The following is a 144179-nucleotide window of genomic DNA, read 5'->3' as shown; positions in this document are numbered from 1 at the left end:
TAGCTTGATCAATGAGTCTGGTGTTTTCTGAACGCGCATTGTATTCAGACGCTGCTACCAGATATCATAAGGAGTTACATCCATGTTTATTAAATGGGTGGATACAAATGAGGAAATGAACAAATACTTGGCCGCTTCCATCTACACTGACAAGACCTCACTGACGCGCATGTGCACGAAGACGCCGGTACATTGCGGATTAAATATATGCACAACGGGCTCATTAACAAATGCTGGCTTGCCTTGTGTGTGCTTCCAATAGATATTCCCCACGGCCTTAAATGGTTCATAGGGAAATCGGCCAACATTTTACGTGTCATCGCGCCATAAAAAAGACGCTTGCAATTATGTTTTGGTCGGGTTGTGGAGGTTCATTTCCTTTTCCGGGTTTCTCTTCCAATCACGAGCATACATACATTACAGGATAGTATGACTCGGCCTGTCACGAAGACGCTAATACGACTACTCAACACCCAATGCGCACATCGGGTTTTGCAGCTTCCTTTCAGGTCCGTAAGAACCCCTTTTAGGCGGAAGCAATACGCGGTTCCAATACCTCCCCCTCGGCTCAGTCCTTTGACCGAGGCAACGACGGAGAGGTGAGTCCCGCTGTGCTGCTCTTCCAAACTGGGTGCTGAGATTGCGCGCTACGAGCATTTTCCAACTTAGGCGGAGCCATATGCTATTCTCAGAGCCGCGAGCGCACTCAGCAATTATTTACTAAAACCTACTTTGAAACGAGGGTGTTTCCTAACACTCTCATACATGACAAAGAAATACTCCTAACTTGTTGTTGGTAACTTAGCAAAAGGGACTCCTGAAATACAATTCTAGTTTGAGTTCCTTAACTACTCTTATACATAACGGATACATGAATGCTGGAGAATTTCTCTCATGTGTTATTATTGACCATAGTCTCTGTCCATCTGTGTGCACAGTGTGAGATACATATTTCTTAGTTGATAACTGATGTAGACTTGTTTTGCATTTTTTAACCCCTGTCTACTCAGTGCGTGGCCTCCCTTTTCCTGAGCGAGTGCCAGGTGAGGTGAGGCTTGTCCTCCCTACAGTGTTGGGTGAGTACAAACATGCTCCCAAGTGAAATTCACTTGATGTTAAACACTACAAAAGTCACACAATTGTCAAAAATAATCATTGATGAATTGTTTTGTTTTGTGTATATTTTTCTTGTTTATGTTTTGGTTACATAGGAGAGGAACAGACTACACCACTGGTAGGTCTCTATATGCTTTATGACTAACAGTGGTAAGTGTTGCGGTAGTGTGTACTATAGGTCCTGATGATAGCCCTGATGGGCAGAAACATGTCGACCAATTAATATTCTTGATGTATAGTAATTTTTTCATACTATATCCACTCTGCTTTTAAACATGCCGTCTTGACGGTCGTCCATAATAAAAAAAAAATTCTGTAGACATCATTACAGGCATTTTTAATTCACATTAAAGTTTGTTTCACATTTTGAGCACTGCAACCAAACCCTGTTTTTCAGCCCTTTATTACACTCTTTTGTCTGGTTGACAAACCTTTTTCACATTCCGTTTTCAGTAGACCTCTACTACACATATTGAGGTTGAATGAAGCGGCAATTGTGACATGACCCAGATGATGAAGTTCTGCCAACTGGTGGGCTGATGGGTTTCTTTCCACTTTCCCTGTAGACCATCATCTGCAGTTTACTCTCTCACCTCTCCTATGTACCTCACACTCTCCCCCATAAAATCTCTGCAAATAAGAAATACCATTCAATGATGGCTTATTTAAGTGTCTTCAACACTTGTCTCAATCTTTTTTTTATCCTAGGATCTTAGCCTACCCCTAGGATGAATTCTTCAATCTCTTCACATAGAAACAATAAACACCTTTATTCATCAAACCATTTACTCTCAATTCAGTAAAACAATAGTATACACAATTACAATTTCAATACCCGTTGAGTCACTCTATTAATACTCACACCTCCAAACAGCAACCGCCTTCGGAAATCGCACCTTGTCAGCTCCTTAAGCTCCAGGCATTGGATTCCAGGATTCGGGTATTTAAATCTAACTTGGACAATTATTTGTAGCTCCTTGATCCAAACATTGAACTATTTTCAGCTACCAATAAACTGTGGGTGCCGACTGGGACAAAAATTCTAAATCTCTATTATAAGTATTATCATCATATTCCGTGCTAAATCATTCTTCTTTCTCTGATGGACCTTGTAATGTTGCATTAGGAGTTAAGGAGCATAATCAGACATCACAAACTTAAATAGTATCAACAGTTTTAAGTTCAGTTAATGATTAGAGTTTGGATAATTTTTCCAATACCTTTACTCTCAATAAGATTTCAGTAAAGTTATTTTCCTTATTTTTGTTGTTATTTCAGTTAGTCCATTAATCAAATGAGTTTGCAGAAATCTTATCAAAAGAATGGTTAAAACAGAGTATCAAAAATATAATGAATTAAGGGAATTCCATGAATGGAATTGATTCCCTATTCTAAAGATCAGACTCAGAGTTTTAAAGTTCAAGAACCCATGAAGAGTTTGGATTTGAAGGAAAAAAATAGATCAGAGGAGCATAAAGCTTCCAAGCCAAATTAAAGTAGCAGTACTTCCCATGAAGAGTAGCTCATAAGACTCAGCCAAGTCTTAATAAATCCAAGCAAATCAGCATACAGATGCGGTAGCAATTTGTTGTAAATCAAATAGCAAAATGAGGCAAAAAGAGAAACAATAGTATCAGTAGCCACAAGGGTCTGGGGCAAAACATTGAGAGAGTGGGGTTGCCTCTACCTAGCAACATGCACTAATATAAAACTCAGGAAAACATGTTGAAAACAAATCAGGCAACTTCTTCCATGTGCCAATAGGAAGGCAGTCTTCTTCGGCAAGCAGGTTCAGCTCCTCCATTCCCATGACAATACATGCGGCTAGTATACTATATCCCAAGGTCAGCTAAAGTCAGTCTTGCGCAGTTAGATTCTGGAAACATTGGACTCAGTTTCCATAAGACTTAAGATACAGATTGACCTTCTACATCTAAGTTGTTTCATTGTGAGAACAATGAACTATTAACTAAAAGACAAAATTACTGTTAGGTAATATATTAATTTAACTATAAATCAAGTATCGTTTAAAAAGCACAGACTATTCTATTCAAATGTTATATGAAACACGAGAAAGTAGGAAGTTCATGACATTTAATTAGTAAAGTGTTGCTTATAATATAATACATTTGTTAAACCGGGTTATTCTGCAGCTAAGAACACATTTCTAAGCATGTCAATTCAAGGTCAAACTTTCAATTCAAGGTGTGCACATTACAGCGATATTAAATATAGCTTCTAGTTAAGGCAAAATGGCTTCATAGCTTTTCTATGGCTTACACAGCTAACCATGACCACCTATTGTAAATCAGCACATTTCAAACATGGGTCTTTTCTGCATCACATTTTGCTTTTATCATTACACATTAAACTACTAGATTATATATTTTCATGTTAATTTATCAACTTTCCCAGGAGGGACCCAGAGGGAGCCCCACCAGGGACAAAAACTAAAAATTCAGCAAAAAATGCTTCGATCCTGCTGGACTTATTTGGTTTATGCCACGGGGAGCCCATTCTGGGTCTGTATCCATAAAGGGGAGGGAGGCCGGACCTTCTTCCCCCCCCCCCCCAAAGCCTCCAGAGACACCGGGGAGCTCACCTTCAGGGCCAAATTTCGTTTATATGGGAAGTGGCCATGCACCCCCAAGTCTCTAAAAGCACTGGGGACCCCACCACCAGGGCCAAACTTTTAGAAAATGGGGAGGGGGGCCATGTGCTCCCCTTCCCAAACCTCAAAATGCCACCGGGAACCCAACCCCAGGGCCAAAATTATTTAAAATGGGGAAGTGGCCAAGCAGCCCCTCTCCCCGAGCCACTACAGGCCCCAAGAGCCTATCGATAGGCTGATTCCTTTAAGGGACGGGGGTCTGTGAGTCATTATTGATCCTGGGACCCTATTCCCCCAGAGTAGGTTCACAAGCTATGTCTTGGGGAACCAACCCCCATGACATTGCACTTTCCCAGCCAGCACTGGCAAGGGCAGGGAAACCTTTGCTTGTTCTCGCTTGGCGGAAGCATTTTCAAAACTCTCACTAAGCGAGAGCAAACATAGCCTGCTCCAGGTTGGCAGGAGCTTTGGAAATGCTCCTGTCTGCTGGGAGCAGACTTTGATTTGGCGATAGGCACTGAGGTGGTCATCAGTGATGTCATCAATAATGCCATTTGAGATGTCATTAGCGATATCATAAATGATGCTACAGCACATGTCATGAGTGATGTCATATGGGAGGTCATAAGCAGTGCGTGGTGGGGTGCTAGGTATAGTTAGCTGTGCTAACTATAACTGGTGCATTTCTGTGGTTTTTTTTACAAAACTTTAAGTTGTCACTGACAAATTCACCTAACTATGGGCCAGATGTAGGTCGGTCGGTAACAGCCGAAAATCGGTATTTTCGGCCGTTACCGACCGGTATTGAAGAATTGGTATGTAGGGGCTTATTTTTACAGAATCGGTAAATTTACCGATCGGTAAATTTACCGATTCTGTAAAATACCGAATCGGTATTTTTTACCGATTCGGTAAATTTGAGATGTAGGTGGGACTCTTCTGAGTCCCACAAGCCTTACCGAATCGGTATTTTACCATCAAACCCAATTTGATGGTAAAATACCGATTCCGGTGTGCATGCACATGTGTGCATACACCCCTCTGCCATATGACAGGCAGACCTGCCCTTGGGGCATGTATGCCTGCCACATGGCACCCAAGCCTGTTTTGGGGGGCCAGAGGGTGTCAAAGTGACACCCCCTGCACCCTTGTGAAATTTTCTCCGATTCGGTATTCCAGCACATCTGAAATACCTACATACCCACCCCTCAGATTTACCGATTCTTAATTACCGAATCGGTAAAATTCGGTAATTAAGAATCGGTAAATCAATCCTACCTACATCTGGCCCTATAAGATTAGTTTAACCTTTTGCTTTTTTAGTGAATTTACAAGGTTTTTTCTTTCAACAAAAAAAAGCTCTTTTTTATCACCCCTAACAACGTTTCATCAACTTTTGTTTTTTTCAGTGCACTCATTTATATATATATATTTTTTTTTTTTCTTCAGTGCAATCATATATATATATATACATTATATATATATTATATATATATATATATATATATATATATATATTTATACATGTATTTATTTATTTCTCTTAATTTTATAGAGATTTGCTTTATCATTGCCCAGAAGTATCCCCGTGGGTCACTACCATCTCCTTCTGTCCGGGTGGCTACCGGCTACAATTCACGTAAGCACTGTATAGCCTACCTTCTGGGAACATAAACAATGACTGAGCTCTGTCTCCGTGTGTTAACATACAATCAAAATGAACAATTACAAATCTACCAAATGTCTGTCTCGTAGAACCTGCGAAAGGACAGTTAATGAAGGAGTAGCGTCACAGTCACATAACAGAATGCAAAAACAAAAGCATATACATTTTAATCGGCTCCCTTCCACCGCTCCAACCCTTTTGGCCAACTAATACGCAGCCCTCCCCATTCCCTCTGCCTGCATGCACGCAAGTGTTCCTCCCAGTCACTGGTATCTGTTTTGGTGTTCAACTTTTCAAGGTAAGTGTCCCATTCATTCTAGTGTGCGCCCATGCCATCTCTGTGCCAAGGGCCTGAGATTACATCAATCTCTGCCTAGGCCCATTGTCGCATATCCATCAGCCAGTCTTTGATCGATGGTCACCTTCTACCACATAGCAAAGCCTTGTTTGGCTAATACAAGTGCCAGGTCGATGAATCGACATGCGTGCCTGCTTTTCTTTGAGGGGGAACATTAGCCTAAGCCTGCATGTAGTTACATCTCTCTGTATCAGGCGGCCTGTTAGTTTGGACACATTTTGGAGTATTCCTTCCTAATATTGCACAATGATTGCGCAGTGCCATACTATGTGGCTTATTAACATGAGAAAACGTGACGTACGGGCGGCACAAGGGGCTTGTAAACAAGCCCCTATGAGGAAAAAATCAGCTTCCCACATCCCACATCTGCAGTTAGCCATGGACACTCCTGGGTACATGCGTCCCAATGTCTGTGGGGTCAGATACATGTGATGCATGCAGTTGAAGTGTACATATCACAGTCTGGAGTTCCTGGAAACCTATTTAATGAGGGTCAGGCATCTCTTCCACTAAGAGCTCATTTGTATTGTCAAAGGAATTTGTCCTGTAAATTCCAAATATTTAATTTGTAACATCGCCATTATTACTGTGCAGATGGTGAGTTTTTTAGACAGCCAGTGGTATATTCTGTCTTTAGTAGCAAGTCAAGTAAAACGCTAATTTAGAAGTGAAGTTCGTCAGTATTAAGGCACAGAACAGAGTTTTACAGTTTAGGAAAACGATATAAAAATACGCACTTAAAGACATTTATATATAAAATGAATTCATTACCTACGGTGTCTATGGATTTACATATATTTTTTAGCACAAACAGGTAATTAAAGACGGTGTTTCCAGCGCTCAACTTTTCACCTATAAATCATTGATTTCAGGTGGTCAATCTAGTTAGTTCAGGGGCAGTGAAACAAGACCGCAACACCCATAATGCACTAGGCTAGCACACACAATTACAGGACTGAAAACTGTGTCCATAGTGGGCGGAGGTCACCCTAAATGAAATGCAAATGATGACAGAAGGCACAAACAATAAAATCTTCCAAAAACTGTTCATGTATTTGAGCAAGCAATAAAGGAAACTACGGTGTGAAGGTTTAAATTCCAGAAAGTCTGCTTCAAGCAAAATAGAACATCGACACATTATATCTATCTATTGTTTAGCGAATATATTCTTAAGTCCTATATTCACAGAAATGTAACATGTGTTTTTATATACACAAGTGACTTTCTCAAAATAACGGTGGGGTTTTATCTTATCTGATAAGTTTAGTGTGAAATATGTACTAAATACATCAAATCTAAATTAAAATTAAATCTGTTTTATTCTATTAAAAAAATAAAATAATACAGAACTCGAAATATTCGACTTTCTGCAAAGGGTGTGCTATTGTTGGGTAACAGGTCATGTGAATGGAATTGTGTTCACGGGGTTTGGTTTGGTAAGGAACCCAGTGCCATGAATGTATCACGTTATGTTGTGCACTTACTCAAAGTAGTGGTGCATAATGTTTTGATTTTTCATGAATGCATTTGAATCAATTCAGTGGAATGATAGATCAATGTCATCCTCCTCATGCAAGATGTCAGACACAGCATGTTCAACAAGGTTTGCGTGTGTGTTCTTATTACTGCAATGGGCACCATTCAACACAGCTTCTCAATTGTGCAGTACAGGGTCCACCACTGACATGTAATTATCAGAACCTGCCCTTCAGTACTACAAGTCATTGTCAAAGGGAGCCCATGCTTAGGATTTGGACATCACTTTTGACTGGTTGGCAACGTTGAGTGAGCAGCCAGGTCTGTGAAGTGTAGTAGTCGCTTGTGACAAGGGAAGAATGCACATCCATTTGAACTGCAACAGAGACATCCCTACATATGTGCATCCCTTTTTTGTGATATCGCTAATACCATATAATATATAATGATCCCAGCTGTGAGGACTATGTTATGGGTATCATATATGTCACTGACAATGAATATGCCTTTTAAGTATTCATGATATTGAGGTTTGGCCAGAGGAATTAAGGTTTGAAAGTTGCGGAGTCAGAGTTTTCATTTACACCCTTTTTGAGTCTGCACAAATGTTTCCTTCTCTTTACTACTCTTAAAAAAAACTCATTGCAGGAAAAGAGAATATCCATATCAACTTCCAAGGACAACTCTCAGCCCGCATGTACCACTTAGCATGAGTGTAAACTATACATGTATATTGATCTAACAGTTGTGTATTAACTTTGCAACTGTTCTTCCTTTTAGAGTATAACTGAACCTCTACAGCAGAGGGCACAATGGGGTCGTGACTGAAGAACTTCAGGAACATCCTGCCGTGCCTGTTGTACTCTAGCAACCCCACATAGTTAGAACTTATCCTCACCGTTAGTATTTGGTAGTAACCTAAATGCGACACATAGAGCTGCATAAAAGCTCAAGAAGTATACATAAGTCCATGTAACTCCAGAATCACAGGGGTACTGCAGTGGCGGACTTAGGACCACCCTATTAGGACCAGGGAGGTCGGGCAACCCTGGAACCACCACAACCACCCAGGATCAGAGATCCCTGGCAGAGGCGCAGCCGTCTTTAAGCCGCAATCTGCTTGGCAGGGCCACTGAATATTACAAGTTTCCTCACCACCACACAAAGCATATTACAAGTTTCCCCACCACCACACTTTTCATGGCAGTGCAAGCGCCATGTAAAGTGTGGTGGTGAGGAAACAAAGAGGGCCCTACAGGGTTCTCTTGTGCTTCTGTGCCATGGGGTGCACGCAGGGGGGCAGATGCTGTGCCCCCCTGTGTTCATGCACCTGAGTACCTGCAGGGCATGGACTGCAGCAGTCCATGCTGTTCAGGAACTGATTTTGACATTTCCATTGAAGTGTTTATTTCATAGGCACCGCCGTGGGAATGCAAAGAACCGCCTGCCAGACAGGAGAAAACTCCTTATCTGTTGGGCAGTTCAACCACAGGTTTGGAGGTGCAGGAGTGAGGTGGTCCTGCTCCTACACCGCCAAATTCGTAATGAGTCCTAAGGTCACTTTGAAGAATTATAAAATGTAGACCATCTGCTGCTTAATAGAGCCACCCGGTGAATGATGTCACAATAGATCTCAAAATCCAAGCACCCATCATCATGCAAAAAAAATTCCAGAATGCCGATTGGTGGTGATTGTTACAATTGAGGGACTAGTTAAAGAGAGCTTTTATTGCTGTGTATTATGAATGGTTTCTATTATTCCATGGTACACACAAAATTACCTATAGATAGGGGCAGAATGAATTTAAGTTCTGGCTCCTAAATCAACGACATGCATTGCGAACTATGCAGATATAGCTCATCCTACCAGTTTACTTTTATGGTTCCATTTGTATCACAAGATTTTATAACACTTTCTCCCAACAAGTCACGTGGCTATTTTTACAACTTAATCACATGTGCCTGTCTTATACCAATGTAATTCCAAAATGAGTGCAGCTGTGTTCTAGATGGCAATTTCCTGTTATTGGCAAAACATACAAAAAAGACTGTAAAATGGTAATTGGGTCAATCTGAACTTCTTTCTCCTTCTGCACCCATCTTTAATGACTGGTCTTTCTTTATCCAGTCTCATTACCTCTGCTGGTATCCATGTTTAGATTAGGATCAGACACTATGGCTATGTATGAGACAAAGTCAACAATTTCCAGAACATGTGATAAACGCACAGGACAATGGTAGTGTCTCAAAAGATGAAATTATTTGTAAAAATAAATAAAAGCAGATTCAACATTTTCTTCAGAGCAATCATCTTCTGCTCGCTCCATTCCCTGAATACTTCCAATTCTAAACAAGGGTGTGGTGATCCGTAGTCTGCATAAAAACCTTCCCTTTCCTATTCTTTGAACCAGAGACTGATAATCCTATCTGGGAAAGATAAGGTCCATTATTTTGGACAAATATTGATCTAAACCTGAAATCAGCATGATGGCATTCTGCTCCACTCGGCCATACGGGCACCTGGGAAAATGTACAAGCAAATACGAACCAACCCCGAATTTACACATCACATCCGAAAAAATACGAAAAAAATACAAAAACAATTGTCCTTATCAAAGAAGCAAGATCCCTGTACGTAACTCCGGCTTGCAGAAAAAATTTGTTTGATGTAGGGTCAATGTTTTTTAAAATGTTGCCATTAATCTCTATATTTGGAGAAATGTTAAATTATGCGAAGTTTTACCCCGGCTCATCCAGATTAGGGGGATAACTTTAACAATGTCGCCAATCTTACAATGCAATGAAGCGCGATGGCGGGACCTTCCTCTAACCAGTAAGCATATTTGTGTATGATTGCTGAGGGTCAACACAAGTTTCCTAATTGGCATGGCAACGTTTCCAGGAATGGTCGTCCGGTCTGCCAGGATGCAGCTGGAATCTATTAGCCTTCTCTTTATCTTCACACTGGTTAATTCTCCTAGGAGGTCTTTGGAATTCTTCTTCTATTTGCCCTCAATCAAGCATGCCTCAACATTCCAATAAGCCACTTGATTGCTTCTATATCGATTATGCCACTGACTCCTTTCTGTTAAGTGGCCTGGCATTTTGGACATTTTCCCTAAAGGCATGAAAGATAGGACTGGCTTCTGCAAAGCCGGAAATCCTTCCTTCATGCTAACTTTTGAATGCAACCCCATCCCTCCCAAATGAACCCTGAGAAGTTTGCAATGAGTAAAGTGTGGCACTGCACAGAAATGCCTTAAAAAATTATATTTCTAGTACATTAAAATGTGTACCTCCTTTTGTTTATCATAACAAATACATGTTTTTTATTGTTAAATATGTTTCAGGTTTCTGAAATGTGAACAGTAAAACGACTATGTGCACAAATGAATATCAAACCTCTCACAAGCAAGATTTGTACAACATAATACATGCCAAAGTCACGATTTCTCATAAAGGATAGTAAAAGAGCAGTGCAGATTTCGCAAAATCCTCTGCATGTGTACAGGGCGAATTGTGAGGCCTACAAATGTTCTGCTCGTCTTTACCTAGGAGAACCAGTTGTCTGAAGGTGGCTTTAAAAAGACTTTTCACAGTTTCCATGAAATCCTCCATGTAGGGAGCCGCCGACCATTTCAGAATTCATCTAAATATTATCAGAGCATCCTTTTCAGTAGCGTGTAATGTCCCTACCGTTTGTTTGCAGACATCTCATCCTGGTAAATGTTGGGTACCACAGTTTAGACCTGATCTTCCAGTCTGCTGCTTATGATCCCTTTGGCCCCCTCGCCCTTTTCTCCTCCCTCTCATCCTGAAGCATCACTTCCTCAGCTTGGTGACCTCAAAGCTCATTGCATTGTTTGGAAAGTGCATGCCTACTTCCTGGTCCGTTTCACCCACAGTTCCTCCAGTGTGTTCCATTACCTCACCTGGGCAGTCAAACACGAGGTCTCTAAGACTCCTCACTGTTAGCCATGTAAGGGCCGTGTAGGTACATTGTTAATCGAAAACCATTGAAGACTATTTAGTCATATTAAACATTTTCTTTTTGGAGTTTTTTGGTCTTTTGAAATTTGGGGATGTTTGGTTAATTGTACACTTCTGTTGGCAGGCAAATACATTGGAATAATTGGAGGAGAAATTAGGTATGCATGTCGATTCCTTACGTCACTGTGGATAAGTATTGATGCACAATACTTCAAAATTGATCATTTTCACATGGTGCCTGATTACAGCATGCAGACAAAGATTTGATTCTGAACATTATAAGGCCATTTAGGTCTGACTTGACAGCACAGCTGTTGCCAGACCTCGAATAATCAACAAAAAAAGAGTTTTTAGTAGCACTACTGAGAAAGGGACTTTGACTCCACCCACATGTTGATTTTTTCTGAGTATGGCATTTGATGGGACAGATGTTGTGAGTTTCCATCAAAAGAGTGCTTTTTGTGTTCCTACTGGATCCAGAGGGGATTCCTCTAACTAACATGACTACTTCATTAGCGTAAAGATATGGTGGAATACTAAGGAAACCCTTCATAATGTGGCAATAACTAAACCTGATGCGTGCTTTCTCTTTCTGCTCTGGGCAATGTATGTGCAATCTGGTGTGGGTGATACATTATTCTGTAAACGCTGCTGTGCTCGGTCCATCACCCTCTCAGCTCGAATTGGGTGCAGTGGCTTAGCCACCTCAGTGCAGAGTGAGGCGTCTACCCACAAGCTCACTGCTTAGAGCCAAGCTAGGGGTTGTTTAGGGGAGCAAATGAGAAAGAGATCACCTGAGATTTTGCATCCGCTTATCGCGGATTAAAATAAAAATCTGCTTACCCATGGCAGATGAAGGTAGCGTCCTGGGTGCTTTCCAGTCAACTTTACCATCTGGTGTTTATACATGTCACAGACTCAAGATGCATCAGTCTGCTACAGCAGGCGCAGCAGGGATTGAGATGACCATGCCCCTGGACGAAAGCTGCTGAGTCGTTGTTTTCTTTTTTGTAACAATAGCACTGAGGAAAGCCAAAAACAGCTGTGTCTACTTCTGGTGTCTTTATCAGGAATCATGGAGACATAGGGCAGTTATAAGCACAACAGGAAAGCACCAATCCCTGCCAAGCATAGCAATGGCTTGTCATGTTCTGGAAATGACCTTGATATTCTGAGGAGTTTAGTTAAAATAGCCTGAGTACTAGTGAATGTGTGAAGTAATCCACAGCCCTTCAATTCATTGCTCCTTAGTCACAATAAGAACAATGAGACGGCTCAGCATATTAATGCTCCTTACTCCTTATTCCTCACTCCTGCCAGCCGCACACAGCTACAGGCCCTGGATTTGAGCAGCGCACACTGAGCTTTGCTTGACTCCTGGAGATGTCAATCTCCACATACATGGTTATGTGAGTGCTGTGATCCATACATACTTGTGAACTAGACCCCCCACCTTCTTCAGCGCTTACCAATGTATACATAGCTGCGCTTGTTCTAGTCCCTGGCTATTACACTGCTTTCATTGCTTAACCATCATGCTGTCATTCTTCTGCAGCTCTCCCTGCTTCACCAAGACCTCTACCAGCAGCTTGTTCCCACTGTCCTCTCCTACAAAACCACTAGTCCCTCTGATAGTAACCTATCCAACAGCACTCCATGTATTTATATGGTTCTCAGTCCCTCACTCTTCCTGCTGCATTGGTCCTAATCACTGTAGGCCATTTAGTGGGATTTAACAAGCTCAAGCTCCCATTCCCCACTATGTAGTCTGCAGCTTCTGGACCCGCCCGCAGCCCTACATCTCTCATGAAGTACTCGGTCACTTCAAACTCTTAAACCCTCCCCATTAGGTAACCTTGTTCTCTCATGGAGCATTCAGGAACTATAAATGCCCTTGCATTTGCCTACACTTTCTACAATCCTTGATTATCATGCAAACCCAAGTACCACATAAAGAGGTCTCTCCTGCAGCCATTCCTCCCTCTCGATTATCCATGGCTCTGCCTATCCTGCATCCCTTTCTCCTCACAGAACCCACCCCCAAGTCTCTGTTATTTCTTAAACCTCTCCATCCTGAAACCCTTATTTCTGCACAGCCCTCATGCCTTCATACAGTTCAATTTATTTTCTGAAACCCTGAGTCTGACATCCAGATATCATTTCTCGTAGCCCTATGTCCATCTCTTTGCAGTGCCTGGTCCCTCTCGCTAAACCTCTCTCCTTCAATGTATTTTTCTCCTCCTGCGTTCTTTGACTCAAGCCTTGTTTTTAGGAGAGGACTCCAGTAGAGCTGAACATTGGTGTGTGGCACTCTCCTTTTCAACATGCAACTCAAACCCAATCCTAAATTCTAGGTGGTGGATGGGTGTCAGACCTCTGTCCAAGGGCCATTCTGTTAAACAATGACATGTCTGCTGTTGCTGCCGATGAAGAAGGCAAACTTCGTCAGCCTTGGAAATTCTCACCCAATAATGGGGGAAATGTTTAGCTTTTTTATATAGTTCTTGATATAACCATAGAGCAGCCAACATTAGCAAATTCAAATTGGGAGATGAGGCTAGAATGGGTGTGAAGTAAAATTTGAAATATCTCACAAGCAGTCTAGTCAATTGCTCAGACCAATGCCAAGAAAAATTACAATTTTATTTGATGATGTGGGCTGGGTCAAGAATTACCAAGCAGTAGATATTGTGGGAGCAGAACCCCACTATTCTTCTGGAACCCCAATAATTGACCACCCCAAAATTTACCAATAGATTTACAGCTCCATAATTCTCATTTGATCTAGTGGTTGAATACTGCACTTCTCATTAGGGAGACGCAATTTTTAGCAGAGCTAAACATATACAATATAGAGTGCATAAAGGACTGAGGGGCATATTACCAAGGGCCATTATCGCCGCTTTAGCGGGACTTTTTCCCGCTAATGCGGTGATAATATAATCGCCCTATTACCAAGCTGACGCTAACACCAGTTAGCAACAGCTTGTAGGCGATAGCGGGCATTTAGGGGCCCACTTTGCATGTCAGCGATAATTATCGCTAATGACATGCAAAGTGGGCGTGCCAAGATGTTAGCGACTGAAAACAGTCGCTAACATCGCTATCTCCTATTACCTACAAAGGTGTAGTTTTGGAAATATTCGCGCGAATATCTCCAAAAGCTAACACCTGCCCAGAGCAGTTCTTAGCCATGTTATCCAATGGGAGGTGGATAACATGGCTAAGAGCATTGTCACGATAATGTGTGAATATCGTTGTATTTCCAGCGATATTCACGCATTGCGAAAGATTTATATCGTTTCTGAGAAAAACCTTGATGATAGAAGGTATCTCAGCGATAAAAATCGACGTAGCGCAGCGATAAAATTATTCCCGCTAACCCTGCTTAGCGACAAATATCGCTATTGCTAGGTAACATGCCCCTGAGTTCTAGATCAAAAATAGGTAAAAGGATTTTATTACAGAAAAGTACAAAAATCTTACAAAGGAGTGTAGGCAAAAACCATCTTAAATGAAATAATGCGATTTTGTAAACTCAGCTAGGCATATTCTAAATGACAATTCTAAATGTCACACTCATAAAGAATACTAACAGCATAATATGGCATCTAAAAATGGCAAAGTGTCCGCAAAAGAGCTCGGAGAGAGAGCATGGCCCAAATAATAATCAAGTGAAAAGGCCAAGAGAAAAATGGCAAAAAGGCAGCAAAGAGGCAGCAGGGTAAGTGGACACAATATCGAATTTTTAATTTTGAAATGTCGTTATATTGATTTTTAAATATCGATAGTAAAAACGATCAATGTTTAAAATATCGATGTTAATATCGATTTAGTGTGTTGTTAACAATATTGATGTAAAAAATGTATTGTTTGCTAAAATATCGTCAAGAAAATATATCTTTTTTTATTGTTTTACATGCTTGTAAATGTTTTAATATTAGTTAATTAATGATAAAAAAAGCTTTGAATTATAAGAAAAATGTAGGAGCTGGATGTTGGGTTTATAGGGGATAAGGGTGGGGAGTGTTTCAAAATAAATGTAAAAAATGTTTTTTGCAATTTAAAAATGTAAATGTAATTTATAAAAATATTTTAGCAGAGGGATGTTGGGATTATAGGGGATAAGGTTGGGGAATGTTTTTAAAAAAAAATTAAAAACATTTAAAAACATTTTTACATTTCAAATTAAATTATAATTCTTTTTAGGAACGGGATGTTGGGTTTATAGGGGATAAGGGATGGGAGTATTTTTTTAAATTTGTATTTAAAATTAAAAAAACAATTGTAAAGATTTTATAATTTTTAAATTCGAAGCGGTATGTTGAGTTTATAGGTGATAAGGGTGGGGAGTGTTTTAGAAAATGATTAATTAAAATTGTATACATTTTTTCTAAATTTAATTTTATTTATAGTGGAGTCGTGTGGCTCACTGGTTAGAGGCGGCAGACCCGGAAGCAGAAGTCGGCCCGGGACCAGGGTTCGATTCCTGACGCGGCAGGGTCGTGGATCAGGGTCAGCGGACTCGATAATTCTCGCCTCGGTGCCTACTTCTAACCAGGGGTTGCACTCGGCAACTCTGGGCATTAGCTTGCCTAATCTCCACAACGGCCCCATCAACGTCGGGGATGCCTGGCTCCACCTTGGGGATTACCAGCAGGTCCCATCCCACAGGGAAAGCCAGGACGGGTTCCCCAGCGGTATACAGCGCCAGGACGCCGGCTGGCAACAGTGCGCTTTACAAGTATACACATTACATTACATTTATTATTTTAATTAAGGAGTTTTATATAGTGCTGGCCAGACTCGAGGGTATTGGAGCACTTTACAACCGATTATAAAGCAGGAAAACAAAAATCAGGTATAGGTATACAATTTGCTTCATATTGTCCCGGCGTGTGATGCTACAACTGAGGTAAAGCAGTCCTGGGGGCCTCGCACCCTGTCATGAACGGAAACCAATTACAGGGAGGAGGGGTACCAATGGGGGAGGTAGGGGCACTTGGAGGAGGTAGATGCTGGTGAGAAAGTGGCAAGGTGCTGCAGAAAGTCGGCAAGTGTCCAACAGCGAGGGTTAACTGTTCGGGAAGGCGGGGATGAGGAAAAGGGGTTTTAGGAGTTTTTTTAATTGTACAAAGGACGGGATAGATCTGATGAGTGCTGGGATGGAAATCCAGATTTTGGGTGTGTTTCCAGCGAATGATTGTGCGGCATTTTTTTGTTTGTGTGTTTTCATGGGGATGAGCAGTAGAGAGTTGGAGCTCTTGAGGTTCCTTGTCTGGCCGGCCTTATTGAGTTTGGAAGCCAGGTATTCCGGTTTCCCTGTGTGGAGGGCTTTGTGTGTGAGACATGCAGTTCTGAAGCTGGCACACATCTCAACTGGGAGCCATTTTAGTTCTTTGAGTGCAGGTGCAATGTGCTCAATTTTCCTGACTCCGGTGACCATTCTGGCTGCTGTGTTTATAGTAGTTTTGAAGGGATCCAGGTGGGATTTCGCTGTACCAGTGAGGATAGCATTTCGATAATCAATTCTGGATATTACCAGGGATTGGGTGGCTAGCTTGAGGTCTTTGGGGGAGTTCTTGATGTGTATATCCATGTCCAGTTTAGGGTGATTCCTAAAGATTTTATGAAGTTGGCCAGGGTGAGATTACGGTTGAGAGCATCGATTGCTTTGATCCATTCCATGTTTTGGGGATTTTCCTCTTTGTTGGAGATGAGGAGTATTTCGGTTTTGTCTTGGCTTTGTACTAAATGAATTTAAATAATAATTTGTGGGGCAGTGGGATGTTGTGTTTATAAGGGATAAAGTTTAGCAATTTATTTTACTTTAACATTTAAAAAAAAATAATAATATGTGGTTAATTATGTATTTTTTTATTATTACAGTACATGTTGTTTTTAGTGGATTATATATTTTAATTTGCTCATAAATTTAAAAATATTGTTTATTCATTTACAAGTAGAAATTAATATATGTGTGTAATATATTGTGAAATATATGTTTAAAATTTAAAAATGTATCAAAGTATTCTGTATATTTAATTATTTTGTAAAGTTTTGATGCAGTATTTACAATTTAATTTTTCTGATACATTTTTAGTTCTGAATATTATTTTTAATATCAATACTGACTATCACTTTCCATTATTTAATGTAATTTTAAGTCGGAATAGTAAATTATATAAGTTTAGTGTCCAGCACCTTCCTGGAGCTAATATAGTTTGTAGTCGGAATAGTAAGTTATTATATGTTTAATGTACAGCACCTTCCCTGACTTAAAATACTTTGGAGTGGGAATAGTAATTTATATATGTTTAGTGTCAATCAATCAATCAATCATTTGTAGAGCACGCTACATACACGTCAGGGTTTCAAGGCGCTGGGGGGGCGCTGCTATTCGAAGAGCCAAGTCTTGAGAAGTCATCTGAAGGTCAGCAGGTCCTGGGTCTGACGTAGGCCGGTAGGGAGAGTGTTCCAGGTCTTAGCGGTGAGGTAGGAGAAGGATCTGCCACCGGCGGTGGATTTCCGGATGCGTGGAACTGTGGCGAGGGCGAGGCTGGCTGAGCGGAGGCTGCGGGTGGGGGTGTAGAAGCTGAGTTGACCGTTAAAGTATGCTGGTCCGGCGTTGTGTAGGGCTTTGTGTGTGTGGATGAGGAGTTTGAAGGTGATCCTCTTGTTGACGGGGAGCCAATGCAGGTCTCTCAGGTGGGGTGTGATGTAGGTGCGTCGGGAGATGTCAAGGACCAGTCGTGCCGAGGCGTTCTGTATGCGTTGGAGCAGTCTCAGGAGCTTGGTTGTTGTTCCTGCTTAGAGGGCGTTCCCGTAGTCCAGTCTGCTGGTGACGAGGGCCTGCGTGACGGTTTTTCTCGTGTCAGAGGGGATCCACCTGAAGATCCTGCGGAGCATTCGGAGGGTGTTGAAGCAGGAAGCGGAGACGGCGTTGACCTGCTTGGTCATGGAGAGGGCAGAGTCGAGGATGACCCCCAGATTGCGTGCGTGGTCGGTGGGTTCTTGGGGTGTTCCTAGCGATGTTGGCCACCAGGAGTCGTCCCAGGCTGAGGGGGTGGAGCCGAGGATGAGGACCTCCGTCTTGTCTGAATTCAGCTTCAGTCTGTTCTCCTTCATCCATTCGGCGACAGCCTTCATTCCTCTGTGGAGGTTGGTTTTGGCGGTGCGGGGGTCTTCGGTGAGAGAGATGATCAGCTGTGTGTCGTCGGTGTAGGAGATGATGTTGACGCTGTGCTGTCGGGCGACGTGGGCAAGTGGTGCCATGTAGATGTTTAACAGTGTCAGGCTGAGGGATGATCCTGTGGAACGCCGCAGATGATCTTGGTGGTGTTGGAGCGGAAGGGGGGAGGCGGACAATCTGGGATCTGCCGGAGAGGAAGGATGTGGTCCTCTCTTGGATTCCGGCGTCGTGGAGGCGTGCTGTTAGGGTGCGGTGGCAGACTGTGTCGAAGGCAGCTGATAGGTCCAGGAGGATGAGGGCGGCTGTTTCTCCTTTGTCCATGAGGATCCTGATGCCGTCGGTGGCGGCGATGAGGGCGGACTCGGTGCTGTGGTTGCTGCGGAATCCGGATTGGGAAGGGTCCAGGATGTTGTTGTCTTCGTGGTAGCGGGTCAGCTGGCTGTTGACTATCTTCTCTGTGACTTTTGCCGCGAAAGGGAGCAGGGAGATGGGCCAGGAGGTCTTGAGTTCCTTGGGGTCCGCCTTGGGTTTCTTCAGTAGGGCGTTGATCTCTACGTGCTTCCAGCTCTCCGGGAAGGTTGCTGTCTCGAAGGAGATGTTAATTGTTTTCTGGAGATGGGGTGCGATGGCTCTGCTGGCTTTGTTAAAAACGTGGTGTGGGCATGGGTCTTGATGGTGTCTTCGTCGCTGACGTTGGACCAGGCGGTCAGGCGGCTGGTGCGGGTGGTGGTTGCAGAGGTGCTGGCCTCGGCGGCAGAGGCTGGGGTGGCAGTGTTGAAGCTATCGTGGATGTCGCTGATTTTGCGGTGAAAGAAGATGGCCAGTGAGTCGCAGAGATCTAGCGATGGGAAATGTCGTTGGTGTTAGAGCTGGGGTTGGAGAGTTATTTCACGATGCTGAAGAGCTCTTTGCTGTTTTGTGCGTTGCTGTCTAGGCGGTCCTTGAAGACAGTCCTGATGAGTTGGTGGTGTCTGTGGGTGGCGCTCTTGTGGGCTGTGTAGCTGTCTGGTGTTCGGTCGTGGAGCCAGCTCTTCTCCAGCTTCCGGCAGGCGTGCTTAGAGGTCCGGAGGTCTTCGGTGAACCATGTGGCTTTCTTGTTGGTGTGGTTGGTGGCGGGTGTCCTGAATGGGGCGAGGGTGTCGGCGCAGTAGTTGATCCACTGTTTGAGGTTGATGGTGACGGTGTTGGCGTCGGTGGGGTTGACGGGTGGACCCAAGGTGAGGGTGTTGGTCCAGCACCTTCCCTGCGTTAATACACTTTGGAGTGGGAATAGTAAATTATATATGTTTAGTGTCCAGCACCTTCCCTGATTTAACATACTTTGGAGTGTATTTATTGTATTTATTTAAAAGGTTTTATATAGCTCTGGCTGGACCCAGGAGTATCAGGGCACTTTACAGGATTTGGAAATACAAAATAGCAGAAAAACTTTAGTACATTGAGGCAAAGTGGCAGGGCAAATGGAAATTTTAAGAACGATTATTTTTTTATTTTTTTATATTGGGTAGAAAAAGTAGGAAGACCAAAATCAAATAAGAGATCGGCGATAGTAGAACAGGCAGACAGTAAATATTAGATAGTATGTGAGAAGGGGGGCAGGCAAGATAAATAAGGACAATTGTGGAGGGTGCAGGATAAGGGGAAAGCAAAGTGAAAGAAAGTGGGGATAATCCAAAAAATATCGGGGGGTTCGGGGAGATGAAAGAATGTGATGAGGTAGAGGGGGGTGATACTATAAGTAAAGGGGACCAATATTGACAATGTAAGGGGGAAGAATTAGTAGCCAGTGCCAATATATTAAGTACCCCAGTATTTATTGAGAAGGAGCAGTTTGAGGTCATTTTTGAAGCAAGGGTAGGAGGGGTTGCAAGATAGATCTTTAGGAAGGGCATTCCATATGGAAGGCGCGTTTCCAGAGAAAGAGTGAGACTGTGTTGATTTCTTTTTTAACAGAGGAGGGACAAGGACAAGAGCGTTAGTGCTCCTCATTGTTCTAGTACAGCCCGCTTTGTGGAGTTTGTCAGAGAGGTAAGATGGGGTATTTTGATGGAGGGCTTTGTGCGTAATTTTGTAGGTGGATCTGCCTTCGATCGGAAGCCATTTAAGGTTTTTGAGAACGGGCGACATGTGATCATAAGGCTTACAGTCAGTAATAAGCCTGGCAGCAAGGTTAAGAACGGATTTGATAGGGACTAGGTGGACTTTAAGGGTACCAGCAAGAGTGGTGTTACCGTAATCAATTCTAGACAGGACCAATGATTGTACAACTGATTTAAAGTCATCTGCTGGAATAAAGGGTTTGAATTTTTCAAGATGGCGTAGTGTGAAGAGAGCACCTTTGGCCAAATTCTTTATGTGGGGTGTAAGACTAAGACTCTGGTCGACGCTAATGCCGAGGGATTTGACCGAGTTAGAGATGGAGAGACAGCAGTTGAGAGCTTTGATGTCAGAGATCCAGTGTTGAATAGGGAGCTAATTGTTCTTAGGAGAAAATAGAATGATTTCAGTTTTTTCAGGGTTTAGTTTGAGGTGGTTGTGATGTAACCATAATTGAATCATAGTCAGGGCATCGTTAAGATGTAAGACATCTTCATGGGATCTGATCCTGTCATCCTGGGTGTCATCAGCATAGAGGTGTTAACTGATTATTGCTTGTTTAAGAATAAGGGTGAGGCGTTCCATGAAGATGTTGAATAGAGTGGGAGAGAGACTAGAGCCCTGTGGGACACTCAGGCTGACTGGCAGAGGTTTAAAGAACCACTCGCTGACTTTAATTTGTTGGGTTCTATGTTGGAAATGGATCACTGAAAGAATATCGACTACCAAAATATCGACTACCCAAAATATCGAGGAAAAAATATCTACAGCAAAAATATCGAGTTTGTATGTACCAACAGGTAAGTACAAAAATATCGAGTACAAAATATCGTTTACAAAAATATAGTTGTAAAAAATATCGTATTTACTAAAAACAGTGTTAAATTAAATTAATATTAATAATTAATTACTAAAATATACTTTAAATTACTTAAATTAACTTATAATAATTAAATAATTAATGAAAGTTAAATAAATATTTTTTTATTTCATATTTATTAAACATATATATATAGTAATAAAATATAATAAAATAATACCCAAAAACTGAAAACTGACCCTGAACCCTAAAAATACCCCTTTACCCAAAAACTGAAAACTGACCCTGAACCCTAAAAATACCCCTTTACCCAAAAACTGAAAACTGACCCTGAACCCTAAAAATACCCCTTTACCCAAAAACTGAAAACTGACCCTGAACCCTAAAACTACCCCTTTACCCAAAAACTGAAAACTGACCCTGAACCCTAAAAATACCCCTTTACCCAAAAACTGAAAACTGACCCTGAACCCTAAAAATACCCCTTTACCCAAAAACCCAAAACTGACCCTGAACCCTAAAAATACCCCTTTACCCAAAAACCCAAAACTGACCCTGAACCCTAAAAATACCCCTTTACCCAAAAACCCAAAACTGACCCTGAACCCTAAAAATAAAAACGATATTACTTCACTTAACTTAAAAACGATATTACTTCACTTACCTTAAAAACGATATTTTGGATGTCGATATTCTGTCCTGTCGATATTTTCTCCAAACGATATTTTGGAGTCGATATTATGTCCAAACGATATTTTGGAGTCGATATTATGTCTGTGTACCGTTGGAAATAGGAGGTGAACCACTTGAGAACAGCACCGTCAAAGCGAAATGTTCCTTGAAAATATTGAGTAAAGCGACATGGTTAACGGTATCAAAGGCAGCCGAGAGGTCTAGAAAAATGAGAAGGGAGGATTCACCCTCGTCTAAGGATCGATGGATGTCATCAATAATGTTGAGCATTGCTGTTTCAGTGCTACATCCCTTTCTAAAACCTGATTGTAAAGCGTCCAAGAGGTTGAATGAGTCGATGTGTTTGTCCAACTGGAGCAGGGTGCAATTTTCCAGGGCCTTTGATTAAGAAAAGAAGATTAGATATAGGGCACAGGATATTTAGGTAATTGCTGTCGGCCGTAGCGTTTTTGATGATGGGGTAAGTTGGCCTAGTTGGAGGGACGCGGGGTCACTACCAGTGGCCATGGAGGAGTTGATGATAGTGGTCCGATATGGGGCGATGATGTGTTTTAGTTCTTGTACCAGATAAGCCGGGAGGGAATCTCTAGTATGTGAGGATGGTTTAAGCTTGGTGATGATGTTGAGGACATCTTGTTCAGAAACTGGGCACAAATTATTCCAGGATGCAAAGTTTTTTAGCTGGGGGATGGTGAAGTAAGGTTCCGAAGGGGTGACAGCAAGGGGAGTTGGCGGAATCAGGGAAGGGGATAGGAGAGGATAGAGACACGGGGGAATGTTATGGAGGGTAGGTTGATTAAGTGGTGGAGGTGTTAAGACGAAGGATTGATCAATCTTAGTGACTTTATCTGAAAAAAAGCTAGCAATTTCTTCACATCTTTCAACCATAGCCAGTAGTTTGGGGGGGCTGAGGTAATTTGGTTTTTGACAATGTTAAATAGTTCCCTGGGTCGATTTCTTGCCCGGTCAAGTTGATAATGGAGGAAGGAAGCTTTTTCATTAAAGATGTGTTTTTTGTAGTTGGCCCTTGCAGCTCTGAGGAGGACTAGATTCGAGGGGGAAGGCTATTGCCTCCAAGTGCGTTCAGTCTGCCTGAGAGCTTGTCTCTCATTGTTAAGGTCGTCATTGAACCAGGATTTGGAGGGTTTATTTTTTTGTATTTTTAATTTAGCTGGGGCAATTTTGTCAAGGACTTCACTGATAGAATTGTTGTAATGTTCTGTAAGTCCAGTGGTACTTTGAGAGAGAGGGGAAAGATGTAGACAAGCTTTTATTGAAGTCTCCAGCTCGCCTGTAGAAATGAGGTGAAGATTTCTGGTAAGCTTCTTTTGTTTGATGGTGTTAGTGGGAGGGGGGCATCGAGCTATTGATCGTGAAGAGGATGAGGTGGTGGTCAGACCAGTCAATAGAGATAATGTGGGAGAGAGAAGCCAGATCCTTGCTAGTGATAATAGCGTCAAGGGTGATACCTTTGTAGTGTGTCAAGAATTAGAGTTGTTTCAAGTCACGTAAATCAAGTCAAGTAAGTCATTAATGAGATTAACCGAGGGGTCGTAATTTTTGTTCCAGTGGAGATTAAAGTCCCAGAGGAAGAGGTTTCTTGATTTGGAAATCGATGATTGTATAAGAAGATCAGACAACTCTTCAACAAAGGAGAGAGGGTCGCCAGGTGGGTGGTAGATATTATGTAGGCAGATAGGGGAAACCCTGTACTGTAAGTTCAGCACCAAAGTATTCAAAAGTGGTACGGTCAGGGTGGAGTTTTCAATAAAACACGGACCCCCTGATTCCACATAATGTTCCTAGGACAGGGTAAATACAGATTATTGACAATTTCCTAGGCAACACAATAACATAAATCATTTAAATAAACTAAGGGATTCAACATGCCATAGAACCTCAATGCACAGCCACAACCAAATTTTTGTTAAAAAATATCTATGTATATTTATTCCAATTAAAACATGTACATAATTGACAATATATCACAAATTATTGTTCTTTTTAAAAAAAGGGAGAGAAGCAAACAGATAATTGAACACGTGGGCAGAAATGTCATTCCTTTGGTTTTAAAAAGCATACACAGTAACATAAAAGGAACACAATGCAAATTTAAGTGTGATAAACACCAGTCTTATAGTTAAAAACACAAATTTTCATGTCTATACAGTCCATTTATTATCGTCCTCAGTCTCTACCCGCGTTTCGGCGAGTAATCGCCTTCTTCAGGAGAGTAGCTTGTTGATCTAAAAGATAAAGAACAGTGTATATTGCACATTTATAGGGACAATAGTGCATTGAGGCTCCAAGATTGGTACATGATAAATCTAGGTACATAAGTAGTTTTCCTAATTTAACATAATGCTTATTCAGCCAAGGAAGATAAAGAAGTAGCACTAGAAAAGAAACTTGTGCTCAGAAAGGAAACTGGTGCTCAGAGAAGAAACTAGACCCGTGGTATATCATCAACAGATGTAATCTATTAATGGTATAGGAAAGAATGATTTGTGTGATGAAGAACCAGATGAGAATGATAAGACATTGTAGAGAGAGAGTAAACCAACATGGTTAAATGATCGTTCTTTACACAGACACCCCAAGATCTGGTGAATATATTAGTGTGAACAGGAATGATGATCCTAATAAGTAACCCTACATACGAAGCACCCGATAGTTCTTATAATGTTCTTACCAATTCGAATATGTTGATATCTTTCGCTTGAAATGATGTATTGCTGTGATATATGTAATGTCTATGAATGATATTGAAGACAAGAAAATATAATTTAATATAACCTGTCTATTCCATCCTGTTAATGAGACAAATATTTAGTGAACTTAAACCACTACATACCTAATGGTCTGATTTAATTGGGCCTAAAACGTTCTGTTGGTCATATGTAGATAGAGTAGCAAACGGATCCCCAACTTTAGAAATATTCTAAATGGTATGCTTAAGCTTGCGATGATAGCATATGAGCATATGTTTGTTTATGCAGTGTTGACTCAGCCACCCTCAGATAAGGAAGATCTATATCAAAATAAAAGGCTCTATCAGTTATGAATTCATCACTGGGCCAGCTTGTATGTAATAGATGGGCAAGAACTATTAAATACCTAGGGCTGGTATGTTTCAAGTTTTGATATCATGGGCGAATGAATATTGTCCGATGGAAAGCGTCCTGAATTAAAAACTTTGCGTGGCGCTAAGAAAAAACGAACATATGCACCGATAAGGAGTATGTACTGTTAGGGTGGAGGACAGGTGAGAGTTGAAGGTCTTAATAAATTATAGCGAGGCCCCCTCCAATTATATCAAGCCTGTCTTTTCTGAGGATGGAATAACCAGGGAGAGAAAGCAAGTCAAGGATTGATGAGGAGTGGGAATTGACCCAGGTTTCAGTCAGAAAGGCAAAGTCAATGCTTTCACTGAGGATGGTTTCAGCGATTTCTGTTGCATGACAATATGCCGGTCTGCAGTTTACCAGCATTCAATTGAGGGGTTTAGGGTCTCTTGGTTTTGTGGAGGAACAGGAGTGGATAGTAGTGAGTTGCTGAGGGGGTCTGGGCGAGACTGGGAAGGACGGGATCCTACTTGTTCCCAGGATCACTGGGATAGATGAATGAGTTGGGGGAGAGTTCGTAGTCGGGGTGGAGAGGGGGTAGACTTTTTTGAGGTCAAGGAGGTCGTGGGAGGGAAGATCGCTCGGGAGGAGGGGTGGGCTGAATGAACTATTACTGTCTGGTGGTCTAGATGGAGAATTGTCGTTAGGGGAAATATTCCCTTGGTTATAGAGTGCGGAGTACATTTGTGTGTGGTCTAAGGGATAGGTTTGATAGGAAGGGTTGCTTGTGGAGAGGGTGTTGACGTCATTTCTGAGAGAAGAGAGTTCTAACACGAGGGTTGAAAGGTGGAGTTCAATGTTGAGGAGTGATTGGGTAAGAAGTGAGATAGGAAAGGGAGCTAGGAGATCGGGTGTGAGGGGTAAATGGTCCGTGTTGGTCAGGGGTGGAGGTTTGGGGTGTGGAAAAGGTGGGAAACCAGGCGGAGGGAAGAGAGGGGTGTTGTGGTTGTAGGGCAGATTCTGAGTTGAAGGGTGTGAGAGGGCATTCCCAGGAGTCAACTGGGATTCATGAGAGGAAAAGGGGGCATGGGAAGGGTGTTGGGTGCTGCTAGTGAGATCATGGGGGGTGGTTAGCAGGAGAAGAGATTGGAGTTATTGGTGGACCCGTTGGGGGATCACAGGGAGGTGTTACATGAGGACGGGGGAAGCATTTTGTGGCTGAGGGCAAAGTAGAAAGGTTACAAAGAGGGAAGGAGATTGGAGTTACTCGAGGAGCCGTTAGGGAATTGGGGTGGGGGTACCAGAGGAGGGTGGGTTTGGGAGATGGAGGGAGTTGAGAGAAAAACAGGAGGAGGGGAGGATGCTGATGCGGACGTGAGGAAGTACATTTGAGAATCAGGGTTTTCATTAACAGTTTGTGAGTCAGGGAATGGCTAGAGTAGGGTTCAGGGTGTGGGGGGACAAAAAGGCAACTTGTGTTTGGGAGGCTGGGAGGTTAGTGGCAAGTGTAGATAGAAGGTTTAGGGATAAGGAGGTGAAGTGTTGTTAAAAAACTGAGGAGATGGTTTTCGGAGGCTTGAATAAGGATATTTCCTGATTTGAATATAGAGATATTGATTTTGCCAGGAAAAGTGGAGGAAGGAGTAGTGGAAAGTTTCAGACCATACGGAATTTTGCCGGAATTAGTGATAGGAAGGGGGCGGATAAAGATGTTTTTCCATTTAGAAGGGCGTTTGGTGAAGAAGATATAGTTCGTTTTTATGATGGAGGTTAGGCTAAGGTAGTTGTCAACAAATAAGGTTTCTTGGTGTCATAGTAGAAGTTTGTGTTTAAAGTTTGTCTTACCGTTTTTGGAAAGGTTTGAGGGGTAAAGGATGGACCAAGAGTGAGGGCTATGCATAGTGATGGGTGAGTCTAGCGTCATGAGAATATGGTTGAGGGGAGGAATGATGAATCAACTATAGTAGTCAGGGGGTGCAAGGGGAAGATGAGCGAGTGGTAGATGGGGTGGAACATGATGGGGAAGGGGAATAGGATAGCGGGGGTGAGGCAGGGGAAAGTCAGTGAAAGGTAAAATCTCCAAGTGATAGTGGTGACCATGCAACGTGGTAGTTAGAGTGAAAGGCGCTGGGGGAGGGGGAAGAAGCGGGAGATTCCATTGGAAGTGGCAGTAAACAGGGTCAATATTAAGAGAAAGGGGATAATAGAAGGTAGGACCAGCAGGGAGAAAAAGGGGGAAAATGAGACTGAGGGCATATTAATGAAAAAGAAATTTGTGAAACAATAGGAATAGACAAGTCAATGAAGAACAAGAAGGTGGGAGTGTAAGTGCAGCTGTACGTCTTTTTCAGTGATATACTATGTAACATTCAGAAAAATAAAATGTAAGATTTCACATTACAGCCCAAAAAATATAAAGTGAGGTAGACCATTATGAGTGCAAGTAGAGCAAAGATAAATAATAAAAAAAAATACTAAATAAAAAAAATAAAAATGAGGTAGACCATTAAGAATGCACATATAACAGTGATGAATAACAATTAGCACATTTCACAGTAAGTTACAAACAGCAGAGACAATCCAAAATTAAAATAAAATGGCAGAATGAGGTCAGTCGATGAGAGTAAGCATACTGTTATAGACAATCCAAAGATAAAATAAAATAAAATGGCAGAGTGAGGTATGTCGATGAGAGTAATCATACTGTTATAAATAGCTGAATGGTGTGTTAAGGGGTAGATAGCATATTAGACTAATAGTGGACACTAGGGGAGGTGAGCTGGATTAGGGCAGCTCCTCAAGTATAGTTAGGAGTATGAATTAAATAATACAGACTCATGGAGGGTGGAACAGGTAGTTAACATAGAGGAGGGCAGAGTGAGTATCTATTAGGGGATATGGATGAAAAGACTTAGACTAAGAATAAACCAAGTTACATACTGTTACAAATAGCCGTAGATATGTTTAGGGGTAGGTAGCATATTGGACTAATAGTGGACAATAGCGGAAGTGAGCTGGATTAGGGCAGCTCCTCAAGTATAGTTAGGAGTATGAATTAAATAATACAGACTCATGGAGGGTGGAACAGGTTGTTAACATAGAGGAGGGCAGAGTGAGTATCTATTAGGGGATATGGATGAAAAGACTTAGACTAAGAATAAACAAAGTTACATACTGTTATAAATAGCTGTAGATATGTTTAAGGGTAGATAGCATATTGGACTAATAGTGGACAATAGCGGAAGTGAGCTGGATTATGGCAGCTCCTCAAGTATAGTTAGGAGTATGAATTAAATAATACAGACTCATGGAGGGTGGAACAGGTAGTTAACATAGAGGAGGGCGGAGTGAGTATCTATGAGGGGAAGGGGTGAAAAGACTTAGACTAAGGCTAAACAAAGTGGATCTCGAGGCTCACTCCCTTACGAGACTGACTCCCATTCAAGATGGCCACCGTAGTGGTGGAGTAGGTAGAGTCCTTTTTTCTTTCCCCATTTGTATGAGCATCAGGATCAGGGAGAGAAGAAGGTGTTAATATTGTTTGGAGTGGGAATAGTAAATGATATATACGTCTAGTGTCCAGCACCTTCCCATAGTTAATATAGTTTGCAGTGGGAATAATAAATGACATATGTTTACTGTCCAGCACCTTCCCTGAGTTAATGTAGTTTAGAGTGGGAATAGTAAATTATATATGTTTAGTGTCCAGCACCTTCCCAGAGTTAATATAGTTTGGAGTGGGAATAGTAAATTATATATATTTAGTGTTCTGCACCTTCCCAGAGTTAATATAGTTTGGAGTGGGAATAGTAAATTATATATGTTTACTGTCCAGCACCTTCCCTGAGTTTATATATGTTGGAGTGGGAATAGTAATTTATATATGTTTAGTGTCCAGCACCTTCCCTGACTTAATATACTTTGGAGTGGGAATAGTAAATTATATATGTTCAGTGTCCAGCATCTTCCCAGAGTTAATATAGTTTGGAGTTGGAATAGTAAATTATGTATATTTACTGTCCAGCACCTTCTGAGTTAATATTTTGGAGTGGGAATAGTAAGTTATATATGTTTAGTGTCCAGCACCTTCCCTGAGTTTATATATGTTGGAGTGGGAATAGTAATTTATATATTTTTCGTGTCCAGCACCATCCCTGACTTAATATAGTTTGGAGTGTGAATAGAAAATGATATATGTTTAGTGTCCAGCACCTTCCCAGAGTTAATATAGTCTGTATTGGGAATAGTAAATTATATGTGTTTAGCATCCAGCACCTTCCCTGACATAATATGGTTTGGAGTGGGAATAGTAAATTATTAATGTTTACAGTCCAGCACCTTCCCTGAGTTTATATATGTAGGAGTGGGAATAGTACATTATATATGTTTCTTGTCCAGCACCATCCCTGACTTAATAATACTTTGGAGTGGGAATAGTAATTTATATATGTTTAGTGTCCAGCACCTACCCTGAGTTAATATAGTTTGGAGTGGGAATAGTAAATTATACATGTTTAATGTCCAGCACCTTCCCAGAGGTAATATAGTTTGGAGTGATAATAGTGAATGATATATGTTTACTGTCCAGCACCCTGCCAGAGTTAATATAGTTTGGAGTGGGAATAGTAAATTACATATGTTTACTGTGCAGCAACTTTTCTGAATTAATGTAGTGTACAGTGGGAATAGTAAAAAAAATATATATATTTTGGAGTAAGAATAATGATATATTTGTAATTGTTTTTCCAAATAACAAAGGGGGTCCTTCCGCCGTCACCAAGCTTATTACCCACCACCAAATTTGTATGGCGGTGGATAACGCGCCAAATGCAAAGTCCGCCTGCCCCTTGTCCGCCAAAGGCAACCACACCGATTTCCTGGCAGATGGTGCAGGGCCCCTGAAATGGTGGCGGTGCCTAGCAGGCACCGTCCACCAGATCAGGATGTGGGTTTAGGAAGGCCTTTCCATGGCGGCGATGTACAATGGAAAGGCTGGCGGGGATAGGATTTGGGGGCCCGTTGCAGGCCCCCATAGTGTGGGGGGGTGTCACTGCACTGGGGGATACCCATGGTGCCCCCTCATTTCCATGCACCAAGTAGCAGGCACTGTGTGGTACCTGTTATGTAGTGCTGGGAAATGCTGTGCACACATTTTTCACATTGTGGGCGCTGCTGCAGCCAGCAGCACCGCCCGCAATGTGAAAAGACCAGGATGCGCCCACCATACTGGCAGTGGTGGGACCGCTACAATGGTGGGTGGATCTAGTCCACCTGCCATCATAATCAGCCCCATAGTTCATGAAGTACATTGATGTAACATAAATATTTCATTACATATACAAGGTTCAAAACAATGTAAAATAAATACAGAAACATGTTCATATTTTATTTATGTTTTTATTTACATTCAAACAGGGAAGGAAAAAAGAAAAAGCATTTTATTTTATTTTATGCCACCATGGAAAGGTCTTCCCAAACCCACATCCTGATCTGGTGGACGGTGCCTGCCAGGCACCGCCACAATTTCAGGGGCCCTGCACCGTCTGCCAGGCAATCAGTGTGATTGCCTTTGGCGGACAAGCGGCAGACAGACTTATAGCTCAGTGAGGCTGATCTTTAGATAACAAATGTGATTCCTAACAAGGCTGGCTGGGCCTTTTTAGGCCAAGCCTATCAGACAGCGAAGTTGTCCGGTTGCAAAAATCCCATTGTCACTTTACCAAAAATTTACAGTGGGATTAAAGCCTGCCCAATGCTTAACATTGGTTGGCTTTATTGTCACTCTTTTTTGTTTGGTTCTCGTTTAAAGGCTTGCCTTTTTCACCTCATCGTTGCCCCTCCCATTGAGCATATTCTCCTGTGTCCTTCCACAGTTCACTTTTAGGGACTACTTATTTATTTTTGCTTAAGCAGTCCAGCCCAGATCTGCTAATTTACAGATTGACTAATATTTGACACAAAACATTGCCAAACCAAATTTGCTGCACTGCTTTATGTCAAAGGGTGAGAGAATTTTTTTTACCATATCTATTAGGATATGGCATATTTTTTCTCTCACCTAGAGCTGGTGCACTTTTGACTCTCCTCTACCAAGTAAACACACATAAGGGGTTGGGAGGCTGCTTGCAATAAGTTTACCAACTGGCAATAACTCAGGGTAACACGCCAACCCATCATTCTTTTGCTCACCATGCCACTATAGTTTGGCCATAGCTTATGCACATCAGTCTTTACTGTGCTCCTAATGGGAAAAATTCAGCCCGAACAGCCAAGCCAGGTATTCCCTGAACCAGAACTCAAGCAACCAAAGACTGGTTTTGCCCTAGTTATAGGCTGATCAGCCAGGTACAGTTTGGTTTCAGTGACACAGTGAGTATGGGACCCGCGTCTGCAGCACACCCATGCCACTTAGAGCGGTACATGAAACACTCAAAGGGTGATGGTAAGCTGCTTGCAATAAGTCTAACCACAGGAAATAGCTCAGGGTAGTCCTCCAACCCATCATTTGTTTGCTCACCATGCCAGCCCAAATTGGACCCAGCCATATGCAAATCTGTCTAGACACTGCTCCTCATAGGAACAACACAGCCTGAACTGCCAAGCTAGGTGCTCCCTGAACCACAACTCAAGCAACCCAGGACTGAGTTGGCCCTAGTTACTGGCTCATCAGCTGGGTACAACTTGGTTCCAGTGACACATTGAGCACAAGACCTATGCCACTTAGGGGGGTACATCATTTGAGGGTGTGTGCATTTTTTAACGCATAGATTTTGTACTGAAAGGGGGCCACCAGTACAAAAAATATCTTTTAAGAGTGTTTCCACTTTGTATATATGCTGTACAATGTAGCATATATGCAAAGTTGGGAAAATAAGGAGAAATGAAAACATTTCTGCTCATGCCTACCTCGAGGAGGAACAAGCCTTGGGAGCAAATCCCTTCTTATGAACATTAGTAGACAAGGAGTTGCATCAAAACCAATGGTTGGTTGTATAGAAACGCCCAAGGGACACTTTCCTGCACATAAACAATCATTCCCTCAACGCAGGCACCCTTGCACTATGGTGCAAGGGTGCCTGCGTTGGCGCTAGGCAGCTTAGTTTAGTGCCAGCACTAGCAAGAACTCAGGGATGTGCTGTATCTTTGTAAATACAGTTCCTCCTTCCATTTTCAGACTAGCGTGGCTTTAGCATTTTGTGCTTAATGCCACTCTCCGCTCCTTGTAAATATGCCACTGTTTTTCTTGAATTTTGAAGCATCTGGTCATATTCTAGCATGATATTTGTGGCACGGTTCATATTCCAGCTCTTTTCAGGGCTCTGCTTCTGTACCGGCTCTTGGAGCCAGAACCCACCTATGGCACAGCTGTGGCTCAGCTAGCCCCATTAATCTGTCATCTCTCCCACCTCTAGTGTACAGTCAGTCCTGTCCCTTCCTCTGAAAGCATAGCTGGCAAGAATTCTGTTCAAATATGTGTGACATTTCTATGATACAAAGAGCTTATGTCTGACAATTTTTTGCATTTTGTGTGACACATTATAAAAGAATATAGCAAAGCAGTTTTATCCATCAAATGAAGTAAACAACAGGCACTATCTACTTTGTCCAATATACTGCTTTAATAGTGTTTTTTGAACAGCCCTTCATTCAAAGTTATGTTGGCTAAAACACCATGGCAGACCCAAGAGTTAGTCACCAAAAACATAGAACTGCTTTCCAGTTATGTCATGGGCTCACCATGTCCACAAAACCGACTACACATTCACATTCACACCCCATGCAAACATTGAATTTCAAATACTGTAATTTGTTCTGTTTATATTTGTGGTGAATGTAGGGGCTACAAACATCAATTTTATTTTCAGGAAAAATACAGGAGATTGTATTTTCCCAAATAATATAAACAAAACTTCAGTTCTCAGAATGTCAATATGTGGTTAAATGACTGCTCCAGTGTAGGCTATGCATTTTACAGTGACACCATTAGTCAATTTATTAACACTCAAGGGCATATTCACAACTGAATGGCGAAATGCGGTGTTACGCCACAATTGGTGATGCCGCACTCCAACAATCCGAAAACGCAGGGATGTGATGTATTTACAATACGGCACCCCCCCCCCCTGCATTTCCCCTAGCGCTAGTGCTAAATTTAGCTGCCTAGCATCAACGCAGACACCCTTGCACCATAATGGAAAGGTGCATCCGTTGCAGGGAATGATTGATCATGTACAGGACGATCTGCCTTCCTACACATAAACAATCACTAATGGTGATTTGTAACTTCTATGTGTGCGGCAGAATGCAGCACATATAGACGGTGCATCTCATCATTATCTAATGATTGTTAATGGACAGTAAGAAACACCTTCCTGCACATGAACAATCACTAATGGCGATTTGCTCTTCCTAGGTGTGCGGCACATAAAAACAGCAAAAACACGGAGAAATTAATCATTTCGCCTAGTTGCATCAGTGTGGTCTTATTGTTTCAGCTCATGACCTCGTAGAGAGAAAGAAATACAAACAAATTCTGAGCAAATACAAAGAAATGATAAGGAGTGAAACGCCTTATTCTTTTCTCTAGAGAGCCCTAATAACTCCTCCAAGAAACTTTTTAGAACTGTGTTGTCCCTTACTTCGCCACACCCCCCTCGATTGTACCCACTCAAGCCAGGTGCAACAACATCGCCATGCACTTTGTGCATAAAGTAGTAAATGTGGTGCCTGCCACCTTGTACATGCAAATGTAGGGGGGTACCATAGGAACTTCCCACGTGCAGCACCCCACCCCCCCATACCCTGGGGGCCTGCAACGGGCCCCCGAAGGCATTTTCCGCCTGTCTTTTAGCGGCGGGAACTCCGCCGTAAAAGACAGGCATCATAATGCCCACTGTGGTACCTGCACGGCACCGCCTCCATAGACCCCTTGTACCTGGTCCCGCAAGGTGAGCGGAAAACAACCACCTTGCGGGACCACGGCGGACAGTCTTTCCGTCCGCCGAGGTACCTTTCCCCTTCCCACCACCATCCTTATTTGGCGGTGGGAATTCTAATTCTGTCACAGCCCGGCCGGCGGTCCTCACCGCCGGCCCAGCGGTGGCAGACTTCCCACCATCGTAATCGGCCCCTTTGTGCGGTTTAGCAATTACTAAGTAACTCAAGGCAGCATATAGCACTGCCTTGCATTAGGAAGGCATTCCCTGGGTGGAGCATGGGTGTTCTCATGCATCCACCTACGGTTTTTGGCCCATTGCCAGATTTACAGACACTTGTAAACCTGGGAATGCAACAAAAGCTACGCCTTCTTCAGAGAGGAGTATCAAGGAGGAATATTTTTATTTCATCTTGTTATTTCCTCTTTCTATGTGTGCTGCACTTTGCAGCATACATAGAGCGATAAAAACGCTGTTAAGGATTTTTTGGGTGTAGAAAGGGGCCCCTTCCTACACAAACAATCCTGCCTGTAATGCAGGCACCCTTCCACTCTGGTGCAAGGTTGCCTGCTGTGGAGTTAGGTAGCACACATGGTGCCTGCGCTAAGAGAGAAGGAAGATGTGCCATATCTTAGTTCCATGCAAAAAGAACAATTGATGGACAGAATGCAGAACAATGTCATACATTAACCCCAGTACAGCGATCTGGGCCCAGATCTCAGTACTGGGGTGAATGTATGACATATGTGTCTGTGTCATGATCATATGCTGTGGTCCAGGTGCTGTTTCAATAAAAGCATACTGTCTACAGTGCATACATACATTTCCTCAGTAAATGTATGAGTTCATATATGAACTAAATGGTGCATAGCTAAGAAGCCCTTTTTTTCTTTATTTTTTATCTTCTTGATTTTATATAAGAATGTGAAGCATTTTCGTTTACCGTGGAGAAGTGCCAGCAGATTAACATGTAAGGCACTAAAAAACTCCAATTTAATTAAACAATTCTAATATCCATCTCAACAATATTTAAAACCCAAATGATTAAGATGTAGCTCAGCCAATGTTATTTTGCAACAAATTATAGGGACGCTCATTAATCATAAATGTATTGCTTGTCCTGTAGGACATGGCTGACCTTTTTAAACAAGTTACCTCAATTGGGTGTTAGAAACATCTGCCACATAAATCAGCAACGCAGGGATGATTGATTGTGGGACTTAACTGATTGTGTGTTTATGTTTAGATATATTAGCACCAAGAAACCCTTTGCAGTGTGCATGCGCTTTATACTAATAATTGACATAACAGAGCAAATGTAATCATTGTAATTATTTACAGCCACAGTAGATTGCATTGCCACATGTGTTGCTCAAAATACCTTATGTATTGAAGGCAGATTAATTTTGTATTGTATGCTCGAGATACCTAGTGCCCATCAGCTCATTTAATACTTTTTTAACAATCTTAATGCGTCCATATTTTTTATGTGTATGTAAGAACTTTTTACTCTGATCAATTGTACTGAATTTTCTTAAAAGTTTTATCTGTGCTTTTAAGGTCTTGTGAGGCCGAAATAAAGTATCTCTTGACTTGACTAAAGGCAGATATAAAGTTGTTTAGAGAAAAATTACAAGTAGCATACTTTAGAGAATATATGTTTATAACAATCCTCTACTTATAGAAACAGGCATTCTGTACAATAATATTAACCATTAGGCCAACTTCAAATATTCTAGTAACAACACACCAAATATTACTTTAAAGTCACATTGTCACTTTTGAAATATTATCAGACTTGTTTGTATGTATATAGATTGAGAGATCCCAATAAAGATTTACCACTACACATTAATCAATTGGCATTCAATGTTTGTGGGATGATTTACTGACAAATCCATTTCCTGATAACATAATCAGTGGGTTTTTTGCTGAGCCAGATGCACAGTCCCACTGTGTGTTGAGATTCTTTATAGGACCATGAACACTACTGCAGCTGCATTCTTGGATGTCATTTTCAGGGGCTGTGTTCCAACCCAGTCACTGGCAGGTGGTGCGGCAACAATGAGCCATTTTTACAAGCATATGCAAAAATCAACAATCCAAAGACTTCTCCCTCTGCAGAGTTGACAGGCATCCCTAATTACATGTCTTCTCACGTGCAATTTATACATGGGCATACATTTTGCAGAATGTGACTTTGGCAATCCCATTTAAAAGAGTTGTGCATGCACTTGCTATAACATTTGCAGAAAAATAACCTCAGAGTTCAATGGAACTGGCTGATCCACTGTAAAATATTCTAATGTGATACACTCTAATGATGCTTATTGTGTACTTGGAAATACACAGCAGGGTATAGAAATAACATTCACTGCACAAAAGAACCGTGGCCTCTTTGGATATTACCAATTATTTTATGGGTATCCTACTGAAAGAACTAGCACTCCTAAAGAACAGTGAAATAGCCCTGAAATGGCAAAGAAAGAATCTGGCCTGAAAAAGGAATCTGAGGTGACTAAGATAGATATCTGCTATCAATATCGAGATAGGCTTCTATAAGATCATATGATAATAAACAATGCATCGAATTCATGAGTAACCAGTAGAGGGTAGGTATCACATCAGCATGTCTGATAACCTTATCTGTTGTTAGGAACCCCTATTTGGACCAGATAAGGGCTGCTTCATCAAGCAAATAGCCACATCTAAGGCTTTCTCTTGGGAATATTTTGCCCGCTGTGTCACCTTTTAGGTTTCTTGTGCCCCCAAAATGGACTCATTCATCTGTCTCCCAAAAGTTTAACCTGGATACTGTTGAGCTGGAAATGGGTCCTGCATGACTCTGGGAGTGTGCACCCCTGCTCAAGGAGATCATTGTGTGTTTTTACTCTTTTGCCTCAACCCACACAACAACAAAATCTATTGTGGACTGCTGCTCTCGGAGGGCTTTGTGGTCTGGAGAGCCACACAAAACGGACCATCCTTAATCAAGCATGACTACCAGCTGGGATTCTCCATAAGTTTGGGCCCCCAAAGTTCTTTTAGAATGTAAGGCATAAGATCTTGGATTCAGCCCTTAGAGTATGGAAGAGCGTGAGGTTCAGATGTAAGATTCCTTATTTCAATGAGTTTGCTCCAATTTGGAACTCACTAGGCAACCCTTAGGAGCCTTGATATTATCAAGGTTTATCTCCTAAGCGATAAAAATCGGCTGAAATGCATGAATATCGCTGAAAAGTCAGCGATATTCATGCATTAGCGAGCAAATGCTCTTAGCCATGTTATCCACCTACCATTGGATAGCATGGCTAAGTACTGCTCTGGGCAGGCGTTAGCTTTTGGAGATAATCGCGCTTAGCGCGATTATTTCCAAAAGTTGGTAATAGGGGATAGCGATGTTAGTGACTGTTTCCAGTCGCTAACATCTTGGCACGCCCACTCTGCATGTCATTAGCTATATTCATCGCTGAGATGCAGAGTGGGCCCCTAAATGCCCACTATCACCTATTAGCTGTCGCTAACTGCTGTTAGCGACAGCTAGGGAATAGGGCGATAAAATGATCGCCGCTTTAGCGGGAATTTTTCCCGCTAAAGCGGCGATATTGCCCTTGGTAATATGCCCCCTTATTCGATGTTCCGCCTTCTTTATTATGTGACTTCCCCACCTTCACTTCCTTTTACTAGCATGCAATAGAAACTCAAGAGTTTGTGTTTCACCTATAGTTCTCTTGTTAAGTGAATTTTATGCATTCACAACATGTCGAAATTGAATCTGTACAGAGCACGATACCACTGTGTGCCTGATTCTAAACAGACTGCATTTAAATAACCTTTCTTAAATCCTGAATTAAGGATTGACTTGGCCGTCAAATGCTCGTGCACCAGTGCCAAGTCTTTTATCTACAGAATTAGGCGTTTACTCAGCACGTGTGTTTACTCTTCCACTTGGGATACCTTTGCCCTTCAAGCAAGTCTGGAAAAAAAGTGATTAACCAAACGGACCTTGTCCTTGTGCTTAACATTTCTCAGATTAAATATTTTGGCTTCAATGTAGAACCTAGCAGACACTATTTTAAGGACTACTAATAAAATGATTTAGAAAAGGCAAAATATTGTAGTGGGATTCTAAACAACATTCATATTTTAAAGGAAAAATTAAAATGATCCAGTATCATGAAGCTAAGTGCTGCAGCTGCATTTGCTGCTAAATATTAAATGGATATAAAATGTATCTTTGGTTCAATCAGGGTTGAGATACGTGCATCACAACGAGATGAAGTAGAATGCATGTGCTTGCAATTTACCGAATCGGCAAGTAAATGATGTAATCAAAACACGGCTTGGTATGTTAGAAAAATTTGAATATTAATTTTGCTCTTAGTTTTATGTATTTAAAGCGAATGCGATAGGTGATTAGGATAGCTACGCAAATCATATATTAATTTACAGCCCAGATTTACAAAGTAGACACACAACACCGTGCAGCAACCAAAGTTTCTGTACTGTGTTGAGCTGTATGAGAAAACAGGACAGCGCCATATCTACTATGGTTTGGCACTGTCCCACTCTCTAGCTGTGGAGAGCAATCAGCATGCGCCATGCACACACCTTTACATCATAGTGTAATGCCTATCGCATACTATACCTAGACACACTTTAAAGCTTGTCCCTCTTTGAATGTGTGTTGTACAATGCAACACACGCTAAGTCAGAAAAGATACGAGAAATGAAAACAAAACTCTGATGGACCTAGCAGTTTGAGCTGTAGTGGCACCAGTGACGACTGGCAACACAAGGTCTGCACTCGACGCTACATCATCAACAGCCCGTGACGACTGCCAATGAAAGCTCCAGCAACGACTGTATGTGACACCCAACAGGATCTTCATGGAACAGCATCAACCATCCACTACGTTGAACCTGCTTTTAGTGCTACAGCGATGACCATCCACTATGCTCTTCCTGCTCATTGCAACCTCCGCGACCACAAACTGGACTTTTCACGCCGGACTCTGAGAAGGTAACTTTTTCTATGGGACTAACCTATCCCCTGTATCCGGCCCGCGTTCACTTGCTGTCAGCCTGAACTTGAGACTTCCCGCAGTCTAACATGACAAGGATCACTGATACAATATCATGGTAAAAAATATTGTTGACAAAAATATTGTGTAAAAAATATAATTTACCACAATTTCATGTTCCTGTGCTTAAAATAGTAAATATAAAAATACAGAGAAAATTATTAACACTAATATGGTCTAAAAACATACAACAATATTAATTTTTTATATATATATATCTATATATATATATATATATATAGATATATATATATATACAATTTAAAGTAGTACATCTTAAATATTCTAATATATAACATTAATATAACATACAATAAATAAAGTCCACTAATACTAAATACTATGTAGAGATATATACTTATATAATCACATATACAGATATGTATGTGTGTGTGTAAGTGTGGATTTATATATCTACATATCTCTAATTCTCTCTCTCTCTCTCTCTCTATATATAAAATACACGCTCCTTCTTCTCCCGTCTGGGTGAATAAAGCACTCGCAGGGGTGTTGGCTTTTTCTGCAAAAAATTATTTATTGTATTCTTTCAGCCACATGTTTGCAGAAAAAGCCAACACCCCTGCGAGTGCATTCACCCAGACAGGAGAAGAAGGAGGGTGTATATATATATATATATATATGAACTCCAACGTGTGCAAGGTACAGCACACACGGGCACTCCGGGAAAGTTTAAAACACCTTTATTTCGCGGACCTGTTTCAGCAGTGGGCTTTCATCAGTGCTCAAGGTGTTCAGGGTGTCGATTGTTCGTGCACAGCGCTCCGTTGTTTTAAAGAGAAGCATATCTCTCTTGATTGGTCAGTTTTCAAAGTGTGGCAGTTGAAACAGGACTACGCCGTACTTGAAAGGTGATGTTTTCAAGTTTTCATAAAGTTCATTCAATTTGCAGCACATTTCCATGATGTTTTTTATGCTGTTGGTGGCGTTTAGAATTATGTCGGCTACAATGTCAATTGCCACAAACGCTGTGTCCGCCTTTCCTCACCAAGCCTCTTATAACAGGTCGGGATCACAGGCAACAATAATTAAAGTTGTACCTCGAATTTGAATAATTCATGACATATGGTCGCGGGCCCTTCCATGAAGAGACGGTTCAGCGTCTGTAAAGTTTAACGCTCCAAGTTCCTTCACAGCAGACTTCGAACTCTAGGCGGGGGCTCTCGTTTTAGTGAGGAAGGGACTCACTTGTAAATATGAACTCCAACGTGTGCAAGGTACAGCACACACGGGCACTCCGGGAAGGTTTAAAACACCTTTATTTCGCAGACGTGTTTCAGCAGTGGGATTTCATCAGTGCTCAAGGTGTTCAGGGTGTCGATTGTTCGTGCACAGCGCTCCGTTGTTTTAAAGAGAAGCATATCTCTCTTGATTGGTCAGTTTTCAAAGTGTGGCAGTTGAAACAGGACTACACCGTACTTGAAAGGTGATGTTTTCAAGTTTTCATAAAGTTCATTCAATTTGCAGCACATTTCCATGATGTTTTTTATGCTGTTGGTGGCGTTTAGAATTATGTCCGCTACAATGTCAATTGCCACAAACGCTGTGTCTGCCTTTCCTCGCCAAGCCTCTTATAACAGGTCGGGATCGCAGGCAACAATAATTAAAGTTGTACCTCGAATTTGAATAATTCATGACATATGGTCGCGGGCCCTTCCATGAAGAGACGGTTCAGCGTCTGTAAAGTTTAACGCTCCAAGTTCCTTCACAGCAGACTTCGAACTCTAGGCGGGTGCTCTCGTTTTAGTGAGGAAGGGACTCATTTGTAAGTATGAACTCCAACGTGTGCAAGGTACAGCACACACGGGCACTCCGGGAAGGTTTAAAACACCTTTATTTCGCAGACGTGTTTCAGCAGTGGGCTTTCATCAGTGCTCAAGGTGTTCAGGGTGTCGATTGTGCGTGCACAGCGCTCCGTTGTTTTAAAGAGAAGCATATCTCTCTTGATTGGTCAGTTTTCAAAGTGTGGCAGTTGAAACAGGACTACGCCGTACTTGAAAGGTGATGTTTTCAAGTTTTCATAAAGTTCATTCAATTTGCAGCACATTTCCATGATGTTTTTATGCTGTTGGTGGCGTTTAGAATTATGTCCGCTACAATATCAATTGCCACAAATGCTGTGTCCGCCTCTCCTCGCCAAGCCTCTTATAACAGGTCGGGACCGCAGGCAACAATATTTAAAGTTGTACCTCGAATTTGAATAATTCATGACATATGGTCGCGGGCCCTTCCATGAAGAGACGGTTCAGCGTCTGTAAAGTTTAACGCTCCAAGTTCCTTCACAGCAGACTTCGAACTCTAGGCGGGTGCTCTCGTTTTACTGAGGAAGGGACTCAGTTGTAAATATGAACTCCAACGTGTGCAAGGTACAGCACACACGGGCACTCTGGGAAGGTTTAAAACACCTTTATTTCGCAGACGCGTTTCAGCAGTGGGCTTTCATCAGTGCTCAAGGTGTTCAGGGTGTCGATTGTTCGCGCACAGCGCTCCGTTGTTTTAAAGAGAAGCATATCTCTCTTGATTGGTCAGTTTCCAAAGTGTGGCAGTTGAAACAGGACTACGCCGTACTTGAAAGGTGATGTTTTCAAGTTTTCATAAAGTTCATTCAATTTGCAGCACATTTCCATGATGTTTTTTATGCTGTTGGTGGCGTTTAGAATTATGTCCGCTAAAATGTCAATTGCCACAAACGCTGTGTCCGCCTTTCCTCGCCAAGCCTCTTATAACAGGTTGGGACCGCAGGCAACAATAATTAAAGTTGTACCTCGAATTTGAATAATTCATGACATATGGTCGCGGGCCCTTCCATGAAGAGACGGTTCAGCGTCTGTAAAGTTTAACGCTCCAAGTTCCTTCACAGCAGACTTCGAACTCTAGGCGGGTGCTCTCGTTTTAGTGAGGAAGGGACTCACTTGTAAATATGAACTCCAACGTGTGCAAGGTACAGCACACACGGGCACTCCGGGAAGGTTTAAAACACCTGTATTTCGCAGACGCGTTTCAGCAGTGGGCTTTCATCAGTGCTGAAGGTGTTCAGTGTGTCGATTGTTCGTGCACAGCGCTCCGTTGTTTTAAAGAGAAGCATATCTCTCTTGATTGGTCAGTTTCCAAAGTGTGGCAGTTGAAACAGGACTATGCCGTACTTGAAAGGTGATGCTTTCAAGTTTTCATAAAGTTCATTCAATTTGCAGCACATTTCCATGATGTTTTTTATGCTGTTGGTGGCGTTTAGAATTATGTCCGCTAAAATGTCAATTGCCACAAACGCTGTGTCCGCCTTTCCTCGCCAAGCCTCTTATAACAGGTTGGGACCGCAGGCAACAATAATTAAAGTTGTACCTCGAATTTGAATAATTCATGACATATGGTCGCGGGCCCTTCCATGAAGAGACGGTTCAGCGTCTGTAAAGTTTAACGCTCCAAGTTCCTTCACAGCAGACTTCGAACTCTAGGCGGGTGCTCTCGTTTTAGTGAGGAAGGGACTCACTTGTAAATATGAACTCCAACGTGTGCAAGGTACAGCACACACGGGCACTCCGGTAAGGTTTAAAACACCTTTATTTCGCAGACGCGTTTCAGCAGTTGGCTTTCATCAGTGCTCAAGGTGTTCAGTGTGTCGATTGTTCGTGCACAGCGCTCCGTTGTTTTAAGGAGAAGCATATCTCTCTTGATTGGTCAGTTTCCAAAGTGTGGCAGTTGAAACAGGACTACGCCGTACTTGAAAGGTGATGCTTTCAAGTTTTCATAAAGTTCATTCAATTTGCAGCACATTTCCATGATGTTTTTTATGCTGTTGGTGGCGATTAGAATTATGTCCGCTAAAATGTCAATTGCCACCAACGCTGTGTCCGCCTTTCCTCGCCAAGCCTCTTATAACAGGTTGGGACCGCAGGCAACAATAATTAAAGTTGTACCTCGAATTTGAATAATTCATGACATATGGTCGCGGGCCCTTCCATGAAGAGATGGTTCAGCGTCTGTAAAGTTTAACGCTCCAAGTTCCTTCACAGCAGACTTCGAACTCTAGGCGGGTGCTCTCGTTTTAGTGAGGAAGGGACTCACTTGTAAATATGAACTCCAACGTGTGCAAGGTACAGCACACATGGGCACTCCGGGAAGGTTTAAAACACTTTTATTTCGCAGACGCGTTTCAGCAGTGGGCTTTCATCAGTGCTCAAGGTGTTCAGGGTGTCGATTGTTCGTGCACAGCGCTCCGTTGTTTTAAAGAGAAGCATATCTCTCTTGATTGGTCAGTTTCCAAAGTGTGGCAGTTGAAACAGGACTATGCCGTACTTGAAAGGTGATGTTTTCAAGTTTTCATAAAGTTCATTCTATTTGCAGCACATTTCCATGATGTTTTTTATGCTGTTGGTGGCATTTAGAATTATGTCCGCTACAATGTCAATTGCCACAAACGCTGTGTCCGCCTTTCCTCGCCAAGCCTCTTATAACAGGTCGGGACCGCAGGCAACAATAATTAGAGTTGTACCTCGAATTTGAATAATTCATGACATATGGTCGCGGGCCCTTCCATGAAGAGACGGTTCAGCGTCTGTAAAGTTTAACGCTCCAAGTTCCTTCACAGCAGACTTCGAACTCTAGGCGGGTGCTCTCGTTTTAGTGAGGAAGGGACTCACTTGTAAATATGAACTCCAACGTGTGCAAGGTACAGCACACACGGGCACTCCGGGAAGGTTTAAAACACCTTTATTTCGCAGACGCGTTTCAGCAGTTGGCTTTCATCAGTGCTCAAGGTGTTCAGTGTGTCGATTGTTCGTGCACAGCGCTCCGTTGTTTTAAAGAGAAGCATATCTCTCTTGATTGGTCAGTTTCCAAAGTGTGGCAGTTGAAACAGGACTACGCCGTACTTGAAAGGTGATGCTTTCAAGTTTTCATAAAGTTCATTCAATTTGCAGCACATTTCCATGATGTTTTTTATGCTGTTGGTGGCGATTAGAATTATGTCCGCTAAAATGTCAATTGCCACAAACGCTGTGTCCGCCTTTCCTCGCCAAGCCTCTTATAACAGGTTGGGACCGCAGGCAACAATAATTAAAGTTGTACCTCGAATTTGAATAATTCAAGACATATGGTCGCGGGCCCTTCCATGAAGAGACGGTTCAGCGTCTGTAAAGTTTAACGCTCCAAGTTCCTTCACAGCAGACTTCGAACTCTAGGCGGGTGCTCTCGTTTTAGTGAGGAAGGGACTCACTTGTAAATATGAACTCCAACGTGTGCAAGGTACAGCACACATGGGCACTCCGGGAAGGTTTAAAACACTTTTATTTCGCAGACGCGTTTCAGCAGTGGGCTTTCATCAGTGCTCAAGGTGTTCAGGGTGTCGATTGTTCGTGCACAGCGCTCCGTTGTTTTAAAGAGAAGCATATCTCTCTTGATTGGTCAGTTTCCAAAGTGTGGCAGTTGAAACAGGACTATGCCGTACTTGAAAGGTGATGTTTTCAAGTTTTCATAAAGTTCATTCTATTTGCAGCACATTTCCATGATGTTTTTTATGCTGTTGGTGGCAATTAGAATTATGTCCGCTACAATGTCAATTGCCACAAACGCTGTGTCCGCCTTTCCTCGCCAAGCCTCTTATAACAGGTCGGGACCGCAGGCAACAATAATTAAAGTTGTACCTCGAATTTGAATAATTCATGACATATGGTCGCGGGCCCTTCCATGAAGAGACGGTTCAGCGTCTGTAAAGTTTAACGCTCCAAGTTCCTTCACAGCAGACTTCGAACTCTAGGCGGGTGCTCTCGTTTTATTGAGAAAGGGACTCACTTGTAAATATGAACTCCAACGTGTGCAAGGTACAGCACACACGGGCACTCCGGGAAGGTTTAAAACACCTTTATTTCGCAGACGCGTTTCAGCAGTGGGCTTTCATCAGTGCTCAAGGTGTTCAGGGTGTCGATTGTTCGTGCACAGCGCTCCGTTGTTTTAAAGAGAAGCATATCTCTCTTGATTGGTCAGTTTCCAAAGTGTGGCAGTTGAAACAAGACTATGCCGTACTTGAAAGGTGATGTTTTCAAGTTTTCATAAAGGTCATTCAATTTGCAGCACATTTCTATGATGTTTTTTATGCTGTTGGTGGCGTTTAGAATTATGTCCGCTACAATGTCAATTGCCACAAACGCTGTGTCCGCCTTTCCTCGCCAAGCCTCTTATAACAGGTCGGGACCGCAGGCAACAATAATTAAAGTTGTACCTCGAATTTGAATAATTCATGACATATGGTCGTGGGCCCTTCCATGAAGAGACGGTTCAGCGTCTGTAAAGTTTAACGCTCCAAGTTCCTTCACAGCAGACTTCAAACTCTAGGCGGGTGCTCTCGTTTTAGTGAGGAAGGGACTCACTTGTAAATATGAACTCCAACGTGTGCAAGGTACAGCACACACGGGCACTCCGGGAAGGTTTAAAACACCTTTATTTCGCAGACGTGTTTCAGCAGTGGGCTTTCATCAGTGCTCAAGGTGTTCAGGGTGTCGATTGTTCATGCACAGCGCTCCGTTGTTTTAAAGAGAAGCATATCTCTCTTGATTGGTCAGTTTTCAAAGTGTGGCAGTTGAAACAGGACTACGCCGTACTTGAAAGGTGATGTTTTCAAGTTTTCATAAAGTTCATTCAATTTGCAGCACATTTCCATGATGTTTTTTATGCTGTTGGTGGCGTTTAGAATTATGTCCGGTACAATGTCAATTGCCACAAACGCTGTGTCCGCCTTTCCTCGCCAAGCCTCTTATAACAGGTCGGGACCGCAGGCAACAATAATTAAAGTTGTACCTCGAATTTGAATAATTCATGACATATGGTCGCGGGCCCTTCCATGAAGAGACGGTTCAGCGTCTGTAAAGTTTAACGCTCCAAGTTCCTTCACAGCAGACTTCGAACTCTAGGCGGGTGCTCTCGTTTTACTGAGGAAGGGACTCAGTTGTAAATATGAACTCCAACGTGTGCAAGGTATAGCACACACGGGCACTCTGGGAAGGTTTAAAACACCTTTATTTCGCAGACGCGTTTCACCAGTGGGCTTTCATCAGTGCTCAAGGTGTTCAGGGTGTCGATTGTTCGTGCACAGCGCTCCGTTGTTTTAAAGAGAAACATATCTCTCTTGATTGGTCAGTTTCCAAAGTGTGGCAGTTGAAACAGGACTACGCCGTACTTGAAAGGTGATGTTTTCAAGTTCTCATAAAGTTCATTCAATTTGCAGCACATTTCCATGATGTTTTTTATGCTGTTGGTGGCGTTTAGAATTATGTCCGCTAAAATGTCAATTGCCACAAACGCTGTGTCCGCCTTTCCTCGCCAAGCCTCTTATAACAGGTTGGGACCGCAGGCAACAATAATTAAAGTTGTACCTCGAATTTGAATAATTCATGACATATGGTCGCGGGCCCTTCCATGAAGAGACGGTTCAGCGTCTGTAAAGTTTAACGCTCCAAGTTCCTTCACAGCAGACTTCGAACTCTAGGCGGGTGCTCTCGTTTTAGTGAGGAAGGGACTCACTTGTAAATATGAACTCCAACGTGTGCAAGGTACAGCACACACGGGCACTCCGGGAAGGTTTAAAACACCTTTATTTCGCAGACGCGTTTCAGCAGTTGGCTTTCATCAGTGCTCAAGGTGTTCAGTGTGTCGATTGTTCGTGCACAGCGCTCCGTTGTTTTAAAGAGAAGCATATCTCTCTTGATTGGTCAGTTTCCAAAGTGTGGCAGTTGAAACAGGACTACGCCGTACTTGAAAGGTGATGCTTTCAAGTTTTCATAAAGTTCATTCAATTTGCAGCACATTTCCATGATGTTTTTTATGCTGTTGGTGGCGATTAGAATTATGTCCGCTAAAATGTCAATTGCCACAAACGCTGTGTCCGCCTTTCCTCGCCAAGCCTCTTATAACAGGTTGGGACCGCAGGCAACAATAATTAAAGTTGTACCTCGAATTTGAATAATTCATGACATATGGTCGCGGGCCCTTCCATGAAGAGACGGTTCAGCGTCTGTAAAGTTTAACGCTCCAAGTTCCTTCACAGCAGACTTCGAACTCTAGGCGGGTGCTCTCGTTTTAGTGAGGAAGGGACTCACTTGTAAATATGAACTCCAACGTGTGCAAGGTACAGCACACACGGGCACTCCGGGAAGGTTTAAAACACCTGTATTTCGCAGACGCGTTTCAGCAGTGGGCTTTCATCAGTGCTGAAGGTGTTCAGTGTGTCGATTGTTCGTGCACAGCGCTCCGTTGTTTTAAAGAGAAGCATATCTCTCTTGATTGGTCAGTTTCCAAAGTGTGGCAGTTGAAACAGGACTATGCCGTACTTGAAAGGTGATGCTTTCAAGTTTTCATAAAGTTCATTCAATTTGCAGCACATTTCCATGATGTTTTTTATGCTGTTGGTGGCGTTTAGAATTATGTCCGCTAAAATGTCAATTGCCACAAACGCTGTGTCCGCCTTTCCTCGCCAAGCCTCTTATAACAGGTTGGGACCGCAGGCAACAATAATTAAAGTTGTACCTCGAATTTGAATAATTCATGACATATGGTCGCGGGCCCTTCCATGAAGAGACGGTTCAGCGTCTGTAAAGTTTAACACTCCAAGTTCCTTCACAGCAGACTTCGAACTCTAGGCGGGTGCTCTCGTTTTAGTGAGGAAGGGACTCACTTGTAAATATGAACTCCAACGTGTGCAAGGTACAGCACACACGGGCACTCCGGGAAGGTTTAAAACACCTTTATTTCGCAGACGCGTTTCAGCAGTTGGCTTTCATCAGTGCTCAAGGTGTTCAGTGTGTCGATTGTTCGTGCACAGCGCTCCGTTGTTTTAAGGAGAAGCATATCTCTCTTGATTGGTCAGTTTCCAAAGTGTGGCAGTTGAAACAGGACTACGCCGTACTTGAAAGGTGATGCTTTCAAGTTTTCATAAAGTTCATTCAATTTGCAGCACATTTCCATGATGTTTTTTATGCTGTTGGTGGCGATTAGAATTATGTCCGCTAAAATGTCAATTGCCACCAACGCTGTGTCCGCCTTTCCTCGCCAAGCGTCTTCTAACAGGTTGGGACCGCAGGCAACAATAATTAAAGTTGTACCTCGAATTTGAATAATTCATGACATATGGTCGCGGGCCCTTCCATGAAGAGATGGTTCAGCGTCTGTAAAGTTTAACGCTCCAAGTTCCTTCACAGCAGACTTCGAACTCTAGGCGGGTGCTCTCGTTTTAGTGAGGAAGGGACTCACTTGTAAATATGAACTCCAACGTGTGCAAGGTACAGCACACATGGGCACTCCGGGAAGGTTTAAAACACTTTTATTTCGCAGACGCGTTTCAGCAGTGGGCTTTCATCAGTGCTCAAGGTGTTCAGGGTGTCGATTGTTCGTGCACAGCGCTCCGTTGTTTTAAAGAGAAGCATATCTCTCTTGATTGGTCAGTTTCCAAAGTGTGGCAGTTGAAACAGGACTATGCCGTACTTGAAAGGTGATGTTTTCAAGTTTTCATAAAGTTCATTCTATTTGCAGCACATTTCCATGATGTTTTTTATGCTGTTGGTGGCATTTAGAATTATGTCCGCTACAATGTCAATTGCCACAAACGCTGTGTCCGCCTTTCCTCGCCAAGCCTCTTATAACAGGTCGGGACCGCAGGCAACAATAATTAGAGTTGTACCTCGAATTTGAATAATTCATGACATATGGTCGCGGGCCCTTCCATGAAGAGACGGTTCAGCGTCTGTAAAGTTTAACGCTCCAAGTTCCTTCACAGCAGACTTCGAACTCTAGGCGGGTGCTCTCGTTTTAGTGAGGAAGGGACTCACTTGTAAATATGAACTCCAACGTGTGCAAGGTACAGCACACACGGGCACTCCGGGAAGGTTTAAAACACCTTTATTTCGCAGACGCGTTTCAGCAGTTGGCTTTCATCAGTGCTCAAGGTGTTCAGTGTGTCGATTGTTCGTGCACAGCGCTCCGTTGTTTTAAAGAGAAGCATATCTCTCTTGATTGGTCAGTTTCCAAAGTGTGGCAGTTGAAACAGGACTACGCCGTACTTGAAAGGTGATGCTTTCAAGTTTTCATAAAGTTCATTCAATTTGCAGCACATTTCCATGATGTTTTTTATGCTGTTGGTGGCGATTAGAATTATGTCCGCTAAAATGTCAATTGCCACAAACGCTGTGTCCGCCTTTCCTCGCCAAGCCTCTTATAACAGGTTGGGACTGCAGGCAACAATAATTAAAGTTGTACCTCGAATTTGAATAATTCAAGACATATGGTCGCGGGCCCTTCCATGAAGAGACGGTTCAGCGTCTGTAAAGTTTAACGCTCCAAGTTCCTTCACAGCAGACTTCGAACTCTAGGCGGGTGCTCTCGTTTTAGTGAGGAAGGGACTCACTTGTAAATATGAACTCCAACGTGTGCAAGGTACAGCACACATGGGCACTCCGGGAAGGTTTAAAACACTTTTATTTCGCAGACGCGTTTCAGCAGTGGGCTTTCATCAGTGCTCAAGGTGTTCAGGGTGTCGATTGTTCGTGCACAGCGCTCCGTTGTTTTAAAGAGAAGCATATCTCTCTTGATTGGTCAGTTTCCAAAGTGTGGCAGTTGAAACAGGACTATGCCGTACTTGAAAGGTGATGTTTACAAGTTTTCATAAAGTTCATTCTATTTGCAGCACATTTCCATGATGTTTTTTATGCTGTTGGTGGCGATTAGAATTATGTCCGCTAAAATGTCAATTGCCACAAACGCTGTGTCCGCCTTTCCTCGCCAAGCCTCTTATAACAGGTTGGGACTGCAGGCAACAATAATTAAAGTTGTACCTCGAATTTGAATAATTCAAGACATATGGTCGCGGGCCCTTCCATGAAGAGACGGTTCAGCGTCTGTAAAGTTTAACGCTCCAAGTTCCTTCACAGCAGACTTCGAACTCTAGGCGGGTGCTCTCGTTTTACTGAGGAAGGGACTCAGTTGTAAATATGAACTCCAACGTGTGCAAGGTATAGCACACACGGGCACTCTGGGAAGGTTTAAAACACCTTTATTTCGCAGACGCGTTTCACCAGTGGGCTTTCATCAGTGCTCAAGGTGTTCAGGGTGTCGATTGTTCGTGCACAGCGCTCCGTTGTTTTAAAGAGAAGCATATCTCTCTTGATTGGTCAGTTTCCAAAGTGTGGCAGTTGAAACAGGACTACGCCGTACTTGAAAGGTGATGTTTTCAAGTTCTCATAAAGTTCATTCAATTTGCAGCACATTTCCATGATGTTTTTTATGCTGTTGGTGGCATTTAGAATTATGTCCGCTACAATGTCAATTGCCACAAACGCTGTGTCCGCCTTTCCTCGCCAAGCCTCTTATAACAGGTCGGGACCGCAGGCAACAATAATTAAAGTTGTACCTCGAATTTGAATAATTCATGACATATGGTCGCGGGCCCTTCCATGAAGAGACGGTTCAGCGTCTGTAAAGTTTAACGCTCCAAGTTCCTTCACAGCAGACTTCGAACTCTAGGCGGGTGCTCTCGTTTTATTGAGAAAGGGACTCACTTGTAAATATGAACTCCAACGTGTGCAAGGTACAGCACACACGGGCACTCCGGGAAGGTTTAAAACACCTTTATTTCGCAGACGCGTTTCAGCAGTGGGCTTTCATCAGTGCTCAAGGTGTTCAGGGTGTCGATTATTCGTGCACAGCGCTCCGTTGTTTTAAAGAGAAGCATATCTCTCTTGATTGGTCAGTTTCCAAAGTGTGGCAGTTGAAACAAGACTATGCCGTACTTGAAAGGTGATGTTTTCAAGTTTTCATAAAGGTCATTCAATTTGCAGCACATTTCTATGATGTTTTTTATGCTGTTGGTGGCGTTTAGAATTATGTCCGCTACAATGTCAATTGCCACAAACGCTGTGTCCGCCTTTCCTCGCCAAGCCTCTTATAACAGGTCGGGACCGCAGGCAACAATAATTAAAGTTGTACCTCGAATTTGAATAATTCATGACATATGGTCGTGGGCCCTTCCATGAAGAGACGGTTCAGCGTCTGTAAAGTTTAACGCTCCAAGTTCCTTCACAGCAGACTTCAAACTCTAGGCGGGTGCTCTCGTTTTAGTGAGGAAGGGACTCACTTGTAAATATGAACTCCAACGTGTGCAAGGTACAGCACACACGGGCACTCCGGGAAGGTTTAAAACACCTTTATTTCGCAGACGTGTTTCAGCAGTGGGCTTTCATCAGTGCTCAAGGTGTTCAGGGTGTCGATTGTTCATGCACAGCGCTCCGTTGTTTTAAAGAGAAGCATATCTCTCTTGATTGGTCAGTTTTCAAAGTGTGGCAGTTGAAACAGGACTACGCCGTACTTGAAAGGTGATGTTTTCAAGTTTTCATAAAGTTCATTCAATTTGCAGCACATTTCCATGATGTTTTTTATGCTGTTGGTGGCGTTTAGAATTATGTCCGGTACAATGTCAATTGCCACAAACGCTGTGTCCGCCTTTCCTCGCCAAGCCTCTTATAACAGGTCGGGACCGCAGGCAACAATAATTAAAGTTGTACCTCGAATTTGAATAATTCATGACATATGGTCGCGGGCCCTTCCATGAAGAGACGGTTCAGCGTCTGGAAAGTTTAACGCTCCAAGTTCCTTCACAGCAGACTTCGAACTCTAGGCGGGTGCTCTCGTTTTACTGAGGAAGGGACTCAGTTGTAAATATGAACTCCAACGTGTGCAAGGTATAGCACACACGGGCACTCTGGGAAGGTTTAAAACACCTTTATTTCGCAGACGCGTTTCACCAGTGGGCTTTCATCAGTGCTCAAGGTGTTCAGGGTGTCGATTGTTCGTGCACAGCGCTCCGTTGTTTTAAAGAGAAGCATATCTCTCTTGATTGGTCAGTTTCCAAAGTGTGGCAGTTGAAACAGGACTACGCCGTACTTGAAAGGTGATGTTTTCAAGTTCTCATAAAGTTCATTCAATTTGCAGCACATTTCCATGATGTTTTTTATGCTGTTGGTGGCATTTAGAATTATGTCCGCTACAATGTCAATTGCCACAAACGCTGTGTCCGCCTTTCCTCGCCAAGCCTCTTATAACAGGTCGGGACCGCAGGCAACAATAATTAAAGTTGTACCTCGAATTTGAATAATTCATGACATATGGTCGCGGGCCCTTCCATGAAGAGACGGTTCAGCGTCTGTAAAGTTTAACGCTCCAAGTTCCTTCACAGCAGACTTCGAACTCTAGGCGGGTGCTCTCGTTTTATTGAGAAAGGGACTCACTTGTAAATATGAACTCCAACGTGTGCAAGGTACAGCACACACGGGCACTCCGGGAAGGTTTAAAACACCTTTATTTCGCAGACGCGTTTCAGCAGTGGGCTTTCATCAGTGCTCAAGGTGTTCAGGGTGTCGATTGTTCGTGCACAGCGCTCCGTTGTTTTAAAGAGAAGCATATCTCTCTTGATTGGTCAGTTTCCAAAGTGTGGCAGTTGAAACAAGACTATGCCGTACTTGAAAGGTGATGTTTTCAAGTTTTCATAAAGGTCATTCAATTTGCAGCACATTTCTATGATGTTTTTTATGCTGTTGGTGGCGTTTAGAATTATGTCCGCTACAATGTCAATTGCCACAAACGCTGTGTCCGCCTTTCCTCGCCAAGCCTCTTATAACAGGTCGGGACCGCAGGCAACAATAATTAAAGTTGTACCTCGAATTTGAATAATTCATGACATATGGTCGTGGGCCCTTCCATGAAGAGACGGTTCAGCGTCTGTAAAGTTTAACGCTCCAACTTCCTTCACAGCAGACTTCAAACTCTAGGCGGGTGCTCTCGTTTTAGTGAGGAAGGGACTCACTTGTAAATATGAACTCCAACGTGTGCAAGGTACAGCACACATGGGCACTCCGGGAAGGTTTAAAACACTTTTATTTCGCAGATGCGTTTCAGCAGTGGGCTTTCATCAGTGCTCAAGGTGTTCAGGGTGTCAATTGTTCATGCACAGCGCTCCGTTGTTTTAAAGAGAAGCATATCTCTCTTGATTGGTCAGTTTTCAAAGTGTGGCAGTTGAAACAGGACTACGCCGTACTTGAAAGGTGATATTTTCAAGTTTTCATAAAGTTCATTCAATTTGCAGCACATTTCCATGATATTTTTTATGCTGTTGGTGGCGTTTAGAATTATGTCCAGTACAATGTCAATTGCCACAAACGCTGTGTCCGCCTTTCCTCGCCAAGCCTCTTATAACAGGTCGGGACCGCAGGCAACAATAATTAAAGTTGTACCTCGAATTTGAATAATTCATGACATATGGTCGCGGGCCCTTCCATGAAGAGACGGTTCAGCGTCTGTAAAGTTTAACGCTCCAAGTTCCTTCACAGCAGACTTCGAACTCTAGGCGGGTGCTCTCGTTTTACTGAGGAAGGGACTCAGTTGTAAATATGAACTCCAACGTGTGCAAGGTATAGCACACACGGGCACTCTGGGAAGGTTTAAAACACCTTTATTTCGCAGACGCGTTTCACCAGTGGGCTTTCATCAGTGCTCAAGGTGTTCAGGGTGTCGATTGTTCGTGCACAGCGCTCCGTTGTTTTAAAGAGAAGCATATCTCTCTTGATTGGTCAGTTTCCAAAGTGTGGCAGTTGAAACAGGACTACGCCGTACTTGAAAGGTGATGTTTTCAAGTTCTCATAAAGTTCATTCAATTTGCAGCACATTTCCATGATGTTTTTTATGCTGTTGGTGGCGTTTAGATTTATGTCCGCTAAAATGTCAATTGCCACAAACGCTGTGTCCGCCTTTCCTCGCCAAGCCTCTTATAACAGGTTGGGACCGCAGGCAACAATAATTAAAGTTGTACCTCGAATTTGAATAATTCATGACATATGGTCGCGGGCCCTTCCATGAAGAGACGGTTCAGCGTCTGTAAAGTTTAACGCTCCAAGTTCCTTCACAGCAGACTTCGAACTCTAGGCGGGTGCTCTCGTTTTAGTGAGGAAGGGACTCACTTGTAAATATGAACTCCAACGTGTGCAAGGTACAGCACACACGGGCACTCCGGGAAGGTTTAAAACACCTTTATTTCGCAGACGCGTTTCAGCAGTTGGCTTTCATCAGTGCTCAAGGTGTTCAGTGTGTCGATTGTTCATGCACAGCGCTCCGTTGTTTTAAAGAGAAGCATATCTCTCTTGATTGGTCAGTTTCCAAAGTGTGGCAGTTGAAACAGGACTACGCCGTACTTGAAAGGTGATGCTTTCAAGTTTTCATAAAGTTCATTCAATTTGCAGCACATTTCCATGATGTTTTTTATGCTGTTGGTGGCGATTAGAATTATGTCCGCTAAAATGTCAATTGCCACAAACGCTGTGTCCGCCTTTCCTCGCCAAGCCTCTTACAACAGGTTGGGACCGCAGGCAACAATAATTAAAGTTGTACCTCGAATTTGAATAATTCATGACATATGGTCGCGGGCCCTTCCATGAAGAGACGGTTCAGCGTCTGTAAAGTTTAACGCTCCAAGTTCCTTCACAGCAGACTTCGAACTCTAGGCGGGTGCTCTCGTTTTAGTGAGGAAGGGACTCACTTGTAAATATGAACTCCAACGTGTGCAAGGTACAGCACACATGGGCACTCCGGGAAGGTTTAAAACACTTTTATTTCGCAGACGCGTTTCAGCAGTGGGCTTTCATCAGTGCTCAAGGTGTTCAGTGTTGAAAATTAGTACGTTTTGGTGAACATTATCTGCGCCATCTTGCCTCTTCCCCTGATGCCACACTTTTGTCGTGCGCGCCCGCCATTTTTTTAAGATGCCCCGATCAGAACGAACCCTTTTGCATGCCGCTGGCCCCTGACATAGCCCTTCGCCTTCACTAAGCCTGCACGCTGACCACCCCCTACTTGCACCTGCCTCGAGTCATAAACCCCTCTTCGGCGCTGCTCTGCCCCAGGCCCCCATCCTGTTCCCAGCGCGACACCTCCCTGCTTCCCTTTCATGATCTCCGGCCCTTAGATGCAAACCCCCTTTTTCCCCGTGTGCCCGTTTTGTCTTCCCCGTTCCCAGGCCGACACCCAGCTCTGCCGATACCATTCCTTGCCCCTCCCCGTACAATAGAAAGCTTCCCCCATCAAAGGATCCCCGGGTTGATCAAAGCCCCCACTCCATGAGACCCGATCAAACCCCCCACATTCCGTGAATCGGCGGAATATCCAGCTGCGTGATACTCATCACCTGTTATGACTAGGGTGGGGATTTCAACTGTAAATGTGTGTGGGAACGGGCCCCAAAGAGACATTCCGGGAATGTCTTTCCGTATATCAAAGCTTTGTCACATGTATGTAAACTGTAATAAAAACCACAAACACTGTATATAAGGGGCCAGGCCTCAAACGTAAGTTAGGGCACCTCAGAACGATACCTTCTGTCCGTTTCGTTGTGTTCTCCTCCGGAGAGAATAAAAAAACCTTGTTTCCTGCTTTCCAGTCTCCAGCGCCTGCCTCTTCATTTGATTAAATAACTAGAGGGTCACAGAGGCCATACCGCCGGGCAAATATCGATTGTCCCCGACCCGAATCAGGTTTTTACAATTGGCGTCCCAAGCGTGGGGCCCATCAGCGACTCGTGGATCCAGTGGGAGAGGTCCCGACGACAGAGTGAACGACTGCAACGATCGGGAGAGCTCTTGCCCAATAGACCCTCGTCTGGCAGCCGATCATCCGAACTTCACTAGTTCCGAACAGACCTCTCTCGAGTGATCTACGGTCCTGACTGGGAACCATCAGGAGTGCCGTGAGAAATACGAGAAAAAGAGGACGATCGGGCGCTGGATTCGGAAGACAAGAAACTGTCCATACGGTCCGGGTAAGGTCGTGTTACCACGACAAGTTGCGAAAAATTGCTTGATTGCTTGTTTGTTTAAAAATACTAGTATTGCTCTTTTTTATTTGTTTGGAGATTCACTGTCTGCAAACGGAGAAACAACGGGCTCTCTCTTTGTAAGCAGTGGAGGATAGGTAGGGCAGCAGCCGTGCTTATTTTTTCTCCCCCACTCAATAATTACTTGAAACTGAACTGTTGTTCGCAAAACTATTGTTTCCTGGAGATTCCCTGTCTGCAAACAGGGAAGAGACCACCCTTTTTGCAGATAGTGAAAAGGGTAGGTAACGCAGATCTTTGCGGACCTACTCATTCTCCCCATTGTTATTTATTGGTCGTTTGGTTATTATCATTTTTTTTGATCCATGAGGTATTCACTGCCTGCAAACAACGTCGAATAGAAATATTCTGTACGGTCTTTGCACCTAGTGATAAGATAGGCAGTGCTGACTTTTTAGTCCCTCGTTACGAGCCGTCATGTCTGTCTTCTCCCCACTGATAAATAGCCTGTTTAGCCCGGACCGCGTATTAGAGGTGGACCATATAGCTCCACTAGAAGGCACCCCTAATAAGGACATGTTCATAAACTATGGATTAGTCACCATAGCCTATAATAAATTGTGGCACAGGTATACCGAAGAGAGTCAAGACAAACAGTGGCCACTGACAGGATCCTTTGACCTTGATAAAATAGAAACGTTAGAAATAGCCCTTCGAAATAATAAGACAACGCCAATTATGCTCGACAGTCTCGGTATGTGGCGCAGAGAGGCTATGAAACGACAGAGAAAAGACGAGGACAAACCAAGTAGAGAAATATACCGACAGGACAACCCCAGGACACCGCTACCCACCACTTATCCCCCGACACTATGCAAAAGACGACCAGACTTAGGGCCAGACCAATGCGCTTTTTGTAGGTATGTCGGACACTGGAAAGCCCAATGCCCGACTCTACTGAGCGTGAGTAAAGGCAAAGGGCCGACAGGGACGACAAACCGGCAGTACGAGAAAAAGCGCGAGACAAAGAAGAACCCGACTTACATAGACAGACCAGACAGAACCACCACGTTTGATTATGCCCGATGGCACAGATTTCGCCAGGAAAATTTCAGCGGCATGCTCAAGTTCTCCTAGATCGGGAACCCAGCCTCGTTTCAAATTCACAGACAGAAAGAGATAATTATGACCAATAACTGTTTTATATTTGTCTTGGGTCTTTGTATGTCGTACTTGTACTGTCCCCCGTCTGAGTTTGTGTGTATGTAATGTACAAATCTGCGTCATCCCTCTACACGTGTTTCCGTGTTACTCAACCTCTGTTAGCAGAAACTTAGCATAAAAGCAACCTTGAAAGAAAGAAATGGTAAAACAAAATCCGTAGACCATTAATGAACTTGAACTTTTAATTTAACACAACAAACAAGGAATAATAACGGTAAACTGTAGAAAATGAAAGTCAAACAGAACATTCGCCCCCCCCCCATTCTGGAACCTTCCAAAGTAGGGCAGGGTTACGGCTACGCCCAACCAACGGCAACCCATATAAGGCGGGCCCGGCCGCCAACTCTTGGTCAGGAAATCTTAACGTATGGGGGAGCCGGAGGAGAGGCAGGAGCCAGCAGCCGGGCTGTTGTAGGTAGTCCCGCCACATGTCCAGAGGAGAACGAGGCACCTTTTTTCCTTTTCTCTTCCGTAACAGCCGCAGCAGCTCTGGACGGCGGGATGTCCTGCACGTACCTCCACAACAATTTGTCCAAATAGGGCTGGGAGGGAGAGGCGACGCGGACGAGCCTCTCCCACCTCCACCGATAGGAGGTTTCCCAGCCCCCGGCCCGACACCGAACACCCCCAGTCAGGCGATGGTGCCAATACTTCCACAGCACCGAACACACCATGGTGGCACCCCAGTACTTGCGCAGCACCGAACGTGCAATGGTGGCCATATTCTCGGAACACCGAACCTGCAATGACTGCACTGATACTCGTGCCGCGCCGAATGCGCGCCACAGGTGGCCATGCTTCCACAGCACTGAGCACAGGACTTGGGGAACACCGGATGTGGAGAGACCTTCATGCGGGGCGATGAAAAGGAGCGGCATGGAGTGCACCGGGAGAAGGAGACGATGCGAACGAGTCTCCCTCGCCCCCAGGTGGGGGCATCACAGCCGCACCCCAGCCGAACGTCCCGCTTTCACAAAACAGAGACCTCTTCCTTTCACTCCGAAGGATCTCTCCCACTCTTGCAAACTCGACGAGAGTGGCCCCTGTAGGGCCTCAAAATGGCGTCTGGGTCTGCTGGAAGGCGGGCCCCGGCCACTAGAGTAACTTTGACCAGCAATATAACTCGAACATCTGCCCTCTGGAGCACGAGCCCCCATCTCCGACAGCATCTCCGCAGCCTTGAAGATCCTACAAAGGTCCCCGACGGAACCTTCGGCCTTTGCAGGCTTCCGGTAAGGGACGGCTGCCTTGATCGCCAACGAAACAAACATGACATTGCCACTCCTTCTGTTAGCATGAATTCTAGAACTGCCGAAAAGGACTCTGGTCCAAACTGCCAGTAATGGGAAACATTTCCCCTGATGCTGCTTCCGGACTGAGCCGGCCCCGCCCAAAATGGCGCTGGTATCAATCGGAACTTACGAACACCTCGTGGTGTTCCTTCGCACTAATATAAACTTGATGTTCTGAGATTTTATATGATCCTTTGTACACTTGGCTAGAAAAGACAAGGAGAACTCACTCGACGAACAGTATGAAAGGATCCCCGTTACAAATGTTGATTACAAATGTACAATGTATTGTATTTTTATAACTGATGTAAACCTCATTTACGACGCTCACGTACGGTATGCATATAGGAAATCTGATTACCACTATTATGATTATGCTTCTAAATTATGAAATAAATGCCCCCGAACCCCCAGCCAATTAATAGACGTTTTAGTTTCTTACAAATGAATGAGTAAAACTTTCCGATGTTTTTATTGCCGCAAACGACACCCCCCACTGTACGCACTTTAGCCATTGCCACGACCGGCCAAAATACGACCGCATCCTCATAATCCTCATGCTGAAATGATTTTGCAAAATAAAGTTTTTGAAACTATGGACGGGTATTGCATGCTTTATTTTAAAAATGTGGGGTCGGTGGGAAAGTTCTTTTCTGTGCACCCTACTCTGCTCTCTCTTTAAGGTTAAAAGAAGATGGTTGCCCAGCCCTGGAGGACGGATCGGATCGACAACACGACACTCCGCCTTCAAAGTACGCGACTGACCCATGAACTATCGCGTAGAGGAAGACCTTGACTTCCAAGGATGGGTAAAACGAACGGTGTAAATGAGGGAATGTAAAAGGAGGGTGAAATGAAATAATGTAAATGTTAGAAAGTACAACGTTCCAAAGTATCAGGGAACGGAGCTGATCCAAGAACCGAAGAACCTTAGAACGCCACAGCGTTGAAAGAGGTTTAAGGATCCCGATAGTGAGATACACCCTTTTGACTAGATACCTCGCACTAGGCACCTCTGGTTTCCTTTTTACGTTTCCCCGCACACGACCTATATGGACACACTACCCCCCTCGACTCCAGAAACCATATCCCCAGGGACCCTGCCCCGAGGAGGAAAGACGAGTAAGAGGTAAGTAAAGGACTTATGAATCCATATTTGAATGCGCGCGAATGCTGTCTCCCCCACCCCCCTTTTTCCTCCCTCTGCAGGTTACATCAGAGATTACAGCCGAGGTGTGGCGAAGATCTGAAGCTTTGCCATGTCTAATACACAAAGCGGACTAGCGCCGCAAGGTGGTGTCTAAGCACGCCTGCAAACTACTCACGTATCGAACAAACCCGAAAAATTAGCACAACCTGATAAAAAGTGATCACCCTTAAACCAGACCGGACGAATGAACCCATGTCACGTATGATGCGAAACTATGAGGGAATGTGTGTGTGTGACTGAGGCGTCGACCCAACTGGTCGAAGGACCGAGAATGCGAAAGTGCGACAAAATGGTACCTCCTTTCTTCTTTCCTTTTTCTCAAGGCACGTCCCCTCTACCCTGTCTAATGCTCAAACTGCATGATTACAAGATTCTAACGCAGACCCGTGAATGCCCTTTTACTGTGTAATGCACTAAATAGCCTTTCTTGAATACACTGCCACCCTCTCTGTTGCACGTGTACTATTTAGCCTGCCGTTGCACTCTCTCTCTCTCTCTCTCTCTCTCTCCCTCTCCCTCTCTCTCTCTCTCCCTCTATTTTTGCACTCCCACTCTTCCGAGTGATTAGCCCCGAAATTGGCAGATTGCCACCCCTAGCACACCACCTAATTGGCTTCAAATACCGTCAGTATTTGCACAAAAACTTGTCTTTAATACAATCACCCTGAGGCCGCGTCATTACCTCTCCTTTTCCGCTAGAAGTCAATGAACCAAGGTTGGGCCGTAAGGGAAAGGACAGGTAAGACGACAGAAGTTCCCTAATCTGACCCGAAAATAAGGGAACTACATGTCAACGGCTCCTATAGTATAAAACAAGGACCTCAGAATACACGACCCTCCCCTCCCCGAATCGTCGCAATACCCAAACCGGAAGAATGATCACCCCTGTTACCTCCCCCGTATCAGCCGCCCAAAAACTGGAATTATGAAACTACCCCTCATTTCCGGTTGTGAGAGATGGGTTGATTTATGCCCTTACCACAAGTTTCCTATGTCCCTGGTTGTTTCCCATAAAACCCCTGTCCTTCCTGATTAAGTAATCGGGCTGTAAAAGGTTACGTAGGATCCAGAATGATGTTTTACACGGTTAACAGACTAGTCCAAGGTAAAGAAATCATCAAAATGAACCCCGTAGTAGTTGAAAAGCAGGATGCATCCATAGAAAGGAAATGTTTAGCCATGTTCGTCTCTCAGCAAAATACCTGTGTAGTAAATAATTGTAAAGGAAAGTCATAGTAAATCCAACAAACCCGTCACCGGTCATTCATATGCCAGTTGTGAACACTAATATAATGGGCATTTTCATTCTTTGCCTGGAGCTGGGAGAGAAATAGACTTTTTGATTATCTTCATCTGCAAATTCTCTAAAGACTGTCTTTTCAAACTTGTTTAAGGGTACTGCTGTTGGAGGAGAGAAGGACCGGATGTGGGAGCACGAGGCCTGACTGCAGACTAAGGAACACCTGCGACATTAGCCAAGGCGAGACCACGACAGAAAAGAGCTGCAGGACGAGGCACTGTTTTCGACAACATGAGAAGAAAGGGTCGACCTGATGCCCCTGCTCGATGTCCAGTGTCTGTCGACAAGTCCCCGCTCTCTGAATTCCGTCACACGCCCGCCTATCTGAAGTCTCTCGTTCCCCTAGTTTGTTCCTAATTTGGCCTTGCTCCATCCCCCTTTTTCTCTGACCTACCCTATGGACTGTTTTGTACGCTCTTCTTCCATTTGAACTTTCTGACAATCACCTCAAAGGACACAGGGCGAAAAGGACCTTTCCGACCAGAAACGCGAGGAAAGGGTCGTGCCCTGCAACGCAGAACTTAGAACAGAGCTGGACTTGTAGCTCCACCGCCGGTGCTCAACAGCGCCAACTAAAGGCAACAAAGAATGATGAGAACTCGTTAAACTTCGAACATTTGACATCCCCAATCGCCGTTTCTGCTAGACCTCATTTCTCTCTCAGCCGCCATTGTATTGATCATGCTCCAATCCGAACCTGATATATGTAATAACCTGCCAGTATGAACTATACTTGCTGCTCTCGCTACAGAATCGTTTTTGTATTGCATTCCTATGACTTTCCTGCTAAACGAATTGATCAAAGTTTACCAAATAGGCCCACCTCCTAAAAACTAGAAATGTTAAAATGTATTGTTTACAACTCTTTTCATCTGGGGTTCCTACCGTTTTCTTTCTCATGCCCACCACAATAGAACCGAGTAGGAAATGAACCAGCAAGATGTCTTGAATATGTTAAAGGGAGGACTGTTGAAAATTAGTACGTTTTGGTGAACATTATCTGCGCCATCTTGCCTCTTCCCCTGATGCCACACTTTTGTCGTGCGCGCCCGCCATTTTTTTAAGATGCCCCGATCAGAACGAACCCTTTTGCATGCCGCTGGCCCCTGACATAGCCCTTCGCCTTCACTAAGCCTGCACGCTGACCACCCCCTACTTGCACCTGCCTCGAGTCATAAACCCCTCTTCGGCGCTGCTCTGCCCCAGGCCCCCATCCTGTTCCCAGCGCGACACCTCCCTGCTTCCCTTTCATGATCTCCGGCCCTTAGATGCAAACCCCCTTTTTCCCCGTGTGCCCGTTTTGTCTTCCCCGTTCCCAGGCCGACACCCAGCTCTGCCGATACCATTCCTTGCCCCTCCCCGTACAATAGAAAGCTTCCCCCATCAAAGGATCCCCGGGTTGATCAAAGCCCCCACTCCATGAGACCCGATCAAACCCCCCACATTCCGTGAATCGGCGGAATATCCAGCTGCGTGATACTCATCACCTGTTATGACTAGGGTGGGGATTTCAACTGTAAATGTGTGTGGGAACGGGCCCCAAAGGGGGATTCCGGGAATGTCTTTCCGTATATCAAAGCTTTGTCACATGTATGTAAACTGTAATAAAAACCACAAACACTGTATATAAGGGGCCAGGCCTCAAACGTAAGTTAGGGCACCTCAGAACGATACCTTCTGTCCGTTTCGTTGTGTTCTCCTCCGGAGAGAATAAAAAAACCTTGTTTCCTGCTTTCCAGTCTCCAGCGCCTGCCTCTTCATTTGATTAAATAACTAGAGGGTCACAGAGGCCATACCGCCGGGCAAATATCGATTGTCCCCGACCCGAATCAGGTTTTTACATCAGGGTGTCGATTGTTCGTGCACAGCGCTCCGTTGTTTTGAAGAGAAGCATATCTCTCTTGATTGGTCAGTTTCCAAAGTGTGGCAGTTGAAACAGGACTATGCCGTACTTGAAAGGTGATGTTTTCAAGTTTTCATAAAGTTCATTCTATTTGCAGCACATTTCCATGATGTTTTTTATGCTGTTGGTGGCATTTAGAATTATGTCCGCTACAATGTCAATTGCCACAAACGCTGTGTCCGCCTTTCCTCGCCAAGCCTCTTATAACAGGTTGGGACCGCAGGCAACAATAATTAAAGTTGTACCTCGAATTTGAATAATTCATGACATATGGTCGCGGGCCCTTCCATGAAGAGACGGTTCAGCGTCTGTAAAGTTTAACGCTCCAAGTTCCTTCACAGCAGACTTCGAACTCTAGGCGGGTGCTCTCGTTTTACTGAGGAAGGGACTCAGTTGTAAATATGAACTCCAACGTGTGCAAGGTACAGCACACACGGGCACTCTGGGAAGGTTTAAAACACCTTTATTTCGCAGACGCGTTTCAGCAGTGGGCTTTCATCAGTGCTCAAGGTGTTCAGGGTGTCGATTGTTCGTGCACAGCGCTCCGTTGTTTTAAAGAGAAGCATATCTCTCTTGATTGGTCAGTTTCCAAAGTGTGGCAGTTGAAACAGGACTACGCCGTACTTGAAAGGTGATGTTTTCAAGTTTTCATAAAGTTCATTCAATTTGCAGCACATTTCCATGATGTTTTTTATGCTGTTGGTGGCGTTTAGAATTATGTCCGCTAAAATGTCAATTGCCACAAACGCTGTGTCCGCCTTTCCTCGCCAAGCCTCTTATAACAGGTTGGGACCGCAGGCAACAATAATTAAAGTTGTACCTCGAATTTGAATAATTCATGACATATGGTCGCGGGCCCTTCCATGAAGAGACGGTTCAGCGTCTGTAAAGTTTAACGCTCCAAGTTCCTTCACAGCAGACTTCGAACTCTAGGCGGGTGCTCTCGTTTTAGTGAGGAAGGGACTCACTTGTAAATATGAACTCCAACGTGTGCAAGGTACAGCACACACGGGCACTCCGGGAAGGTTTAAAACACCTGTATTTCGCAGACGCGTTTCAGCAGTGGGCTTTCATCAGTGCTCAAGGTGTTCAGTGTGTCGATTGTTCGTGCACAGCGCTCCGTTGTTTTAAAGAGAAGCATATCTCTCTTGATTGGTCAGTTTCCAAAGTGTGGCAGTTGAAACAGGACTATGCCGTACTTGAAAGGTGATGCTTTCAAGTTTTCATAAAGTTCATTCAATTTGCAGCACATTTCCATGATGTTTTTTATGCTGTTGGTGGCGTTTAGAATTATGTCCGCTAAAATGTCAATTGCCACAAACGCTGTGTCCGCCTTTCCTCGCCAAGCCTCTTATAACAGGTTGGGACCGCAGGCAACAATAATTAAAGTTGTACCTCGAATTTGAATAATTCATGACATATGGTCGCGGGCCCTTCCATGAAGAGACGGTTCAGCGTCTGTAAAGTTTAACGCTCCAAGTTCCTTCACAGCAGACTTCGAACTCTAGGCGGGTGCTCTCGTTTTAGTGAGGAAGGGACTCACTTGTAAATATGAACTCCAACGTGTGCAAGGTACAGCACACACGGGCACTCCGGGAAGGTTTAAAACACCTTTATTTCGCAGACGCGTTTCAGCAGTTGGCTTTCATCAGTGCTCAAGATGTTCAGTGTGTCGATTGTTCGTGCACAGCGCTCCGTTGTTTTAAGGAGAAGCATATCTCTCTTGATTGGTCAGTTTCCAAAGTGTGGCAGTTGAAACAGGACTACGCCGTACTTGAAAGGTGATGCTTTCAAGTTTTCATAAAGTTCATTCAATTTGCAGCACATTTCCATGATGTTTTTTATGCTGTTGGTGGCGATTAGAATTATGTCCGCTAAAATGTCAATTGCCACCAACGCTGTGTCCGCCTTTCCTCGCCAAGCCTCTTATAACAGGTTGGGACCGCAGGCAACAATAATTAAAGTTGTACCTCGAATTTGAATAATTCATGACATATGGTCGCGGGCCCTTCCATGAAGAGATGGTTCAGCGTCTGTAAAGTTTAACGCTCCAAGTTCCTTCACAGCAGACTTCGAACTCTAGGCGGGTGCTCTCGTTTTAGTGAGGAAGGGACTCACTTGTAAATATGAACTCCAACGTGTGCAAGGTACAGCACACACGGGCACTCCGGGAAGGTTTAAAACACCTGTATTTCGCAGACGCGTTTCAGCAGTGGGCTTTCATCAGTGCTCAAGGTGTTCAGTGTGTCGATTGTTCGTGCACAGCGCTCCGTTGTTTTAAAGAGAAGCATATCTCTCTTGATTGGTCAGTTTCCAAAGTGTGGCAGTTGAAACAGGACTATGCCGTACTTGAAAGGTGATGCTTTCAAGTTTTCATAAAGTTCATTCAATTTGCAGCACATTTCCATGATGTTTTTTATGCTGTTGGTGGCGTTTAGAATTATGTCCGCTAAAATGTCAATTGCCACAAACGCTGTGTCCGCCTTTCCTCGCCAAGCCTCTTATAACAGGTTGGGACCGCAGGCAACAATAATTAAAGTTGTACCTCGAATTTGAATAATTCATGACATATGGTCGCGGGCCCTTCCATGAAGAGACGGTTCAGCGTCTGTAAAGTTTAACGCTCCAAGTTCCTTCACAGCAGACTTCGAACTCTAGGCGGGTGCTCTCGTTTTAGTGAGGAAGGGACTCACTTGTAAATATGAACTCCAACGTGTGCAAGGTACAGCACACACGGGCACTCCGGGAAGGTTTAAAAAACCTTTATTTCGCAGACGCGTTTCAGCAGTTGGCTTTCATCAGTGCTCAAGGTGTTCAGTGTGTCGATTGTTCGTGCACAGCGCTCCGTTGTTTTAAGGAGAAGCATATCTCTCTTGATTGGTCAGTTTCCAAAGTGTGGCAGTTGAAACAGGACTACGCCGTACTTGAAAGGTGATGCTTTCAAGTTTTCATAAAGTTCATTCAATTTGCAGCACATTTCCATGATGTTTTTTATGCTGTTGGTGGCGATTAGAATTATGTCCGCTAAAATGTCAATTGCCACCAACGCTGTGTCCGCCTTTCCTCGCCAAGCCTCTTATAACAGGTTGGGACCGCAGGCAACAATAATTAAAGTTGTACCTCGAATTTGAATAATTCATGACATATGGTCGCGGGCCCTTCCATGAAGAGATGGTTCAGCGTCTGTAAAGTTTAACGCTCCAAGTTCCTTCACAGCAGACTTCGAACTCTAGGCGGGTGCTCTCGTTTTAGTGAGGAAGGGACTCACTTGTAAATATGAACTCCAACGTGTGCAAGGTACAGCACACATGGGCACTCCGGGAAGGTTTAAAACACTTTTATTTCGCAGACGCGTTTCAGCAGTGGGCTTTCATCAGTGCTCAAGGTGTTCAGGGTGTTGATTGTTCGTGCACAGCGCTCCGTTGTTTTAAAGAGAAGCATATCTCTCTTGATTGGTCAGTTTCCAAAGTGTGGCAGTTGAAACAGGACTATGCCGTACTTGAAAGGTGATGTTTTCAAGTTTTCATAAAGTTCATTCTATTTGCAGCACATTTCCATGATGTTTTTTATGCTGTTGGTGGCATTTAGAATTATGTCCGCTACAATGTCAATTGCCACAAACGCTGTGTCCGCCTTTCCTCGCCAAGCCTCTTATAACAGGTCGGGACCGCAGGCAACAATAATTAGGGTTGTACCTCGAATTTGAATAATTCATGACATATGGTCGCGGGCCCTTCCATGAAGAGACGGTTCAGCGTCTGTAAAGTTTAACGCTCCAAGTTCCTTCACAGCAGACTTCGAACTCTAGGCGGGTGCTCTCGTTTTAGTGAGGAAGGGACTCACTTGTAAATATGAACTCCAACGTGTGCAAGGTACAGCACACACGGGCACTCCGGGAAGGTTTAAAACACCTTTATTTCGCAGACGCGTTTCAGCAGTTGGCTTTCATCAGTGCTCAAGGTGTTCAGTGTGTTGATTGTTCGTGCACAGCGCTCCGTTGTTTTAAAGAGAAGCATATCTCTCTTGATTGGTCAGTTTCCAAAGTGTGGCAGTTGAAACAGGACTACGCCGTACTTGAAAGGTGATGCTTTCAAGTTTTCATAAAGTTCATTCAATTTGCAGCACATTTCCATGATGTTTTTTATGCTGTTGGTGGCGATTAGAATTATGTCCGCTAAAATGTCAATTGCCACAAACGCTGTGTCCGCCTTTCCTCGCCAAGCCTCTTATAACAGGTTGGGACCGCAGGCAACAATAATTAAAGTTGTACCTCGAATTTGAATAATTCAAGACATATGGTCGCGGGCCCTTCCATGAAGAGACGGTTCAGCGTCTGTAAAGTTTAATGCTCCAAGTTCCTTCACAGCAGACTTCGAACTCTAGGCGGGTGCTCTCGTTTTAGTGAGGAAGGGACTCACTTGTAAATATGAACTCCAACGTGTGCAAGGTACAGCACACATGGGCACTCCGGGAAGGTTTAAAACACTTTTATTTCGCAGACGCGTTTCAGCAGTGGGCTTTCATCAGTGCTCAAGGTGTTCAGGGTGTCGATTGTTCGTGCACAGCGCTCCGTTGTTTTAAAGAGAAGCATATCTCTCTTGATTGGTCAGTTTCCAAAGTGTGGCAGTTGAAACAGGCCTATGCCGTACTTGAAAGGTGATGTTTTCAAGTTTTCATAAAGTTCATTCTATTTGCAGCACATTTCCATGATGTTTTTTATGCTGTTGGTGGCATTTAGAATTATGTCCGCTACAATGTCCATTGCCACAAACGCTGTGTCCGCCTTTCCTCGCCAAGCCTCTTATAACAGGTCGGGACCGCAGGCAACAATAATTAAAGTTGTACCTCGAATTTGAATAATTCATGACATATGGTCGCGGGCCCTTCCATGAAGAGACGGTTCAGCGTCTGTAAAGTTTAACGCTCCAAGTTCCTTCACAGCAGACTTCGAACTCTAGGCGGGTGCTCTCGTTTTATTGAGAAAGGGACTCACTTGTAAATATGAACTCCAACGTGTGCAAGGTACAGCACACACGGGCACTCCGGGAAGGTTTAAAACACCTTTATTTCGCAGACGCGTTTCAGCAGTGGGCTTTCATCCGTGCTCAAGGTGTTCAGGGTGTCGATTGTTCGTGCACAGCGCTCCGTTGTTTTAAAGAGAAGCATATCTCTCTTGATTGGTCAGTTTCCAAAGTGTGGCAGTTGAAACAAGACTATGCCGTACTTGAAAGGTGATGTTTTCAAGTTTTCATAAAGGTCATTCAATTTGCAGCACATTTCTATGATGTTTTTTATGCTGTTGGTGGCGTTTAGAATTATGTCCGCTACAATGTCAATTGCCACAAACGTTGTGTCCGCCTTTCCTCGCCAAGCCTCTTATAACAGGTCGGGACCGCAGGCAACAATAATTAAAGTTGTACCTCGAATTTGAATAATTCATGACATATGGTCGTGGGCTCTTCCATGAAGAGACGGTTCAGCGTCTGTAAAGTTTAACGCTCCAAGTTCCTTCACAGCAGACTTCGAACTCTAGGCGGGTGCTCTCGTTTTATTGAGAAAGGGACTCACTTGTAAATATGAACTCCAACGTGTGCAAGGTACAGCACACACGGGCACTCCGGGAAGGTTTAAAACACCTTTATTTCGCAGACGTGTTTCAGCAGTGGGCTTTCATCCGTGCTCAAGGTGTTCAGGGTGTCGATTGTTCGTGCACAGCGCTCCGTTGTTTTAAAGAGAAGCATATCTCTCTTGATTGGTCAGTTTCCAAAGTGTGGCAGTTGAAACAAGACTATGCCGTACTTGAAAGGTGATGTTTTCAAGTTTTCATAAAGGTCATTCAATTTTCAGCACATTTCTATGATGTTTTTTATGCTGTTGGTGGCGTTTAGAATTATGTCCGCTACAATGTCAATTGCCACAAACGCTGTGTCCGCCTTTCCTCGCCAAGCCTCTTATAACAGGTCGGGACCGCAGGCAACAATAATTAAAGTTGTACCTCGAATTTGAATAATTCATGACATATGGTCGTGGGCTCTTCCATGAAGAGACGGTTCAGCGTCTGTAAAGTTTAACGCTCCAAGTTCCTTCACAGCAGACTTCAAACTCTAGGCGGGAGCTCTCGTTTTAGTGAGGAAGGGACTCACTTGTAAATATGAACTCCAACGTGTGCAAGGTACAGCACACACGGGCACTCCGGGAAGGTTTAAAACACCTTTATTTCGCAGACGTGTTTCAGCAGTGGGCTTTCATCAGTGCTCAAGGTGTTCAGGGTGTCGATTGTTCGTGCACAGCGCTCCGTTGTTTTAAAGAGAAGCATATCTCTCTTGATTGGTCAGTTTTCAAAGTGTGGCAGTTGAAACAGGACTACGCCGTACTTGAAAGGTGATGTTTTCAAGTTTTCATAAAGTTCATTCAATTTGCAGGACATTTCCATGATGTTTTTTATGCTGTTGATGGCGTTTAGAATTATGTCCGCTACAATGTCAATTGCCACAAACGCTGTGTCCGCCTTTCTTTGCCAAGCCTCTTATAACAGGTCGGGACCGCAGGCAACAATAATTAAAGTTGTACCTCGAATTTGAATAATTCATGACATATGGTCGCGGGCCCTTCCATGAAGAGACGGTTCAGCGTCTGTAAAGTTTAACGCTCCAAGTTCCTTCACAGCAGACTTCGAACTCTAGGCGGGTGCTCTCGTTTAACTGAGGAAGGGACTCAGTTGTAAATATGAACTCCAACGTGTGCAAGGTATAGCACACACGGGCACTCTGGGAAGGTTTAAAACACCTTTATTTCGCAGACGCGTTTCACCAGTGGGCTTTCATCAGTGCTCAAGGTGTTCAGGGTGTCGATTGTTCGTGCACAGCGCTCCGTTGTGTTAAAGAGAAGCATATCTCTCTTGATTGGTCAGTTTCCAAAGTGTGGCAGTTGAAACAGGACTACGCCGTACTTGAAAGGTGATGTTTTCAAGTTCTCATAAAGTTCGTTCAATTTGCAGCACATTTCCATGATGTTTTTTATGCTGTTGGTGGCGTTTAGAATTATGTCCGCTAAAATGTCAATTGCCACAAACGCTGTGTCCGCCTTTCCTCGCCAAGCCTCTTATAACAGGTTGGGACCGCAGGCAACAATAATTAAAGTTGTACCTCGAATTTGAATAATTCATGACATATGGTCGCGGGCCCTTCCATGAAGAGACGGTTCAGCGTCTGTAAAGTTTAACGCTCCAAGTTCCTTCACAGCAGACTTCGAACTCTAGGCGGGTGCTCTCGTTTTAGTGAGGAAGGGACTCACTTGTAAATATGAACTCCAACGTGTGCAAGGTACAGCACACATGGGCACTCCGGGAAGGTTTAAAACACTTTTATTTCGCAGACGCGTTTCAGCTGTGGGCTTTCATCAGTGCTCAAGGTGTTCAGGGTGTCGATTGTTCGTGCACAGCGCTCCGTTGTTTTAAAGAGAAGCATATCTCTCTTGATTGGTCAGTTTCCAAAGTGTGGAAGTTGAAACAGGACTATGCCGTACTTGAAAGGTGATGTTTTCAAGTTTTCATAAAGTTCATTCTATTTGCAGCACATTTCCATGATGTTTTTTATGCTGTTGGTGGCATTTAGAATTATGTCCGCTACAATGTCAATTGCCACAAACGCTGTGTCCGCCTTTCCTCGCCAAGCCTCTTATAACAGGTCGGGACCGCAGGCAACAATAATTAAAGTTGTACCTCGAATTTGAATAATTCATGACATATGGTCGCGGGCCCTTCCATGAAGAGACGGTTCAGCGTCTGTAAAGTTTAACGCTCCAAGTTCCTTCACAGCAGACTTCGAACTCTAGGCGGGTGCTCTCGTTTTATTGAGAAAGGGACTCACTTGTAAATATGAACTCCAACGTGTGCAAGGTACAGCACACACGGGCACTCCGGGAAGGTTTAAAACACCTTTATTTCGCAGACGCGTTTCAGCAGTGGGCTTTCATCAGTGCTCAAGGTGTTCAGTGTGTCGATTGTTCGTGCACAGCGCTCCGTTGTTTTAAAGAGAAGCATATCTCTCTTGATTGGTCAGTTTCCAAAGTGTGGCAGTTGAAACAGGACTATGCCGTACTTGAAAGGTGATGCTTTCAAGTTTTCATAAAGTTCATTCAATTTGCAGCACATTTCCATGATGTTTTTTATGCTGTTGGTGGCGTTTAGAATTATGTCCGGTAAAATGTCAATTGCCACAAACGCTGTGTCCGCCTTTCCTCGTCAAGCCTCTTATAACAGGTTGGGACCGCAGGCAACAATAATTAAAGTTGTACCTCGAATTTGAATAATTCATGACATATGGTCGCGGGCCCTTCCATGAAGAGACGGTTCAGCGTCTGTAAAGTTTAACGCTCCAAGTTCCTTCACAGCAGACTTCGAACTCTAGGCGGGTGCTCTCGTTTTAGTGAGGAAGGGACTCACTTGTAAATATGAACTCCAACGTGTGCAAGGTACAGCACACACGGGCACTCCGGGAAGGTTTAAAACACCTTTATTTCGCAGACGCGTTTCAGCAGTTGGCTTTCATCAGTGCTCAAGGTGTTCAGTGTGTCGATTGTTCATGCACAGCGCTCCGTTGTTTTAAGGAGAAGCATATCTCTCTTGATTGGTCAGTTTCCAAAGTGTGGCAGTTGAAACAGGACTACGCCGTACTTGAAAGGTGATGCTTTCAAGTTTTCATAAAGTTCATTCAATTTGCAGCACATTTCCATGATGTTTTTTATGCTGTTGGTGGCGATTAGAATTATGTCCGCTAAAATGTCAATTGCCACCAACGCTGTGTCCGCCTTTCCTCGCCAAGCCTCTTATAACAGGTTGGGACCGCAGGCAACAATAATTAAAGTTGTACCTCGAATTTGAATAATTCATGACATATGGTCGCGGGCCCTTCCATGAAGAGATGGTTCAGCGTCTGTAAAGTTTAACGCTCCAAGTTCCTTCACAGCAGACTTCGAACTCTAGGCGGGTGCTCTCGTTTTAGTGAGGAAGGGACTCACTTGTAAATATGAACTCCAACGTGTGCAAGGTACAGCACACATGGGCACTCCGGGAAGGTTTAAAACACTTTTATTTCGCAGACGCGTTTCAGCAGTGGGCTTTCATCAGTGCTCAAGGTGTTCAGGGTGTCGATTGTTCGTGCACAGCGCTCCGTTGTTTTAAAGAGAAGCATATCTCTCTTGATTGGTCAGTTTCCAAAGTGTGGCAGTTGAAACAGGACTATGCCGTACTTGAAAGGTGATGTTTTCAAGTTTTCATAAAGTTCATTCTATTTGCAGCACATTTCCATGATGTTTTTTATGCTGTTGGTGGCATTTAGAATTATGTCCGCTACAATGTCAATTGCCACAAACGCTGTGTCCGCCTTTCCTCGCCAAGCCTCTTATAACAGGTCGGGACCGCAGGCAACAATAATTAAAGTTGTACCTCGAATTTGAATAATTCATGACATATGGTCGCGGGCCCTTCCATGAAGAGACGGTTCAGCGTCTGTAAAGTTTAACGCTCCAAGTTCCTTCACAGCAGACTTCGAACTCTAGGCGGGTGCTCTCGTTTTATTGAGAAAGGGACTCACTTGTAAATATGAACTCCAACGTGTGCAAGGTACAGCACACACGGGCACTCCGGGAAGGTTTAAAACACCTTTATTTCGCAGACGCGTTTCAGCAGTGGGCTTTCATCAGTGCTCAAGGTGTTCAGTGTGTCGATTGTTCGTGCACAGCGCTCCGTTGTTTTAAAGAGAAGCATATCTCTCTTGATTGGTCAGTTTCCAAAGTGTGGCAGTTGAAACAGGACTATGCCGTACTTGAAAGGTGATGCTTTCAAGTTTTCATAAAGTTCATTCAATTTGCAGCACATTTCCATGATGTTTTTTATGCTGTTGGTGGCGTTTAGAATTATGTCCGGTAAAATGTCAATTGCCACAAACGCTGTGTCCGCCTTTCCTCGTCAAGCCTCTTATAACAGGTTGGGACCGCAGGCAACAATAATTAAAGTTGTACCTCGAATTTGAATAATTCATGACATATGGTCGCGGGCCCTTCCATGAAGAGACGGTTCAGCGTCTGTAAAGTTTAACGCTCCAAGTTCCTTCACAGCAGACTTCGAACTCTAGGCGGGTGCTCTCGTTTTAGTGAGGAAGGGACTCACTTGTAAATATGAACTCCAACGTGTGCAAGGTACAGCACACACGGGCACTCCGGGAAGGTTTAAAACACCTTTATTTCGCAGACGCGTTTCAGCAGTTGGCTTTCATCAGCGCTCAAGGTGTTCAGTGTGTCGATTGTTCGTGCACAGCGCTCCGTTGTTTTAAGGAGAAGCATATCTCTCTTGATTGGTCAGTTTCCAAAGTGTGGCAGTTGAAACAGGACTATGCCGTACTTGAAAGGTGATGTTTTCAAGTTTTCATAAAGTTCATTCTATTTGCAGCACATTTCCATGATGTTTTTTATGCTGTTGGTGGCATTTAGAATTATGTCCGCTACAATGTCAATTGCCACAAACGCTGTGTCCGCCTTTCCTCGCCAAGCCTCTTATAACAGGTCGGGACCGCAGGCAACAATAATTAAAGTTGTACCTCGAATTTGAATAATTCATGACATATGGTCGCGGGCCCTTCCATGAAGAGATGGTTCAGCGTCTGTAAAGTTTAACGCTCCAAGTTCCTTCACAGCAGACTTCGAACTCTAGGCGGGTGCTCTCGTTTTAGTGAGGAAGGGACTCACTTGTAAATATGAACTCCAACGTGTGCAAGGTACAGCACACATGGGCACTCCGGGAAGGTTTAAAACACTTTTATTTCGCAGACGCGTTTCAGCAGTGGGCTTTCATCAGTGCTCAAGGTGTTAAGGGTGTCGATTGTTTGTGCACAGCGCTCCGTTGTTTTAAAGAGAAGCATATCTCTCTTGATTGGTCAGTTTCCAAAGTGTGGCAGTTGAAACAGGACTATGCCGTACTTGAAAGGTGATGTTTTCAAGTTTTCATAAAGTTCATTCTATTTGCAGCACATTTCCATGATGTTTTTTATGCTGTTGGTGGCATTTAGAATTATGTCCGCTACAATGTCAATTGCCACAAACGCTGTGTCCGCCTTTCCTCGCCAAGCCTCTTATAACAGGTCGGGACCGCAGGCAACAATAATTAAAGTTGTACCTCGAATTTGAATAATTCATGACATATGGTCGCGGGCCCTTCCATGAAGAGACGGTTCAGCGTCTGTAAAGTTTAACGCTCCAAGTTCCTTCACAGCAGACTTCGAACTCTAGGCGGGTGCTCTCGTTTTATTGAGAAAGGGACTCACTTGTAAATATGAACTCCAACGTGTGCAAGGTACAGCACACACGGGCACTCCGGGAAGGTTTAAAACACCTTTATTTCGCAGACGCGTTTCAGCAGTGGGCTTTCATCCGTGCTCAAGGTGTTCAGGGTGTCGATTGTTCGTGCACAGCGCTCCGTTGTTTTAAAGAGAAGCATATCTCTCTTGATTGGTCAGTTTTCAAAGTGTGGCAGTTGAAACAAGACTATGCCGTACTTGAAAGGTGATGTTTTCAAGTTTTCATAAAGGTCATTCAATTTGCAGCACATTTCTATGATGTTTTTTATGCTGTTGGTGGCGTTTAGAATTATGTCCGCTACAATGTCAATTGCCACAAACGCTGTGTCCGCCTTTCCTCGCCAAGCCTCTTATAACAGGTCGGGACCGCAGGCAACAATAATTAAAGTTGTACCTCGAATTTGAATAATTCATGACATATGGTCGTGGGCTCTTCCATGAAGAGACGGTTCAGCGTCTGTAAAGTTTAACGCTCCAAGTTCCTTCACAGCAGACTTCGAACTCTAGGCGGGTGCTCTCGTTTTATTGAGAAAGGGACTCACTTGTAAATATGAACTCCAACGTGTGCAAGGTACAGCACACACGGGCACTCCGGGAAGGTTTAAAACACCTTTATTTCGCAGACGCGTTTCAGCAGTGGGCTTTCATCAGTGCTCAAGGTGTTCAGGGTGTCGATTGTTCGTGCACAGCGCTCCGTTGTTTTAAGGAGAAGCATATCTCTCTTGATTGGTCAGTTTCCAAAGTGTGGCAGTTGAAACAGGACTACGCCGTACTTGAAAGGTGATGCTTTCAAGTTTTCATAAAGTTCATTCAATTTGCAGCACATTTCCATGATGTTTTTTATGCTGTTGGTGGCGATTAGAATTATGTCCGCTAAAATGTCAATTGCCACCAACGCTGTGTCCGCCTTTCCTCGCCAAGCCTCTTATAACAGGTTGGGACCGCAGGCAACAATAATTAAAGTTGTACCTCGAATTTGAATAATTCATGACATATGGTCGCGGGCCCTTCCATGAAGAGATGGTTCAGCGTCTGTAAAGTTTAACGCTCCAAGTTCCTTCACAGCAGACTTCGAACTCTAGGCGGGTGCTCTCGTTTTAGTGAGGAAGGGACTCACTTGTAAATATAAACTCCAACGTGTGCAAGGTACAGCACACATGGGCACTCCGGGAAGGTTTAAAACACTTTTATTTCGCAGACGCGTTTCAGCAGTGGGCTTTCATCAGTGCTCAAGGTGTTCAGGGTGTCGATTGTTCGTGCACAGCGCTCCGTTGTTTTAAAGAGAAGCATATCTCTCTTGATTGGTCAGTTTCCAAAGTGTGGCAGTTGAAACAGGACTATGCCGTACTTGAAAGGTGATGTTTTCAAGTTTTCATAAAGTTCATTCTATTTGCAGCACATTTCCATGATGTTTTTTATGCTGTTGGTGGCATTTAGAATTATGTCCGCTACAATGTCAATTGCCACAAACGCTGTGTCCGCCTTTCCTCGCCAAGCCTCTTATAACAGGTCGGGACCGCAGGCAACAATAATTAAAGTTGTACCTCGAATTTGAATAATTTATGACATATGGTCGCGGGCCCTTCCATGAAGAGACGGTTCAGCGTCTGTAAAGTTTAACGCTCCAAGTTCCTTCACAGCAGACTTCGAACTCTAGGCGGGTGCTCTCGTTTTATTGAGAAAGGGACTCACTTGTAAATATGAACTCCAACGTGTGGAAGGTACAGCACACACGGGCACTCCGGGAAGGTTTAAAACACCTTTATTTCGCAGACGCGTTTCAGCAGTGGGCTTTCATCAGTGCTCAAGGTGTTCAGTGTGTCGATTGTTCGTGCACAGCGCTCCGTTGTTTTAAAGAGAAGCATATCTCTCTTGATTGGTCAGTTTCCAAAGTGTGGCAGTTGAAACAGGACTATGCCGTACTTGAAAGGTGATGCTTTCAAGTTTTCATAAAGTTCATTCAATTTGCAGCACATTTCCATGATGTTTTTTATGCTGTTGGTGGCGTTTAGAATTATGTCCGGTAAAATGTCAATTGCCACAAACGCTGTGTCCGCCTTTCCTCGTCAAGCCTCTTATAACAGGTTGGGACCGCAGGCAACAATAATTAAAGTTGTACCTCGAATTTGAATAATTCATGACATATGGTCGCGGGCCCTTCCATGAAGAGACGGTTCAGCGTCTGTAAAGTTTAACGCTCCAAGTTCCTTCACAGCAGACTTCGAACTCTAGGCGGGTGCTCTCGTTTTAGTGAGGAAGGGACTCACTTGTAAATATGAACTCCAACGTGTGCAAGGTACAGCACACACGGGCACTCCGGGAAGGTTTAAAACACCTTTATTTCGCAGACGCGTTTCAGCAGTTGGCTTTCATCAGTGCTCAAGGTGTTCAGTGTGTCGATTGTTTGTGTACAGCGCTCCGTTGTTTTAAGGAGAAGCATATCTCTCCTGATTGGTCAGTTTCCAAAGTGTGGCAGTTGAAACAGGACTACGCCGTACTTGAAAGGTGATGCTTTCAAGTTTTCATAAAGTTCATTCAATTTGCAGCACATTTCCATGATGTTTTTTATGCTGTTGGTGGCGATTAGAATTATGTCCGCTAAAATGTCAATTGCCACCAACGCTGTGTCCGCCTTTCCTCGCCAAGCCTCTTATAACAGGTTGGGACCGCAGGCAACAATAATTAAAGTTGTACCTCGAATTTGAATAATTCATGACATATGGTCGCGGGCCCTTCCATGAAGAGATGGTTCAGCGTCTGTAAAGTTTAACGCTCCAAGTTCCTTCACAGCAGACTTCGAACTCTAGGCGGGTGCTCTCGTTTTAGTGAGGAAGGGACTCACTTGTAAATATGAACTCCAACGTGTGCAAGGTACAGCACACATGGGCACTCCGGGAAGGTTTAAAACACTTTTATTTCGCAGACGCGTTTCAGCAGTGGGCTTTCATCAGTGCTCAAGGTGTTCAGGGTGTCGATTGTTCGTGCACAGCGCTCCGTTGTTTTAAAGAGAAGCATATCTCTCTTGATTGGTCAGTTTCCAAAGTGTGGCAGTTGAAACAGGACTATGCCGTACTTGAAAGGTGATGTTTTCAAGTTTTCATAAAGTTCATTCTATTTGCAGCACATTTCCATGATGTTTTTTATGCTGTTGGTGGCATTTAGAATTATGTCCGCTACAATGTCAATTGCCACAAACGCTGTGTCCGCCTTTTCTCGCCAAGCCTCTTATAACAGGTCGGGACCGCAGGCAACAATAATTAAAGTTGTACCTCGAATTTGAATAATTCATGACATATGGTCGCGGGCCCTTCCATGAAGAGACGGTTCAGCGTCTGTAAAGTTTAACGCTCCAAGTTCCTTCACAGCAGACTTCGAACTCTAGGCGGGTGCTCTCGTTTTATTGAGAAAGGGACTCACTTGTAAATATGAACTCCAACGTGTGCAAGGTACAGCACACACGGGCACTCCGGGAAGGTTTAAAACACCTTTATTTCGCAGACGCGTTTCAGCAGTGGGCTTTCATCAGTGCTCAAGGTGTTCAGTCTGTCGATTGTTCGTGCACAGCGCTCCGTTGTTTTAAAGAGAAGCATATCTCTCTTGATTGCTCAGTTTCCAAAGTGTGGCAGTTGAAACAGGACTATGCCGTACTTGAAAGGTGATGCTTTCAAGTTTTCATAAAGTTCATTCAATTTGCAGCACATTTCCATGATGTTTTTTATGCTGTTGGTGGCGTTTAGAATTATGTCCGCTAAAATGTCAATTGCCACAAACGCTGTGTCCGCCTTTCCTCGTCAAGCCTCTTATAACAGGTTGGGACCGCAGGCAACAATAATTAAAGTTGTACCTCGAATTTGAATAATTCATGACATATGGTCGCGGGCCCTTCCATGAAGAGACGGTTCAGCGTCTGTAAAGTTTAACGCTCCAAGTTCCTTCACAGCAGACTTCGAACTCTAGGCGGGTGCTCTCGTTTTAGTGAGGAAGGGACTCACTTGTAAATATGAACTCCAACGTGTGCAAGGTACAGCACACACGGGCACTCCGGGAAGGTTTAAAACACCTTTATTTCGCAGACGCGTTTCAGCAGTTGGCTTTCATCAGTGCTTAAGGTGTTCAGTGTGTCGATTGTTCGTGCACAGCGCTCCGTTGTTTTAAGGAGAAGCATATCTCTCTTGATTGGTCAGTTTCCAAAGTGTGGCAGTTGAAACAGGACTACGCCGTACTTGAAAGGTGATGCTTTCAAGTTTTCATAAAGTTCATTCAATTTGCAGCACATTTCCATGATGTTTTTTATGCTGTTGGTGGCGATTAGAATTATGTCCGCTAAAATGTCAATTGCCACCAACGCTGTGTCCGCCTTTCCTCGCCAAGCCTCTTATAACAGGTTGGGACCGCAGGCAACAATAATTAAAGTTGTACCTCGAATTTGAATAATTCATGACATATGGTCGCGGGCCCTTCCATGAAGAGATGGTTCAGCGTCTGTAAAGTTTAACGCTCCAAGTTCCTTCACAGCAGACTTCGAACTCTAGGCGGGTGCTCTCGTTTTAGTGAGGAAGGGACTCACTTGTAAATATGAACTCCAACGTGTGCAAGGTACAGCACACATGGGCACTCCGGGAAGGTTTAAAACACTTTTATTTCGCAGACGCGTTTCAGCAGTGGGCTTTCATCAGTGCTCAAGGTGTTCAGGGTGTCGATTGTTCGTGCACAGCGCTCCGTTGTTTTAAAGAGAAGCATATCTCTCTTGATTGGTCAGTTTCCAAAGTGTGGCAGTTGAAACAGGACTATGCCGTACTTGAAAGGTGATGTTTTCAAGTTTTCATAAAGTTCATTCTATTTGCAGCACAAATCCATGATGTTTTTTATGCTGTTGGTGGCATTTAGAATTATGTCCGCTACAATGTCAATTGCCACAAACGCTGTGTCCGCCTTTCCTCGCCAAGCCTCTTATAACAGGTCGGGACCGCAGGCAACAATAATTAGAGTTGTACCTCGAATTTGAATAATTCATGACATATGGTCGCGGGCCCTTCCATGAAGAGACGGTTCAGCGTCTGTAAAGTTTAACGCTCCAAGTTCCTTCACAGCAGACTTCGAACTCTAGGCGGGTGCTCTCGTTTTAGTGAGGAAGGGACTCACTTGTAAATATGAACTCCAACGTGTGCAAGGTACAGCACACACGGGCACTCCGGGAAGGTTTAAAACACCTTTATTTCGCAGACGCGTTTCAGCAGTTGGCTTTCATCAGTGCTCAAGGTGTTCAGTGTGTCGATTGTTCGTGCACAGCGCTCCGTTGTTTTAAAGAGAAGCATATCTCTCTTGATTGGTCAGTTTCCAAAGTGTGGCAGTCTAAATAGGACTACGCCGTACTTGAAAGGTGATGCTTTCAAGTTTTCATAAAGTTCATTCAATTTGCAGCACATTTCCATGATGTTTTTTATGCTGTTGGTGGCGATTAGAATTATGTCCGCTAAAATGTCAATTGCCACAAACGCTGTGTCCGCCTTTCCTCGCCAAGCCTCTTATAACAGGTTGGGACCGCAGGCAACAATAATTAAAGTTGTACCTCGAATTTGAATAATTCAAGACATATGGTCGCGGGCCCTTCCATGAAGAGACGGTTCAGCGTCTGTAAAGTTTAACGCTCCAAGTTCCTTCACAGCAGACTTCGAACTCTAGGCGGGTGCTCTCGTTTTATTGAGAAAGGGACTCACTTGTAAATATGAACTCCAACGTGTGCAAGGTACAGCACACACGGGCACTCCGGGAAGGTTTAAAACACCTTTATTTCGCAGACGCGTTTCAGCAGTGGGCTTTCATCCGTGCTCAAGGTGTTCAGGGTGTCGATTGTTCGTGCACAGCGCTCCGTTGTTTTAAAGAGAAGCATATCTCTCTTGATTGGTCAGTTTCCAAAGTGTGGCAGTTGAAACAAGACTATGCCGTACTTGAAAGGTGATGTTTTCAAGTTTTCATAAAGGTCATTCAATTTGCAGCACATTTCTATGATGTTTTTTATGCTGTTGGTGGCGTTTAGAATTATGTCCGCTACAATGTCAATTGCCACAAACGCTGTGTCCGCCTTTCCTCGCCAAGCCTCTTATAACAGGTCGGGACCGCAGGCAACAATAATTAAAGTTGTACCTCGAATTTGAATAATTCATGACATATGGTCGTGGGCCCTTCCATGAAGAGACGGTTCAGCGTCTGTAAAGTTTAACGCTCCAAGTTCCTTCACAGCAGACTTCAAACTCTAGGCGGGTGCTCTTGTTTTAGTGAGGAAGGGACTCACTTGTAAATATGAACTCCAACGTGTGCAAGGTACAGCACACACGGGCACTCCGGGAAGGTTTAAAACACCTTTATTTCGCAGACGTGTTTCAGCAGTGGGCTTTCATCAGTGCTCAAGGTGTTCAGGGTGTCGATTGTTCGTGCACAGCGCTCCGTTGTTTTAAAGAGAAGCATATCTCTCTTGATTGGTCAGTTTTCAAAGTGTGGCAGTTGAAACAGGACTACGCCGTACTTGAAAGGTGATGTTTTCAAGTTTTCATAAAGTTCATTCAATTTGCAGCACATTTCCATGATGTTTTTTATGCTGTTGGTGGCGTTTAGAATTATGTCCGCTACAATGTCAATTGCCACAAACGCTGTGTCCGCCTTTCCTCGCCAAGCCTCTTATAACAGGTCGGGACCGCAGGCAACAATAATTAAAGTTGTACCTCGAATTTGAATAATTCATGACATATGGTCGCGGGCCCTTCCATGAAGAGACGGTTCAGCGTCTGTAAAGTTTAACGCTCCAAGTTCCTTCACAGCAGACTTCGAACTCTAGGCGGGTGCTCTCGTTTTACTGAGGAAGGGACTCAGTTGTAAATATGAACTCCAACGTGTGCAAGGTATAGCACACACGGGCACTCTGGGAAGGTTTAAAACACCTTTATTTCGCAGACGCGTTTCACCAGTGGGCTTTCATCAGTGTTCAAGGTGTTCAGGGTGTCGATTGTTCGTGCACAGCGCTCCGTTGTGTTAAAGAGAAGCATATCTCTCTTGATTGGTCAGTTTCCAAAGTGTGGCAGTTGAAACAGGACTACGCCGTACTTGAAAGGTGATGTTTTCAAGTTCTCATAAAGTTCATTCAATTTGCAGCACATTTCCATGATGTTTTTTATGCTGTTGGTGGCGTTTAGAATTATGTCCGCTAAAATGTCAATTGCCACAAACGCTGTGTCCGCCTTTCCTCGCCAAGCCTCTTATAACAGGTTGGGACCGCAGGCAACAATAATTAAAGTTGTACCTCGAATTTGAATAATTCATGACATATGGTCGCGGGCCCTTCCATGAAGAGACGGTTCAGCGTCTGTAAAGTTTAACGCTCCAAGTTCCTTCACAGCAGACTTCGAACTCTAGGCGGGTGCTCTCGTTTTAGTGAGGAAGGGACTCACTTGTAAATATGAACTCCAACGTGTGCAAGGTACAGCACACACGGGCACTCCGGGAAGGTTTAAAACACCTTTATTTCGCAGACGCGTTTCAGCAGTTGGCTTTCATCAGTGCTCAAGGTGTTCAGTGTGTCGATTGTTCGTGCACAGCGCTCCGTTGTTTTAAAGAGAAGCATATCTCTCTTGATTGGTCAGTTTCCAAAGTGTGGCAGTTGAAACAGGACTATGCCGTACTTGAAAGGTGATGTTTTCAAGTTTTCATAAAGTTCATTCTATTTGCAGCACATTTCCATGATGTTTTTTATGCTGTTGGTGGCATTTAGAATTATGTCCGCTACAATGTCAATTGCCACAAACGCTGTGTCCGCCTTTCCTCGCCAAGCCTCTTATAACAGGTCGGGACCGCAGGCAACAATAATTAAAGTTGTACCTCGAATTTGAATAATTTATGACATATGGTCGCGGGCCCTTCCATGAAGAGACGGTTCAGCGTCTGTAAAGTTTAACGCTCCAAGTTCCTTCACAGCAGACTTCGAACTCTAGGCGGGTGCTCTCGTTTTATTGAGAAAGGGACTCACTTGTAAATATGAACTCCAACGTGTGCAAGGTACAGCACACACGGGCACTCCGGGAAGGTTTAAAACACCTTTATTTCGCAGACGCGTTTCAGCAGTGGGCTTTCATCAGTGCTCAAGGTGTTCAGTGTGTCGATTGTTCGTGCACAGCGCTCCGTTGTTTTAAAGAGAAGCATATCTCTCTTGATTGGTCAGTTTCCAAAGTGTGGCAGTTGAAACAGGACTATGCCGTACTTGAAAGGTGATGCTTTCAAGTTTTCATAAAGTTCATTCAATTTGCAGCACATTTCCATGATGTTTTTTATGCTGTTGGTGGCGTTTAGAATTATGTCCGGTAAAATGTCAATTGCCACAAACGCTGTGTCCGCCTTTCCTCGTCAAGCCTCTTATAACAGGTTGGGACCGCAGGCAACAATAATTAAAGTTGTACCTCGAATTTGAATAATTCATGACATATGGTCGCGGGCCCTTCCATGAAGAGACGGTTCAGCGTCTGTAAAGTTTAACGCTCCAAGTTCCTTCACAGCAGACTTCGAACTCTAGGCGGGTGCTCTCGTTTTAGTGAGGAAGGGACTCACTTGTAAATATGAACTCCAACGTGTGCAAGGTACAGCACACACGGGCACTCCGGGAAGGTTTAAAACACCTTTATTTCGCAGACGCGTTTCAGCAGTTGGCTTTCATCAGTGCTCAAGGTGTTCAGTGTGTCGATTGTTCGTGCACAGCGCTCCGTTGTTTTAAGGAGAAGCATATCTCTCTTGATTGGTCAGTTTCCAAAGTGTGGCAGTTGAAACAGGACTACGCCGTACTTGAAAGGTGATGCTTTCAAGTTTTCATAAAGTTCATTCAATTTGCAGCACATTTCCATGATGTTTTTTATGCTGTTGGTGGCGATTAGAATTATGTCCGCTAAAATGTCAATTGCCACCAACGCTGTGTCCGCCTTTCCTCGCCAAGCCTCTTATAACAGGTTGGGACCGCAGGCAACAATAATTAAAGTTGTACCTCGAATTTGAATAATTCATGACATATGGTCGCGGGCCCTTCCATGAAGAGATGTTTCAGCGTCTGTAAAGTTTAACGCTCCAAGTTCCTTCACAGCAGACTTCGAACTCTAGGCGGGTGCTCTCGTTTTAGTGAGGAAGGGACTCACTTGTAAATATGAACTCCAACGTGTGCAAGGTACAGCACACATGGGCATTCCGGGAAGGTTTAAAACACTTTTATTTCGCAGACGCGTTTCAGCAGTGGGCTTTCATCAGTGCTCAAGGTGTTCAGGGTGTCGATTGTTCGTGCACAGCGCTCCGTTGTTTTAAAGAGAAGCATATCTCTCTTGATTGGTCAGTTTCCAAAGTGTGGCAGTTGAAACAGGACTATGCCGTACTTGAAAGGTGATGTTTTCAAGTTTTCATAAAGTTCATTCTATTTGCAGCACATTTCCATGATGTTTTTTATGCTGTTGGTGGCATTTAGAATTATGTCCGCTACAATGTCAATTGCCACAAACGCTGTGTCCGCCTTTCCTCGCCAAGCCTCTTATAACAGGTCGGGACCGCAGGCAACAATAATTAAAGTTGTACCTCGAATTTGAAAAATTCATGACATATGGTCGCGGGCCCTTCCATGAAGAGACGGTTCAGCGTCTGTAAAGTTTAACGCTCCAAGTTCCTTCACAGCAGACTTCGAACTCTAGGCGGGTGCTCTCGTTTTATTGAGAAAGGGACTCACTTGTAAATATGAACTCCAACGTGTGCAAGGTACAGCACACACGGGCACTCCGGGAAGGTTTAAAACACCTTTATTTCGCAGACGCGTTTCAGCAGTGGGCTTTCATCAGTGCTCAAGGTGTTCAGTGTGTCGATTGTTCGTGCACAGCGCTCCGTTGTTTTAAAGAGAAGCATATCTCTCTTGATTGGTCAGTTTCCAAAGTGTGGCAGTTGAAACAGGACTATGCCGTACTTGAAAGGTGATGCTTTCAAGTTTTCATAAAGTTCATTCAATTTGCAGCACATTTCCATGATGTTTTTTATGCTGTTGGTGGCGTTTAGAATTATGTCCGCTAAAATGTCAATTGCCACAAACGCTGTGTCCGCCTTTCCTCGTCAAGCCTCTTATAACAGGTTGGGACCGCAGGCAACAATAATTAAAGTTGTACCTCGAATTTGAATAATTCATGACATATGGTCGCGGGCCCTTCCATGAAGAGACGGTTCAGCGTCTGTAAAGTTTAACGCTCCAAGTTCCTTCACAGCAGACTTCGAACTCTAGGCGGGTGCTCTCGTTTTAGTGAGGAAGGGACTCACTTGTAAATATGAACTCCAACGTGTGCAAGGTACAGCACACACGGGCACTCCGGGAAGGTTTAAAACACCTTTATTTCGCAGACGCGTTTCAGCAGTTGGCTTTCATCAGTGCTCAAGGTGTTCAGTGTGTCGATTGTTCGTGCACAGCGCTCCGTTGTTTTAAGGAGAAGCATATCTCTCTTGATTGGTCAGTTTCCAAAGTGTGGCAGTTGAAACAGGACTACGCCGTACTTGAAAGGTGATGCTTTCAAGTTTTCATAAAGTTCATTCAATTTGCAGCACATTTCCATGATGTTTTTTATGCTGTTGGTGGCGATTAGAATTATGTCCGCTAAAATGTCAATTGCCACCAACGCTGTGTCCGCCTTTCCTCGCCAAGCCTCTTATAACAGGTTGGGACCGCAGGCAACAATAATTAAAGTTGTACCTCGAATTTGAATAATTCATGACATATGGTCGCGGGCCCTTCCATGAAGAGATGGTTCAGCGTCTGTAAAGTTTAACGCTCCAAGTTCCTTCACAGCAGACTTCGAACTCTAGGCGGGTGCTCTCGTTTTAGTGAGGAAGGGACTCACTTGTAAATATGAACTCCAACGTGTGCAAGGTACAGCACACATGGGCACTCCGGGAAGGTTTAAAACACTTTTATTTCGCAGACGCGTTTCAGCAGTGGGCTTTCATCAGTGCTCAAGGTGTTCAGGGTGTCGATTGTTCGTGCACAGCGCTCCGTTGTTTTAAAGAGAAGCATATCTCTCTTGATTGGTCAGTTTCCAAAGTGTGGCAGTTGAAACAGGACTATGCCGTACTTGAAAGGTGATGTTTTCAAGTTTTCATAAAGTTCATTCTATTTGCAGCACAAATCCATGATGTTTTTTATGCTGTTGGTGGCATTTAGAATTATGTCCGCTACAATGTCAATTGCCACAAACGCTGTGTCCGCCTTTCCTCGCCAAGCCTCTTATAACAGGTCGGGACCGCAGGCAACAATAATTAGAGTTGTACCTCGAATTTGAATAATTCATGACATATGGTCGCGGGCCCTTCCATGAAGAGATGGTTCAGCGTCTGTAAAGTTTAACGCTCCAAGTTCCTTCACAGCAGACTTCGAACTCTAGGCGGGTGCTCTCGTTTTAGTGAGGAAGGGACTCACTTGTAAATATGAACTCCAACGTGTGCAAGGTACAGCACACACGGGCACTCCGGGAAGGTTTAAAACACCTTTATTTCGCAGACGCGTTTCAGCAGTGGGCTTTCATCAGTGCTCAAGGTGTTCAGGGTGTCGATTGTTCGTGCACAGCGCTCCGTTGTTTTAAAGAGAAGCATATCTCTCTTGATTGGTCAGTTTCCAAAGTGTGGCAGTTGAAACAGGACTATGCCGTACTTGAAAGGTGATGTTTTCAAGTTTTCATAAAGTTCATTCTATTTGCAGCACAAATCCATGATGTTTTTTATGCTGTTGGTGGCATTTAGAATTATGTCCGCTACAATGTCAATTGCCACAAACGCTGTGTCCGCCTTTCCTCGCCAAGCCTCTTATAACAGGTCGGGACCGCAGGCAACAATAATTAGAGTTGTACCTCGAATTTGAATAATTCATGACATATGGTCGCGGGCCCTTCCATGAAGAGACGGTTCAGCGTCTGTAAAGTTTAACGCTCCAAGTTCCTTCACAGCAGACTTCGAACTCTAGGCGGGTGCTCTCGTTTTAGTGAGGAAGGGACTCACTTGTAAATATGAACTCCAACGTGTGCAAGGTACAGCACACACGGGCACTCCGGGAAGGTTTAAAACACCTTTATTTCGCAGACGCGTTTCAGCAGTTGGCTTTCATCAGTGCTCAAGGTGTTCAGTGTGTCGATTGTTCGTGCACAGCGCTCCGTTGTTTTAAAGAGAAGCATATCTCTCTTGATTGGTCAGTTTCCAAAGTGTGGCAGTTGAAACAGGACTACGCCGTACTTGAAAGGTGATGCTTTCAAGTTTTCATAAAGTTCATTCAATTTGCAGCACATTTCCATGATGTTTTTATGCTGTTGGTGGCGATTAGAATTATGTCCGCTAAAATGTCAATTGCCACAAACGCTGTGTCCGCCTTTCCTCGCCAAGCCTCTTATAACAGGTTGGGACCGCAGGCAACAATAATTAAAGTTGTACCTCGAATTTGAATAATTCAAGACATATGGTCGCGGGCCCTTCCATGAAGAGACGGTTCAGCGTCTGTAAAGTTTAACGCTCCAAGTTCCTTCACAGCAGACTTCGAACTCTAGGCGGGTGCTCTCGTTTTATTGAGAAAGGGACTCACTTGTAAATATGAACTCCAACGTGTGCATGGTACAGCACACACGGGCACTCCGGGAAGGTTTAAAACACCTTTATTTCGCAGACGCGTTTCAGCAGTGGGCTTTCATCCGTGCTCAAGGTGTTCAGGGTGTCGATTGTTCGTGCACAGCGCTCCGTTGTTTTAAAGAGAAGCATATCTCTCTTGATTGGTCAGTTTCCAAAGTGTGGCAGTTGAAACAAGACTATGCCGTACTTGAAAGGTGATGTTTTCAAGTTTTCATGAAGGTCATTCAATTTGCAGCACATTTCTATGATGTTTTTTATGCTGTTGGTGGCGTTTAGAATTATGTCCGCTACAATGTCAATTGCCACAAACGCTGTGTCCGCCTTTCCTCGCCAAGCCTCTTATAACAGGTCGGGACCGCAGGCAACAATAATTAAAGTTGTACCTCGAATTTGAATAATTCATGACATATGGTCGTGGGCCCTACCATGAAGAGACGGTTCAGCGTCTGTAAAGTTTAACGCTCCAAGTTCCTTCACAGCAGACTTCAAACTCTAGGCGGGTGCTCTCGTTTTAGTGAGGAAGGGACTCACTTGTAAATATGAACTCCAACGTGTGCAAGGTACAGCACACACGGGCACTCCGGGAAGGTTTAAAACACCTTTATTTCGCAGACGTGTTTCAGCAGTGGGCTTTCATCAGTGCTCAAGGTGTTCAGGGTGTCGATTGTTCGTGCACAGCGCTCCGTTGTTTTAAAGAGAAGCATATCTCTCTTGATTGGTCAGTTTTCAAAGTGTGGCAGTTGAAACAGGACTACGCCGTACTTGAAAGGTGATGTTTTCAAGTTTTCATAAAGTTCATTCAATTTGCAGCACATTTCCATGATGTTTTTTATGCTGTTGGTGGCGTTTAGAATTATGTCCGCTACAATGTCAATTGCCACAAACGCTGTGTCCGCCTTTCCTCGCCAAGCCTCTTATAACAGGTCGGGACCGCAGGCAACAATAATTAAAGTTGTACCTCGAATTTGAATAATTCATGACATATGGTCGCGGGCCCTTCCATGAAGAGACGGTTCAGCGTCTGTAAAGTTTAACGCTCCAAGTTCCTTCACAGCAGACTTCGAACTCTAGGCGGGTGCTCTCGTTTTACTGAGGAAGGGACTCAGTTGTAAATATGAACTCCAACGTGTGCAAGGTATAGCACACACGGGCACTCTGGGAAGGTTTAAAACACCTTTATTTCGCAGACGCGTTTCACCAGTGGGCTTTCATCAGTGCTCAAGGTGTTCAGGGTGTCGATTGTTCGTGCACAGCGCTCCGTTGTGTTAAAGAGAAGCATATCTCTCTTGATTGGTCAGTTTCCAAAGTGTGGCAGTTGAAACAGGACTACGCCGTACTTGAAAGGTGATGTTTTCAAGTTCTCATAAAGTTCATTCAATTTGCAGCACATTTCCATGATGTTTTTTATGCTGTTGGTGGCGTTTAGAATTATGTCCGCTAAAATGTCAATTGCCACAAACGCTGTGTCCGCCTTTCCTCGCCAAGCCTCTTATAACAGGTTGGGACCGCAGGCAACAATAATTAAAGTTGTACCTCGAATTTGAATAATTCATGACATATGGTCGCGGGCCCTTCCATGAAGAGACGGTTCAGCGTCTGTAAAGTTTAACGCTCCAAGTTCCTTCACAGCAGACTTCGAACTCTAGGCGGGTGCTCTCGTTTTAGTGAGGAAGGGACTCACTTGTAAATATGAACTCCAACGTGTGCAAGGTACAGCACACACGGGCACTCCGGGAAGGTTTAAAACACCTTTATTTCGCAGACGCGTTTCAGCAGTTGGCTTTCATCAGTGCTCAAGGTGTTCAGTGTGTCGATTGTTCGTGCACAGCGCTCCGTTGTTTTAAAGAGAAGCATATCTCTCTTGATTGGTCAGTTTCCAAAGTGTGGCAGTTGAAACAGGACTACGCCGTACTTGAAAGGTGATGCTTTCAAGTTTTCATAAAGTTCATTCAATTTGCAGCACATTTCCATGATGTTTTTTATGCTGTTGGTGGCGATTAGAATTATGTCCGCTAAAATGTCAATTGCCACAAACGCTGTGTCCGCCTTTCCTCGCCAAGCCTCTTATAACAGGTTGGGACCGCAGGCAACAATAATTAAAGTTGTACCTCGAATTTGAATAATTCATGACATATGGTCGCGGGCCCTTCCATGAAGAGACGGTTCAGCGTCTGTAAAGTTTAACGCTCCAAGTTCCTTCACAGCAGACTTCGAACTCTAGGCGGGTGCTCTTGTTTTAGTGAGGAAGGGACTCACTTGTAAATATGAACTCCAATGTGTGCAAGGTACAGCACACATGGGCACTCCGGGAAGGTTTAAAACACTTTTATTTCGCAGACGCGTTTCAGCAGTGGGCTTTCATCAGTGCTCAAGGTGTTCAGGGTGTCGATTGTTCGTGCACAGCGCTCCGTTGTTTTAAAGAGAAGCATATCTCTCTTGATTGCTCAGTTTCCAAAGTGTGGCAGTTGAAACAGGACTATGCCGTACTTGAAAGGTGATGTTTTCAAGTTTTCATAAAGTTCATTCTATTTGCAGCACATTTCCATGATGTTTTTTATGCTGTTGGTGGCATTTAGAATTATGTCCGCTACAATGTCAATTGCCACAAACGCTGTGTCCGCCTTTCCTCGCCAAGCCTCTTATAACAGGTCGGGACCGCAGGCAACAATAATTAAAGTTGTACCTCGAATTTGAATAATTCATGACATATGGTCGCGGGCCCTTCCATGAAGAGACGGTTCAGCGTCTGTAAAGTTTAACGCTCCAAGTTCCTTCACAGCAGACTTCGAACTCTAGGCGGGTGCTCTCGTTTTATTGAGAAAGGGACTCACTTGTAAATATGAACTCCAACGTGTGCAAGGTACAGCACACACGGGCACTCCGGGAAGGTTTAAAACACCTTTATTTCGCAGACGCGTTTCAGCAGTGGGCTTTCATCAGTGCTCAAGGTGTTCAGGGTGTCGATTGTTCGTGCACAGCGCTCCGTTGTTTTAAAGAGAAGCATATCTCTCTTGATTGATCAGTTTCCAAAGTGTGGCAGTTGAAACAGGACTATGCCGTACTTGAAAGGTGATGTTTTCAAGTTTTCATAAAGGTCATTCAATTTGCAGCACATTTCTATGATGTTTTTTATGCTGTTGGTGGCGTTTAGAATTATGTCCGCTACAATGTCAATTACCACAAACGCTGTGTCCGCCTTTCCTCGCCAAGCCTCTTATAACAGGTCGGGACCGCAGGCAACAATAATTAAAGTTGTACCTCGAATTTGAATAATTCATGACATATGGTCGTGGGCCCTTCCATGAAGAGACGGTTCAGCGTCTGTAAAGTTTAACGCTCCAAGTTCCTTCACAGCAGACTTCAAACTCTAGGCGGGTGCTCTCGTTTTAGTGAGGAAGGGACTCACTTGTAAATATGAACTCCAACATGTGCAAGGTACAGCACACACGGGCACTCCGGGAAGGTTTAAAACACCTTTATATATATGTATCTATATGCTTTCCATGCTGGGCTTTCCGACATGGAAAGCCTGTTGAAAAGAGAGTTTGGGGCCCTAGAAGGGCCCACTTCTCCCTGAGGCCAAGGGGCAGAGGGGCAACCCATGGTGCCCCCTGTTAATCTCAGCACCGTGTGGTAGGCACCTTGAGGTGCTTGCCACAGGTGCAGGGATTAACGGAATCTCCCATTTCTCAATGGGAGCTTGTGCTACAGCCGGGTTACGGCTTTAGCACAAGCTCCCATTGAGAAATGGACGTATGTGACCGCACCATGTGCGGTCGCATTGTGATTGCAGTGTTGGCACTGCATACAGCAGGTCGGTCGATCACGAGACCGCAACGGTATCGCTCGGAGGCAACTTTAATAAAAAACAATTACAATAAGAAAAAATTAATCTAATTACACATAATAAATACGACTTTCATAAATACCAAACATATTACATCATTAGTAATATGTTTAATTTCAATTAATATATAAAAAACAATGCAAGTGATGCATTCATAGCAGGAACTTTCCCAATTACCATAAAATAAATTAATAAAGATAAATTACTTACTAATAAATTACATATAAATATAAATTATTATAAAAAATATCTTTATTTTCTTTTGAACCAGCTTGTTAAAAAAAGTAATACACATATTAATACTAAAATCCCCCCAAAATAATTAAAAGTAGAACTATTAATAGCTTAATTATTTTAAATAGCTAGAGGTCAAATAGGAAATAATGTACACAAAAATCATGAAATTAAATTACATTTTTAATTATATGAAGCACATTAAATAATTTAAAAAACATATTTTTGTTACTACAATATTGCTGACAATTATACTAAAAACAACTTACTTACCTATAAAAATGATATTCTTGACAATTATATTCTTATATCACAATATTTTAGAATCACAGTTTTTTTTTCTAATATTTTGGTCTCCCCATATATTGAACTCAATATGTTGTCCAAACGCCATGACTAGATAACTGCGAATGGCAGCTTGTGCTTTTAGGCACTATACCTACATAAATCATTGAAATTATATATCTCCGGTTCTACTGATTGGATTTTTATTGTTTTGTTGTCTTATAGTTTATTAAATTTTACTCTATTTACCTAAATTAGTGTAGGACGTTCTTGTGTTGTGTTTTCATTGTATTACTCTATGACTGCTGTATAAATACTTTAACGAATATTGGAAATCGTAGGGTGCACTACTTGAGGGTGAATAAATTGTTCAGTGCAGTACTTTAAAGTTCTGGGTGCCCTCGTAGGGTGGTGTTATCCGTCTAGAACACCTTCAAATATCAAGACTGTTGTGTATGCGGGACTCCGCAGGAACATCCCCTGATGAGGCACACCAATTAGGATCACTCGCAGGTGCTTCAAAGTTTTTTAATTCATTTATGTAGTTATTTACAGGTAATCCCTTTGAGGGTGATTAGCTTCGATATTTAACATCATATCGTAAGGTGACCAGGGTTATAATCCATGTACATTTAAACATTGAACTCCAATGCATCGAGGCAATCGAACAGATCCTTCTCAAAAGCAACATCGACTCTGACATGCAAACGTTCCTGATGGAATTAATGATATTCATTCTTTATCACAGCTACTTCACAGTCGATAATCAGTGGTTTTTGCAACTCTCTGGGATGGCCATGGGAAACTGCGCTGCCCCGTCCTACGCTAACACATACATGGAGAACTTTGAAACCAAACATCTGTACACCAACCCAAGCTTCCAGAAACACGCTAAACTATTCACAACTAAGCATACACAACAGTCTTGGTATAAATACTTTACACATTGCCTCTAAGTTAAGCCTGACTGCGTTTGTGTCAATTTACCAGAGGGTTAAGCACAGGTTAATTTAGTTGTTTTTTTTATTCACCCTAACAAGTATTGAGGCTGTTACTTAAGAAGGTCTTACACTCCCTCCGACAAACAACTGAGTTTCTCACATTGCCTCATCATAGATTGTCAAAGAAATCATGAAAGCCCAGTTTGCTTTGTTTGTCCAACAAAGACTTTAGTTTTAGGAGAAACCTGCAGTGCTGTAGTATAGGTCTATGCAAGTATGTTTGGGTATATACCATTTCCTAATAATACAGATTTTGCTTTTACGTAGGGCCTCATTATGAGTTCAGGAGTTTTAAGTGTGGGGATAATGGATGGCCAGAATTTTTGAACCCTCTGAGGTGCTCCAAATCCAGTGAAATAATTATTAGGAATTGTGCTAAATATATTTGTTGGGAGAGAAGAACTGCTTTACGCAATATACAACTACATGTTCTATAAACCAAAGCAAAACTAGAAACTAAGAAAGGGCTTGTTAAGCCACAAACTGTACTTGTAAGTGGTTTGCTGGTCTGATGGTGTGGGCACCCCATTCCGTTTGTTTTTTAGATTTTCCATTGTGGCTTCCTAGAGATAAAAGGTTTGTCTTATGTCAGAGGAAGATGATCATTTGAATAGAGGCTGTTATTGAACTGATATTTACAATATTTTGTAAAAAACTGAAATTCAAGCTCCTTTAATACCTGATGTTTTACATTCTTTTAAGGCGCTCCAACAAGAACGAAAGATGTATCAGGAATTGCGCATATATTTGTTGTACTACAGTGACCTTAATGCACTGGCATGGTCCACTGAGCTAAAAGACTGAATATAATGAAGTTGGGAAAGATGAATAGCATGATTCACAAGTACATGGCCCATGATTCAAAGAAAGACTAGAAACAAATAAAAGGCTATTTAAGCCATGAAATTCACTTTTAAGTGAATGCCTGAATATGTATACACATATATGAAGCACCTCTTCATGTACTGGTATGACATCACAAATTACATCACCTATGACATGCTGCCAAATAGTATCTGACCACAGCTGCAGTTATAATCGGTGTGTGGACAAAATATTGGAAAAAAATACTGTGATACAAAAATATTGTGTCAAAAATATTGGGATATAGGGGCGTGGTTTGGTCACTGCTCAATGCAACCTAGGGTAGCACCACATGGCCACCCGACATCTGATAAAATCCTGCCATTACACTACTTTGGAAATATTGCCGCCCTATGTGCCATGGCCCAATAGGAGCTGGCAGTGCTGCTTGAGAGTTTAGGAGACCTGGACGCTCCTGGAGCTGCCGAGTGACAGAGTTGGCCCACGGAGACTGCTGGATGAGGCTACATGGTGAGAGGAACCAGTCATGGCACAGCGGGACAACATTGCATCTGTCCAGGTGAAGTGCAGGGTTGCTGTGCTCCATGACGGGGGCTCCCTGCCGATTTGGTGAGCTCCCCGGTGCTTCCTCTGTCTGCCTCCTGAAACTCCAGGGTCACGCTGGCTCTGGTGGTGGGCCTGAAATGAAGCTTGTGTTGTGACCCGGAGCCCGAAGCTGACAGACGCAGACAGGAGGGGGTTCGTACTGGGCAACTCCCCAGGGTGTTTACTGATGGCCTCATGTGACAGGATGCAGGAGGGATGCAGTAATCCTCGGTTGATGGTAGGCAGCCGCACTGAAAAAAAGTTGGTCCCCAGAAGCCATTCAAAACATATTGGTCTCAATTTATAGATGGCAGAGTGCCCCAGAACAATCACAGACAGGCCCGAGACCTCACCCGAATACACAATGGACCTAAGAGGAGGCAGAGGCAGTAACTGAGGTAGCATCAATATATATCTACTTGCCCCCTACACAACCAGCACTTTCTCCTATGGCTGGGGATCACAACTCAGAGACTTGCGTTGAGCACTGCGCCTTGCACAACAATGGTGTACGGACAGGCCCCAGTACCCTGGGTACACCTAAACTAAGGCAGAAACTAAAATAATGGAACCTTGGAGCTATCACCAGATGAAGTGAAGGAGTGGCGAGAACTACCCCTCAGAGCAGGAACACGGCAACATGAGACCTTCCTTGGGCAAACAGCAAAACACATAAGATGATGGACGGAATGTTGCACATTGGCAAAACATTCACCCCCAGTCACAGATCTGCATTTAATCCATCGTTATTTTGCTCTCCACGCCACCTCAGTTCACACATGGCCATATGCAAATCAGTCTTGACCCTGTGCCTCATGGGAACAGTCCAGCCCGAACTGCCAAGCCATGTCTTCCCTGGACTGGAATCAAGCATCCTAGGACCGGTTTCTGACTGTCAGTCATCATCATCCAGGATAGTTTGACTCCAGTGGTGTAGTGAGCATGGGACCCACATCTGGGCATACCCTTCCCACATAGGGCAAACAGCAAAACACACAAGATGATGGACGGAATGTTGCACATTGGCAAAACATTCACCCCCAGTCACAGATCTGGGTTTATTCTATCGTTATTTTGCTCACCACGCCACCCCAGTTCAGACATGGCCATATGCAAATCAGTCTTGACCCTGTGCCTCATGGGAACAGTCCAGCCCGAACCACCAAGCCATGTCTTCCCTGGACCAGAATCAAGTATCCTAGGACCGGTTTCTAACTATCAGTCATCATCAGCCAGGATAGTTTGACTCCAGTGGTGTAGTGAGCATGGGACCCACGTCTGGGCACATTCACCCCCAGTCACAGATCTGGGTTTAATCCATCCTTATTTTTCTCACCAGGCCACCCCAGTTCAGACATGGCCATATACAAATCAGTATTGACCCTGTGCCTCATGGAAACAATGCAGCCCGAACTGCCAAGCCATGTTTTCCCTGGACAGGAATCAAGCATCCTAGGACCGGTTTCAGCTGTCATCAGCCAGGATAGCTTGACTCCAGTGGCGTGGTGAGCACGGGACCCACGTCTGGGCATGCCCTTCCCACATAGGGCAAACAGCAAAACAAACAAGATGATGGACGGAATGTTGCACATTGGGGGGCACACGGTGGACATGAGCAACAGTAATGGTTTTGGTGTGGTTTGTGGTGGTATGGCCCCCCCTTAATTCCTCTGCATTCCACCCTGAATTGATGTCCCTGATGCAGTGCTGTTATCCTGGTCCAACTCTGCAATATGGCTAGCAATAAAGCACCACCCAGTGCCAAACAAAGCCTAGACAAACATACTCAACCAGGAGGCAAGTAATCACAACAAATCAATACCAGAAAATGCTGCACCATTGGCTGCCATCACGCAGTCATGATACGTACTTGATGCTGTGGGCTGAGAGGTCACATTCCTCAGCCAGGGCCTATGAAATGCTGTGGAGTGACTTACCGAAGTGGAGACCCAAGTTTCAGGCGTAGAGGATTCAGTCACATCCCTGCAGCAAAAGGGGTCCAAGCTTCTCTCCATGACAATGGAACTGGCAACACAAGTGGAAGGTATGGAGGAAAGGGCATGTTGTATTAACTTGTGATGCATTGAATTTTCTGAGGATCCTCCTGGAATGGTTCCTGGATCAATGGCCCCGAGAGTTGCTGCCATTAGGAATCCTCTCCCCTTGCTTTGTGGTTGAGTGGGCTCTGGTGCGTCACCCCCCCAGGTACCAGGTCCAGACCGGTCTTACTAAACTAAACTGTTAAACTTTTGAACTACATGAACAGAGACACCATCCTTAAACATGCCCGGCTCCATAATAAAATTCTGTACCAATCACACACCATAATGATATTTCAGTAGTGATGGGCTGCCCTGCAACAGATACTTCTAGTAGCCAAAGTATAGAGGGCCTAAATGTTTGTTTTCTTTGTAAATTGTAATGCATCAAGATGGATCTAATGTTTGAGGTGTTATTTTTGATTGTTTCAATTTTTAGGTGCCTGCCCAGTGCTCGCTACTTCACACATCCAGCAGATAGATATTATAACATGCCCTGTTGTGGTCTGGTCCCGCTGACCACCTTTGGATAGCATCACGGAATGTGAATGGCCTGCTTGGCAAGGTTAACAGAGAGGCACTCCTGAAACAGGCAAAGCGGGTAGGTGTTGATGTATTACTCCTGCAGGAGACCTCATCGAGAACAAGGTCCAATGCCTAGCTAGATGAGGGTACATACAGATCTATCACTACCGGTTCACAAGGTGCTCCCCAGGGTAATGGGTATACTGGTCAGGCAGACAGTTCCCTTTCAACAGATCAGGACAGGGACATATAGATATGGCAGATACACAACTGTAGCGGGTATGCTATATGGACAATCTCTTACGCTACTAAGTATATATGCCCCACCACGCCTTGGACACTTCTTTCTTGAATTAATGACTGGGCTCCTTGGGTGAACTGTCAGATGGACTCGTAGTGTTGGGGGTGACGCGAATGGAGTTGTGGCCACAACTGTAGATTGATGGCTCCTGCAGGACTTCCTTCAGAAGCAGGGGCCAAACATGTATCCTCCTTCATATGAGCACTGAGTCTGACAGGTGTATGGAGAGCACACCATGCCACATCTGGGGTTACACCTTCTTCTCGGCTAACAACAGCTCGTACTAATGACTTGATTATTTTCTGATCCAAGGCAACCAAATGCACAGAGTGTCAGACATCACTGTGCTACCCAGTGGACTCTCGGATCACTCTCCAGTGACCCTGAGACTCCGGGTGGGTCACTGGCAACAGGCATTCCATTGGCGCTTATAACCTTGGCACCTTCAGAACCCAGACTACCGTAAACATATGGAGCATTCTATAGATGGTTACTTTTATGTGCAATATAGGCACTGTAAATTGGGATGCTCTTAAACTTATGTTATGAGGGGCAGACATTAGCTACTGCACGGGGGAACGATGGCACAAGATGTGAGAGCTGACAGACTTTGAGGCCTGGATCACGGAGGTAGACTAGCTGGGTCACCAGCAGGATGACCAAGTTGCGCATAGACAGCTTGGTCTGGTACAGCAGCAGAACCACCAGGTCTTGCTGGGCAAGGTGCGATTGGCCTGGCAGGCATCCCAAATCCATATTTAACAATGTGGGGGACAAATCGAGTGAAATGCTTCACAGACTATGTCAGGTTATCCCCATTTGCCTCCTTTTCTACTAATCAGGGATGATTCTGGTGCGCTACTTACAGACCCCAGAAAGATAGTGCGCGGTTCTGCTTCCCATTTTGAAGGGGTCTATGCCAAGAAGGAGGTGTTGTCCAGGACAAAGATAGAGGAGTTCATGTGGGCGCTCCCACCATGAACCATCTGACCAGTGGCCCGCGAATCATTGGACCCCACACTCACGGATAGGAACTTTTATCAGTGGTGGCCAGGTTGCACACTGGTAAGGCTCCCAGGCTCAATGGGGACCCCTGTGAATTCTTTAAATCTTACATGCCCAAACTCCAAGATCACCTCCTTGGAGTCGTCCTGTCCACGGCAGCTGAGACTGTCATGCAGCCAGATTGGTGCCATGCGAAGATTGTGGTTTTCCCCATGCTGGTCCACCCATCAGATGACATCTCTTTGTATCACCCAATATCCCTATTAAACCTTAAGGTTAAGATCTTGGCAAAGGCACTGGCGAATAAGCTAATAAATCATATTCTAGACCTCGTTCACTCTGATCTGTCGGACTTATGCCCCATCAGGTGACCTGTCACAATATCCTTGAGTACAGAATGCGATGGTGCTACTGGATAGACCGGAGGAGCCAGTAGTAATCCTCCATACAGACATAGACAAGCATTTGACTTTAGGAGATGAGAATATTTCTTACTCCTCCAGCACCTCAACTTTGGTCTGCAGTTAATTTCCTATTTCAGATTGTTATATACAGACTTAACAGCATCAGTGAGGGTGACCCGCACCAGGTGGGGCACATTTGCCATACAGCAGGAGACGTGGTAGGGTAGTCCCTGTGTCCCCTGCTGTTTGCTCTCACCATGGAAACACTAGTGACTTGGGTACGGATGGGGGGTTTAGAGGAGAGTGAGGGACTGTTGGACAGGATTGTGCTATATGGCAACAGTGTCCTCTTCTTTCTTACAGTGCCGGACACCACTGGACCCATGATATTGCAGATCATGCACACATTTGGAGAGTCCTCGGGCCAACACATCAACACATCAAAGTCTATGGTATTCGCGATGGGCAATGTCGTCGGGAGACTTAGGTGGTCATCCGGACTGTGGGATGCTGCCAGCAAGTTTAAATACTTGGGTGTTTCTTGTGTCCCCGGAAGAGAGATACAGACATGGAATGCTAATGTAGACCAACCTTAAGGAAAGTTTAAAGATTTGGTTGGCCTCCCCATGTCTTTGACTGGACAGTCAGCTATTTTTCCACGACTGAATTCCATCCTAAATGTATTCTTATGAGAAGGGGTACCCCTTGGGTTGCCCTTAGCAGGTGAAGGAGTGGCGAGAACTCCCCCTCAGAGCAGGAACACGGCAACATGAGACCTTCCTTGGACAAACAGCAAAACACATAAGATGATGGACGGAATGTTGCACATTGGCAAAACATTCACCCCCAGTCACAGATCTGCATTTAATCCATCGTTATTTTGCTCTCCACGCCACCCCAGTTCACACATGGCCATATGCAAATCAGTCTTGACCCTGTGCCTCATGGGAACAGTCCAGCCCGAACTGTCTTTGACTGGACAGTCAGCTATTTTTCCACGACTGAATTCCATCCTAAATGTATTCTTATGAGAAGGGGTACCCCTTGGGTTGCCCTTAGCAGGTGTTTCCAATCCACCTACTGTGGAGGCATAGCAGCAACAGATGTCGAGTTGTATTTGGCAGCCGAGTACCTGATCATAAACAACTGGTGATATGCCATACAGGGTGATCTAGGATATGCATTAGACAAATGGGTGAAGAAAACTTCTCCATTAATCACATATCTGTATGGTGGGGAAAAGGCAACAGTCTTCTTCCGACAATGAGAGTAATACTACAATTATTGTGTCCATCACTTATATCTATGAAATGGTGGGGCAGGCTATGGGGGCAGACGCGACTATGGCAGAGATCTCTCCTACCACAAGTTGCAGCTTTGATGGGATTCTAGAAATGGAATCTCATTTGGAATTTCACATAGGGGGACATTATGCAAGGTATGGTTATTAAATCATTCTAATCTCTACAGACTGAATATCGCCTACACCGAAGTCACCTCCACAGATAGCTTCATCTCGCCATGTGCCAACCCCCAATATAACTGCCCTGCCGTACCTTCCCGAATGTAGTCCTTTGGAGGAAAAATTTATTATGAGCAATGTTGCTGACCATTAAGTCACAAACATTTATCAGACACTCATATCTAATGAACGAGATGTACTTGGTACCCTTCATGCAGCCTGGAAAACCAAATTATGCTTTATTCAAAAATAAGATTGGACAAAGGTCTTAGGGACTCCGCAGGAGGCGGCCATCAAGGCCAGGCTTCAGCGGATCCATTTCAAATATCTCCACAGGGTCTACCTTACACATCATCAACTTTGGTGCATGGGGTGATTGCCTCTTCAGCCTGTCTCCACTATGTTGCAGGAGGGGGCACATTTCTCCTTAAAGTATGGAATTGTCCCCTGTTGGATAGATTCTGGTAGGGGGTGACCATATGCTTGGGTACGGTCCTATCTTGGCAATCCTGTGGGACTCAAGACTGGTCTTACACCACCTCATGGATGAACTGGGCGGAGGTAGATAAAAACTGTCCTTACTTTGCCTGGGACTGGCAATCACCAAACAAGCTATAGCTAGAGAGTGGAAGGCGGCGGCCCCCCATTGCTGGTGGAGTGGAAGAAGGAGATCTACCATTGCATGGGATTAGAGATAGTGGTACAAAAAAGGCAAGGGGTTCCCCTCAAAAATATCCTAAAATCTGGAAAGGATGGGCAGATTACAGTGGTATAGAATTAGAACCAGTCTGTCCAGTACACCACCTGAACGATGATGAAATCTGGGCATTCCAGGAAACAAGACAGAATGAACAAGGGTGAGATGACCAGTTTACCAGCCAGGTTACATTTATGTATCGCAGCAGATCAGAGGGAGGAGAGGAAGAGGAATCGGTAGGGCAGATTTTTTTTGTTTATATAATTTCTTTGCTTGTAATTTTATTTTTCTATATAGACCTTGTTGGCCCTTTTGGGAATCTCAATCACAAAATGCAATAAAATGTTGTTGTTTTTAAAGAATATTGGGGTATACAAAATATTGTTGACAGGAATATCGAAGGTAAAAATAGTGTTTCTTCTAATATTGATGTAGAAAATATGTATGTAATATCGTTTGTAACTTTTAATTACTATGTAACTTACTGTAGTGTGTTTGATTGTATATGTTCATTATTTTTGTATTCGCATTTCCAGTAAGATAATTTTTTTAGTTATGAATTTGTTGAAATTTGTATTTTTAGTTGTATTAATGTATATTATTGTATATAATGAATTGCTGACTACATTCTTTAGTAGCCGAATACTGAGTTTTAAGGGTATAACAGTGGGGAAATTTTTCAAAAAATTATGTTTTATTTTTAAAAGTTAAGTTAATATTTTGATATGCAAATTAATAATATAGAATTAGTAAATGCATTTTTCTATTTTAATATTTTTAATATAATGTAATTTGATGTTAATTAAGGTATTTATTAATGGTATTAAAAATGTTTTACGTAAGAAAACATAAATATAAAATAAAAGATATAAAAATGTTTTAAAAAGCAGTATATTTAGAAATAATTTTGTTAAAATTAAGCATTTTATATTTTTTAAAACCATATTTGAAATTGTATAAACATTTTTAATGTTTTTGTTTACATTTTAAATTTGAAAATTATGTCAATACTTTTTGAATTTATGATTGCTAAATTTGTATTAGGATTTTATTTTCAGATTAGTGTTTTTAAGTTTATGAATGGTAGTAAATATTTTCAACAATATATTAATGTTTAATAGCAATTACAATATTAATGCTATTTTTTCAAATATAAATATGAAAATGGAGTACTGATTGTATATGTAAATATTTTTAATTTGTTTACCTTATGTAAAATGTTTATGTTGAAGTGGATATTGTATGTTTCCCCTCTTTAGCATCCAACACCTTCCCCCAATATGATTAAATTGGCATGGCAATAGTAAACGTCACCCATTTAGAGCCTGATTATGACTTTGACGGTACAGTGCTGGATCCACCCCACCACCACACTGCCAAAGTCGTATTTTCCTCCTGTCTGGCGGGCTGGTTTTTGGCGATCCCACAGCGGTGACAAAAAGTAGGACCCAATGGGAACACCAAAATCAGTAGCAGCATGGCATGGACTGAAAAGTCCATGCCGTGCAGGAACTGGGGCGCATGCACATAGGGGTGCACATATTTTGCCCCTCTGTGTGCATACCCATGCAGAGGAGGCATAGAGGGACCTGCAGGGCCCCCTTTGATTCCTCTCCTCCATGGTGGAGAGGAAACAAAGGGGGCCTTCCATGACACCGCCAGCAGTGATGAAACTCGGAATATGCTTGGCGGGACTGTGGCAGTTCTGTCAAGCATACTACTGCCTCCTGACTGCCGCACTACCACCAGGGAAGGGTGCAGCAGGGCTGTGGTAGTCACACCGCCTGACTCTTAATAGGGTGATCTGGGGACCTCCACCGCTGCCCCCGTGAGTCTGGTGATACGTTGACCGCCAGAGGTGTAATTGGGGCCTAAGTGTCCAATCCTTCTCCAAATTAGTTGAGATTGGAGTGGAAATAATAATTGTCACCCCTTTAGTATCCAAAACCTTCCCCCAATATGTTTAGATTGTATTGGGACTAGTACATGTCACCCATTTAGTGTCCAACGCCTTCCCCTGATTGCTTAAGTTTGGATTGAGAACAGTAAATGTCACCCTTTTAATGCCAAATACCTTCCCCCAATATGGTTAAATTGGAGTGGAACTAGTCAATTTCACCCCTTTAGTGTCCAAAACCTTCCTCCGAGATGTTTAGACTGGAGTGGGAATAGTACATCTCACCACTTTAGTGTACAATGCTTTTCCCAAATTGGTTCAGATTACAATAGGAATAGGAAATGTCACCCCTTTAGTGTCCAACACCTTCCCCATATTGGTTTTGATAGAGTTGAAATAGTAAATGTCACCAACTTAGTGCTCAACACCTTCTCCCAATGTGGTTAGATTGGAGTGGGAAAGGTACCTGTCACTCCTTTAGTTTCAAACACCTTCCCCAAATTGGTTTCGATTGGGGTGGGAATAGTAAATGTTCCCCTTTTAATGTCCAATCCCTTCCCCAAATTCATTTAGATTGGAGTGGGAATTGTAAATGTCACCCCTTTAGTGTCCAACACCTTCCCCCAATATGGTGACAATGGAGTGGAAATTTTAAATGTCACCCCTTTAGTGTCTAGCAACTTGCCCCAATATGGATTGTGTGGCGGGGGAATGGTAAATTCCACCGCTTTAGTGTTCAACGCCTTACCCAACTTGGTTTAGATTGAAGTGGGAACAGTAAATGTCACCCATTTAGGGGCATATTTATAACAAATTGATGGAGTGCGGTATTAGCCTTCCTGGCTTAGACGCTGCACTCCGCCACTCCAGAAACCCAGGGCTGCACCACATTTACAGCCATATGGTGCAGCCTTGCATTTCCCTGTGCGCTGGCGCTAAACTTAGCAGTCTAGAGACAACGCAGGCACCCTTGCATCATAGTGCAAGGGTCCCTGCATTAGGATTTTATTTTCAGATTAGTGTTTTTAAGTTTATGAATGGTAGTACATATTTTCAACAATATATTAATGTTTAATAGCAATTACAATATTAATGCTATTTTTTCAAATATGAATATGAAAATGGAGTACTGATTATATATGTAAATATTTTTAATTTGTTTTACCTTATGTAAAATGTTTATGTTGAAGTGGATATTGTATGTTTCCCCTCTTTAGCATCCAACACCTTCCCCCAATATGATTAAATTGGCATGGGAATAGTAAACGTCACCCATTTAGAGCCTGATTATGACTTTGACGGTACAATGCTGGATCCACCCCACCACCACACTGCCAAAGTCGTGGTTTCCTCCTGTCTGGCAGGCTGGTTTTTGGCGATCCCACAGCGGTGACAAAAAGTAGGACCCAATGGGAACACCAAAATCAGTAGCAGCATGGCATGGACTGAAAAGTCCATGCCGTGCAGGAACTGGGGCGCATGCACACAGGGGTGCACATATTTTGCCCCTCTGTGTGCATCCCCATGCAGAGGAGGCATAGAGGGACCTGCAGGGCCCCCTTTGATTCCTCTTCTCCATGGTGGAGAGGAAACAAAGGGGGCCTTCCATGACACCGCCAGCAGTAATGAAACTCGGAATATGCTTGGCGGGACTGTGGCAGTTCTGTCAAGCATACTACTGCCTCCTGACTGCCACACTACCACCAGGGAAGGGTGCAGCAGGGCTGTGGTAGTCACACCGCCTGACTCTTAATAGGGTGATCTGGGGACCTCCACCGCTGCCCCCGTGTGTCTGGTGATACGTTGACCGCCAGAGGTGTAATTGGGGCCTAAGTGTCCAATCCTTCTCCAAATTAGTTGAGATTGGAGTGGAAATAATAATTGTCACCCCTTTGGTATCCAAAACCTTCCCCCAATATGTTTACATTGTATTGGGACTAGTAAATGTCACCCATTTAGTGTCCAACGCCTTCCCCTGATTGCTTAAGTTTGGATTGAGAACAGTAAATGTCACCCTTTTAATGCCAAATACCTTCCCCCAATATGGTTAAATTGGAGTGGAAGTAGTCAATTTCACCCCTTTAGTGTCCAAAACCTTTCTCCAATATGTTTTGACTGGAGTGGGAATAGTACATCTCACCACTTTAGTGTACAATGCTTTTCCCAAATTGGTTCAGATTAGAATAGGAATAGGAAATGTCACCCCTTTAGTGTCCAACACCTTCCCCATATTGGTTTTGATAGAGTGGAAATAGTAAATGTCACCAACTTAGTGCTCAACACCTTCTCCCAATGTGGTTAGATTGGAGTGGGAAAGGTACCTGTCACTCCTTTAGTTTCAAACACCTTCCCCAAATTGGTTTCGATTGGGGTGGGAATAGTAAATGTTCCCCTTTTAATGTCCAATCCCTTCCCCAAATTCATTTAGATTGGAGTGGGAATTGTAAATGTCACCCCTTTAGTGTCCAACACCTTCCCCCAATATGGTGACAATGGAGTGGAAATTTTAAATGTCACCCCTTTAGTGTCTAGCAACTTGCCCCAATATGGATTGTGTGGTGGGGGAATGGTAAATTCCACTGCTTTAGTGTCCAACGCCTTACCCAACTTGGTTTAGATTGAAGTGGGAACAGTAAATGTCACCCATTTAGGGGCATATTTATAACAAATTGATGGAGTGCGGTATTAGCCTTCCTGGCTTAGACGCTGCACTCCGCCACTCCAGAAACCCAGGGCTGCACCATATTTACAGCCATGTGGTGCAGCCTTGCATTTCCCCGTGCGCTGGCGCTAAACTTAGCAGTCTAGAGACAACGCAGGCACCCTTGCATCATAGTGCAAGGGTCCGTGCATTGAGGAGAAGATTGTTGCCCATAAATAATCTTTAAATTACATTTTGTAACTTTTATGTGTGCTGCTTAATGCAGCACACACAGAAGTTGCAGAACGTCATTTTTGTTGATGTTGTTTATGTGCAGGAAAGGATCACCTTCCTGCACGTAAACAATCAATGCAATTTGCTGTTTCTATGTTTGCTGCACAACGCAGCACATATAGAAACAGCAAAAACGAGGAGAAATAAGGCATTTCTCCTTGTTTCGCCTGTTTAAGACCAGGTTTTCTCAGGTTTTAATTTTGGGGCTGCCTCCTATTTCTGCCACGCTTGTAAATAGGGGCAGCTTCAAACCAATGGGTGTTGCGGTGAAACGCCCATCACAACACCTATTGCCCTCCTCTTTCACGCTAAGTACAGCATGAAAGGGTGCCGTATTTACAAGGAAGCGTTAAGCCGCATTAAGAGGCTTAACGCTGCCTTATAAAAAAGGCGAAGCCCTTATCGCCACCACAACATCACTAAAAGTGTCTTTATGGTTGTGATAGGGGATTGTAAATATACCCCTAGGTGTTCGTCGCCTTCCCCAAATTGCATTAGATCGGAGTGGTAATAGTAAAAGTCACCCCTTTAGTGTCCAATTCCTTCCCCAGTATGGTTAGATTGGAGTGGGAATAGTAAATGTCACCCCTTTAGTGTTTAACTCCTTCCCCCAATATGGTTAGATTGGAGTGGGACTACTTAACATCATCCCTTTAGTGTTCAATGCCTTCCCCAAATTGGTTTTGATTAGAGTGGGAATATTAAATGTCTTGCCTTAAAAAAAAATATGTTGGAGTGTCATAATTGAATTTTATAATTTTATTCAAAGATCATTTATTTTACTTTTATTTGTCTGTAGTAGAAATGCTTTGTGTGATTTATCGTGATTGTTGTTGATTAGAAATATATTTTTTAAAGTTGTATGTTTGTAACCAATAATAGTATTAATTAAAAATTTTGCATAATAAAGATGTCATACACTTTTCTATTTTATGTATGTTTTCAAGTTATATTAACTGTATATTATAAAATTTTAATCATATATACTTCATGTAAAAAACATTGATATATAGGGAAGTAAATAAAAAAATCAATATTCTATATTAATTAAAAAGCCTATCAATTGTATCTTTATACATTTGTAGGATGTACATTTTTTACTTTTATTTTCCATTGTTTAATACATGTTTAATACTTCTTAACTTCTTAACTTTTTTGTATACATATTTCAACATTATTTTAACATGTTTTTTATTATATATATATAAAATAATTACATGTATTTTATACTATTATTTTTATTTACAATTTACAATTGTATCTTTTTTTATAACATTGTTTGATATGTTTTTGATATGATATGTTTTACATGTTTAATGTTTAATAAGTGTTTACATTTTTCTAAACATTTAATGTACACTTTTACATTATTTCCTATTCAATTCTATGGGGAGATCGTATTTTTTTTGTTTAATTAAGAAGCCATTTTTTACCGCGACCTTTAATCTATATGTGTTATTTTTTATCTGTTTTCACAGAACTAGGTTGCAGTAAGGTGCTGCAGTTCCTCTTAACAGGTAAGTCCTTTTAAGTGATTTTTTTTAAGGGTTTTGAGTAGGGGGATTCATGAGGACGTTGTAGAAGTTGGTTATGGTGTCCATCAATTGTTCTTTTTGCATTTGTCACTCCAAGTGGGACGGGTATTCCCAGGCGTGGGTCAAGTACTCACCATGCCATTGTATTAAAGCTATACTGGTTTTGGAGAGAGAGGTGATACCCCGAAACTGGTCCTATGTTACTTGTTTCTGTTCTGCGGAGGGCCTGGCTGGACTGTTTTCATGGGGAGAAGGGTCAAGACTGATTTGCATTTGACTGGGTCCAAATTGGAATCCTTGGTGCGCAAACAAACAATGGATTTAGGGCCAGATCTCTGACTGTGGGTGAATGTTTGACATTTTTCAGCACTCTATACATCAATTGTTCTTTTTGCATTGTCACCTCAAGTGGGACATGTATGCCCAGATGTGGGTCCCGTGCTAACCATGCCACTAGACTTAAGTTCTCCTGGCTGATTGGGGGTGTCCAGAGTGATGGAGTCTGGCAGCCAAAGTGTCTTCGATGTAGTCCATTACGGAACAAAGGGGTCGATTACAATGGCGGTCAGACTTTTGTCTGACTGCCATTTTTGTGGTAGTGGGACCATCCGCCTGTATGGCGGCGGTCCCGCATGTGAAATTACAATGCGACTGCCATCATGGTGGTCGCATCGTGCATGTTTACCATTGAGGCGGGTGCTGCTGGCTGCAGCACTTGCCGCAATAGTAAAAATGCATGTCTTCCATTTCCCTGCACTGCGTGGCTGGCACTCAGTGCAGGGAAATGCAGTGAGGCACCATGGGTACCCACCAGTACAACAACACCTCCTCCCAACACGAGAGGGGCCCGCAGCGGGCCCCCAAACCCAATCCCTGACAGCCTTTCCAAGACGGTTCCACCACCATGGAAATGCTGGCTGACGCCTGTATAGTAATATGGTGGACGGTGCCTGTTAGGCACCGCCACCATTTTACCCTATCTGGACCGTCCGCCAGGCAATCGGTCCGACTGTCTGTGGTGTTTCCATGGCGGATGGTCTTTGCGCTCACCATGGTCGCAGTGTGGATCCGCCTGCCATCCTAATCTGGTGGGCTGCCAATCCACGTTTGATGGCGGGCGGATCGCCACTGCACGGCTGGTGGTGGCGGTCCTTTCGCCATCATTATGAGCCCCTAAGATTGTCTTCAGTTTGTTGATAGAAAGGACTTTCTATTTGTAAATTTAAGTGGTTGGCTACTTGTGTGACAGGGATATAGGCCAGTGCTATCATTTTTTTTTAAATTTCTAATGCAAATTGCCTGTTTGTAGAATATTCTACACTTAGTGCAGCTTTTTGAGGTGTCTCATTATATATTAATAGTAACATCCTTGATTTCCTTTGTGGGGGTACATTTTTAGAATGGTTTTAATCATGGCTTGCTAAAAATCTATGATTATTTTTGGGGGTAGTAGTTACTTGTTTTATGTTTTATATGGTTTATGAAGTCGCAGTAAGTGATGCTTTGTTTATTTGTAAAAGGGCATTTATTAAAGGAATATTTGTGTTGTGATATTCACCATGTATGGTTTATATCTAAGTGTATGGTTTGTAACATATTTAGAAGATTCCAGGTTTGACAATGGTTAATTTTTATTAAGTGGTCTGCTGTGAGAATATTAGGATTTGTTTCTCATTATTAAAGTGGCCATGTAAAAGGAAAGGTTTCTAATTAGGCGTCATTGTCAAATGTTCAGGTATGTGCATGTCTTGATATCTTCTTTGGGCAGGTACAGTATCACTGATGGCTTTTTTAGTTTGTGCAATTAAACGTTTTAAAGTGGGTATAGGTGGTAGTTGGCCTGTTTTGTGTTTGGTGACTTTAGGTAGTGTATCTTTAAGGATTTTCCTTGTGAGTTCCTGAGAACTTGTGCTTGCCTCCCCTACATTCTGCAATATCTCTGTTACTTCTATTTCTGCTGCATTTGGTGGGTGATCGTGCTCCCTTAAATGAATTACAAAAACATCTTTTCTTGTTGCCCTCCCATAGCATGCATTAAAATAATATTTAGGGGCCGATGACGATGAGGCCTGGAAAGGCTCCGATTGATGGTAGGAGCCTTTTTGGGCCTCATCTCTGTTTACTTACCGACTACTGCATTACAATGATAGCGGTCGGAAACGAAACCGGACGGTCTTCCGGCTGGCTTCCCACTGGCTCAAAGAGACCATCGGCCAGGCGCAAGCTGGCCCGTAATCCCAAAGGATGGTCTTTCTGCCCTTGAGATTATGATGCATAGAAACCAAGTCAGAAAGCGTGTTTGGGTGCCCCTAGCAGTGCCCCCTTCTGTGTGCTGCCTCCAGTTAGGGGACCCCCGTTAATCCCTGCACCCTGTGGCAGGCAACTTGTGGGTCCAGGGGTGCATGGATTAACATCACATCCCATTTCCCTATGGGAGCATGTACTACGGCTGATATACGGCCATAATACATGCTCCCATAGGGCAATTTCAGAATGCGACCGAACAGTGTTCGCTCGCATTCTAATCAGGAGGTCAGAACCACCGACAGGAGGTCTGTCGGTCCCAGGTCCGAGACGGTGTCTGGAGCACCCCTGACATCATAATAGTCTCCTCAGTGTATTTCCAATTTATATTTTCTGAGGAAGCACTTTCTGGGCTATAGGTGTTACCCATTTGATTTAGTAATGTTCCTATCTGTGAAGTGATACATTTAGCAGCCTCAGTCATTGTATCTGAAACTACTTATAATAGTACAAATATATATTATATTTTAACTTTTGCACGTTTGTTGCTAACAAGTGAAAAACACAACTATATTATTTTGTATGTTTACATGTATGCTGTGTTTAGATGTTTCACATAGTTTTGTAGCTTTTCCAGTGAGAGTGTTCTAATGTGAAGCAGGTGCTTTCTTTTCTGTTGGATGAAAAAAAATGTACGTTTCATTTTAAATGTTAATTTGTTGGTAGTTTGCTTGTGATTTAGGTGAGTTTATACTTTTTTATTCATGTATGTATTCTTACTTTCTTATATATTTTTGCTGGTTTGGGATATTTTTTTATTTTCTGCAGTTTACCACTTTTCTTTTGGGAAATCTACATAAAGAGACAGAGGTTGGAGTGTGTGTTAATATTTATTTGCTATTTTAAATCATTAAGTTTAATAACAGTTACGTTTTAGCTTTAATTTAAATAAAAGTTTTACTTACTAAGGGGTCCATTAGGATGGCGGATGGATGCATGACCGCTGTGCTGGAGGCGGCGGAAAATGCACCTCATCGTCCGCCAGCAGCGGGCCTTCCGTCCGCCATATTAGGAAGGGGAACTGGGCACATTTAACATCCGCCGCGGAAAAACGTGCACCGCCGCGGGAACACACCAGACACCACGGCGGACGGAGCCAATCCAGGCCCACTGCCGCGCGGAATGACGTCCCGACGGGGAACATCCTTTACGACGCGGATGTTACCCTGCAGTACCTTTACAACGCTTATTTTAGAACACAAGTCGTAACTACGACTTGCGCTGGAGGGCACTAAAGAAAAAGGAATAGTAGATTTACTATTGCAACACCTTCCCTACTATACGTAGGCTGGTGTTGGAATAGTAAATTACACTATTACTAAGTCCGAACCCCTACAGCGAAATACGCGTTGTAACGGTACGCGTGGTAATACAACGCGTCGTAACAACGTACATCACGTCCCGACCGTCCGCAATATTACGTAGTCTGAAACAAACCAGAACACCACAGCGGAAACACCTCCATCTCATAGACGGCGGAAGCACCATAATGGAGAGGGAAAGCAGTGCCATGAGACCCACCGCACGGACCCGACCGCCATGGACCCAGCTCTACATGCCTTCCTGGCCCTGTTCGTACTTCACTACCAGCAAGTCATGCACCGTCGTGGACACCGCCGCAGGTACGCAAGCATGCAATACACACATACCATGCCACAGCATGCATGAACACTATTACCTATTCACACTAGCAGCGTCTGATTGGCAACAAGCGCACTAGTGCAATGCCCGAGGGGCCGGTGTCCAGTCCCAGCTGAGGGCTGCTTTTGTGGGCAGCCATGGTGGACTGATTTGGGCGGTCTCTGCATTTGTAAATGACCGCCAGCGGCCCAGTGGGTGCCTGAGAGGCCTTTCTGTAAGCAAATGGGCGTTCATTGCCAGCCTCCCATCAATGTCAAAAACAAAGAAGGGAGGTAGAGCGAAACGACTGGATTCTTGCTCCACTGGGATACTTAGATAAACACCAAGAATCCAACTAAAAAATGAGAGGGGAGGGGGGAGTGTTTTCAACGTGTGTTGAAGCACTCAGTGTTTTGAAAAATACCCCTCACACACCAAAAGGCCCCTTGGTGTCATGCTTCATCATCGGGGTCTTCGCACCCCTCTATCGGGATGCGGCGTGCTGCGACCTACGACTACGCGGGAGCACTAATAGTAAAGACTATGTGTGGTGTTGGTGTGTGGGGTGTCTTAGGTTAAGTGAGTGGTGGGATGTGGTGAAAAATTAAAAAATACCTGGCGCATGAGTTTGAGGAAAAATTTATTCTGAACTCTGGCTGGTATTATTAAAAGAAGTGCAGAATGAGGTCAGGGCTGTTATATTAGGAAACAGGGCCTCTGGTGTGCGTTGTCGACATGTTTCGGAGCCACGCTCCTTCTTCAGGACGGGGGCACAACCTCCCCACCTTACTCACGTTTTTCTAAAATTAAAAAGTGTATTATACAGAAAAGTGACGAAAAAATAGGCTAAGTGTGCCTACAGCGGTCTGCTACAAGTACAATGACCTGCAGAAAGACAAAAAGGAGAAAACAACATTGGTTACCCTTGTAGCGGGTAGTTCAAGCAGGTGCAGTCACCTGGAACCTCACCATTATGCTTGTTTTAAAGCCTGTGGAAGGAAAAGGACTCACACAACATACAACATAGAACACACATGTACTGGTACTTAGAGTTATTGTTGGTCCTACTTTTGAAGCTTTCTTTTTTTGCCTCATGAGCATAGAGGACGTCTGGGGTGTTGCTATTGTTGCAATCTATTGGGAAGAATGATGCAAGATTTAATAACTCATTCTTACTCACTTTGGTTTTAGGACGATGGTCTTAATTGATCAGACTGTGGATTACTCACGATTACAGGACGCTATGGACACCGTCTACCCCCATACGCTGCTCCGCTGGTTCTGAATGGTAGACCAGTGGTCATGCTATTTATACCCTGTTTCTTAATGGTCGGAAGTAACTGTGTTTCCTAACATGGGTGTTCCGCTCCATGTTAATTGACAAATGCCCATGTTTGGAACGTCCGTTAATTAGCCTCGCGCATGTCTCTCCGTCATGAAATGACATGGCATAGACGTCTGGTGATTCTCCCCGTCGGCGCATGGTAACTGATCACTCGCGCATGCGCACGCCAGTGATAAATGGCGCATGCGCGATCGCTTTTGTCATTTCTGACAGACACTGAATATCGCGCATGCGCTTCTTGTATTACGGCGGTCCTTTCAGTACTGTCTGCGCTTTCAATGGGGCAATATCCTTCCTATTGAAGCCGGTTCGTAAAACTTCAGTTTCTTGGTCTCAGAATTATCCCGATTGAGTACATTCAGACAATATGGTTGTGGTCGCGCTCTGTTTATCTGCTTAGTTATAATAGTCTTCAATTTCGGGGATATTTATTAATTGAAGTTCTATTTTTGACATATGTGAAAGACCGTTTCACCGGTCATTGGTCATTGGTCAATTGGGTCCACGGTACATCATCATTAAGCCCAATTATATGGGTTCCAAGCCTGAAAACCCATCTCTGTTCCTTCTGGAAGAGCCCAGCTTCAGAGGGTAGTTGCTCAATGATTGTCCAGTTTAGGTCATTTACGCAGTGTCCAGCCGTTAGGTAGTGAGTTGCCATTTTCGTTGTGCTCTTTTTACAGCGTACATTGCTCTTATGTTCGTTCATTCTTATTTTGACGGCCCTCGTTGTCATACCAACATACTCAAGGTTGCAGGGACATTTGATCAGATATACTACGTTTTTAGTATTGCAATTTGAAAACTTCCTTTGCTCCCAGGTGGTTCCATTACGGAAGAAAAGTTTTTTGCTTTTCTTGGTCAGGTGGCAGCTACTGCAGTTTCCACAGGGAAAATGGCCCTGGACGTCGACAGATGGTTGCATAACAGTTGTTTTTGATTTTGGTCTTGTGTGTACCAATATGTCTCTTAGGTTACGCCCTCTTCGGTGTGCAAACATAGGTTTTTCAAAGTTTAGGTTGCCACAGGTTAGTATCCTCCAGTGTTTATTCACAATTTTTGATACTTCGTTGGACATGGTGTTAAAAGTTGTCACACATATAGGTCTTTTATTCTCCTTTGCTTCTGTGGTTCGGTCCTCCAGTAGGGCCTCTCTGTTGTTATTCGTAGCTCTTTTTAGACCTTTTGCAATGATTCTCATGGGGTACTCTCGTTGCTTTAGCTTCTCACTCAGGTCTTTCGCCTGTGATTTGAAATTGGACATATTTGTGCAGTTACGTCTCAGACGTAAAAATTGTCCATAAGGCAAGTTCTCACGCAAGTGCCTGGGGTGAAAGCTGTCGTATCTTAGCAGACAGTTTCTCGATGTTGGCTTGAAATGGGTAGTGGTTTTTAGACCCCCATCTTCTGCATAGATATTTAGATCAAGGAAAACTAATAGGTTGGATGACATGGTACTGGTGAATTTGAGGAAGGCATTTTGGTTGTTCAGCCATATTTGGAATTCCTCCGCGGAGTGTCGGTCACCTTCCCAGATGACTAGGACGTCATCTATGTACCTCCTCCAGCATTTTATGTTTGCTCTGTATGGATTTCGTTCATTGAGAATTTTAGTGGTCTCTAGGTGATGTACATAGAGCCCCGCCAGGCTCGGCGCAAAGGTGCTACCCATGCTGGTTCCATGGCACTGTTGGTAGATCGTGGTCTTGTATTGAAAGAAGTTTTTTTCTAGGGCCAGTGAGATGCACTCAAGAACCAGTCCTCGTGGTGTTTGGTACTTCCATTGTGTTGAGAACAAAACTTCTTCAATGATCATGAGTGTTTCGTCATGGGGAAGGCTTGTATAAAGACTTTCGACGTCCAGGCTAATTAAGAGTTGACTGCCCGGGTCGAAGGGTATGTCCTGTAGGAGTTGTAATACCGCTTTAGTGTCTTTGAGGTAGGTGTTAGTAGATTGTACTAGAGGGCGCAGGAAAGCGTCTACGAATTTTGACAGTGGTTCTAGGATTGAACCGATCCCTGATACTATCGGTCTTCCAGGGGGATTGGTGAGGTTTTTGTGAATTTTCGGGATGCTGTAAAAATACGGTATCCGCGGTTTTTTCTGCTCCAAAAATTCGCCCTCTTTCTTGCTCAACCAATCGTGTGCTAGGCCTTCTTCGATCATCCCTCCAATCTTAATTCTCAGGTTCTCTGTTGGATCCTGTTGTAGGATCATGTAATTGCGTCTATCAGACAATAGTCTTAAACATTCACTGTCGTAGGCCTCGGCAGTTTGTAGGACGATGGCTCCGCCTTTGTCTGCTGGCTTTATTATGATATTAGTGTCCTCAGATAGCGATTTTAGGGCTTGTTGTTCCTCCTTTGTTGTGTTATGAAAAATTCTGGTAGACGACACATCCAGTTTGTTGACTTCTGTCATGATAGCTTTTTCATAGGCCAATAGCTCTAAGGGGACCAAGGGATCTGGTGGAGTGAAGGTGGATTTGGGTCTAAGGCCGGTATCGGTTCTCAGAACTGGTGATGGTCTTTCCATGAAGTAGGCTTGTAGTTTCAATTTGCGTATGAATTCCTGCATCTCAATGTTCATCTTGAAGATATCAGGTCTCTGTGTAGGAACAAAGCCTAGGCCTTTGTTTAACACCTGGGTTTGTAGACTCGTTAGTAGTGTTGGAGTGAGATTGACCACTAAGTCCCTCTCTGATTGCTGGACGACGGTTGGTTGGGTAGGGATCCCGTCATGCTCCTGGTTTGTCGGGGGTTTCCTTGGTTCGGGTCCTCCCATGTGACGTTGTTTCCCTTCCGGTTTCTTCCCCGTGGTCCCGGGCGCGTGCCTAAAAAAGGCTGTGGGTCATAGAAAGCACCATCAAAATCCTGGTTCCATTGTGGATACCCCTGAGCATTAGCTGTTGGGCCAAACTGGAAAGGGGTGAACGGTGGGGGACCCATGTATTGTGGAAATTGAGGGTACCCTCTCCATCCCCGTTGTCTCGGGAACTGTTGTCTTTTTTGTCTCCACCCGCCTCGGTTTTGGCGGTACCTTTGGCCATTACCTGAGTTAGAGCCGGTTGAGCTGTCTGACCCATCACTGTCTATGTCGCTGTTTTGGTTCTTGTGCACATAATCAGCTTTTGTGTATGGATAGGCTCCTTCCGGTGTGAATTTATCTTTATCCTTTTTAAGTTTGCTGAACTTGCTTTGTTTCAGGGTGTATTCGAACTCCGTCATCTGTTGGTTAAGTTCATCAAGTTTTATTTTGAGGTCGGCAGGTGAGATGTAAGTGCTTAGTTGTACCTCAATTTTTTGAATTTCAATTTTTAATTCTTGTGTTATTCTGGCCGCTGTTTTTACAATGAGGACTAACCAGTCTCTGGTGCAGTGCCAGGAGATCAGGGACCACTCTTTTTTAAACTGGGCATCAGACTGGAATATAAACGGTTCAGTTTTGACGATCAGACCCGGTGGGCCCATTTTGTTCCGGAGGTACTCTGTCATTAGTAGACCATGTAGTGCTGCTTTGATTTGGTTACGTCTTAGGTTTACTATTTCGTTCCAATCATTAATATTAGGACCTGTTTCTGGGTTGCTGAGGCCCTCAAATGGGTTGATGGCTGTGAGAATTCTGTCGATCTCGTCGACCCCAAACGTGAGGCCATGTTCATCCTCCATTGTAAAGACCGCTGATGTAAGTACCTAATGTGTGATACTATGTGTGTGAGTATGAGAGTAAGGCTCCCGCAGCTGTGCGCTGCCTGTACTGAGTCAAAAACAAAGAAGGGAGGTAGAGCGAAACGACTGGATTCTTGCTCCACTGGGATACTTAGATAAACACAAAGAATCCAACTAAAAAATGAGAGGGGAGGGGGGAGTGTTTTCAACGTGTGTTGAAGCACTCAGCGTTTTGAAAAATACCCCTCATACACCAAAAGGCCCCTTGGTGTCATGCTCTACCTCCCTTCTTTGTTTTTGACTCAGTACAGGCAGCGCACAGCTGCGGGAGCCTTACTCTCATACTCACACACATAGTATCACACATTAGGTACTTACATCAGCGGTCTTTACAATGGAGGATGAACATGGCCTCACGTTTGGGGTCGACGAGATCGACAGAATTCTCACAGCCATCAACCCATTTGAGGGCCTCAGCAACCCAGAAACAGGTCCTAATATTAATGATTGGAACGAAATAGTAAACCTAAGACGTAACCAAATCAAAGCAGCACTACATGGTCTACTAATGACAGAGTACCTCCGGAACAAAATGGGCCCACCGGGTCTGATCGTCAAAACTGAACCGTTTATATTCCAGTCTGATGCCCAGTTTAAAAAAGAGTGGTCCCTGATCTCCTGGCACTGCACCAGAGACTGGTTAGTCCTCATTGTAAAAACAGCGGCCAGAATAACACAAGAATTAAAAATTGAAATTCAAAAAATTGAGGTACAACTAAGCACTTACATCTCACCTGCCGACCTCAAAATAAAACTTGATGAACTTAACCAACAGATGACGGAGTTCGAATACACCCTGAAACAAAGCAAGTTCAGCAAACTTAAAAAGGATAAAGATAAATTCACACCGGAAGGAGCCTATCCATACACAAAAGCTGATTATGTGCACAAGAACCAAAACAGCGACATAGACAGTGATGGGTCAGACAGCTCAACCGGCTCTAACTCAGGTAATGGCCAAAGGTACCGCCAAAACCCTGGCGGGTGGAGACAAAAAAGACAACAGTTCCCGAGACAACGGGATGGAGAGGGTACCCTCAATTTCCACAATACATGGGTCCCCCACCGTTCACCCCTTTCCAGTTTGGCCCAACAGCTAATGCTCAGGGGTATCCACAATGGAACCAGGATTTTGATGGTGCTTTCTATGACCCACAGCCTTTTTTAGGCACGCGCCCGGGACCACGGGGAAGAAACCGGAAGGGAAACAACGTCACATGGGAGGACCCGAACCAAGGAAACCCCCGACAAACCAGGAGCATGACGGGATCCCTACCCAACCAACCGTCGTCCAGCAATCAGAGAGGGACTTAGTGGTCAATCTCACTCCAACACTACTAACGAGTCTACAAACCCAGGTGTTAAACAAAGGCCTAGGCTTTGTTCCTACACAGAGACCTGATATCTTCAAGATGAACATTGAGATGCAGGAATTCATACGCAAATTGAAACTACAAGCCTACTTCATGGAAAGACCATCACCAGTTCTGAGAACCGATACCGGCCTTAGACCCAAATCCACCTTCACTCCACCAGATCCCTTGGTCCCCTTAGAGCTATTGGCCTATGAAAAAGCTATCATGACAGAAGTCAACAAACTGGATGTGTCGTCTACCAGAATTTTTCATAACACAACAAAGGAGGAACAACAAGCCCTAAAATCGCTATCTGAGGACACTAATATCATAATAAAGCCAGCAGACAAAGGCGGAGCCATCGTCCTACAAACTGCCGAGGCCTACGACAGTGAATGTTTAAGACTATTGTCTGATAGACGCAATTACATGATCCTACAACAGGATCCAACAGAGAACCTGAGAATTAAGATTGGAGGGATGATCGAAGAAGGCCTAGCACACGATTGGTTGAGCAAGAAAGAGGGCGAATTTTTGGAGCAGAAAAAACCGCGGATACCGTATTTTTACAGCATCCCGAAAATTCACAAAAACCTCACCAATCCCCCTGGAAGACCGATAGTATCAGGGATCGGTTCAATCCTAGAACCACTGTCAAAATTCGCAGACGCTTTCCTGCGCCCTCTAGTACAATCTACTAACACCTACCTCAAAGACACTAAAGCGGTATTACAACTCCTACAGGACATACCCTTCGACCCGGGCAGTCAACTCTTAATTAGCCTGGACGTCGAAAGTCTTTATACAAGCCTTCCCCATGACGAAACACTCATGATCATTGAAGAAGTTTTGTTCTCAACACAATGGAAGTACCAAACACCACGAGGACTGGTTCTTGAGTGCATCTCACTGGCCCTAGAAAAAAACTTCTTTCAATACAAGACCACGATCTACCAACAGTGCCATGGAACCAGCATGGGTAGCACCTTTGCGCCGAGCCTGGCGGGGCTCTATGTACATCACCTAGAGACCACTAAAATTCTCAATGAACGAAATCCATACAGAGCAAACATAAAATGCTGGAGGAGGTACATAGATGACGTCCTAGTCATCTGGGAAGGTGACCGACACTCCGCGGAGGAATTCCAAATATGGCTGAACAACCAAAATGCCTTCCTCAAATTCACCAGTACCATGTCATCCAACCTATTAGTTTTCCTTGATCTAAATATCTATGCAGAAGATGGGGGTCTAAAAACCACTACCCATTTCAAGCCAACATCGAGAAACTGTCTGCTAAGATACGACAGCTTTCACCCCAGGCACTTGCGTGAGAACTTGCCTTATGGACAATTTTTACGTCTGAGACGTAACTGCACAAATATGTCCAATTTCAAATCACAGGCGAAAGACCTGAGTGAGAAGCTAAAGCAACGAGAGTACCCCATGAGAATCATTGCGAAAGGTCTAAAAAGAGCTACGAATAACAACAGAGAGGCCCTACTGGAGGACCGAACCACAGAAGCAAAGGAGAATAAAAGACCTATATGTGTGACAACTTTTAACACCATGTCCAACGAAGTATCAAAAATTGTGAATAAACACTGGAGGATACTAACCTGTGGCAACCTAAACTTTGAAAAACCTATGTTTGCACACCGAAGAGGGCGTAACCTAAGAGACATATTGGTACACACAAGACCAAAATCAAAAACAACTGTTATGCAACCATCTGTCGACGTCCAGGGCCATTTTCCCTGTGGAAACTGCAGTAGCTGCCACCTGACCAAGAAAAGCAAAAAACTTTTCTTCCGTAATGGAACCACCTGGGAGCAAAGGAAGTTTTCAAATTGCAATACTAAAAACGTAGTATATCTGATCAAATGTCCCTGCAACCTTGAGTATGTTGGTATGACAACGAGGGCCGTCAAAATAAGAATGAACGAACATAAGAGCAATGTACGCTGTAAAAAGAGCACAACGAAAATGGCAACTCACTACCTAACGGCTGGACACTGCGTAAATGACCTAAACTGGACAATCATTGAGCAACTACCCTCTGAAGCTGGGCTCTTCCAGAAGGAACAGAGATGGGTTTTCAGGCTTGGAACCCATATAATTGGGCTTAATGATGATGTACCGTGGACCCAATTGACCAATGACCAATGACCGGTGAAACGGTCTTTCACATATGTCAAAAATAGAACTTCAATTAATAAATATCCCCGAAATTGAAGACTATTATAACTAAGCAGATAAACAGAGCGCGACCACAACCATATTGTCTGAATGTACTCAATCGGGATAATTCTGAGACCAAGAAACTGAAGTTTTACGAACCGGCTTCAATAGGAAGGATATTGCCCCATTGAGAGCGCAGACAGTACTGAAAGGACCGCCGTAATACAAGAAGCGCATGCGCGATATTCAGTGTCTGTCAGAAATGACAAAAGCGATCGCGCATGCGCCATTTATCACTGGCGTGCGCATGCGCGAGTGATCAGTTACCATGCGCCGACGGGGAGAATCACCAGACGTCTATGCCATGTCATTTCATGACGGAGAGACATGCGCGAGGCTAATTAACGGACGTTCCAAACATGGGCATTTGTCAATTAACATGGAGCGGAACACCCATGTTAGGAAACACAGTTACTTCCGACCATTAAGAAACAGGGTATAAATAGCATGACCACTGGTCTACCATTCAGAACCAGCGGAGCAGCGTATGGGGGTAGACGGTGTCCATAGCGTCCTGTAATCGTGAGTAATCCACAGTCTGATCAATTAAGACCATCGTCCTAAAACCAAAGTGAGTAAGAATGAGTTATTAAATCTTGCATCATTCTTCCCAATAGATTGCAACAATAGCAACACCCCAGACGTCCTCTATGCTCATGAGGCAAAAAAAGAAAGCTTCAAAAGTAGGACCAACAATAACTCTAAGTACCAGTACATGTGTGTTCTATGTTGTATGTTGTGTGAGTCCTTTTCCTTCCACAGGCTTTAAAACAAGCATAATGGTGAGGTTCCAGGTGACTGCACCTGCTTGAACTACCCGCTACAAGGGTAACCAATGTTGTTTTCTCCTTTTTGTCTTTCTGCAGGTCATTGTACTTGTAGCAGACCGCTGTAGGCACACTTAGCCTATTTTTTCGTCACTTTTCTGTATAATACACTTTTTAATTTTAGAAAAACGTGAGTAAGGTGGGGAGGTTGTGCCCCCGTCCTGAAGAAGGAGCTTGGCTCCGAAACATGTCGACAACGCACACCAGAGGCCCTGTTTCCTAATATAACAGCCCTGACCTCATTCTGCACTTCTTTTAATAATACCAGCCAGAGTTCAGAATAAATTTTTCCTCAAACTCATGCGCCAGGTATTTTTTAATTTTTCACCACATCCCACCACTCACTTAACCTAAGACACCCCACACACCAACACCACACATAGTCTTTACTATTAGTGCTCCCGCGTAGTCGTAGGTCGCAGCACGCCGCATCCCGATAGAGGGGTGCGAAGACCCCGATGATGAAGCATGACACCAAGGGGCCTTTTGGTGTGTGAGGGGTATTTTTCAAAACACTGAGTGCTTCAACACACGTTGAAAACACTCCCCCCTCCCCTCTCATTTTTTAGTTGGATTCTTTGTGTTTATCTAAGCCTCCCATCAATGGCAGAGGTGTCACTCCCTTAATCTTGCTGGGCCGGCCCAGTAATATATGTATATTGAACGGTGCAGGGGGCATGATCAAAACTCGCCTCACTTGTTGGCAGGTGCATCACCAGTGTGAACTAATCCATGGTAGACGGGACATGTTGTAAATCACAAGAAAGCCACAATGCAAGTACACAACAAGCACGGAGACTGACAAAGTACACAACATGAGTAACTGACTTTATTAGACATCACAAAGATAGCACTCTGATGTACCCAGGAGCCAGCCCAGTGGCCAGTACACATTGCAGAGCATGTCCATGAGAAGCTGCACAACCAAGGAGCAAGAAGCAGCACAGTTCCAGGCAGGGCAATGAGAGAGTGCAGAGCATGTCCATGAGAAGCTGCACAACCAAGGGGCAAGAAGCAGCACAGTTCCAGGCAGGGCAAAGAGAGAGTGCAGAGCATGTCCATGAGAAGCTGCACAACCAAGGGGCAAGAAGCAGCATAGTTCCAGGCAGGGCAATGAGAGAGTGCAGAGCATGTCCACGAGAAGCTGCACATCCAAGGGGCAAAAAGCAGCACAGTTCCAGGCAGGGCAATGAGAGAGTGCAGAGCATGTCCATAAGAAGCTGCACAACCAAGGGGCAAGAATCAGCACAGTTCCAGGCAGGGCAATGAGAGAGTGCAGAGCATGTCCATGAGAAGCTGCACAACCAAGGGGCAAGAAGCAGCACAGTTCCAGGCAGGGCAATGAGAGAGTGCAGAGCATGTCCATGAGAAGCTGCACAACCAAGGGGCAAGAAGCAGCACAGTTCCAGGCATGGCAATGAGAGAGTGCAGAGCATGTCCATGAGAAGCTGCACATCCAAGGGGCAAGATGCAGCACAGTTCCAGGCAGGGTAATGAGAGAGTGCAGATCATGTCCATGAGAAGGTGCACAACCAAGGGGCAAGAAGCAGCACAGTTCCAGGCAGGACAATGAGAGAGTGCAGAGCATGTCCATGAGAAGCTGCACAACCAAGGGGCAAGAAGCAGCACAGTTCCATGCAGGGTAATGAGAGAGTGCAGAGCATGTCCATGAGAAGCTGCATAATCAAGGGGCAAGAAGCAGCACAGTTCCAGGCAGGGCAATGAGAGAGTGCAGAGCATGTCCATGAGAAGCTGCACAACCAAGGGGCAAGAAGCAGCACAGTTACCACAGAGCCAGTGGCCAGAACAGAGCAGGTACATCTGAGGCAGCACAAGTGAGGGGCACATAGCATCATAACTCAAACAGGGCCAGTGGCCAGAACAGAGCAGCACAGAGGCAGCACAGGGATATGTGGTGCATATACACTGCCATGGACAACAACACCGCCAGGGTGCCTACAATGGACAGTCCAGCCAGCAATGTAAAAGAGATGTGTGTGAGGGGGACTGAAACTCACACCAGAGAATCAGGTGGACTGTGTACCATCGGAGGTGCAGACACACTGGCAGCACCTGACATAGGAGACTGAACTATAGACACAGCGCTATAATCTGATACATGAGAGATACTCCATATACAGAGGCAGTACCTGATACAGGAGAGTGAAGAACAGACACCATGATAGCATCTTCAACATGAGAGTGAACCACAGATACAGTGGCAGTACCTGATACAGGAGAGCGAACTACAGACATAGTGCTAGTATCTGACACCTGAGAGTGGACAACAGACACAGTGCCAGTATCCTACACATGAGAGTGACCTGCAGCTGAGGTTGTGACATCACTGTACTGATGACCCACTGGGCTGTATGGTCCAGGAGGCTGGGTGGCTCTGGGAGCTGGAGAGAGCTGTCCAGGAGAGACAGTATGAGGCTCAGTTGTTTGCGGTGTATGTCTATGCTTTTTGGGGATCTGTGAGGTTGGTTTGTACTTGCTAGGATTGGGAAGTGGTGCTGGCTCCACAGACACACTTCCCATCAAAGGTGGATCATGTGCTGGTGGTGGTCTGCTCTCTGGGGACGTGCTGGACCCTGCTGAACGCATACTCTGGCCCTGCTTCCTGCCCTCAAACACCTGTGTAACAGGGGACCCCACAACACTGTACTCCTTCCTCTGCTTCACAGGGGTGGTGTTAGGAGTCGAGGTATGGGGAGAATCGACCTCTGAGACATGTACCTTACGATCCCTCACCAACACCAGCTTCAGGGGAGGCATGGCTGATGGATGGATGTCCTCGGGGGATGTCTTGTCCATGGGAGGTGCCTTGTCCCTGGGAGGTGCCTTGTCCTTGCTATGTGCCTCTTCCTTGGGAGATGCCTTGTCCTTGGTATGTGCCTTGTCCTTGGGAGGTGCCTTGTCCCTGGGAGTTGTCTTGTCCTTGGGAGGTGTCTTTTCTTTGGGAAATGCCTTGTCCCTGGGAGGTGCCTTGTCCTTGGGAGATGCCTTTTCCTTGGGAGGAGCCTTGTCCCTGGGAGTTGCCTTGTCCTTGGCAGGTGCCTTTTCCTTGGGAGATGCCTTGTCCCTGCGAGGTGACTTTTCCTTGGGAGGTGCGTTTTCCTTGGGAGATGCCTTGTCCCTGGGAGTGGACATGGATGGGGGCGCCTGAGTGCCTTGTGTCTCATCTGAGGGGCAGCTTATGTCGTGCCCTGCGCTGCCTCTAGCTTTCCCAGGGGATGGTGTATGTGGCCTGTGTTGCTTTGCCTGCTGCTTTTGTTGGCTCCGTGTGCCATATTCAGAGTGTGAGGCAGGATCGGATGGGTCACTCTCCTCTGTTACAGCCTGTGGTGTGGACGCAGGTACAGAAGCTGAACTTTGGGCATGTGACAGCTGAATGGCTGCCGTCACTTTCGAGGACAAGGACTGGACAGTCCTGTGTATACCAGCCACATCCCCATGCATCCCCTCCATGAAAGCTACCACCTGGCCCAACTTCCTGTCGTGGTCCAGGAATGCATTTAGCATGTTAGTCTGACCCACACACAGCTGGCGCAGCAGGTCAACTGCCTCAGCACTGAGGGCAGTTTGGCACACAGGGTCAGGTGCAGCAGTGCCTGGACCAAAGGACACTCTGTGTCTCCGACTCTGGCGAGCACGGGCAGTACTTGTTGCAGTTTGCGGGAGTGTGGGCCCTGTACGCTGTGTGTCGGTTGAGGGGGTTGATTTCCCACTCCCTGTGTCACCTAACAATGAAGACTTACCCCCGCTGTAGGATGACGAGGATGTTGGTGTCGCAACACGTGAGTCCTCATGGTCACCACTGCCACCCTCAACGATGCTGCTCACATCTGTCTCAGTCGTATCCTGTGTTATCAGAGCACGATGCATTGTCACCAACTGCCTCTGTTGTCTGTCTGACACTGCCCTCGTCCAATGCTGAAAGAGAGAGAGATGTGGGTACATGTAAGTGCCAGAGTCACAAACTTCATAGGCAAGTGGCGGACAGACCTGGAAGTCAAAACAACATGTCGTACCCAGCCTGGGCATCCACAACCATCTTCACCTATCCCCAGTAGCACAAATTGCCTGTACATGTGGAACATGTGCGTCAAACATCCATGGCACGTCAATGTGGACAAATATGCAGGTGATGCAATCAGGCCACAGATCTGATTGTCAAGTACAGGGCCAGACACAGGAATGCACCATGTATGTCATGCTGCAGGAAAACCATGACAACTGCACACAACACAGAGTCCACTCACAAGCAATTGAAGCACACTGCTAACATCACAGAGGCAAGTACTGTCTCTGACATGCAAACTATGTGGGCACACATTAAGAAAATGAGCCCATACTGTTGACTCACCCTAAATTCCGGCTGTTCCTCACTCAAACGTGCCGCCAGATCAGGTTGTATCACTGCTAGGATACGTGCCATCAGTGGGGTCAAGGTACGGTTTGCCAACCTGCCAGCACGTGGAATCACCCCCAGTGTCATCTCCGCCACGTTCCTGCTGAGCCTGGAGATGTCGTCCCACCGCTTGTGGCAGTGTGTATGTCGCCTGTTGCACACCCCCACGGCACGCACATCGCGTGCTATGGCCCTCCATATGGCCTTACGCTGGTGAAGTTTGAGCTACGGATTTGGGAGGTAAGAGGAAGACATGTCAGTGTACATTAGTCAGTCAACACAAGCACACTGTACATGTGAATCACATAAACATAGCAGGGGAACTGCAGATATGGTTGGTAGGTACTTATGCCATGAGACTTACAGAAAAGGCATGGGAGCCACACACAAATTAGATAGCTGGTATGGGGTTTGGAACAGCACATGTACCAGCATACACATATCTTCTTGGTGCCCATGGGTGAATCAGATGTCATATCATAGTAGCAAATCAGCCTGTGAGTGAAACAGACAAACCTCACAATGTCCAGGCAGGGCTGGAGCACACCCACGTTGCCCTAAAATGCACACCATCGACCGACATGGCCCTGGTGGGAAGGGATCTGTGCCATGGCCCCAACATGGATGGACATGGACATGCAATTCCCACACCATCACCACGGACTGTCACATGCTCACAACAGACCTGAGTCAGCCCACTGATTACTAGCCTTCATATGGCATGTGCTCTGCGACACTGCGTGCCACACCCATCTCAAAGTGCGGACCGCGAATCATGAGGAGCTGGGTACACATCACATCACCATGCACACAGCATGCCCAACTGTGTCCCACACAGCCCCCAGCATGCCCAGACAGCAGATGCACAGAGTAAGGGGTGCACACCATGCCCCCTCATTTACATCACACTGCACTTACCAGCACTCCAGGGGCACCGTATAGCCTCCCATACTGGTTGAGCACCCTGTCCACGAGGAAATGCAGCTCCTCAGTGGTGAAGGGACGGGACCGGATCTGCACAACCCTCAACATCACGGTGTCCAGGACACTGGCACAGCAGCACCTGATTCTGTAGGGAGCCGGTGGTGGGTACCGCTATCTGCATGGCAGGCCCCTAGACTGAATGGGCATGGGGGGTGAGACACCGCCAGGGAACGGGGGTGGGTACCGCTATCTGCATGGCGGGCCCCTAGACTGAATGGGCATGGGTGGTGACTCACCGCCGGGGAACGGCCACCATGATCATGCAACAGCGCTGTGCAAACATTGCAAGTTACCCACCCAGACCAGTGCTAAGTGCACATGCCAGGCCAGTGCACATCTGTGACAATGTTGTGATGTGGTGGCTCACATGTGACATGGGTTGTTGGTTAACATTTACACAGTTCAGTGTACCATGGACCTGCAGATTGTGCTACATGTGAGTCTGTGCTTGGTCTGTGCAACGACATGTGATGATGTGATGGATGCACTATGATTTAGTTGCTGTGTGATGTATGCTTGATGGTTTGCCCTCTCATGTGTCCATGTCCAGCCTATGCAAGTCTAGTCAGAGGTGCATGACCTCATGGACTGTGTATTTATGTATTGGCATGGTGCAGCACAAAGATTGGGGCCTGTGGGGATACAGTTCCACACATGAGGTGTATGTTGCACAATCAAGGCTGTCTGTGCTACATGTGGAAACGTGCCTTAGTGCATACACATGCGCTTGATGTTATTGTGGGGATGTCGATGTGTGGCAAGTCTACAGGTGTGCCATTGGTTTGTGCCAGGGCCAACCCACATGTAGTCTGTGGTACCATCACTGGTGATGTCAGTCATTGTTGCTGCTGTGTCTATCATGATCGCAAATGTGGTACAGCTGTGTTGTGTTTACAATTGACACGTGCTCCCATCCTAGGAGGGCTCCGAATGTGCACCGTCCATACACTGTGCTGTAGGACATTGTGGCCGACGATGTGATACCCAGATTTCTCTTGGACCGTCACACATTGCAGATCCTGGTTGCCCAACTGGAGCCCCACCTGCAGTCATGCAGGGAATATCCCGGTGCAATAACACCAATGGCCAAGGTGATGACGGCACTTCACTTCTTCGCTACTGGCACTTTCCAGCACACGATTAATACAGCAGGGGCGATGTCCCAACCCATGTTTAGTGTGGTACTGCGTGATGTCCAGGCAGCCATGATGCTGTTTAAGGATGAATATATCAATTTTCTAGGGGCAGCGGAATTGCCAGCTGTGAAGGCTGATTTCTACGCTTTGGGTCGGATTCCACATGTGGTGGGTGCCATTGGTGGCACGCATATTGGTCTGGTTCCACCACAGGCACGTGAACACATTTATCGTAATCAGAAGCATTACCACTCCATCAACGTCCAAGTTGTGTGCCAGGCCAATCAGATCATCTCGCATGTGTGTGCCAGATTTCCAGGCTCTGCACATGACTCCCACATCTTGCGGAGCAGCATTGTGCCTCAACTGATGGCGAATATGCATCGGGAACGTGGCTGGCTTGTTGGTAATTCGTAAGTGTCAACCACTGTGTTGTATGTGTGCCCTGCTGACCCACACCACAGTGGTAATGTTGGATGTGCCTGTCCACCTCTCCCATAGGTGACTCTGCGTATCCGAACCGCCCATGGTTGTTGAGCCCAGTACCGAATCCCACGACCCCAGGCGAACAGCGATATAATGTGGCACATGGCAAGATACGTCGGGTGGTGGAGTGCACATTCGGGCTGGAATGACATCCTGCAGGCCACTGGGGGGAGGGGGAGGTGGTATATGGCCTGCAGGCTGGCCCCTCCGAGCCGCTGCTTGCTGCCCCATGATGTCCACCAGTTGTGCCATCCTGTTGTTGATGGACCTCAACAGCTGCTGGTGCTCCAGAGTATCTTGGCGTGCCTGTGCCTGTGCACGCTCATATACGTCCACCACCCTGTTGATGGCATCCAGGGCCTCGGCACCACAATTGGGTGGGTGTTGCTTGCCACCTGCCCTTGCACCTGACCTCCTGTCTGGGACCTGTTGCCTCACCTGGGTCCTAGCCCAGAAACTCTCCATGCTCTCCTGGGATGTGCAGGGTGTTCCATTGTCCAATGGGTCTGGGACAGTGGCACAGGGAAGACTTGCTGCAGTGGTGGTGGTGGTGGTGGTGGTAGTGGCTGTACAGGTCCCGACGGCAGGGGCCAGTGTTGGTGTTGTGGTCAAGGTGGTGGAGACAGCAATGTCCCGGGGCCGTGAAGGCACTGGCGACACTGGTGTACTGGCTTCATCCACAGCATCCGAGGTGTCAAGGTCATCTGCACCGGAGAGTCCATGGTCTGAGGGGGGTGCCTGGTGCTGCCGGTTGCTGACATTTCCTGCCAGTTCACGATCACCTGTTGTTCAAAGGATAGAGAGGCATCATAACGGGTTAGGGTGGCATACGCCACTTAGCAAGTTGTCACACTGTGCTGGTCCCTCAACCAGGTACACCCCACCCTGCGAAGATGGCTACCTACCTGTAAGTTTTGTGAGGGGGGTTGCATTGCTAGCACATGGTGGAGGGACTCCATCTTGCTGAGCTGTGGGTGAAGGGGGCCTGTTGGGAGTTGTAGTGCTGGGCCCTCAACCAGGTACACCCCTCCCTGTGAAGATGGCTACCTACCTGTTACTTTGGTGAGGGGGGTTGCATTGCTAGCACATGGTAGAGGGACTCTATCTTGCTGGGCTGTGGGTGAAGGGGGCCTGTTGGGAGTTGTAGTGCTGGCTCCTTAACCAGGTACACCCCTCCCGGTGAAGATGGCTACCTACCTGTAAGTTTGGTGAGGGGGTTGCATTGCTGGCACATAATGGAGGGACTCCATCTTGCTGAGCTGTGGGTGAAGAGGGTCTGTTGGGAGTTGTAGTGCTGGCCCCTCAACCAGGTACACCCCTCCCTGTGAAGATGGCTACCTACCTGTAAGTTTGGTGAAGGGGTTGCATTGATAGCACATGGTGGAGGGACTCCATCTTGCTGAGCTGTGGGTGAAGGGGGCCTGTTGGGAGTTGTAGTGCTGGCCCCTCAACCAGGTACACCCCTCCCTGTGAAGATGGCGACCTACCTGTAGGTTTGGTGAGGGGGGTTGCATTGCTAGCACATGGTGGAGGGACTCCATCTTGCTGAGTTGTGGGTGAAGGGGGCCTGTTTGGGAGTTGTAGTGCTGGCCCCTCAACCAGGTACACCCCTCCCTGTGAAGATGGCTACCTACCTGTTACTTTGGTGAGGGGGGTTGCATTGCTAGCACATGGTGGAGGGACTCTATCTTGCTGAGCTGTAGCTGAAGGGGGGCTGCTGGGAGTTGTAGTGCTGGCCCCTCAACCAGGTACACCCCTCCCTGTGAAGATGGCTACCTACCTGTAATTTTTGTGAGGGGGGATGCATTGCTAGCACATGGTGGAGGGACTCTATCTTGCTGAGCTGTGGCTGAAGGGGGCCTGTTGGGAGTTGTAGTGCTGGCCCCTCAACCAGGTACACCCCTCCCTGTGAAAATGGCTACCTACCTGTACGTTTGGTGAGGGGGGTTGCATTGCTAGCACATGGTGAAGGGACTCCATATTGCTGAGCTGTGGGTGAAGGGGGCCTGTAAGGAGTTGTAGTGCTGGCCCCTCAACCAGGTATACCCCTCCCTGTGAAGATGGCTACCTACCTTTACGTTTGTTGAGGGGGGTTGCATTGCTAGCACATGGTGGAGGGACTCCATCTTGCTGAGCTGTGGGTGAAGGGGGCCTGTTGGGAGTTGTAGCGCTGGTCCCTCAACCAGGTACACCCCTCCCTGTGAAGATGGCTACCTACCTGTAAGTTTGGTGAGGGAGGTTGCGTTGCCAGCACATGGTGGAGGGACTCCATCTTGCTGAGCTTTGGGTGAAGAGGGCCTGTTGGGAGTTGCAGTGCTGGCCCCTCAACCAGGTACACCCCTCCCTGTGAAGATGGCTACTTACCTGTTACTTTGGTGAGGGGGGTTGCATTGCTAACACATGGTGGAGGGACTCCATCTTGCTAAGCTGTGGGTGAAGGGGGCCTGTTGGGAGTTGTAGTGCTGGCCCCTCAAGCAGGTACACCCCTCCCTGTGAAGATGGCTACCTACCTGTAAGTTTGGTGAGGGGGGTTGCATTGCTAGCACATGGTGGAGGGACTCCATCTTGCTGAGCTGTGGCTGAACGGGGCCTGTTGGGAGTTGTGGCGCTGGCCCCTCAACCAGGTATACCCCTCCCTGTGAAGATGGCTACCTACCTGTTACTTTGGTGAGGGGGGTTGCATTGCTAGCACATGGTGGATGGACTCCCTCTTGCTGAGCTGTGAGTGAAGGGCCTGTTGGGAGTTGTAGTGCTGGCCCCTCAACCAGGTACACCCCTCCCTGTGAAGATGGCTACCTACCTGTAAGTTTGGTGAGGAGGGAGGTTGCATTGCTAGCACATGGTGGAGGGACTCCATCTTGCTGAGCTGTGGCTGAAGGGGGCCTGTTGGGAGTTGTAGTGCTGGCCCCTCAACCAGGTACACCCCTCCCTGTGAAGATGGCTACCTACCTGTTACTTTGGTGAGGGGTTTGCATTGCTAGCACATGGTGGAGGGACTCCATCTTGCTGGGCTCTGGGTGAAGGGGGCTTGTTGGGAGTTGTAGTGCTGGCTGCTTAGCCACATGTGACCCAGGAAATGCTGGTTGCTCCGTGTGTGGGTGGTCATGGTGGATGCATTTTGGCCCTGGCATTCACACATTTGGATGAATGTGTGCTCCACATGCATGGTGTGGGGCCTAGGCGGAGTATCTTAGCAGTTGTGCAAGGCAGTACTTGGCATTGTGATTGTGGTCATTAGGTTGTACTTACCAGCTATTTCTTCCAAGATCTCCGGGTGCAGTATTCCAAGTACCTTCTCCTCCCATTCCCTAAATGGTATTGGCTGGATGGGACTGCCGGTGCCAGTACGCTCGGCCCGCTCGCGGTTCTTGGCTCTGATTGACTTCACCTTTGCCTTGAGGTCGTGCCACCGCCTCTGGATGTCTCTTTTGGTGCGTGGCGCGGTCCCACATTCTGGTTTTGTTGGCCAGTGTGGTCTGTTGTACAAGGTTTCCAAACAGGTTGGGTTCTACACGTATTATCTCATCCACCATGACTTTCAGCTCACTCTCTGTGGATTTAGGCTGTTTCTTGTGGGCCATGGTGTGTGCTGTGCAGGGTGTTGGGGGTGCAGGTGTGTGGTTTGTTGGGATGGTGTTGTGGTGGATGGTGAGGTGTGTGTGTTGATGTGCAGGTTGTTGTGTGGATATTGGTGTATGTGGTGCTTTGCTCTGCTGTGTGCCTCTTCCTCTCAGTTCTGCTGTGATGCAAAGGATTGTGAGGATGGGAGGGGCACCTTTTATTTTCTTCTTTGTGGCTGTGTCCCAATGGTATCTTGCAGTCAGGTATGTTGTGGGTGTGGACCCTTGCCTGTCAGGTGTTCCACCATGGGGGGGTGTTTTTGATGTGGGTTATTGGGGGAGGGGTGTATTCATGGTAGGTTTGGGTCCTGATTTGCCTGATTGCATGGTACCTTGCAGCCGCCATTTTTTTTGCGGTCGGACCGCCGCGGGAGATTAGCTTTGGCCCTTCCGCTGATACTTACATTTGTCGATGTTATTTTCCGCAACGGTCGTGGAGGGTGATTCTTTACGTTGCCCTGGCGGTGTTATCCTAATCGTACGGCCGGTCACTCCGCTGCAGTGTCGGCGGTTGGGCCTGTTACCGCGGCCACTCCGTCCGCGGTGGTCAGTTTTTTCAATGGTTCCGTCCGCGGTCGGCGGGCTTTGGTGACATCCCTCCACCGCGGACGGGTTTTCTATGGTTCCATCCGCGGTCGGCGGTCTTTGGTGACTTCCGTCCCCCGCGGTCGGGTTTTGCCGGTTTTCACATGGTGCGGTCGGACGGTCATTTCCCGCGAGACTGGCAGTCAGGACGCTCTCTGTCAACCATCCTAATCGGCCCCTTAGTTAGGTAATTGTTGAGATGGATATATTTAATGGTCTGGTGCGAGAATCCATCAGAGTTTCCTCGTCTTGCATATGTCATACTGTTGTAAATAGGACACATCCCTTTGTTTCAGAAGTAACGCAGCTCAGCTAAATGGCTTGTGGACCGTGCTGCGTTACTTCCTTGTAAATATGGCCCGTAGATGTTTAAATTAGTGCGCCTTTTATACTGTTGATTTAATCATTTGTTTGATTTTATTTGTTGAAGTTGTTTTTAGTTTTAATTTATCGGTATGTTTAGTTGCTAATTGTTTTGGTGGTTGTATTGTTAATATTTTATATATATATTTTTTGGGGTTAAATTCCTAATATTTTGTTGAAGTAATATATTTGTATTTAACTTAAACATGTGTATAACTATATTTGGGTTTATTTGAAGTAAATGGTTTATGTAAAAAGTGTTTTTATATATATTATTGATTATTTTATTATTTGGCGATAATATTGTAGTCAATAATGTGTGAATCAATATTTTTTCTGTATTATATGTTAATTTCAAGGTAAAAATATTTTTGTATCCAATATTTTTGTTTTCGATATAGGTAAAAATCTATATTTTTAACAACAATATTTGTGTTCTCGATATTTTTGTTTTTATAGTTGAGTATAGCAAGTCGATATTTTTGTTATCGATATTTAATTTCCAATATTTTTGTGTTTCAATAATGTATGCCTCTATATCATGTCAGTGATCCTTATAAGACATTGATGCAACCCTCTCCAGTTCAGAAAAAGAAGGGTCGTCCCTTTCAAGCCCTATTATATTTGCTATTTGGAAAAGATTCCAAAAGCTTTTAAAACTCAGAAGAATGTTCTTACTCATAAGGGCTTTCTACATTAGGAAAAGCAAAGGTGCATTTGCAAACCTAGTAATATTGTAAATCACAGGGTTCACAACTGCAAAAGCCTTTATACATCAAGCCCTTAGTGAGTTATTTCATTGGAGGCCAAAAACATTAACATATCATAAGTATATTTTTCTTTCTTCCTAGTATTCAATTATGCAATATGAAGAACAGGGCTGGCATTAGTGCCGCTGACTCCTGGTGCAACAATCTGTGCTGGTGCCCCCCAGTGACCTCCTCCACGGATTCCATCACTACCACCCTCCAACAGTGACCCTCGTCTCTCCATATCCCCTCCCACACAAGCATTTTATTTAGTTTATATCGCTATTCATACTAGTGAAGGGTGTCAGAGCCCTTTACATCACACACATTATAAAGAGACAATGAATCTTACATGTGTAAATCAGTGTATATGATATTTTACAAAAAACAGAGAGGATTAAAAGGTGGAGGAGGCACATTTTATCCATACTGGTAGGCAGTATGTTATAAAGAGTGCTTGCCCTGTAGAAGCACAAACTCGGGATTTAAAACATAATACAGTGGTTGTGTTGGCTTTACAAATACAATTTATTTCTACACAAATGAAACCTTTTTAGCACCATTAGGATAATGAAAGACTGGGTAAAACATGTAACAATCTAACCTACATCCTTTGCATGCAGCTCTTTGATAACAAATCATAGCTCACTGTGCTATATGAGATTTGTAACTTATGGAATGCAAGTAAAAAAAGGATCGCTATGGCAAAAGTAGTAACCCCAAAGCTCCTTACATAAAATACATATGTAATCTACATGGTACACATGCTTTCCAGCAGGCATCTTAACCCTCCATCCTTCTTTATGATGAGTCAAAACTGCTGCTAAACAAAACTCGATCTTTCTCCAGCAGGTACATTAATCACATTATTGTTGCTTGAAAATTGCTGTACATACAAGGTACTTTGCAGCAGGTGTATTTAAGACATAAACACATTGGCCCCCTCCTCCCACAAGATCGACACCCAGTGTGTGGTACTGGTCGCACCGCCCTAAAGCTGGTCCAGATGATGAATAGGACAGGTGTATTTCTTAGTCCAAGTGATTTAATTGATAGCCTTTTCAATATTACTTAAGGTATTAATTCTCTTGGTTGTTCTTGGCATACTTAACTGTGACACACACTTGATTGAGCTTCATTCTATAAAGATTTCCTATGTAGTGTCCGGTTGAGAGATATTATTTAGTGGCATAAGTACAGACTCAGGTCCCAATTCACAAATCTACATGCAAATAGTAGTGCAAAGCCATAGGCCTGATTACAAAGTCAGTCAGACCGCCATCCAACAGGTGACAGTGGTGGTCTGACCGAGAGACAGCCCTTCGGTCTGACTGCTGCATTATGATGCAGCCTGTCGGACCCTTTTCGGATGAGGGATAGACCGCCGCCTCCTACAGGATCTACTGATCCCGACACGGCGGTGGTCAGAATTGCAATCCCGAATGATAGCAGTGCCAAGGCAAGCACCACCATTGGGAATACAATGTCCCTTTCTGACAGCCTTTTCATGGCTGTTTGACCGCCATGAAAAGGCTGCCAGAAAAGGACTTTGTGGGCCCCAAAGTGGGCCCCCATCCCTGGTGGGCCACTACAAAGTGGTCCTGGGCGCACATATAGTGCCCCCATGCACATCTGTGCAACATGTGCCATGCACCACATGGAGCATGGCACACAGTGCATGGATGTTCACAAAGTGCTATGTTTACACTGCGGCTTGTGCTGTGGAGCTTTTACCTAGGCAGCAGCACAAGTCCCCATGTAAACATAGCGCTTTCTCGATCGCCAGCACGGCGGACCCAACCAAATTCCGCAGTCGGACGGCCGACTGATTGTCAGGCAGTCTCCTGCTTTCGACATCAAAATAAGTCTCCAAGTTTCTAATTCTCAGAACTTCACCATAGATTTGAGTGTAGGATCTCACAAACTGTCAAGTGTTTGGTTAATCATGATTATTTTTCAAGCCCGCTCCCACCCAGGAAGTGTTTGGTGATTTACTCCTCCTGAAGGCACAAATAAACCCGTTTCAAGGGCATGAATGGCAAGAAAACATCCACCAAAGTGGTGGGACTCCAAGGAGAATCATTCCTCCCAGGGGAACATTATTATACTGTGGAGGAAATATGGAAAAGTTAGTAAGCATTCTCGTTTTCTTTTTTAACTCAGGCACAAATATTCATGTGCAAATTGCCACATTGAAAAATAAATTCTCAAAACTTTTCAGGCCTAAATTGAAATAGCTTTCCGAATTAGAATTAGTCAATAATCTGTTCTCATGGGTGATTTACAATTGTTTTGTGAAAGAGGCATTTGGGCCCTCTAAAGTGTATACATTTAACTCAGTGTTTCCAAGTGCTGACAGCACAGCTCAGAAACAGTTTCCGAGCTGTACTGTCTAGAGCTCAAGCACCACCTCATGGAAATTACTAATTAAATGTACACGCTCCAGACAGTGCAAATACATTAATTCAGGCACAGAGCTGTCTCATGTAAACACACACACACATTCTTGATGTTGCTCCATTGTCTCCAGGAAACCGGAATTGAAATTCCAAAGTCCCCACTGACCAAATTGTGTAATCCTGGGCAGATAACGGTTTCACTCTGCCTCATTTACTTTTATTGACGACTTTTAGAGCACTGAAACACAGTTATAGAACGTTATCTCAACATTCATATTGACGTATAAATGACATTATGGCCATTTTATTTAGGGGTCATGAGAAATCGGATTTCCCCATTGTCACTAATGGCAACAGTGGAAGGGCATTCTGCTATAAATCTTTCTACGTTTGTGTTTAGAGATTATGCATTTTAACAAGTCACTCCATAAATGCTGAAACGAAGCGAACGCACATAAACAACAAACACATCTATTTTGAAAAACAAAATAAATCAGTAGAAGGAGAAACGTAATCCCATGATTTCACTTGTTTATTTATGATATACATAACATTTATTTCAAAGTTTTGGCTCCTGCTTTCACGCTTGGCAGACCAGGCTCTTGTTTGGCCTTCCGGAGGAACTTCCTGGCTTTCCCACCCACCTTTTTAAAGTATATCTTCCTTTTCTAATGCCCTGTGGCATGCCCACATCTAACGAGAGCGCGTGCCCACAACAGCCTTCCTATCAAAGATGGCGGCGCTAGAAACCATATCTTGTCCACCAGCACAGGGATGCTTATCTCAGGATTAATTACAGTTATCAGATTTCAAAAGGCTTCAGGAATGACAGAAATCTTCTGTCTGCAGGAGTGTGTGGCATTCTAAAAGTAGCAGCAGTTATGTTATCATGTCTATTCACTCCCAAATTGTTGGCAGTCGGTTTACAGACAGGGGTTCCGCTGGAAAATGCAACAAGGAGATCTGTAAAGTAAACAAAGTGCTTATCGGAATCCCCACCTTGTGATTCCACGGGAGGAAAGAGGGGCGCTCTAAAAATGGAGGTGGTTGCAGTTTATCTGGCAGGAAGTCAGATTTTACGGATTATTAAAGCTCCAAGCAGAAGATTTTTTTTTACACTTTGAACATTGAGAGTTAACGGCGCCAGCTTTCATGGACAGTGAATGGCAACAGAATAAGCAACGGCGACTATTTGTTGAACGCACTAAGACACAACACACATCTTTATGTTCTCATCATGCCACAGGTTTGACGATGCAGACAGAAAATGCGAATAAGCAAGAACCCAAGAAATGTCAATTGTATCAAGGTCGCCATTCTGAATTGCAATGTAATACTGGATTTGGGCAGAACCAGGAGTTTCAAAACGCACTGAGTTACAAACAATGGCGCTATTTTAATGAAGTGATAGTTTTCCGATGACACACTTCTCCAAGTCAAACATGGTGGGATTTGCTCCCTTCAGAAAAATGCAATTAGGGAATAATCACCAGATGTAATTGGCCAGCAATATCAATTACGCCAGTAATTTAGCATTTCACCGAGGAAACTTTGAGGGAAACATCCTTTAAAACAATGTTTTTACCACGCATGACCTTTACCAGCTGCATTTACAACACATGCATTTACCACACATGTGGTTTTACCATGCATACATCTACCACACATGGTAAGTATAGTTAAGGTAAGTATATGTGTGTGTGTGTATATATATGTATGAATTACATATATATACATTACCTACTGGCGGTCGCCAGTAGGTATATATAGTTAGGATTGATTTCCATAGGGAAATCGCAACATTCTATTGGGAATAACGTTGGCGCCGGTTGAGGAATCTGCCTGAATTTTTTAGCAACTTTGCCTCGCGGCGCTCCGCTCCGTCCCTGAAAGTTTGGGGGGCATTCGTCAAGCGGGGGCCGAGATAAAAGGGGGGTCCCAAAACGTGTTTTCCCCATGTTAATTTCCATAGGGCGGTCTGTCGCACTTTTAGCTCGAACGGCTGAATGGATTTTCACCAAACTTGGCAAAATTGTAGGGACTGGTAGCCCGATGTGCCTTTGCTATGTCTCAAGATATGTGCTCCAGTGGATTTTGAGTAATTTAGGTTTAAAAAAAATTATATATCTGTAAGCGCGCCCCGGTACGCGTACCGGGGAGCGCTCCGGGCGCGCCACACGACTTGCGCACGGCAAGCTGATTGGTTCTCGGGTGTCTGTAAACATTCGAAACAGTCAGCAGCGGCCGCCATCTTGTGTCTCGGTAGGATTGAGATACAAGAGGTGGCAAAAATCAAAGGGGGAAATGAGCAAAACGGGGGCAGGGTACACCCCCCCCTGACCCCCTAGGTTTGATGTGGGGGCCATAAAAGGGTCCCGTGGGACAAAAACATTTTTTTTTTTTCGATTTTCGCGGGGGGAGCGCCAGGTACGCGCACCAGGGAGCGTACTTAGGTGAAAAATAGTGAAAATAATAGTGTAAAATAATCATTTTGAGTGATTACATGTAGGGTAGCTCCGAAAAGAGCTTTTGGGTTCTGTGGATGTTTTAGGTACCTACAAGTGTGTCCCACACACACCCACATGCACACAACCCCACACTCACACACCCACACACTCCCCACACACACTTCACACATGCACACTTCCACTCACAGTCAAACACCCCACACCCCCACATCGACACCTTACACATCCACAGCTACACCCACATCCCACACACCCACACTCAAACACACACCTCACCCCCTTCTACCACACACACACACACATGCACATAAACACAAATATCTCACAGACACACCACACACATCCCACACACACATCTCCCCCAACACACACAGAGACAACTCACAGACACATCCACACATCTCATACATACATACACATCCTAAACAGATACCTCCCACACCCACACACACCCCACTCACACCTCACACACCCACACTCCCACCTACACTCAAACACCCCACACACCCACACCCACACACACACCTTACATACCAATATCCCCACCCACATCCATATACCCCACACACCTATACACCTCATCCCCCCTAGACACACAGACACACACATACACACCTCACAGACACCCCCCGCACATCCCCCACACACACCTCCCCCACCCCCACACATGGGGAAAACTCAGTGAAACACTAAAATAATAATTTAAAGTGCTTAGAGGTAGGGTATCTCTGAATAGAGTTGTTGTGTTGTGTGGGTGATTTAAGTACCAACATGAGGTACCAATGCAGAGTCTTAAATTCAATGTACACCGTTTCCTCTGTAGATAATTTGCATGTTGTTATAGAAGTTATTGTGGTATATGGAATCCATACCATAGTCTGTCAGGAAAGCAGAAACAGATCCTTTAAGTACTCCCTGAGAAGACATACGGGATCATGGGTAGTCTACCCTGCTCCCTTATGATGTTTTAAAATTGCACAGTATATTGTAAGTTTCACTTTATACTATAATATAAACATAATTATTTTGGTAGTACTTCATGAATTAGATATAAAAATGAATAATGTCTCAAACAATTTTTAATTATTAAATAAAAATGTATTGGTCAGAATTTTCATAGTTCAATAAAACTTCCAGCATTACATCATCTGGAATCTCCTCAAACATGCATGTTTCTATGTCTTGTAAACATTCAATAAATTGTTCATCCAAAGACTGATCCATAAAATCTCCATCCAAAAAATCTTCATTTAGAATCTCCTCAGATGTAATCTCGAAGGAAGTATTGAAATTTTCTTGCTTCCCTTCCATTTTTTTGCTGTAAATTGCATAAAAAATAACTATATCAGTAGATTTAGGGCAGTGTTGTGTTTAAGTTCAGACAGGTAGTTCTGTTTTTTTAACAGTTAAGTTAACTTTGGGTAGTGTATGGTAACAGGCAGGAAGTAGAAATAAAAAAAAGTGCTTGTGAAGAAGCGTAAGTAAATTCATATTTATAGCAGAGAAGCCTAAGTCAATCAATAAATATAACAGAGGAGCCTATCTCTATCTACAACTATAGCAGAGGGACAGTAAATAGTTATCAGAAAACGTTTTTACAAATTAACTTAAAGTGCCCCTTACAAATTATCAACTTACTTTAGAGAGAGGTGGAGAAGAAAAAATGCGAAAATCCTTTCAAGATGTACCTCAGGTAGTTGTAGTCAAAATGACCGTGTTTCCCTCTCATTTTTCATTTATATTCATGTACATAACCAATCAAATGTCAGGAAAAAAAAATAGAAAATGAAAGTAACATTTTAATTGGTTGTCAATTCTAACACTTCAGATGTGTTTTTGTTATGTAATTTACCTCAGGATATTTAGACAGGGCTACAGGCCAAATGGCTGAATGGAATTCACCAAATTTGGGAAAATGGTAGGGACTGGTATGTAGTATTGCCTATTCTATATTTGGTGAAAGTGTCTCCAGTGGTTTTTATGTAAATTAACTTTTATTATTTTTTGGGGAGCGCTTCCCGGTGCGCGCCCCGGTACGCGTACCGGCAGCGCTACGGGAGTCCTCCATTTTGTGTTTCGGTAGATTTGAGTCAGAAAATGGCGGACAAACAACATTGGGAATGGGTATAAGGGGGCACGGTTGGCACTCCCTGACCCTCTAGGTTTCCTGAGGGGGTCTTAGGAGGCCCATATAGGACAAAAAAATTTATATTTTAAAATTTTCGCGGGGGGAGCGCCCGGTACGCACACCGGGAAGCGTACCGGGGAGCGTACTTGGTGAAAATTAGTGAATGCACAGTCTTAAATTCAGGAGGAATATTCTATTTCCTTCATCTGAGAAGTGCACACCATCTTCTCTGTAAATATCTTGCATGTTGTAACGCAAGTTGTTGTTGTATATTGAACCCATTCCATAGTCTCTCATGTAAGCAGAAACAGATTTATTCACATGTTTCCATGCTTTTTCACATTGTGGACAAAATTGGTTGGACCATTTCCATTTCTGCCTTTGGCATATATTGGAATATACCAAGGCAGTTTGTGGAAAAAGTGCCATCAATTGATCAAAGGTGTCCTTTAAAAGCATTTCCAGACCTACACCAGTCAAAGTGCCCAAGTCATTTCCTCCACAGTGCAGAATTAACAGGTCAGGGTGTGGCAAATGCAAAAAGGTTTTCACCAATGGAATCAATTGGTGACATTTTAATCCTCTGTAGCCAATCCATTTTATGTTCACGTTTGATAAATCAAGGTTGTGTACATTTCTGTTACTAGCATACCTTTGAGCCCAGTGGGTATAACTATGTCCAATAATCCAGACAGAATACATGGTCAGAGGAGATTCTGGTGCAGTTAGATGAAGTGTGGAAAAGAAATGGCAGTTGGAATAATAGGAGTTTGCAACAAAAACCTGTGGAGTTTCAGTGCTCTTGAATCACAAGCAATGATTGGTAGAATGAGATAGGTGAAAACTGAAAACTGAAAGTTAGGGTGCATGGTTGTGTTCTGTGTAAGAAGTAATTTGAATGGTTAAAAAAAAGTTATTTAAGGAAACCTTACACCAGATAAGCTGGTGTATTTGCAGGTCAAACATCCTTGCAGGGGTGGTTTGCAACATTGTAGAATAAACTTTTAACCCTGGGAAGTTCAGTCAGGAGGGAGTTGCTATGGTAACAGGTAGAAAGAGCTGATGGGGGGAAGGGTGTTGGTTTGAATATAGAGAGGGAAGAGTTTTAATTGGTTAACAAAAAGGGATATCTGTGTAGAATTAGAGGTTTTCTGTGCCTTTATGGTTTGCAGTGGTTGGAGAACATACCTTTTGCTCTGCTAAAGAAATATTGGTGTGTGTATCTGACACTGTTGTGAATGTCCTACAGCATTTGTAAAGGTGAGTTATGATTCATTTAATATACATAGAGACTTGTATACTCTATGGAGAAGATTTGGAAGAAAATTGTGGTCTTTAAATGTTGCTTTGTGTCATGCTTTTTGATAATGCTTGGTAAAAAGTTTTTACTGCATAGAGTAATTGTATTTTGTAAAATTGTGATTTTTTAGTCGTGACATGGAATGCTTCTACGTAGGACTTGTGCTGTGTTTTGTAAATGTGATGTAAAAAACGATTTTTGGGGGAAAAATAGTTTTTAAATTTTTTAAAAGAAATAAAAAATGTGTGCATGTTTAATAGAAATACATTTGACTCTTTACAATGATGTTACCTGTGTTAACTCAGTGTAGGAAACATATTGAGTTTGTTTGCATAGAGGAATTGTAATTTGTAAAATTGTGAAGCTTCATGTGAAAGCTTTTGCCTTAGTCTTATCATTGCTGTGAGGCAGATGGTTGTACATAGGATCTGTGCTGTGTTTTCTAAATGTGATGTTAAAAACGATTTTGGGGAAATGAATGTTTTTTACATATTTGAGTATATTGTGGCACAGAGGTTTAAAAAGTGACGCATCTAATTACATGTGTCTCTTTTTAAATATGGTGCAAAAAGGTACATGTTTGGGCTTTCTTGGGGAGCGTAGGTGGTGAGGCTTGTGTCTAAGAGTGCAGTGAACTAGGCTTCATGAAGCCTATCCCTGACTGCACTGTTAGACACAGGTGTGAATTTGACTCTTTACAATGATGTTACATGTGTTAGCTCAGTGTAGGAAGCATATTCAGTTTGTTTGGATAGAGGAATTGTATTTTGTAAAATTGTGAAGCTTCATGTGAAAGCTTTTGCCTTAGTCTTATCCCTGCTGTGAGGCAGATGGTTGTACATAGGATCTGTGCTGTGTTTCCTAAATGTGATTTCAAAATCGATTTTGAGGAAATGAATGTTTTTTACATATTTCAATATATTGTGACGCAGAGGTTTAAAACGTGACGCATCTAATTACATGTGTCTCTTTTTAAATATGGTGCAAAAAAGTACATGTTTGGGCTTTCCTGGGGAGCGTAGATGGTGAGGCTTGTGTCTAAGAGTGCAGTGGACTAGACTTCATGAAGCCTATCCCTGACTGCACTGTTAGACACAGGTGTGAATTTGACTCTTTACAATGATGTTACATGTGTTAACTCAGTGTAGGAAGCATATAGAGTTTGTTTGCATAGAGGAATTGTAATTTGTAAAATTGTGAAGCTTCATGTGAAAGCTTTTGCCTTAGTCTTATCCCTGCTGTGAGGCAGATGGTTGTACATAGGATCTGTGCTGTGTTTCCTAAATGTGATGTCAAAAACGATTTTGGGGAAATGATTTTTTTTACATATTTGAGTATATTGTGGCGCAGAGGTTTAAGACGTGACGCATCTAATTACATGTCTCACTTTTTAAATATGGTGCAAAAAGGTACATGTTTGGGCTTTCCTGGGGAGCGTAGGTAGTGAGGCTTGTGTCTAAAAAAGCAGTGGACTAGGCTTCATGAAGCATAAAAATAGTTTTTACATTTTTTAAAAGTAATAAAGAATGTGTGCATGTTTAATAGAAATACATTTGACTCTTTAGAATGATGTTAGCTGTGTTAACTCAGTGTAGGAAGCATATTGAGTTTGTTTGCATAGAGGAATTGTATTTTGTAAAATTGTGAAGCTTCATGTGCAAGATTTTGCCTCAGTCTTATCCCTGCTGTGAGGCAGATGGTTGTAAATATGATCTGTGCTGTGTTTCCTAAATGTGATGTCAAAAATGATTTTGGGGAAAATAAATGGATTTTACATTTTTGAGTATAATGTGGCGCAAAGGTTTAAAAAATGATGCATACATGCGTCACTTTTTAAATATGGGGAAAAAAGGTACATGTTTGGGCTTTCCTGGGGAGCCTAGGTGGTGAGGATTGTATCTAAGTGTGCAGTGGACTAGGCTTCATGAAGCATATCCCTGTCTGCATTGTAAATGTAAATGTAAATGTGCTGGATTTGTAGAGCGCACAGCTGCCCGTGAGCATCCTGGTGCTTGCTTAGGGAACCTGTCCTGGTATTCCCCTGTGAGAAACCCTGGCAGGGTGTCCACAAGGTGAAAGCCAGGCATCCCGCCACGTGGGGCTGTAGTGGAGATTAAGCAAGCTATTGCCCAGAGTCGCAGAGTGTGACCCCATGGGTTGAGTAGGCACCAGAGTGAGAATTGTCGAGTCTGTGGAATTTTTGAGCCCGAGACCCGCCGAGGCGGGGAATTGAACCCTGGTCCACAGTTGATCTCAGCTTCTGGGGCTGCCGCCTCTAACCACTGAGCCACGCTTCTCCACTTCATTCTTAGACACAGGTGTCAATTTGACTCTTTACAATGATGTTAGCTGTGTTTTAAAACAGTGTAGGAAGCTTATTGAGTTTGTTTGCATAGAGGAATTGTATTTTGTAAAATTGTGAAGCTCCATGAGAAACTGTTTGCCTCACTCTTATTCCTGTTGTGAGGCAGGTGCAAGATTTTGCCTCAGTCTTATCCCTGCTGTGAGGCAGATGATTGTAAATATGATCTGTGCTGTGTTTCCTAAATGTGATGTCAAAAACAATTTTGGGGAAAATAAATGGATTTTACATTTTTGAGTATAATGTGGCGCAAAGGTTTAAAAAATGACGCAAATGTGGAAAAGTCAGCCCATAACACACCTGATGCCCAGGCTGCTGGCGCAGGACGCCTCTTAGTTCCCATCTTGAACAATTACCAAATAAAGAGATGGGCGCTGGAAGCAGGGAAACAAGAACAGAGTTTATTTCTCATGAGGAGAGCCTGTCATTTCGGACACTCGCATAGTGTCTTCAGGAGGTGCTCTAACAAGTTTCTCTGAGGCTTCGTCTTTTATACACATGTTTATGATGCACAAACATTGCTTATTACAATAAAGACACTTTGAAGTAGGAAAAAACATGCTTGGAATCCCAGCTTCAGGCCTATTCCCATACCAGTCGATCAGATGTCATCCTCCCCTCCTGAATGTAACAAGAGATTGTGATCTCTCAGCCGGACATTCCTACAGGACACGAGGGCAGGAGGGGATGATCAAATCAAAGGTTGGGCAGGCGATAGGATCGGACACTTCGGCTGGTGTATCACGGTTTTGTTATGCTGGGCAGGGAAAAGGGGGGGTGTACATTCACGAGGCTTGGTCGTAGGACTTGGGACCAGGTCAAAAAGGCCAAGTGCAGCTGGAGGGGGCTCGTCAGCTGAGGGGAAGGGTGTTCTTGGGAGGAAATGGGGGGGTGAGTCAAGCAGGAGTGCTACTTCTAGAGTAGGGTCACGCAGAGGGAGAGGGTCTTGTGGCCGATGCATGAGCAGTGCGCGCGGGGAGGGGTGCCGGGAACAGATGGGCAGAGAGGCCATGGTGTCTAAAATGGCTGTCGTGTACGTGTGTGCATGGGTCTATGCTGACGGGATAACACAGTCAGTGTTTAGTGATATCCATTCTGCTTACAACAAGGGGTACAGTGAACACAAATGAACGCCGCTTATGTACATATACATTGCCATTTTCAACAGTCGCCGCTTTTTTACATAAGCTAGTTCAGTTCTATACAGTCGATACGATAGGCGGAATGCGGTACATATGATTTTACATTTGTTGGGTTATTCATACAAGTCTAG

The sequence above is a fragment of the Lissotriton helveticus genome, chromosome 9, assembly GCF_964261635.1.
Source record: "Lissotriton helveticus chromosome 9, aLisHel1.1, whole genome shotgun sequence".
Classification (NCBI taxonomy): domain Eukaryota; kingdom Metazoa; phylum Chordata; class Amphibia; order Caudata; family Salamandridae; genus Lissotriton; species Lissotriton helveticus.
This window is presented reverse-complemented; position numbering follows the sequence as displayed.